This window comes from Grus americana, chromosome 1, assembly GCF_028858705.1.
Source record: "Grus americana isolate bGruAme1 chromosome 1, bGruAme1.mat, whole genome shotgun sequence".
Lineage (NCBI taxonomy): Eukaryota > Metazoa > Chordata > Aves > Gruiformes > Gruidae > Grus > Grus americana.
The window spans coordinates 63,045,108-63,168,047 of record NC_072852.1 but is presented as its reverse complement, the minus strand read 5'-3'; the positions used below and the strand labels follow the sequence as shown (position 1 = coordinate 63,168,047).

At 36.7% G+C, this 122,940-nt stretch overlaps 4 protein-coding genes across 8 annotated transcripts; 1 reads left to right on the top strand and 3 right to left on the bottom strand.

Annotated features, from left to right (window-relative positions):
* Positions 1-1,864: 1,864 nt before the first annotated feature.
* WASHC3 (WASH complex subunit 3) lies at positions 1,865-18,318 on the bottom strand. Of its 2 annotated transcripts, none has more exons than XM_054803404.1 (7): positions 18,150-18,318; positions 16,359-16,457; positions 14,017-14,082; positions 12,474-12,602; positions 11,078-11,188; positions 7,015-7,079; positions 1,865-3,653 (listed from the first exon to the last, which is right to left on the bottom strand). In XM_054803404.1, exons 1-7 carry the CDS (start codon positions 18,198-18,200, stop codon positions 3,569-3,571), a joined length of 606 nt encoding a protein of 201 aa, XP_054659379.1. In that variant the 5' UTR covers positions 18,201-18,318; the 3' UTR covers positions 1,865-3,568. The 2 variants fall into 2 exon arrangements, with proteins under 2 accessions (XP_054659379.1, XP_054659389.1); XM_054803414.1 differs by having other exon boundaries at positions 11,078-11,185.
* Positions 18,319-24,712: 6,394 nt separating this feature from the next.
* Positions 24,713-50,618, bottom strand: NUP37 (nucleoporin 37). Of its 3 annotated transcripts, none has more exons than XM_054803361.1 (10): positions 50,550-50,618; positions 49,013-49,232; positions 46,647-46,771; positions 45,591-45,663; positions 39,456-39,550; positions 29,813-29,903; positions 27,137-27,318; positions 26,588-26,638; positions 26,116-26,209; positions 24,713-25,268 (listed from the first exon to the last, which is right to left on the bottom strand). In XM_054803361.1, exons 2-10 carry the CDS (start codon positions 49,166-49,168, stop codon positions 25,155-25,157), a joined length of 981 nt encoding a protein of 326 aa, XP_054659336.1. In that variant the 5' UTR covers positions 49,169-49,232; positions 50,550-50,618; the 3' UTR covers positions 24,713-25,154. The 3 variants fall into 3 exon arrangements, with proteins under 3 accessions (XP_054659336.1, XP_054659346.1, XP_054659354.1); XM_054803371.1 differs by having other exon boundaries at positions 50,573-50,601; XM_054803379.1 differs by having other exon boundaries at positions 50,533-50,554.
* A 63-nt stretch (positions 50,619-50,681) lies between these two features.
* PARPBP (PARP1 binding protein) lies at positions 50,682-102,841 on the top strand. Of its 2 annotated transcripts, XM_054803292.1 has the most exons (11): positions 50,682-50,764; positions 52,166-52,318; positions 62,272-62,502; positions 64,238-64,345; positions 66,100-66,270; positions 68,448-68,602; positions 83,021-83,204; positions 88,135-88,313; positions 92,594-92,675; positions 101,620-101,770; positions 102,422-102,841. In XM_054803292.1, the coding sequence occupies exons 2-11, from the start codon at positions 52,169-52,171 to the stop codon at positions 102,754-102,756; spliced, it is 1,746 nt and encodes a 581-aa protein (XP_054659267.1). In that variant the 5' UTR covers positions 50,682-50,764; positions 52,166-52,168; the 3' UTR covers positions 102,757-102,841. The 2 variants fall into 2 exon arrangements, with proteins under 2 accessions (XP_054659267.1, XP_054659276.1); XM_054803301.1 differs by lacking the exons at positions 88,135-88,313; positions 92,594-92,675; positions 101,620-101,770; positions 102,422-102,841 and having other exon boundaries at positions 82,853-83,156.
* Positions 102,842-103,027: 186 nt separating this feature from the next.
* PMCH (pro-melanin concentrating hormone) lies at positions 103,028-104,393 on the bottom strand. Its single transcript, XM_054803442.1, has 3 exons — positions 104,145-104,393; positions 103,418-103,619; positions 103,028-103,188 (listed from the first exon to the last, which is right to left on the bottom strand). Exons 1-3 carry the CDS (start codon positions 104,391-104,393, stop codon positions 103,139-103,141), a joined length of 501 nt encoding a protein of 166 aa, XP_054659417.1. The 3' UTR covers positions 103,028-103,138.
* Between the last annotated feature and the right edge of the window lie 18,547 nt (positions 104,394-122,940).

The following is a 122,940-nucleotide window of genomic DNA, read 5'->3' as shown; positions in this document are numbered from 1 at the left end:
GTCAAACTATACACTTAATCACTGGTGTAAATAACGCACACTGGGAAGAGAAACAAGAGAGAGGAAGAGACCCAGCTTGGAAAAAGAACCATCAATTTTCTTTTCAAATGTAGCCGAACAGGAGAGTTGAGAGGGAAGAGATTAATGATTACAAGTGCTAAACTAGGACTTCAGTATAAAGTCATTATCATGTCCAGATGTTGGTTTTGCCTTTGACAGTTGTTTGAGGTTTCACTTACATAAATACAGATACGCATCCAGTCGTAAGGCACCTACATGCTTTTAAAAAACCTGTAATATCTGTCAGAAACTGGCCTTTACACATTCTGCATTCCAGTTCACCTGCAAAATGAGAAAGATGGTGATGGGGTAAAGAAAAAAGTTTGTTTAAACACTGAGTACAGAATTTACTAATAGTACCTAATTAGTATTAACAGATGCATTCAACAGTTATTCCAACAACAAGCGGAAGCAGCTCTCATGTCTACAAATTGTAATATTCCCCCAGATGATTATTTTAATTCCAGGTACAATGTGAGTATATTAGATGTGTATGACTGGCACCTCTTAATGTATACTTGCATCTTTTAAAGTTCATTGCTGTTGGAAGCTTTTTAAAAATAAAAGTAACTTAAAAATGGACTTCTTCCCTTGAAAGTACTATGTATATCTGATTACTATGCAGCCAAGTTGAAATACTCCCTCCATTTTCTATTCCAAAATAGCTGGCAAATAATGAGCAAGTTGGAATATTCTCTGCTTATAGTATTTAGCTTGCGGTTAAGGGCTTTCCAACTTTCTGGGTTAGCACCATCTCGCTAGAAAACTGCTGTAGATCAAGGAGGACTAGCAGAGCTGACATAATTCAGTCTCAAACCAGCCTTCCCATACTTAATAGGTTCTTGTGTCAGCATGTGTCCTACACCGAAACATCTCAGCTTGAACTTGGCTACAACTGAAGAGCACAGGGATGCATTCAGCAGACGAGACTGGCAGGAACAGAGGGGCTTAATGTGGTCAGAGGTTCCGCAGGCAGTGGCAGCACTATGGCTGCTGATGCACTGAAGGCAAACGGAAGGTTTTATCGGTTTCTCCCTGGATCCTCACAGTTCAGACACTTGGATTTTTACTGTGCAGTGCGCCACCGCTCCAATGGGAGAGGAGACACAGTGGCAAGATTTTTCTTAACATTTCTGCAAGCCTACCAAGATTGCACTATTCCAAATGAAACAGCTACCCTGAGAAAAACCCCAAGTCTTAAGCAATTAAATTCAGCATGCCTATTAATGAAATTGTTGCTCTGTGACATATGTGTATATAGTTACCAATTAATTATCCCTCATTATAACAAGTGACAGTAAGCTAGAGGCTTTCTTTTCCATTTCACATAAAAATACATCTGTAGGGCTGTAAAAGACAATCCATTTGAGTTTCTTCAGACTCAACTTACTTTACACAAAAAGCTTCTTCAACATGATAAATGGCAGTTGTACCTCCTTAAATGTGTTTTATTTCTTTAAAAAAATAATTAACTACTATGTCTCAAGTCAACTCTAACTCATGCTACTTCCACACATAGGTTAATATCAGTTCAAGAGTATCGAACATACAGTTCTCATCAATTTTGGTCTTCCTTACATTTTCTTGTTAGCGTGGCAGCTCTGGGATGTTCGGTTCTCCTCTGGTCAGAGTTCTAACATGGCTTAGGTTAAACTCCAATCCCTGTTTTCAAAACTCTCCCCTTCAGATAGCAGACTGACGCACCTTCAGCATAAACAGTTTTGGAGAAACATGTATTACAGAGACTCCAGAAGAATTCTCATCATGTTTAAAACAATATATGGGAATAAAATAGAACCACAACTTTGATTTACAAAACATAGCTTTAATTATACAGATTGCTTCAATGAGTTTTCAAATATAGATTTCAAAAAGTCACCAGTGTTTTAATATATGCTTTCTGAAATAACATTATAACATTTACTTTTGAAATACTTATTGCTAACATGTTAATATTTGCCAGGTTTTACCAAGTGTTAACTATTGAATATTTTTGTTTAAGTGTTCAATAATAATTAACTCATCACTGAAATGCCATCTCTAGACATTTGCTAGTGCATATATGCTTTCATATGAATTCAGGTATTACTCTGATTTACAGGTAGAGCTTAAATTTGTCTGCTAGATTCAAATGGCAGCCATGCTTAAGTTATAAAAAAAAAAGCAGCTAACATACTGAAGTGGCATAAATAACTAAGAGAGAAGATAATGACTCGGTCATAAAAGCTAACAAATTTATATACTCAGAGCTTCAGTTATAGTCTTTTCTTGGTCTCAGGAAGAATGTGAAATACCAGAAAGTGAATGATTGCCTGGCCCACAGCATTCTGGTATAATCATAATAATCTGGGGAATTCAAATAGATTGTTAAGAATTTCATGTGGAACAAATTATATTAAAGAAGATTCTTTCACGAAATGTCATTTTTGACTCATGCAGTAGATTAAGCACTTTGGAGGGAAGCCTTCAGGGCCAGTCAGGCTCCAAGTGGATTTCTTCATATTTTTCCCCAATGCACACCTCAAGAGGTAGCAAGGTAGTTTCTTCATTATACAAACTGAATTTTGACTTCTTTGCTGAATTTATCAGCAAGGGCACCAATTTGGAGATGATTTCTTATCCTATGCAAACTGCTCAGCCACAGCTCCTTTCAAACAAGCCCAAGAGCAGCCAGAAAGTGGTTTCTACTGACCCATGTGACAGTGAGCAAGTGGTGAGAATCTGGTATTCCATTAATAATCTCCCAGTCACTTGCTTCTTTCACAATGTTGTTTTCAACCAATCTTGCAATGTTTGTAGCTTTCTACACCACTGTAACCTGAATTTGGTAAATGAACTCTTCTACAGAGGAGGAATTTCATTAACTACTTTGTACAGACTCTGACGTGAAATTGAGTATCAGGATATACTTTGAAAACAGATTCACATTGGGCTTTAATATATTTTTCACTTCTATTTTAGTTTCTCTCAAAACAGAGTATCACTAATTTGCAATCACCATAAGATAGCTGACTTCCGTGTAATTCTTGTTGTGTCACTTCAGAATATAGTATATTAGAAAAAAAATACAGTTCATCAGATTACGATTTAACAATTTCATTTTGAAAAGTTACTTTATCTGTATGTTATGGGACAGAAAGAAGGCAATTTAGGTTAAAAGTGTTACATAGAATATCCAATAATGACTAGAATGCAGTCTTAGACACCTGGAGGTTTAGAGGCGTGGAATTTTTAGAGCTTTACAAAGTAATTTCAGAAGAATCAGAAAGGAATCTGAAATGATGCAGCATAAAAATTGCAAGGATCTCAGTACCAGTTTTCATGGTGGAAAGGTTCAGGTTGAAACACACTGCTTGTTCAAACTTTCTGGGAGAGAACATGGAGGATTTTAGTTCTTAAAAATGCTGTCGGATAAATCACCCATGTGACCCACGCAAAACCATAGTCTGCTACAGCTCCAAACACATTAGCACTTCACAGAGGTTTCCAAAGGCCAAAATCAGCCTCTTCAGTCACTAAATGAAGATTCACTATCAGAACTGTCTTCTGCTTTCCCATCATCTCCCCAGGCAGGCACAGGGGCATCTGGGGTCCTGCAGGCAACAAAAAACGTTCCAAGTGGTAAATCCCAGAAGGTGGCTGAGAACACAAGTGACTCCGCATGCAATGCTCAGGTCCTTTCACTACAATTGCATGCACTCTATATCCACAACATTTAACACATTAACTGTTTACGGTTTACAATCTCACACCTTATTGGTCTTGCTTCACTTACAACTGAAAGATAAACCCTAGAAACTGTAACTCACTGGCCATCAAAACTGCAGACATCAGTTTGAATGCACACCTTTGAGGTTATCGGAAATTATGACAGATCACTAAGAAGTGGCAAACACTTGTAGAAAGAGTTGAAAGCAGGCAATACTGATTAATTCAATTTTTTTTTTTTCAATCTTCAGAGGTACTAGGGCTGAAAGGAACATGCTGTACACCATTAAGCAGTGTAAATAGTACATGAAAAAAATAAGACAGGAAATGAGCAATACTGTATCCAACTAAAACTGTAGGGATAATTTAGAGAAGCAAAAAAGAATTACTCAGAGTGGAATTTGGCTAGAACACTGGGTTAAATTTGACATGCAAGAGCAGCCATGGGATTTTTATTGACCATAAATGATCAGATCTCTTGTATTTAGTTTTGAAGGGAATATTTAAGATGGATCTTAACATTGTGTCAAAACATTTGCTCCGCAATCTATTAGGAATGAAGGAGAGAGAAGGAAGCCACCTAAAGCCTAACTAACACTACTGACTGAAGATGCTTGCTCTCCCTGGAGTCTCCCTGCTAAGTATGTAATGAGTTTGACAATACAAGCAAGACTCAGCCTGGTAAATTCTGAAACCAAGGTAGAAAATAGACATGCAATTGTACTTGAGGAAGGGGAAGAATGATCTTCACAGAAACTAGCTTCCTGTATGATAGTTAACTGCTCTCTTTGATAAAAGATTACATTTTAAACTGAGCTGACAATTGTATTATTCATCCCATTATTATTTATCTTGGGGATACCCCTGTGTGACATGCCACAGAATTTCTTTTCCAACTTTAGTTCTGTTTATTATAATTTCTCTGTTGGAAATCCCTAAGGTATCTTTAAAGTGTTTCTAAACATTCTGGGTGCAAAACTGAGAAGTGCATTAAAGAACTGTAAGAGCGCCTTCTCCCTCCCCCCTGCACACCTCCAAAATAAATTAAGAAAACGTTTGCTTTCTCATGCAAATACCACTTCACAATATTATTCCTTGTTGCCGTGGTAATGACAAAACAGAAAAGCCGTGCAAGGACATGTGATCTGGAGAGAGCAGAGCAAAAACTCTCCTCTAGTAAGGAAAGGAAGATGGCAATGAATTCCTTTAGTTCACGAGGGCAGGACAAACTCTCCTGGAGTTGTAGACAGGCAAGACGGGAAGGGTAAAAACCAGTTAAAAATAGATAAATTGGGAGCTTGATAGAGTAGGCAGTTTTCAAACTCTGTAAAAAGTTGAGAAAGGTGTTATAACAGAAGTAGAACAGCTGAAGAAAGAGAGTATAAACAACTCTATATTATTAGAATTAGCATCTCTGCAGCCACAGAAAAAACACACTCAGTCACTGGCAAGCAGCTGAGAGAGTCTGCAGTAAGCAACTGAGCATACTGCAGTACGTACATTTTCCTAATTTTCACTATGATTGAGTGAGCAGACCTAAGGCACCTGAAGACCCAAGAAATGTGGTGTGAATGGTAAGATACGTATTAAAAAAAAGTCTATGATATCGAGACAAGAAAGCAAAAAAATTAAAAGAAAGGTCACCCCTGACTCCTTAAAATATTATGTATTATGCACCTTGCCAAATCATTAGCTTTCTTTAACCAGGTGGATTTGCTATACAGTTTTCAAACCAAAAACATTTTAAAGAAAATCTGCCTAAGCATTACTGTTGCACAGAATCTTTGAAGGTGGACTTTGAGACCAAACACCAAACATATTCTGTGAGCCCCAATCCACAGTAATAACGTTTCTGTCTTAACCTGAAACAGATGATCCACAAGCAGGTACTTTTTCAAAAAAGCTTTTGAAGTTTTAACCTATTATCTTATTTTCATCTACTATAAAAATCCATCCAAACATGAAGAAACAGCAGCATCTACACAAAGGTATAGACCAGGAACACAGCATAAGAAATACAACACATTTAACGCACATACAGTAAAATCATGTTTACATGTCTCAGACTTGCACAGGTTCTTACTTGTGTTTTCTTATTTCTCATTCGATCAGTAAAAACATCAAATGAGGATTAACTACTTTAGGCTTATTTAGACACCAGGAAGTAGCTGGGAGATAAAGTGACTCATCATACGACAATACTTCAGTTTTCCTATATTTTTATTTATTCTATTAAACAAGTCACTAGTTTAAGAATAAGCCTTTCCAAAATGTAAAAAGACTTCACTGGAAAGGCAAAGTGGACTTTCTAATACATTGACAGTTTCTGAAGAGGATGCCAAAGTGTTTCAAACAGTTTAGTGGCTATAATGTAAGAAAAAAAAATTAGTATTGTCATCAGTTTAACAAATCCTGTGAAATAGTACAGTAAAACTAAATTACATGTCAAGTGTAAAATAAGCCTAAAATTCATGCTTACGGCCACACAAGTAGCTTTGAAAATGAGTGTCTATTCCTAGTAGTCTTCACATCAGGTTAGCTCAATCAACAGTCACAATTTCAAATTGCTGACTTCAGTTTACACTGTCATTGTTGAAGTGAAGTTGTAAACTCCATCTACTGAGGGAATCTGGAAACAACTGTGCTGTCCGTTATGTATCCGGCAAAATAATATAGAGTTTGTTCTTGTTACTCTACGATGCTGACATTTTGTTATTGAAACATTGGAAGAAAATGTCTGGGAAAAACCTCATACTCTAAACAGTACAGCGAAAATGGCTACTGATGTATTTTTGATTCCTCATCGCTAAATGCACGTTGTCAAATGTTACCTTGGCATTGTTATATCCTTTTCCTTGAACTGCGCCACCTCTGCTTGGCTTGGAAGAAGCCCTCCCATTTCCTCTCAAGTCTGAATGGTACAGTCCTTCAATTTTCTGTTTGGGAAGGTGCAGCACCTACCCATTTATATTACGGTCTCTGTATCTCCTGGGCCTTGCCTTGGACTAGTCAATTCTGAAAAGACAGCTCGTACTTGAGATTGCATCCCTCCTCCTTTGGTACTGATGGCCCTCTTCAGACCTATAAAATACTGAAAACCCCTTTCACGGAAGACTTCAAAACCTGTTTTAATGCTGATAATTTAGATTCACAATACCATAAACAACCTTTCCTAAGCACATTATTTTCCAAGTTTTGTGAACACGTGGTTGAATTCCACCCTACTGAAAGTTACAAATTACTTACTCGAGAAGATCTGGATTTAGCCCTTCAGAAATCATTTTGTTTCGTATTGCCATTACGGGAACACCCTGTGTAGGAGGAGGAAGAATAATATGAAACTACTGGACACAAACAGATGAACTAAATTCCACAGGTTCTTTTAGGCTACACTTTCATACAAATTTACACATGTCACTTGTTGAACAAGAGCATGGAATGATAATCATCTCATTTGCCATCAGTTTGAACCTAGAAGTGAGAAATAACTGAGATCAAAGGCCCTTTTAATCCTTATATTTATGGCAAAACATCTAGAGAAAGTTGCAGGGAGAGAATCAGGGATGGACAGATGTGTTTGCAATTCGTGCAGACAAAACCAGGAAGCTGAAGTTATGTGTATGGATGAGAATGTGAAGAAAGCACAAAGTAGCACAAGGACAGCAGAGAACAGTTGTGGTAGAAAGATGAAGACGACTTGCACATGCTGAAGGTATAGCCAAAGAGGGAGGAACACCAGGAAAGTGCATCTGCTACAGCTCAGGAAGGATACCTTAAGGCAGTGCTAAAAATTGGAAAAGTCTTTAAAAAGCATGCAGAAAAATGCAAACAGGACACGAGAACAGAAGCACAATTTAAAAGAGATTCCTCTGAATACAAGTGCTTGTACAGTCAGGCTTGAATCTTCTATGACTTGTGGACGGATCTTAGCCAACTATGTACGTGTTAAAAAAAATTCCTTCCTTTCACTGCAAGTCCTTCCACAGCTTCTGCACTTTATTTTATTCAGCAACACCTAAACATCCCCTCATCTTGGATCGCATACCCAAGAACACTTTGACCCACGTCGCCTTACGAGATACATTCCAACAAACTGCTCCTACGTTTCCACTAGAGTTGCTCAAAGACAAGTTGTTGCTTTGCCATCCCCTGTTGCAAACCATCAGAAACACCACCTGGACCACTGCGTGCCAAGATAGGAGGGGAAAAAATAAAATAAAATAATAAAAAAAAGAAGATACAATTTCTGATTTCCAAGAGACAAAGCTACTGGTGGTCTAGGGAAGTCAGGAGAGGCCTCACAACCTAAATGAAAAGTAGTGTAGGATTCTTTTGGCACAGGACAAGTATCTGTTGTCCAAAGTAAGTAAAATAGTGATAAAATCAAGGGCAGCCATGACTAATGTTCCAAAGAAGCATGTGGTACTGGTGACAGTTGCAGTGGCTAACCTGGCAAAGTGCGAACTAAGCTAGCTCTCCTACTCTGTCTTCCTTGTGCATTTTCAGAGTAAGAATCACAATCAAAACTTTTGCTTGAAGATTCTGGAACAGCACACAGACAGGTACGTAGTTTTAGCAATCTACTAGGCATCGTGCCAAAAATGTGACTCAAATAGTTGTGAGGAATTAGCTTGTAATAGAATTTCTCAGTAATTCACAACTGATGTACACTACAAAGGGGAAAGCATTTGAGTATTTCATGACAGTTTAAAATACTTATTCTAGTATAGATTTGGACACCAAGGATTGACTGTCTATACACCGCCTTGTACTATCTCATGTTTTTTCCCCTCACTTGACAGCTTTTAGGGTTCCTTTCCCCAGCTCAGAAGTCACTGATGAAGTACTTACGCATCAATTCAAACCATGTGAAAACCAGATTGACTCAGACCACGCAAAGGAGAATTCGTATTTGCTCTCAATGAAAAGGAGCTTGGTATATGAACTTCTAAGAATGGATTGGAAACTGTGGTGTTTTTACGTTCATGTTTGGAGAAGTGTTTTATTCCAAAATCATATGCATCAAAATATGTAAGAAAACTCTCAGTACCCTCACGTATCACAGATTTATGAAACTAATCTTAAGTTTAATCAAAATGCACTTTAACAGTGCACTTTTTTCCTGAAGGAAAACAATTAAGATTGTACCTATATCTGTTTATAATACAATTAGGGCATTACAATTACTTTATCTTTCATACTTTCATAAGTTTTAATCTGGAAAACCAGAGCCTGATTGTCACCCTAAAACGCTGCTGTGACCCTAAATCTTAGTAAAATAAACGTGACAACTATTTTAAATCTAAACAGTAACTACATAGAGCATTCGGGTCCACTGAAATGGCACAGGTGTACTTTCCTAACATAAGAGCCAATACTAAATTCCCATCACATTTGTTTCTGCCCAGTTAAGATTTGAAATAATCCAAATCCCTACACATTCATACAGTGTATCCCAGCCCTACTCCCAGCCTGGTCCTGCAGCGCAGGAAGTGTGCAGGTCCAGAGAAGCCGCAGCGCAAGTAGCAATCTTGTTGCAAAACAGAGTTTGGTTCTCCATAGCGCAGGAAGAGGTCACACACCACCAGTGCTGGCAATTCCTGAAGATGAGTGCACTCTCCACGTTTGTTTTTTATTTCAGTCCTTTAAAGCAAGGATCAATCTGTATCAGGCCAGACAGTATCCTGGCATCTACGCAGTCATGTTTGGTGTTTAGAATCAAGTAAGAATATTTGTACTTTAAACATGAAGTTTATCTGAAATCATAGACTGCTCCTCTCACACTGTCAATAGAAGTGTTCTGAATATTTATTGTAGTAAGTATGATATTGCTTTTGTAGGGTTTGCTTAAATATTATTGTTGTATATTTTTAAAAATCTGAATTTAGTATGCTGAACTGCACTCCATTGAAATGAGTTTGTTGGTTGAACAGCTATCTTCAGTGTAAAAGAAATATCTCTTCTTGGAGCTAATTCTTAAATACTACAAATATTGTGAGCAATAAATAACTGATTAGTTCAAGCAAATCTTCAGCTAGAAACTTAATTTGGGCAAATAAATGACACTAACTGAAATACTTGACTGGATGAGAAGACAAGTTTGGCAAACACAAAAACGCACATTAATTTGTAGTATGTTAGTTCGACTTTCCTACCACACTGTTTACAACTGGCAGAAGAGTCACCAGGAACTGCCAGTACAAAGGATAAATGTGGAAAGTGAGATCTCACTCCTCTAGCAGTCACCAAAAAAAAGTCAAAGTAATTAGACCATCCAGCACTTTCACATCCACTTTGAAGCCTGGCATTAAATCAACACACTAACGTAGTGTTCTACTCTCTGCTACTACCCCACTGCTAGGTTTTCCAAATGGTTTGTAATAAGCTACCCATGAAGTGCCAATTTGTGATTCAAATGAAAAATAAGGTCTGGAACATCATCCAAAGTACCAAGCACACCGATTATAATAATTGCTCTGAAGAGGGAGTGAAACCATGAAGTTAATTTTAACATAAGCAACATTTTACTAATACTATGACATAGTCATATTTTCCAGAATGATAACATATATTTCTGAAGAAAATTTCCACTGACAGCTTGAAAATAAAGACAGATTTTTTTTCTTTGTTTCCAATCTCATTTTTAATTTTGTGGATGTGAAAAAAAGCTCTTAAAAATATCACCAACAGTCTCCCATTCACCTTTTCACCCCTTTATTAGTTTTCACTCCTGTAAATATTGAGATTACATTCATTTATTTCCTATTTATCTGTAGAACAGCCCACAGATAAAGAGGTAAACAAAACCTGCATCATGAATAACAGGAAACTGAAGTGGAACCAAGTAATGAAGCAATTCTTCTATCTCTATTTTGAACCCTGCAGAAATATGAAATACTCCTGCTCTGGGCTATACTAGCAAAGCTGCGTTTTGTACCCTACAGCAAAAGCAAACTGTAACCATGTCTGTGTGTAGGGAATGACACCAATTCTGCCAGAATGCAACTTTCAGTGCCATCTTCTGGGACTCCAGCTAATATCACTCTGCATTTACACATCTTCACACCTTCAGTTCACAAGTATATTGGCGAATTTTGCAGAAAGATCTTGCCTGAAGCAGTCCGAGGGAATGCATTCCATCAACTCATTTATTAGAGAAGATGTGCTAGAAATATTGTGATGTTATCCTAGCTTAAAGATTACTGATGCAATATACGTCTTCAGACACTTAATGTTCCCTTAGAGCTGTGTGTGACATTCCACCCAAAAATAAGGGAGTACCTAAAGAATGGTAAGAGAACTGACTTACCACTTGTACCATTTTGAGATATCTGGCATATCTTGGATCCTTGGCCACAGTTCTGACGTTTTCCGTTACTGCCTCCGTTTTCTGTAACCCTTCTTCATGTACATTGTTCTGCTGTATACAAAGAAGGTAATGCTTTAATGGTTAGGTATGCAGACCATAAAATTTGTAATTTAAGGGTAAAGAGCAACTCCTCTTAACATCTAGATGATTCTGATCTACACTTAATAGTATTAGAGATTTCCAAGATGTATGAATACACAAAACCCAGCTCTTTTGTTATTGACTGTTACAAGTGTGACTTTCTACTTCTAGTCACAATTTTAAGTTATTGCACAATGCATGAAAAAAAAAAATTAGCCTATAATAGCCCTGTTAAGTTTGTTGTATTTAATGAATAAAATATAACTAATTTAAATGCTCACTTTATAAAAACTAATTTTTTAAGGATTTTATCTATATATCTCTCCTAATGGTCCAGTGCCTTTTTTCCTCAAAATATTTATTTGATTCCCCAACAAATATTTCATATAGATCATACAGCTTTTAAACTATACTTTCTAATATAAACCATTAACCTAAAGGACAACAATGAAATCAAAGAATCCTTGAGAGTAATTAATAAAAAAGAAAAGAACAATTACAAGAAGCTATAGTACTATTTAAAGAACAATAGAATACTTGTATTTGCTATTAAACTAACCATTTGAAAGTAGCATTGGAAACCTCCTTTCAGAAATATCTGTCCCTACTGTCATATCAGAGAGAAGGAACATTTTAAAGAAAACAAAATAACCAGGAGTCATTCTCTAATATGACTGAAACATGCAATGCTAACTGTCCATTCTGCCTCCAGTGTTCTGGCTGCAAATTAGAGTTACAATCTTTAACAGGCAGGGAAAGGCAGGAGAGTACTCCAGCTACTTAATGTTGATCACTTAGAATAATTTGGTATTTTCTGCACATAGATGATAATATATAGAAAACATTCACTGTAATAACCTCTTGACAATAAAGTGTGCCAGAAACTCCAATTTAAGCTGAAAGCTCACATTCTAAAGGAGAGAGAAAAGAGTTGGAATTATGTGATTCGAATGTTAATTTTCATTCATGGCTTTCTCAGTCCTCTAATGTAATTCACATTCATACTTTAGCGTGATTGAAGAAGAGGAAGCAGGCATTTACCAGCAGATTTGAGTTAGTTCTAATTATTTAAGTCACATATTCAAGAAATAGGATACCCTTTTTCATTTTAAGTCACTCGTTAAAACAGTTTTGTTAGTGAAAAATGTAGTTTTAGATCTTTACAGGTGCTTCCTCCACGTATTTCCAAGGAGACCAGTAACTTTACACGGAAAGGTGTATTCCTTCAATGTATTAGTTCTGCTTCATTACTTACTCCAGATTGAGGTGATACAGCTGTCTGTTGGTCTGTAGTAGCTTGTGCCACAGGACCATTTGTAACACTATTCATATTTGCACTGGACACTTCAAATTTGACATCTTCTAGGCCAGGAATAGAGGATAACTGAATGTACAAAACATCATCAAATAAGCAATGAGCATATCATAAGTCTACGTGTACAATAAAATCTGCAGAATGCTGCTTACCACATATTCTCCAGGTAAGTTTCACATTAGTAAAATTGTAACTTTTTATCACTAGTTTTGGCATTTTGATTAGCAAAAAAATAATAATTTTCTATTCAGGTGGCTTCTACGACAAAATCCCCAAAACACGCCATTGGAGCTTTCACTGTTATGCAGGGTTGTGGTGCAGGAAAGGCTTCAACGCCTTCCCACCATTTTACTACTGCACTTATCAACCACACAAGAGCCGTGATATCTTCTTTGCTACTTCCTCTACAGTGAAAGAAATCATGACAAGAACAGCTCTATTACCTAACAGATGGGCCACTAGTTACAGATTTTGCAATTTTCTACATCTTTCACTCTTTTAAGGAAATGCTGAGAGTGGATATTAAATATGCTGCATATTTATTTGAAGGAAATTCTATTTAATGTGATTATGAAGAATTCTGCAAAAATTAACAATACTTATAATTTCTAAATATTTTGAAATAAGTAAGAGTTAGTAAGCACTGTTTGTACTATTACAGCTTTTTTTTTTCACAAAGATCTTAATGAATGGTTTCAAAATGTCCTACCCCTGCTCCCAGAAAAGCCAACTGAAATTTCTTCCATCATTACTGAAAGAAGGATTGGGTAAAACTGTACACTGCGTGATTTTTTTGGTTTGGGTTTTTTAATATTATTTTATTTTTAGCAAATTAATGACTATAGATTATATCCTTTTGTCATTTTAGCTAAAGAAGATACATGAGACGCATTTCTGTTAGCTTAGATCCAATTCAGGTCACATTTCAGTATCAAAAGGTTTACAAGGTATCTATATAGTTACTTATATCAGTTGAAATCCCTACAGTCCGGTAACACTTACAAAGATACTTTTCCTTTAGGAAGGGGGCAAAAATTTCTTATTAAGAGTTTGCAGGGCAAACGCAATTTCATTCTGCAACCCTGCAACAGAAGTTGCATATTTTAATACTGGAAAACTTCACTCCATTTTCTTAAAACCAAACATTACAATAAAATCAAGACAAGTAAGCTGCCATGTAGTTCAGTTGCCCTTTCAAGACCTAAGTGCTCCTTTCCTGTTCAATACACTTAGCAGAGACAAAACCAACATTTCCACTACGTGCTGTTGGTTCCTCTCTTCCATATCAACTGCATGTTCAAATGTTACACAATGTAAGTGGCAAGGCATGCAAAAAGAGAACTTGCCATGTGAGCATTTAGTATTTGCTCCTTTAAATCATTATGAAAACGTATTTGCTCAATTCAGAGTATGAAAGGGAAGCTAGTTCACATAATCTAGGAGGCTGTCACTGTTAGAAGACAAAGTCTGTACACATACAAACCTTTGCATCCAAAATATTGAGTGTTGTTTCAATTTGTTGGATACGGAGAGAGAGCGCTGACAATTTCTAGAACAGAAAACAATTAGGAGATGAAAACACTCCCCTAGGCCACTTGTACATATAAACCAGTCCACATCTAGCTGAATAAAATCACTTTTGTCTTCTACCTGCTGAAAGCAGAGTAGAGTGTAAATGAGATGACAACATTATGAAATAAATGAAGCGATGACATCCCTTTTTAGTACAGCAGTTACACTGGTTCAAATTTTAAATAATTTTACCAGACAATTAGTTTTCTCAGATAATGACTAGCAGAAATGAAGACAGACTAAGTACAAGAGAAAGCCAAAGTAAACAGGGTATTACTTGGGGCAACTGGAGAATAATGGTAGACATATTGTACTCTTGCAGTTACCAAAACACCTTTCTTCAAAGCTTTTTCCAAATGTGGAAGATGAAAAGATGTGATGTGTGTGTAAGTAACAGGGCAAATACAAAGTAGAAAAATCTGATAAAGAATACAGCAGGTGATTGAAAGTCCTATACAGTCAAATTGCACAGTGACACAGAACTAACCAGAAGCTTTATATGCTCCAGGTGCACCTCAATCAAATTTTGACACTTAAAAAAAAAAAGAATAGAACTTAAGTTTCTCTAAATTACTCTAGAAGAACTGTCACTTTTTTAACTAATCACTACCATACTTCACCAGACCTGTCCAAGTGAAGTTGGCTAGCACGCTGGCTGGCAGATACGTACCACTGACAGCTTCCTGGCATGTTGGCAAGATTCTGCCTGGCTCTGAAGCAGAACTTTAACACCCTAAGAAAATGGCAGCTCTGCCAACATGCTAGAAAAAGTAAAAGGAGACTGACAGGAGTTAGTCTTTTTGGAGAGTGCACTGACTTGTTTACAGATGGTTCTTTGTTCATGAAGAGGAGTTAGTTCCTATTGAAAGGAACTATGTGCCCTACATGTAGCTGGGGAAAGGGAAGGAAAGATGTACAAGAGACAGTTATACAACTTTATGGGTCAGTTTGACTAGACAAGAGCCAAGAAATGTAGAGTTAAGAATGGTGTCAGCCCTAATTTTGAATTTCTGGGCTTCTGCTGATTTACACTGAGACCTTTCACATTAAAAATACCTCCTTTCAAATAGTTCATAAAGAAAGTATTTAGTCTCTTGGGTAACAACATGGTTAGGTTAACTAATAACTGTTTTATTACTAGATTTCACAGCGTTGCTGCGTGCTCAAGATGGCTTTAAAAATATGTGTTCTGATTTCCAAAGTGCCTATGTAAGACATAATATTGAGATCATGTGACAACTGAGTTTTGGACAACTGACAACTGCATCACCAAGCAGTTACACTGTCCCACGTATCAAGGTACAATAAGTTTAAAAATCTAGAAAAAAATCACTTTTTTCCCTCTGAAGCTCCATATGTTGATGTGGTAGCCAAATTTTATACTTGTCACGGGTCTCGCTCTAAACTTTACTAACACATAACAGAATTTCTCAGATTACATGGCTTAGTTTAATTGGATTTGAGTGCTGCCCTGGACCTGCTGGCTAGGGCTGTACAGTAGTCTTTGTTGAATAAACTAGCGAATAGTTACAAAAAACCCGCTAATGACAAAAAGGTTAAGCTCAAAGCCACAATAGAAAACACCTTTTCACAAGGGAGGAAGCACTCAAGTCCTGTTCAACGGACAATTCCAGTCTTGTCAGTCTGGTATATTTCTATTGACACTAAAGTCACCATAAAAACTTATTAACACTCAATATTTTTTCTCTTTTTTACAAGATACTAAAATTAACTGTTTCATTTTCCATACTAACCACTTGCTAAAAATGTCTTTTTTTTCCACATCAAAATTACCAGCATTCAGAGCTTAGTGTATCCCCCTTTGAAATTAAAGGTGCTAAAATCTGAAAGCAAGTTTTGATGAGATATCCTAACCCAGATGAGAGGGATACTGACTGTCAAAATGGTTTCAGCACCATAGGAATATGGCATCCTTCTTCCAAAACAAGATGATATCCACAGATGGAGCTGTTGAGAACAAATTCCATGTATCAAAAAGTTCAAAGACTGTGCCAAACGCAAAAGTTTAAGGAAACAGGATTAAGTGTGGTATAATCAGCAGTTCATGTGAATATCTTGGGGAAAGAATCTGTCTTAAGCACTTACTCAAGAGAAAACGTGAACAGAAAGCAGACTAAATTTTTTTGTTTAAGCTACCAGTATTATTGCATCCAAAATATTGAACTAAATGGTTCTCATTTCTAGGATATTTTTTATTGCATAAATTGACAGCTGGGAAAATAATAAACATACCTCTTCACAAACAGTAGAAAAGCGGTTGAGAAACTGCACTGTATGAACCACAAACTGGTTTAGAAATGCTACAGTTCTTTTCTGCTGAATAGCAGGAACCTGCATTAAATAATATAAGAAAATTAGATTATACATAGGTGTCAATTCTCACATTTGGAGTCAAAAACCTGTTAAAAAATACAAATGCTTTAGAAAAAAATATTTTAGAAATCTGCCTTAAGTGTGCTTGCTATGAATGCATATATATATATATGAACAGTTTTTTAATACATATATGTATGCATGTTCCCTTTTCACTAAAAATGTACTAACATCACAGTTGAAAAGGTGCAGGATACACAGGAAAGGCAAGAATACCCACATAAATGAGGGACTGTTATCTTATTTAAGAAAACACTTCTAGAGGAAATTGTGAACATTCCTGAAAATCGGTGTTAAATTTTTCAAAAACCAGAGAGGAAATCAGAATCTTTCCTTCTGAAGCTTAAGAAAGAAAAAAACCCTTGGTCATCCATACAAATACTCAGTTACAACCAACATCATAATAAAAAATAAAGAGTAGTGAAATTGCTGTCTCAGTCTTTAGTGCCCACCTGTACTTTTTTTTTATTTGTAAGCCCAGACTACTACATCTTAGTGTCACTCCTCCAAGTCAGATCCGATGCACACATACTTTTCAGACTAAAAGGTAGAATATTATGTTTGTGAAAAAAACTCCATCTGGTACTCATAATGTAACAGACAGTTGGCTTTTTTATTCAAACCGTTGTGCAAGACTGGAATCAGGAACAGTCACACAAATGTTTATGTATAAATGTATAGTGCCTCATGGTTAATTACCTTGGACAACTATCTGAGTCTTAAACTTCACACAGGAAATTACTCTATGGAATCATAATTGGTTAAAGTGAAGGATTTAGAAGGAGAAATATTTGCAGCCAAGCTTCAGCTGCACTGAACAACAGTTTGTGAATATAGTGTCTCTCTGCTCTTCATCTCTTCTTTGGTCTTCCATTTGCCGATGTAACCACTCACTACACTTTGCCAATCCTAAATCATCCTGATTTTCTGCGAGACTTCTGTTGCTACCATCTCAAATTTTCAGTCTGTGCACCTGTGTGGCAGGGTTTGCTAAAGTTCAATTCTGTGTTTCCAAAACTGTCAAACAGTGCTTAGGACCCTATGAGAAATTTATGAGGTAGCACAGAGGATGGAACGATCGTTAGGGCAATTGCAACTGTCCAATCTTTATGCTCTATATTTGACAAACGGGGCTAAAAAAATGCTTTTGCATCATAAAAAGACATGAATAAGCACGGGATTTGCCTCACAGTTCTCAGACTGAGATGGCTTAGCCTTTAAATATAACGCTATGATAGAACTTATAGCAAAACGCCATTGGAAAACATTGATACCGCAGTGCCGGAGGGAGACAGAGCTGAAGACAAGACGAACCGCCTTGTGCCCCTGCAGCCCGGCCGCGGGAACCCGGCTGCTGTAGGAGGGCAGCGGCCGCTGCCGGCACCGCCTCGGCAGCCCCCAGCACATGCCCCCACAGGCAGCTCGCCTCGCCCCGGCAGCAGAGCACCGCGGTTGGCCGAGGGCGCCAGGGGTCTCCGGCGAGGCCGTGGCCGGGCTCAGGGGCGAGCCCGACCGCTGGGCCGGGCCGGGCCGGGCCGCGGAGTGAGGGGAGGGGGGCAGACGGGGCTCGCCCAGCACCAGGGCCAGCGCAGCCGCCGCCGGGGGAGGAAGCGTGACAGCTCCGGACCCCCGGGCGACCGCGGGCCGTACCTTGGTGAGGTCAATGCCGGAGCCCACAATGGGCAGCCCGTCCTCGTCCATCCCCGCGGGGCCGAGGCCGCGGGACGGAGAGCAGCCCCGCACCCGCCGGCCGCCTCCCGCCGCACCCCGGAAGCCCCAGGCGTTCCGTACACGACCTCGTCATCTCGGCCCGGAAACAAAACCTCCACTCAGGGCCTTGCGGGGCCGTGCTCATGGGTCTGCGCATGCGCGAGCTGCTCTCCCAACGCAGTGCATCATGGGGAGTGTAGTTCCAGGGAGGGAGCGAGCGGGCCAGCAGGGAGGCCGGCCAGAGCGCCCGTCGCCCCGCGGAGCACGTGCTTCCTCACCTCCTCCGGCCTCTGCCCGTCTCATTGTAGCCCGCCCCTACGGCAGGGCAAGGTGCAGACCAAGCCATCGTGGCTAGATGCTCCTGAAGTACAAATGCCCTGCTTTTCCCAAAACTTGCGTGGTTTGTTCCATAAATCGTCCCTGCCGCAGAGGGTGATGAGGGCCCCGAGCGTGGTCCTGCTTCAGATGACGTTGCCTCACACGAGTGTGGACATCACAGCCTCAGGGCAAGGCCCTGGATAACACAGGTTGTGAAGATAAAGCATCTTCCCCGGTGGTCAGACATCAAAGTAACAGAGAAAAGCCAGCAATGAAACTGCTTCTGTGCTCTTACTTATCATTGGGGTGGTTAAGGGCCATGCTTTGAATATGGAGAATAAAAATAACGAGCACTCAATGACCCTGGGATCTTCTGAGAAAGGCAAAAGTATGGCTGTAATCACGTCAGGAAAGGTTCCTGTACTTTAATGCTTATGCAAAAGGGAGAAGGGGGCTGTGGTAAACCTAGCTGTGGCCTAATGTTTTTTGTTTTGTTCAGCAATACCCATCACTGCTTTCACTTGACTCACAAGCTTAGGGTGTAAGTAGGGCTGTTCCTTTTCAGCCAAGGAACTGCAGAGGTACCAGGCTCCAGGAAAAGGCAGAATAGCCCGTAGGTTTGCAGATGTTCCCCTGAAAGAACACCCTAACTGGAAAATAACCAACTTGGATTTTTATCTTCAAGTGGTTGCTTGTATTATTTTTCTCTATGACAGATTCAAAGGACGGATCAGACCATTTAGAAGTGGGGTCCCAATATGAACTCTTAACAGGTTGCATCATCAGAATGTGTTTCCCCTCTCGCTCCCCACTCACAGCTGCATGTACTCATTTTAACACTCGTCAGTTATAGCACATGGTGATCCCTTCCTTGAGGCAGTTCAAATTGCCATCTTGGTGGAGAACTATCGTTAGAGGAGGGCCTGTTTTCTGCTTGATTCACATGTTGAATCAAATCAGCCAGGGTGTGTTGAACACGTCTGGTGAGCAGGGTCACACAGTAAGACCTTGCTGGATTTGGTAGCAAAAAACCCCAGATAAATCTGCTACCTCATGCAACTTCGCCCATGACATTTCAGGAGAACTGCAACAGAAGTACTTTGTTGGACATACATCTGATCTTTTATGTTGTGCTTAATTGAGCTCTGCTGGCTGAAACTGATAGACACAGCAAAAGCTTAGGAAAGGGGCCTGATCTCCTGGTACTGCCCAGCTGCCTACCATCTGTGCTAATAAAATTTTGAATGTGGTATCTACAGTTATACACAGTTACATACAAGAGATTGTGAGCTGAACAGAAATGTGTAATATCTTGTATCTATCTTGTATAATATTAAATAATCTGGTTTCTGCATCTTCAACAGGCCTTCTTTCTATGAGCTAAGACATCTGTTCTCTGGGACTGATGGGCCAGAAAACCAATTGGTATCAAAGCCGTTAAAGAACAAGTCATTAAACATTTGAGGACATGTTGCCTCTGTGGAGAGGAACACGGGAACGGCAGTTGCATATGGATCATGCATCTAACTCTCAGGCTGATGAACTGTGAATGAAAGATGACAAATGTCCCCAAAGACATGTCCCCAGACAGACCATTATGCACGCTTGCATTTGTAATTAACCCCCAACTCGAACAGTATACGGAAATTGCATCTATTGGGTTATTCCATGAAAACTATCGTTGAGTCTCAGAATTTATTCTTGTGTTAGCCAGGAATAATCAATTCAGAAAAGAATCTATCCTTTGGGAAAGGGATGGGATGTCAAACTGAACACTGAATTCCCAGTTCTGACGTTTGGGCTAAGTTTTGGAGAATCTAGGCTAAGTAACGAAAAATCCTAGAATGATGATGTGTGCTGTTATAACACTGGAACAAAAGATTACCAACAGCTCAACCTGTTAAGTAAAACTTTACTTCATTTAAATTCTAAGGTTGTGTACTACTGGAAGGCAAGACAAATCAGGGTGATTTGGAGTCTTTGTTTACAGCAGTGAATCCAAATACAGTGTAGTGGAGAAAATATTTGGTGAAAATTCTTCATGGCTACATCTAAATACTGCTACATTAAATAAAAAAAAAAAAACTATCTAAATTTAGAGCAGTTAAGAACCTAGCATAATCTGAGGCTATCAGTAGGAAGCTTCTCATGTGATGAGATGAATAAAAGTGCACTAAATACTTTAATGCCTTGAAGATTAGAAGCCAAATGTGCTATGCTAATTTTGGTTTAAAATTTAACAGCATTCTTAATGTACTTCCAAATTATTTCAGTTTGCTAAGCATTTTAGAAACCCATATACAGAATCCCTGTTAGCTGTACACAGAGCACTTAGATCTGTTACTCAAGTTTACATAAAATTCTCATTTATGTACTGAAGCAGCTTTTCTTTGATTTTATATTTATTACTTTCATAACAGATTTATTACTAGCCTGCTGTCATACGGGCATCCTTATTAGTCTCTTACTAAAATACTATAGCAAAGTCTTTTTGCCCATACTGTTTGAATTATTGCACAACCTGCTTTTCATACTCTGTTTTGGAGCAATGACACGTAGTTGGCAATTTCTCACATCTCCCAAAGGACAGAGGGTTAGCCTACAAAGTTCAGTAGGTTAAATCTAGCTTATAGGAACTGTGCAAATTTCTCTTGGGCAAAGGAGCTGTTTGTTTTAATTATCTAAGTGAATTATCTTGCCACTTTAATTACCTCAGAAAAACCCCCTAAGTTATAGTCAAGAAGAATTAATCTCATTTACCTTAAGATGTCCATAATACAAGTTTTCCAGGCAATGCCACAGATATTTAATAATGTAAATGCTTAGTCAAATCTTATCTGAATCTCTTGGTCTGTAAAGCTGAACAAGAAATCTCACAACAATATGCTCTTCTGTGAACTTTCTGGTACTTCCTGGTTTTAATTTGGCCAAAAATACTGCATAGAAAAGTGCAACACAGCACTTTTTCTCCCAGCTGGAATTAGGAAATGCAGGGTATGAAAAGTGAAAAACAGAGAGTAGAGGAAAATGATCCAAATTTTTCCAAAATTTCTTCAAAAAATGTTTTAATTGAACTGGTTTGTTAAACTAGATCTATTAATGACTAAACCCCCAATGGAAGGATTTATGAAAAAATAATTGAACGATAATATCCAGATTTACAATGTGGACGTTTTGAAAGTGTATTTTGTACCCATACTGGATGATAAATGTCAAATTAAGGAATAAATACTGTGCAGTATGTAACTGCTGGCAGTTCATACCCTGCGTATGTGTGTATATATGTATATATATGCAGGCGTTTAAAGACACAGTCATGTAGCTCCACCTTTCAGTGAAGGAAAGATTAAAGACTGTTTAACAGTTACTGAAATGCAGTTCAGATGAAGATTAGTATTTTGAAGATGTTAACCTTAGAGATGCTGAGGCTAAGCTGGAGTGCAAAAGCTGTGTGTACAGAAAGCTGATCAAAGATTTGTCCTTGCCATTAGTAAAAAAATATTTTGTCTTGTGATTAGTATATACTAAAAAGTAAAGGCAACAGCATGGGTTTCAAAGCACTGAAACTGATGTGCTACGTATATTTTTATACTGCACAAAATCAGAGCCTGTTGTCAATTGCAAAACAAAACAGCACAAGCTGAAAAACCTGGCAAGTGCTACTGTAACTTACAACGTTCCTATGCATTTTGTATTCTTATATACTCTTACAGGTCCCAAGACACAATATTCTGTTAGAATCAGCACAGAACTCAAATAGCTATACAATTGAGAGGCAAGTTAAACAGAAACAAAAAGCTGATCCAAAAAAATTTCCAGACGTGGTGTCACCTGATCCTCCATAGGGGCAATAGTTGTTTTTACTAAGGTGGTCCAATGAACAGCTGAAAAGGTCAGAGTGTGGATTAACATTTTTTTGATTTCCCATGGGGTCTTCCAAATCCATGCTTGCAAAGGGTATTCTGGCAAAGATTTTTATATGAAACTGATATTGCCTCAATCATTTTTCCCTCAACTGAATTAAAAAGTCTACCTCAATAATTTAGCTATGTCAGAATATGTACAAATTTAGCAAACAGAAGGTTCAACCCTTGGCAGTTGAATAGGCTGAGAAATACAAATGTCAGGTTTTATGTAGGTTCATTAAAAAAACCCTAAAAAAACCCCCAAAAACCCCAGAAATTAAATGATAGATGGTTTGCAGTTCTCTGAAAATGGTTCTGAGTTTCAATTTTCCAAGCACTGTGCTAAGGCAACATCAGAGATAATCAGATAATTAATCAACTAATTATTCTGTTTTGTACAGAAGAACATGGGGAACATGCTAAAAACATTGCTTTTTTTTTTTTTTTTTTTCTAAATACCTATTTTATACTGGAAAGAAGTAACACGAAAAGCCTTGAACTTGGCAAGATCATTCCAATCCTTAGTAAATAGTTTTAAGTAGTCCTTAAAAACAAGAGTATTAAAAACAAGCATCCTAGGCTCCTGAATTAACAACAGAACAAAAGAATTTCTGCCCTTTGCCCCCTTGGGTTTTGAGCAATTCTAAATAAAAAAAAAAATCTTAGTCAAAATGCACCTGCAAATACCTAACGCAAATTGCCTTTGTCCATATGGGTACTGAGTATAGTGCATGATATCCTGCATAGCTAGGTGCTATGTAAAGCTTTGCTCTGAGAGTGGACAGAAAAAAAAAAAAAATCTGTTTCAGTTTCACTACACATCCAGGATTGCAGTGCCCCGGTCCAATCCTTCCTCTCAGACCCACAAAGATGTTTAGCTGTGCCTATGAGCCAATTAAACCTCCCATTAAGCCTGTACTCTCTGGCCAAACTGTGGATACGAGATGAACAAAGTGCTGTATCTTGAAACATCCTCCAATCTGCTTATTTTGCAGTTTAAGCACACACCAGTTGAGACTGGAGTGTCTTCCAAACCCATCTTAAAGTTAACAAGTTGTACAAGTTCTACCCCAGCATTTTCCAGTTTCCTACACAGTGGGATTTCCTTTTGGTTGCAGATATTCAGCCAGTTGCTTTTAACTCTATACTGCCCAAGCCAAAACAGGGAAAACTTATTTTATGGCTCTTGGTCAGCCAAGTCCACATGGCAAACACTTTGTGCGTATCTGGCAAATGGAACATACAAGAGTTCTACATTATATGGACTCCAAGGACCTGAGTCTTATAGTAACACCAGTTATTTGTACCTCCCTGGAAAAGGTCTCCGGGATGGTGGCAGGGAAGGGATAAGCCAGACTGCTGCTCAGTGCAGGAAGCGTATTAGACACAGTTAGTCCACTTGCTGCATTACAGGGGAAGACTGGTGAAGGTCCCTACACCATGGCTGCTTATTCTCACTGTGAAAGTTTCACCTGTACGCTGGTGCATCGTTTATGTGGGTTCTGCATCACATAGCCAGCCTTCTGGAGGGAAATAACAATTTAAAACACAAATAATACATTTCACCTACGCTCACCTGTAATGAATAGGGAGATTTCCACAGAACACAGGGCAAGTTCAAACAGCAGTGAGCAGCTGGAGGCCTCCCATGAAAGAAATCTTGTCGCACAAGCTACCGCACAGCAGCAAGAGGAAGGTGGGGCCTGGCTAATTCATATCTGTTAACTGAAAGCTGAAGCAGTGGAAATTCCATCAGCATGATAGGAAGAAGCAGTCTGAAATTTTTAAAAGGTGACTGTAATCTCACTTTTTGCTGTCCCAATTCTTAATTGGTTGTATGTGTCCAGCATAAATAGGGACAAACAAATATTTTAAAATTTCACTACTGCTAATAAGGATGGCTATGATGCTGCAAGGACCTGTTACACTAGCTGAACATTTTGGTATCACTTCACTTGCAAAAGCATGCAGAAAGCATACTGAAGACAGGAGTTGTCTCTGTCTTTGACTCTTTCCTCTTTTATTTCATTTCTGGGCCTTGTATGGGAGGGGCAAGAAACATATGCTTCTGGAAAGGAGAATGTCTTTGATTTTCCTGTGAAAAGCTGGAAGTAAAAGGCTGTAAACAGAAAAAACCCACACACTGTTTGGCATACTTGAAGTAAATCCCCCTGTCACCTTAAGAGAAATAATACTTCTGAAAATGATCATTCTGATTATACCATTAGATTCACTGTTAGTGGAAACTAGTTTATTCAGCAAATACACTCACAGACAACATTTTGTAACAGTACGTAATTGCATTTCTTTCTTATAAGATAGCGATGGTCAGGAAAGTTAATACAGAGACAGGTGTTCTTTCTGTCTGGAATTTCAAAGTATTTGAACTGTGTTAACTGAGCGAGATTGCCAGACTGAGATGCTGGATACAAAATTTCTTAAAAAAAACACTTTTAAAAATTCATTTCACTCCAAATACCGTGTTAAAATAGGGTACATTTTATTTTAAGGGAAGTAACCAAGTATCAGATGTATGCTAACCGATTTTACAAAAGCTCTTGTATTTGCAAGCTAAAAATCAAACACAAATGTTTCAAGTTTTACTTGTTCCTTTTTTATGTTCTCCAAGTGAATAAATACCAGTACAAAGAGTAAATACCTTTGTTTTACTAGAGAAGAGACATTATGCTGTACAGTTTCATACTGAAGCCAAATGCTTATTTTACATTTCAGTTACCCAGAAGAAAATTTTATGATCTCCTCCAACTGCACATAATGGAAGAGTTCTGTGCCATGTCAAACCAGATCCCACAGCTGCAGTGCCTGTAAGAATGGGCTTTAAAAAGAAAAAAAGAGAGAACACTATCAATACAACTTACCGTAGAAATGATTTCTGTACCACATATACCAAGTTGCATAGACCAATAAGCACCATAGATGTAGTACTCCTTAACAAATACAGTAAAAATATAGTAGATATCCAACTGAAAAATCTGATTATCTGCTACTTAATTTCAGTAGTTAGTTACTACATTTAAGTAAGAGTCAGCACAATATTCCACGATAACAAATTATTTCAACTATTTTCATTATTATTATTATTATTATTTCAAAGGCAATCTTTCAAGCTTAGAAACCTTTTTTTAATGAAATCACTTCCTGTTATTTAAGCGTACTCACAACTAGTATACTTAGAGGTAATATTTTTACTGTAAGCATTACAAATGTATACTAACTCCAGCAAAGCCAAAATATTTCCTATGCTTTATGTTCATTCTATCTGGATATATTTTCATTAATGATTTAAAACATAATTAGCTCAAACCTGTAAAATACACAACCAACTGTTTTTAGCCTCTTTAGAATTAGAAATACTGAAAAAATTATTAAGTAACAGGTGAAATGTGTTTTTCTTTGCCATAGTACCAATACAGCAAAGCACTGATAAGGGAAAGCAAAATAAAACATATAGATCAATCAGTTTTTAAAATAGCGGGAGGTGTGGTGTGATTTTTTTTTTTTCCCCCTTAGCATGGATGACACAAACCAAAATAAAATAGGTAGACCAAGCAGCATTTCTGGATGGTTTGGGATAGTTTTTAATTGTAGTTTTTAACTATTTATGAGCCTGATTTGAAGAGAACAGATGCAATTCCAGACAAAAGCTGAACTCAGAAATTTACCTGGGGATGTCCTAAATGATGAACAAGCAGCTGAGTAGTTGTCTTTCCTGGGTATCCAGTGGTTGCAAACAGATTTTCATTCACTCGGGACCACCTATGAATAAAATGAACGTACTTTTCAAATATCCCTATCAGACTATCAGAAGCGCACACAAAGGGGGGTTCTCTCCCTTGTGGTTAACACGTGAAGCTGTCAGATATTCCACAAACACCAGAGAAATAAATTCAGAGAAACAGCCTGTAAATGATTCACCACCTGCAGCCCCATATGAATGTTGTAAAACCAAAAAAAACATGGGAATGTTACACATATATACTAAATGTCTGTCATTCACAAATTGCACAAAGTTTATAGACCAGGTTCCCCTACACATCATTTAAGTGAGAGACAACCAAATCCCTAACTCACAACTGCTTGCATATACATAGATTTATATAGACAAAACCCACAGAACAGAGACAACACTTGTACCTGAATAATCTGGCTCGATCAACATGGACGGGTCTCTTATCCTGTGGATAACTAAAACAGATATTCAGAGTAAAAAACCTGTTCTGCAACAACTACAGCTCATACTGTAAGCACCAAAAGCATGTATCATTTAAACAGAGAAAGGAACACATTGTCTGCTCTCTGTGAATAAGCTGAGGGAAAACCAGAGCATTCCTGCAGCTTGCATCTCAATTTGGGATAGGAAAACTGAAGTAGTTATCCAGTTTATTATGGTTCAATAATTATGTATTTATGACGGAATTAAATTTTAACAAACACATAGAACTTACAGTGAGAGGTAAACAGTAGTGCTGTCTCAAATGGACAATGTTATTTTTAACCGATAAATATCGATAGATAAAGATGAAACAAAGAATGCCAGGGAATGATCTCTATTGATTTCATAATTCCTAATGAATGTTCATTTATTTACTGAATAGGTGATATAATACATATTAGCAAAGTAGCCACATCTCTTCAACTACTGCTTAAGAAGAAAATAAAGAAAGCTCTCATGTATAAAAATACCTGGAGCGACTAATATCCCAGATTAGCCAATCACTTCCAGCAACTGCTCCAATTTTGAGAGTATTTTTTAAACACCAGTCTGCGGACATCAGCGGCGTTTGTTCACACTCTAGGGAGAGAATGGCCTGCTGTGTAATTAGATCATAGAATCGTATTGTTCCATTTCTCTCTGCTACCATCAGCTGTTAAAAGAAATTAACAGAACATTGTAAACTTAGCACATAATCAATCTTAATAGTTTTATCAGTACTGTTTAATATCTTCATCAATGACATAGTGGGATTGAGTGCACCCTCAGCAAGTTTGAAGATGACACCAAGCTGAGCAGTGGAGTTGACATGGCTGAGGGAGGGGATGCCATCCAGAGGGACCTGGACAAGCTCGAGAAGTGGGCCCATCTGAACCTCATGAGGTGCAAAAAGGCCAAGTGCAAGGTCCTGCACATGGGTTGGCGCAATCCCAAGCACTAATACAAGCTGGGTGAAGGATGGATTGAGAGCAGCCCTGAGGAGAAGGACCTGGAGGTGTTGGTGGACGAGAAGCTAAACATGATCTGGCAATGTGCACTTACGGCCCAGAAGGACAACTGTATGCTGGGCTGCATCAAAAGCAGAGTGACCAGCAGGTCTCAGGGAGGTGATTTCTGCCCCTCTACTCTGCTCTCCTGAGACCCCACCTGGAGTACTGCGTCCAGCTCTGGGGTCCTTAGCATAGGAAAGACCTGGACCTGTTGGAGCGAGTCCAGAGGAGGGCCACGAAGATGATCAGAGGGCTGGAGCACCTCTCCTCTGAGGACAGACTGAGAGAGTTGGGGTTGTTCAGCCTGGAGAAGAGAAGGCTCCGGGGAGATCTAATTGTGGCCTTTCAATACTTAAAGGGGGCTCATTGCAGGGGGGGTTCGACTAGATGACCTTTAAAGGTCCCTTCCAACCTAAACCATTCTATGATTCTACTCTATAACAAACCTAGCATACTTTCAAGCAAATATTAATATTAAAATAGGTACAATTTTTGACTTTGTAACATTCTCCTGAACACTCTTCCACCAATAAATAAAAAGTACTTTAATCTATACTACTGACACATTGTTATACATAGTGATTAAATGATTTTATCTCTCTCTATATCTTTCAATATCTATGTATATAATTTTGGCACCAGTGTTTAACCACAGATGCACTCTGCTTTTAGAATTGTAAAGCAAAAAGTTATTCTTTTAAAATTAAAAAGTTCCTGTTCTGACTACAAGGAACTGACAGACATAGTGCTCTACAAGGAAACAAGAGTATTGATCGGTGTAACTGCAGAATCTGGATTCAGGCTTACTGAACTTTTATACCATCTCTTGCTTCATCCTGTAATAGTTTGCAACAGATTTTATCTAAACTTTTTCTATTAAAGTAATACATTCAAGTGGTTGTTTATTAAGCATTGTAGAAAGAGCTTTCTGATTAAATGATGAAAAAAGCTTTTCTCCATGATGAGACGATGGTTCTCAGACAGTCAAGAACAATAATTGAGGAAGGCAAAGAAGCATTAAAAACAATACTCCAATGACATACAAGTTTAGAAAGAGCAAGGTGTCACCAAAACATGCTCTTCTGCAAACTAAAGGACATGGTGCAGTAAGCATTTTGATGTGCAGTAAGCTCTTCAGTAACCATCAGTCTGTCAAGTTTTACTAGCTTTTTGAAGGGTTTTTTTCTTTAAAAAAAATAAAAATCCTGTGCCTACTCTTTGATAAGGGTCAAAGAAAAGACAAGCTAGTATGTAAGATTGGTGTAATATTGCAATCTTTTTTGGCTAATCTAGTAATTTTGTTGTGCTAACAAAGTTGCCCAGTAGCAAAAAGTAGCAAACACATTCAATTGTGATACCACCTGAATCAACAGTTTACCCAGTTTTCTTAGTAAGGACCGGATATTGATACTGGTGAACAGTGTAGAAAGAATAGAAATTCTTCCTCCCTATTGCTATGTAAATATTTTGATACCTTATTTGACTGCTTTTCTCTGTTTTAAGTGTGTGTTTATATGGTAATCTGAACAACTATTTGTAGCTGCTTAAGGCAGTTATTGATTGGCACAACATGAATAATAAATCCAAGATTGCAAGGACTAAACCATTAATGAAGCTGAATATTTTGGTATGTATCAGCTGATTAATCCTCCCCCAGTATAATAAACAGATAAGTATAAAATCATGGTTTATTGATTTGTTTTGATTTCTCAGCACATATTTCATATATTCCAAGCAAGAACAACAACAAAAAAAATCCCTTGCTAACTTCAAACAGATCCTTTTCAAAACTTGGCATGCTTTCTAAGAGTCTATGTTATTGGTGAACCATGTTACCATGACTGAGAAACACTTGAACTTTTCTCTGGTAACTGTAAGTTAATATGCAATCAGCAGAATAGTTATCAACAGCAATTGATGTATGTAGTCAAGAAGGAATATTTCTGATGGGAGGAGTGAGGGACTGAGGCTAAAATGACGAGAATGAGAATTCATTTCCAGTGACTTCACAATAGCAGATCCAATCAATATGCAGTTACAATGTACGCTAGCTCCCCAAACTTCAATCTTACTACAGCATCAAAAATTCATAGTTTAGATAAGTCCACCCTCCTGTTATTTTAAAGGTAGTGAGGATGAAGAGCTGGAAAACACAACCTTAAAAGCCTCCTCGGGATGCCAGCAAACACTCATTCCAGGAGAACGTAAAACAAAATGGGCCTTCTCATTTCCTTCCAAATCCCAGACCCTAAAGAAAAAAGAAAAAAAGAAAAATAAAGGCAAAGTATTAAGATATTTATTGGCATTTGACTGCAAATACATTAACTTTCAGTACCTCAATACATTCACAAAGGAAGTGACCAAATGAAATAGTGTTTATGCTTTATCACTTCAAGAAGTCAGTAAAAGCAGTCAGTCCTGAAGATAATGTATTTTAACATTGTTAAAGGGTGATATCCAAATAATTTGACAAGTTTAGTTGTCTAGACATGAAATCTAGATAGTACATTCCCACTTTATTCGTAAATGAACACTACAGCCTTTGTACTATACCAAAAATAACAGTGAGACAAAGCAGGAAGGTCAGTGTTGATCTAGCTGATACAAGCAACCTAGAGTGAAGTACCAAGCATCTTAAATCATCCATATTACCATGTAAAGGATAAGACCATGCACTAAAGTATTTTGCTTGTCTAATATATGAATTTCCATTTTTTTCCTGGTAAGACAAGATTAAGTAATAGAAATGCAAGAAACTAAAAATGAAGCTAAGGCAAACAAAAGGATCTATGGCAGAGGTAACACTAACCCATAAAGGGTCTTGGCAAGCTTTCAACAAATAAATCACATGTGCCAGTATAATCTTTTCCTTTAGAAGCGCCTACAGTACATATCAAGGAGTTAAAAATAAAATAAAAAAAATCATCAACAATATTTGGTCAATATGGATTGACAGGGAAGCATATGCTGAAACACCAAAACTAGGTTAGGTGATGAGTGAGTTTTCTTTGGACGCATTTGATGTGAGCGTTAATGAGCCACGAAGCTACTTCATTTATGAAATGCAACAAACCCCAAACCGAGCCTATTTTACCTCAGAGCCACTGCTGAACTGCCTCTTCTCCTACAAAATCAGTAGCTCAGTTGTAAGACAAAGACATCACAGTTGTGAACATCAGTCTGAACCACAACGCTGCATACTATTTATATGCATTTTCACACCGAAACATACACATATATCCTTCCTCCCTGACATGCAAAACCTTAGAAACAGCCAATTTTTTAAGTAGTGTTCTGCTCAGTCTTTTGAGTTAGATGAGTGGCTACATACTATTATTGTTTATTCTAGAGGATTTTTGCTGACTTCCTCCAGACTTTTTCAGTTTATATCTCACCAGGGTGCTTAGAGCCTTATATTTAAGAGATTTCAAAAAACTCTTAAATAATACATCATAAGTCTAGACAAAATATATGGGAATAAAGTAAATATATTTAATGAACAATGTTGTTTTCTTATGCCAAACCACAACAGATCAAATATTTGTTTTCCCTGTAGAAAACACAGGGTCTCTAATCTTGAAGGATCAGTGTCCTTATTAAAAAAAAGTCAAAACAAAAACCTGACAACCGTTTAAAAAATGAAATATCTACTTGATTAGGTAATTTAGAAACATACAATACTTTCTTCTACTGCCAAAAATTTTGCCTTGTAGATTTGTCCAAGTCAAATCAACACTTTCCATGTGTATTTACTGTGCAGGGAGAAAATTATGATATAACAGAAGATGGTGAATCATTCTGGCCAGAGAAGCATGCCATCATGTTTCCTTCCCTGAAGTGAGTGAGGTTATTAGGTGTTGAGACAGAAATTTATGCTTTCTACCTCCCTAACTTTGTTATTTATAAAATGCCAAACTTGTATCTCTTACTCTGTAGGAATGGTAAGATTGTTAGTGACAAACAATATAGGAGGGGGGAAAAAAGGGATAAACGCCCCTTATATTTTCTTCTTTCTTTATTGATAACAAAGATGGCATCGCTTAGTTTTGGAAAAAAAAAAACCCAGGCAATACATATCAAAATAGATCCTTGTCTGAACACATCAAGTCCATGCCGGTATGGAAGTTTACAATTACATATGTGTTCAATTAACTCTTTTCAATATTTCTTTGTGACTAACCCAAGTAAAAAATGTGCAAAGACCAAAAATTTAGCCAAACTGAATTTCAGTTACTCAATTACTCAGTAATCATAACCAAATCAGCTACAGATGCTAAAAAAACCCTCTAGTTTTGTCCACATTCCTATCATGTAAATCAATCCAAAAAGACTGAGCATTTTGTCTCCCATTCAAAGCCCTTGAAACTTTACTAATATTACCATGATTTTATACCAAACTAGCATCTACTTTTCTCCAAACATCCTTATTTTTTGTAACCCTGCAATGTGTTACCCTCTTACTTCTCCTCCTCCCCCCACCAACCATTGTTGCATAGACTCGTTATTGGGCTTGTGGTATTTTTTTATATTTAAAAAAAGCTTCCACAATAAATTTAAAGGAGAAAAGTTTGAATAATCACAGCTGAAATAAAGGCCAAAGTTTGAATAATGGAAAGCCTCAAAAATAATATGTAATCTGCTCAGTAAATTCATTATTTTTTAAAGTAACTAAGGACTGAGAAATTATATGCTGCAGTGCTCACAAAATTTAAACTAGCACAAAATATGGATAGTTGCAAATGCTGATAAGGAAACTCTTGAGATATTAGTACATTTCTCTTGTCACTCATCCTATGATTAAACAAACAAATGACAACTGCAGTAATCTCAAAGCACAAAGATATTCAAACTACGTTGGAACAACTATATTATATGTCGTATGTGTGAATATGGATAATGACGTGCTGCATATGTGCAATATTTTTATCACACAATGGACGTCTAATAAAGTTGGCACAGTATTCATTAGAACATCTGAAAACCTGTCCTGTGGCAATGGAGATGATCCTTATTTTATATACTAACTTGCTGAATAATTCTAACTAGAGAGCAAAACCAAATCTTACCTGAATTAAAAACATCATTTGCAATAGTAAAAGAACAAAACCATATTGCAACCTTCAGGCATTTCTCAAATCCCCAGAAGATGGAAGTAAAAAAGGGAATTCTTTCAATATAAGATTTCCCACGATTTTAGTGAGTGGCTGGGGGCTAGAACAAACCTTGACATCTGCTACCATTCCCAACCACAAAGCATGATCAACTATATTTGAACGATTACGCACAGATTACTGTCTGACCTAAATCTTAAAAACACCCAACATAGGTTTGGGTTTTTTTGTTTTTTAAAAATAAATAATATCTAACTTAAATACCCCTCGCTGATGTTCTCCATCAGACATATTCCATGTTTGAGGAAAATCCTATCACCCCTGAAAAGCCTAGAGGACTATGGACAAGGGACAGATTCCTGTTACCAAGATCACACAACAAAGGTAACAAGCAAAGTTGTTCCTTATAGAGCACAAGGAGTGAGGAGAGGAAGATCTCAGAAAAGGAAAATGGAAGTGCAGAGTTTAGTTAACACTGTGGAGAACACAACCAACACTGGCCTCGTCTCAGGTCTTCTGCCAACTCCATATGGAGGTGGTTATCAAAGACCCGAAGAGGTTACCAGGTAGGACATGAAAGAACAGAAGGCTGAATTGGAACTGTAGAAATCCCCTCTAGCTGTTCAGAAGAAAAGTGTAATATTAAAGATAACTTCTAGTAATTTATTTTATTTTACTGACAAAAGAAAGAACTTAAGTTTTTATGAATTAGGTAATACATTGCCCAACTAACAGTTCACTACTGCAGAATTAGGTAGCAGAACTCCCTATTCAGCACAGCGTGTGAAACAAGCCACGAAAATGGTTGCATGGGGAGAAAGGGGAAATTCATGTGTGCTGCCGAGCACTAGTTTACCAGGCACAGCCATCTTACACTGTCTCCTGACTCAGCATACAGGTTCCCGAATTTGTGCCTGTAGAACATTTCCTTCACTTATTTTTGATCCATGAAATAAAAGCCTTTTCATAGAGTAAATGTGTAAATACTCTTTCAGAAAGTTGACCCATGTTCACCATTTTCTTTTAGTGGTCAAAGGAAATGTCAATGTTATTAAAGAATTAGTAATTAGAATCTTTTGGATTTTGGCATTAAAATCCATGTTGCCTCTAGCTTCTTGTAGTATCTACTTGAATATGCAAGTATTCATCTATTTTTCACTCATAACTGTGGGATGTAATTCTGTTATCCCCTGCGATGTTGGTAGAGGTAGGAGAGGCAGGGGAGTTGCCCATGTACTATCTCAAGTGAGCTGACTGTTCTTTCCTAATAAGCATTTCAGAACATTCACACTCAGAAAGAAGTCCAAGAAACACACACTACTGCTACTACTGAAATACCCTTAAAGTTATCTAAAGCAAAGCCAGAGACTAAGCAGTATTCTTGAAAAAAATGTGAAGCTTCAGTTGTATCCTTTCAACCAAAAAAATATTAGATGTTAGAGTTATCAGCTTATTGCTTCCAACGTAGACATAAAACTAAATGCTTCTGTGGGATGGCTGTTAACTGAGAAACTCAACTACAATTCTGCCAATGAATTTCTAAAATACAAGACAACTGCTAAACATATCTGATGCAATGATTTCTATTTAGAACAATTTATAGGCTAGATTATGTTCTAGGACTGTGTGACCCTTAACATAAGTCATAATGTGTCACACAGGAAATAACTACCATTTCATCTGCATATTTTGAAGAGTTCCTAACCAAAGGCTTATTCATCCACACTTATGACCAGACTGAAATAAAGTTCCAAATATTTGATTTGCAAAGTGATTTTTAATTTTTTTTTTTTTTTTAAGCTGACTGGATACTCTAACAGGACACCAGTTAATACATAGTGATTGTGAAGTACAACAGAAGTTAATACTTGCATCGTGGCTGTAAAGTATAACAGAAATTGTGTACGACTACATTTGGGGCACATACAGGGATGTATACAAAAAGCGTGCAAAGACTAGACTTTTAAAAATAATCCAAGACTCCCCTTTATTTTCATCAATTACAATGCATAAGTAGCTTGGTAATTGTAATCAGCACACTTCAGAAAGGATAAATATTTTAGTATGACATTTCTTATATGAAGATACACTGTGGAATTTTATCACAACAGATGAAGATAGAACAACAGGAAATAAGATCTTTTAAAAGTTTTGGCAAAAATCCCTAATTGATTACAACAGGAATGGGAAGATGGAAATAAAATATAATTTTGGAGGCAGGAATAAGTGAGAATGGCAACTTTTCAATATAGCCAAAGACTGAAATATTTATTGAATTAACAAGGTAAGACTCAAGTGAAACAAGCACTGCCAACAGATTAAAGAGCATGAGACAAAAAAAAAACCAAACAAGAATTACCATTGGCTTTCCTTCATATTGTCTAGAGAAAGACCTACACAAAATAACTAAGGCATAAGAGTATCACATAAACAAATACACTACAGATTAAAAAACTCTAAAATCAGATGCAACACTACAATAAATTTTGAGACTCTAGTTAATTTTGTTTCCAGTGATATCAAACCTTTCCCCTGAATCTCCATCCAGGGAGCAAAACAAACCTTCTGATGGACTGGCATTTGTGGTATGTGCCACACAGAAGGCTGAATTTGACAGTGACTGATAAAAAAAGTTCACAAAGTCCTTCTCTATGAAGCAACATGAGCCACAGTATAGGTAACTGAACAGAACTCAGAAAGGCATCGAAGGGCAAGTATATTTACAGATAAAGTGGAAGGTAAGTCAACTGTACATTCTTTTCTATTATACACAAAGACAGGAAGATGATGTAATTTAAGGAATAATAAAAAAAAAAAAAAGAGAGAGGGAGGGAGAGGGATGGATGACTCCTTTTCAGCTTCTTAATATACAAACCCATCCAGCACTTGATGACCATAAGAAATTGCCATGCTGCCATTATTAAGGGCCTGACACTGTCCGCAATCTTTCAGTTCAGTATTAGGATGGAGTATGAGGTGGATATCAATCAGACTGAATTAACTTTTTAACAGTCAGAGGTTAATATTTAGCATGCATATGAGACTAGCAGGTTTTACCAGAATGGTATTTTGCATTAAATACTTCAAGAAACATCAGATAGTGTCAAAAACTACCAACAGTAGAGGGGTGCCTGTTAAGTTCGTGCTGTTTTCCAAACATTTCCTATGTTCTTTTTGCAGAGGCTTCATTAAGTATCAGAACAAAATGATTCATACATCTCAATCCCTGCAGCCTCCTACATTGTGTTTCCAAATCATAATGAAAAAGCCAGCTTTTTTTTTCTTTTCTTTTTTTTTTCTTAAGAATGGTGCAAAGAAAGTTGCACAAACAGTTCTCATTAGGAAAGTGGAACACATGTGTTCCTACACATAATGCAAAGAACTGTATATTGCTTTATAATTTTAAGGAATTAAATGAAGTATTCCTTGAAGCTATGATAAAAGTTAGTTTCTCATTTATTAAACATGCTCTTTTATGATATCAAGAAATGGACTAGGAAACTACATATAAATATTATATAGAATTTTGAAACTGATATGTGAAAGGTAGATCATGAAGAAAAAAACAACTAGATTTGAAGGAAAACAATTAGATTAAATCCAAGAGGTAATTTATCTTTCTGCCACGACCAATTTGGCTTTCAGCAGAAACATATAAATACCCTATATTTGATTTTTTTAATGTATACAAAAAAATATTTATTTTTACTTCAATCGTACTCAATGTTAGCACACGACTTATACATAAAACTGATTCAAATTTTTGTTTAATATAACAGTAGTTATTTTAGCTATTTCCTCTGCCAGTCTTTTACCATTTTCTTTAAATTTTGCAATCAAACTTTAAAAATATTTTTTTTTTTTAAGAAAGACTAAAGCAATTATGAAATGCATAAAGAAGTGAAATATAGGAAACTATCCTGCAAGTTCCTGAATATTAGTTTACTATATATTATAGTATAAAATAAGCCGAATTTGAAAATTACAATAGCCTGCCAAAGATAAAAATTAACTATATGCTTGTGAACAGCTTCATCCATCTTGTAACATAGCCATCCTTGGGACAAAACAAAGGAAGTAACATACGCTATTTAGGAGCCAGGATTTGAATTTTTCAATCAACTTTGCACATGCAATTTTATTTACAGGAATTTTGATCTTTAATATAAATACAGTTTGTGAGTAACTGCAACATGGTAGGTTTTAAGAGCCTTCCAAAGGTGTCTTCTTTCAGAAAAGCAATTCTTTTTAAGGTTGTATTAGTTTTGAGATTCTCAGTGCAGAGAAACATAAGATTCCTAAAGCATACAGCGTATTTACATACCAACACCTCTTCACTTGTCTATGAATGCACACAATACTTTTATTCACAACTACATAACATAGATAGCTACTGCAATTATTTTTATGCAAGAGTATTTTTAATTCAGCTGTACTTCACAGCTGGGAAAAAGTCATGTGTTGTGAGACCAACAAGGCCAACAAAGACTATGTGCAAGAAACAACAAGAACTCCTGAATGACATAGCAGCAATTTAAAGGTAAGAAGATTGAATATATCACCACAGCCTCTTCAACCAGTATCTGACTGTCTTTCAACCCAAATGATGGAACCCAGATCTCAGATACCACTGTTGCAGCAGCTTCTAGCAAGATTGTTCAGTGCACGAAAACTGAAAATTTGGGTTGAGATTTCTGCTAAACTTAGTACTGAGTACAAACCAGGGAAGATCTGGTTTGTATATATTCAGTACATACTGAGATATTGTATTAATACATTATTGAGATTTAAAAGCGGAACTCTAACAGAAAAATACCCAAATACTCAAAACTTCATGTTCTTGTACTAATTGTTCTAGAACTTTATTCCAAAGGTATTAACAGATGATGTATCCTGAGAACAATTTCAGGCTAGAAACTCAGTACAGACAGAAGAATTATTCCTCTTCTTACATTACCACTGAAGCAAATTACACAGTAAGTAAGGAATGATTTTACTAAGTCCCAGGGAATGCATTTTCCATTAGTTTTGAAAGTGTAACCTTTAAATTCAATAAAAAAGTCTTCATGCTCCACATGCATGAATGGAAAAAATAAGAACTCAAGTAGCCAAAAAAAATCCTACTTATTTCCCATGGCTTTTAACCAAAGGCTTTATGGTTTACTGCATAAAATGTCTTTCAGAGTTACTAAGTTGAAATCTTGATAGTACACATTAATTATATAATTTTTATTTCCTTTTAATTTAATATCAATTAGACTACTGGTTTTAAAATAGTTCTCTTTCATTCCAGGAACACTGAGCATTTCATAAAATAAACAAAAAAAGGCCACACATTCAAAAAGCTCTTTGCTGAATAAGCCAAATATTAGTTTAGATTTGATGAAGAAATCAAGGATAGGAAATAAATCAGAACAAGCTACAAATAAGTCATACATTTCTACTATTAATTCCTAATGATTTTGTTGGGAATATGGACAGGGTGTCTATGGAAAATCTGCCTACTGGTCAAAGTAGTATTTCTGTGTTCCCTAGGAGTTAAAATCATAGGCTTTTTAGATTTTTCAATTTATGTAAGACAGAGTAGCTCAACTAAAGCTACTAAACTCTGATTTATACCAGTGGATGATATACCCTTTAGAAAATCTTATACACAGAGTAATCATTCTAAGAGCTATTCCCTTTTCTCTTAGCAGGCAGAAGATGACTTAAGTGAAAACTGACTTTTCCTCCCACCCCGGGTACTACCTGGTCTTTTATATAGGAATTGATATGGTGGTAACTTCAAAGAGCAAATACATTATTCATATAATCAGAGAAAAAAACTAAACCAGCTCCTTAATTGAGACAAGTTTTGAATTATCACAGCTATTACAAGTCAAAGATGATGCTTTCTCAAGTTTCTTGCTGCTACTGCAATGACTTGCAAAGCCTGCATAACTGCCCTCCTGATCTCTCCAACTTAGAGCTGCACTGGAGGGATAAGAACAGCAGCTTGATAGCCTTATGTGCACCACTAGAAGAGGGGGATGAGGGACCTCTTAACAAGGAAAAACTTCTGTACTACAAAACCTTAACCAGCGTTTTTCAAAGTATTTAACTGTGTTTCCCTTTTACTTTCCAGTTACAAATAACTAAATACACGGGTTTGAAGCAGCTATAATCACGGTATTATGAGCTGCCAGTACCACTCTATTAGTATGGTACTGTCCTTAAGCTATGTAAGCCCACTTCCTAGTAAGGCTAATAAATTTGGGTAAGCGGACAAGTTCACATACATATACTAGTTTTAAACTTGACTCATCTGATGACAGAATGGATAGAGATGGTCTGTACAGTTCAGTGCTGAGCTATGGCATGTCTTCTCTGTTCTATTCCCATGCCGTTTATTCCTGTCCCAGCAGGGGAAATTATAGCATGCGCAATTCCAAGACAGAACAGTTTTCTTCACATTGTATCTAGTTAGTTCAAAATGTTGCTTCAAAAAAAACCCACCCAACCTACAAGTCACAACAAAAAGCCAGTCCACAACCTATTTAACAAGACTAGTCCACTTGTCTTGTTAGTGGACTATGAAGGCCCACTAAAAATAACTAAGTGCTTATTTATTTAAGCAAGCATATAAAGCATACATGCACAGAAAAAGCCAAACACTACTATTTCAGTAACGTTTTGAACAAAATGCATACCTGCAGGTGTGATCATCACTTACACTTGCAACTTCTTGACCTTCTTTGGGAGCAAACACCAGATCATTAATGTAATCTGAGTGGCCATCAAATGTCTGTCAACCAGAAAAAAGAAACACTTTTACCTTAGAGCTGACGGTGCCATCAGTCCACAATGTATTTAATAGACCCACTAAAGGAAAAATGTATGAGTGTTAAAGCTATCATTTTTTATGGAAGGTAAAAAAAAAGTATTTATCAATAACTGGAGTTCTTTGAAATATCTAATTCAGGTGTAGATTCATACTGTAGGTGAAAAGACCCTCCCACTATTCCTTGTAGTTACCACAGAGCTCAGCTTGATACTCTTGCTTGACACCTGATACTCTTCCTTTCGACCACTGAATTTTGAAGGTAGAAGATAATAAATCTCAGAAAGAAAGAGGAAAATTAGCAGGAAGTAAATGTATGTGTGATCTGCATATCTTAAAGAACTCATTACTGGTAACTCTTATCTCTGAATAGTAATTCTTATTAGGGGTTCCTGCAAGTAGCAAGAGCTTTCTTTTCCTGAATGAGCAATAAACCAGCCATTTGTCCAGTATATGCCCTTTTCCAAGCAGTCAGCACACAAATTACCTAAAAGGATATGTACCACTAAAGATAGTGGACCAAAGGGCTACCTTTAGAAAAAACAGTGAAAAAAACTCTCAGTGAAAGAAGACAATGCACACTGAATACTAAGAAAACCAACAATGAGGAACAACAGTACAACCAAAACCAAGCAAGCCATACAACGCCTTAGCAATTAAGCACAATTTCTATTAAGCATTTGAGAAGAGACACAGTGCTTTGTGCTCTCTGCTTTATATGCTGTTGTGCTGAAGAAGAAAGAAAATGGGGTATAATGTCCACTCCTCTTTAACTATGAATTAATAGATCATCCATTCTCAAATAATAGGATATGAGCACTTATGGTGTAAATGTACATGTGAACTGTCACTCAAAAGCGAACATTTACAGTTGTATCAGAAAGCACGAAGTCATTTCAAAGGGAACCTTGTTACTGTGTAACTATTCTCACCTGAAGCTTCCTAATCATGGCATTTTTATTTCAAAGTATTGAGAATAATTTATCTGTAACAAAAACCAACTTAGCAGCATAGCTTTTCTGAATAAAAGCAAAATGCCAGTTTCAGAAAAATTAAAAGTTAGATAATATTTTGAAGGCTTTTCAGCTATCTCGGCCATAATATCAAGACATTTTTTTCTCGATTCTATTACGTGTTTTGTATTTACCTACAGACATCAGTAATCTTTTCAGGTTTACTGTATCCTCAAAAACCTAAGTGAAAGAACTTACACACATTTAGCATTAAGCAAGCATACAAAACTCATCTCATTTAGGGTCTAGTCAAAGTTTAAAGTACGTTCAAGTTCATTCACATGGTGGCTAGGTATGAATAAATCATCTCTGGTGTCATTAGAAAATCTGTAGCTAGTTAAGGTATCAGTTTGGTCCATCTGAGGATTTCCATGTATTTTCTCTCATTAACTACATCTATGGTGTTTCTGACAGAAATCTCACTTAAAATTTTAAGTCAGGCAAATGTCCATGTGTAGATGTTGTATCTGTTATTGTTCCATCCTCTTTAGTCACACCGATTAAGTCTCAAGGCTGCTCTTGTTTTGTCCAGCAAGGTATCATAAAAAGCAGACAAAAATATTCTCTGGATAATAACATGACATGGTGAGATTGCAGAGGAAAACAAGGTCAAATGAAAACAACCAGTTCCACAGTTTTCTGAAAGGAAAACACACTATCTGTTCTCTGTAGCTATTCTGAAGAACAAACGCAGAACTGATAAAAAAAAAAGTATCTCTCAAGCATGCACAATAACTAAATCCCCCTCTCTAAAAATTTTATGAATGCCTCATCAATTCAATATAGAAACATTTTCAGCAGCCAAGTTAATTTTTTCCAATAGCTCATAATTTTATTAAAACCTAGTGGATTATACTAGAACGAATACATCCTAAGATGATGTTAAACTATTTAGACAGAAATGCCAAGTCTTTTGAAAATGTTCAGCATTCTGTATTCAAATATCCTGCCTCATTTTACTTCCACAGTTCTGATGAAATATGCTTTTTATTAAACAAAATTTGAAGCAGGAGAAGGAAGCCACAATTCATTTCCAAATGAAAACCTCAAAAAAAGAAAAAGATTTCATGAAGATCCATCAGTCATATTTTACCTTTTGTTTGTTGTTCTGGGCTTGATCCAACCCATAAATTTTGGATTAGCTGTGTTGACAAAGTAATGGAAAACTCAGTATGCTTCAAGTTCCTTGTTGATAATTACATCAAGACCGTTTTTCCACTGGGAAAACAGAGTAAGATTACTCCGTCTATCCCTCCAGAAGCAACACATACTAATTGTTTACTATAAAAGACAAAATGTTCAGAGATTACATTTTGATTGTAATCACATACTTCCTTCAGCTTTGTTTGCACATTTTGTACCTCTCCTGAAAATCCCATGTGTAAAGTGTGCACCATACAATGGATCAAAGTCTTCCCTGTGTTCTTCGTGAGTTCAACTTCAGGCTTATGAAATAGCTCTCCTGAGGTATCAATTCACTGTTACTAAGAAACCACTGTATGAAACTTTATTGAAAGCTAGCTTAGCATAGCTTATCAAGTACTTGCGAACATCTGAGATTTTGCAAATACTTTAAATCAGAGCTAAGTGTTACTTTTTTCTTGACAAGAAGGATATAGTGCAATGATCATCCAGGTATAAGAAATAAAGATGACTACCCAGGGATAGTATTTTCTACACTTTTTGTCAGAAAAAAACCCCAGAAGATAGTCTCCAAGACACCATTTTAACCAATATAAACACACTAGTCCGCATTCTTCCTGTTCATTAATGAGTTCCTCACTATTAGGTAAAAATATGTATTTTTAGTTGTTTTCTGATTATTTTCAACATTAGACCAAGCCTGGCCCAGTAACAACATGGATTTTTACTTTTTCCTCAGTCTCAGTACATCCTTAATGAAGTTATTAGACTGTTAATTCCAGTGACAGAGCTGGCATAAACAAAGCTAATAGCCTTACTGTTAAATTCAAGCCAGCACTTCTCATTTGTATTGCATAAGCACCAAACGATCTTCAGTCTTCTATAGCGTCAAAAACGAAGAAGCGTCCATGATATCTTCAGCTGACAAAAATCAAATTCTATGATCCTTCTGTCTACATTAGACACCAAGGAGCTTATTCATATCAACTGGAGCTGAATAATTAAAGCATTATAATTACTTCTTTCCTTCTGGAGCAAAATAACTTCTGTACTCCTAGTACTTACAGTGGTGGCTGTTCAGCCTAAATACCACACTCTTAACGTCCAACACCTGCTGTATTAATACTCTGTGGTCTCTATACTCACTACCTATCATAAAAAAATTATTCTAAGGTGTTATGCAATGAACATACTTTTGCCATAGAAGTTTATGACTGCAAGTCAGAGTGTTTTGTGTAGAAAGAAGTCCTAAGGGTAGATGAATCAGTTCTCCAATGAACCTTTTTTGTATGAAAAATAATTGCTATCTTCATGGAAATGTAAATGTGGCATTTCAAATTTATTTCTAGGCATCCAGTCAAAGCTACTGTGTAATAAATTCCCCTAAATTAGAAGTGCATGTTTTAAAGTGTCATTTGTGTTGGTCAGATACCAGAAAAAAAAATCTTGTCAGAACTGGGAAAACAATAACCCATCACAGAAATTCTATTCTGAAAAAGCAGCACTCAGCAGACTGTGCTACTGAGTTGCCCTCTTTGCTTCTCTGGTTGTAATATGTATTGATAATAAGCTAGAAAAGAATTATCTCACTGGGTATATTCAAAATTATTGTTATTTTAAAAGTGTGTTGCTTGTAATCTCATTCTAATTCAGTAATAAACAGCTTACTAGAATTCTTCATTAGAATAAACTTGCTTATTTGAACTCATATGTTAAAAGTTTAAGCTCATGCATTATCAAAGGTGTGCTTGTGTGAAGTTGTTATACTGATTGTTGCTCTGGAGCAATATGGCAGATCCCATTGGTAATTCCCAGTGTTAAGTCTGGGCTGTATCCCACATCAATGTGGAGAGTCTGAAAGCTGGTGTAGACATGAAGTCTACTCTGGAAGGTATGGAAGAGTAATTTTGCTAAGGACCAGATGATGTAGGGACAGGAAGAGGTATGTAAGTTATGAACTATCACAGCTGTCACATTCAATTTTTGGCAAAAACATGTAAAAATGTTGATCATTAATTAACACCCAATAAAAGTAATTAACAGCTTTCATATTTATTAAACTTGGAAAAAACCACTCATACATGACTTGAACCAGTGTTCACTGAAGTCAAGAGACTTCTCATTGATTTTAGCAGACAGTCCAGCAGGTCCTTTATTAATCCAAAATAAATTAAAAAATTAGAATTTAGATGCTGAATTTAGCTGAATAAAGCCTGTAGTACCAGGTTCATCCATGTGTTTGATTATTTCAACGTATTGACTATGCATCATCTACGCTGTAATCAACGATTCCATCCATTCTCTTCCTTCTGCATGCTTATGAACAGTTCTATAAATTTCTCAAATTGCAATAGGCATACATAATTAACAAGTAACTTTAAATTCTGCTAAAAAGTTAAAAGATTTAATTCACAAGTTAACATTAAAGCCTGTTGTCTGCAATATCATAAAACTGGCAGATATTATACAGATAACTTTAATAAGGAATGACAGACATCAACTCACAAGCAAACAGCATTAAGAACTTTTAGAACTATTTTGTCAGAAGTGCCACCCAAGTTGATTGTAACTATGTCGGTTATCCCACTGCCTGGGTGATACAGCCATATAAGATCACGAAACATGAAAGAAGGAAATTAAGGGTATGTGTATGTATGAAGTAACATAAAAAGTATTCTCTTTAAAGAAAAGATGTGCTGTTTTTTAGTAACATCCATCTTGACGTCTTATGCCGTGCCTTTATTCATTCCATTATCAGTATGGCCATATAAGTGACATCTGCAATTCACTTAGTTTCTGTATGACAAATATCATTGTCTTAGTAATACAAATTACCAAACCATAAATGAAAGTCTATTACTTTCTCCTTTATACTCAATATACAACTCTCACTAAAAGATGCATTATCATATTCCAAAGCACTAAAAAAGAAGGAACCCTCTCCCCCGATTTTTTAGTATTAATTAGCCTTGCTTATTTTTGCTGAGACCTCAACAAAACAAATTCAAACTGGTTAGCAGAAACATCTAATTAATATTAGTACCTGGTCATTATTTCAAAGGCAGAATTTTGGAGAATATGTACACATCCAAATGACACAGGAGTTGACACGTCTTGCAAACAAAAGAAATCTCCAGAAAACCAATCTTCAGTTTATAAAGTGAAGACAGCGTTTAGACCTGACTTCTTTTATATCACTGGTTTAAGAACACTACCATCTACACTGAAAGCAGAGGAAGTGAAATTGTATTTGAAGTAGACATTTCCTGTGTTTGTATCTTAGAAATTAAGAAGTGACAGCCTACAGAGATGTTTAGTGTACCTGTCTGGCATTATGTAGTAAATTCAGTATTCTTTCTTTAAATCTTCTACTGTTTGAAAGAGCTGAATTGCAACTTCCAGTTCCCCATGAAAGAGAAAGTACTAAATTTGCTTTTCTTATAGAGGAGTTCAATAACCAATACCACATAAAATTTTACAGGTCTGTATATGAAGGAACCTTATCCTATGTGGTACTTGAAATCCACCTGTAGAACATGCTGTTTCTGAGTATATTTTAGATGACCCATAAGCTTCTACTTGCTTTTCTTCAGTTTGGTTAAATTGTTACATAAATACTTTTAAATCAAAAGATCATATAGCTGATAATTACAGTTATTCCCACTTGAAAGACAGAAAGGTATATACAATACAATGGTTTTCCCTGAAGATGATGGATGTAGGATCTGTCACAGTGCAGTGTTCTATATCATACAATACAGTAAGCAAATTGGGACAGAAGGGCAGTTAAAGATTAGACTTCACTAAAGACTAAGTAATTTTTTAAAAATCAGCTTAGCTGCCCTTACCTTAAATTCATTCTTGTCCTGCAGGTCTGAAGTAAATAGCCTTAATTTCTTATCAGAAGCTGCAGTGCAAAACCTATACTCAAAAGACAAAGAAAAGCCCTTCAGTCAATTAACACTGCAATAGTTGATCTTTTATCATTTTCCCTTCAGTTTAAACCTGCAAAGTGACATGCAAAGGAAAATTCAGATTTTGAAAAAACCCAAAAGCTTCCGTCTTAACTCTTCTGCTTTGGCAACAGAGTTATAATTGGAATTTACCTATAAAATAATGTATATCAAGTGCCAGGAATACTTTTTCATGGAAAGAAATGCAAAACATTTTACAAAGCTAAATCTGAATCAACAATCAATTACCTGAAATATCTCTCATAACTGCCATTGAAACTTCCCTTGCGTGCAGAGCACAAAAAAGAACCCCCATTATCAGTGTTTTAAAATACCAAACCCACAAATTCATAAACCAATTTCTAAAATATTTTAAACAAAAGACTGTACAAAGATGCAGCAGTAAGCAACCATCATAATTTTGAAGAGGCTTAGAAGCTGTTGAGAACATTTTAATTCTTAAGTGCATATTTAATAGTTAACTATCTATCTAGATTTATACCCCAAAAGGTCTCACAAATAGCATCTGACCTACTCCTAAACATAACCCATACTATGCAGACCATTATAAATAGCTCTAAGAAGCAGGCCATTACAATAGTCTTATCCTTAGCAGAGTTCTTAAAGTAATTCCTTCTTCACAGATGTACAAAGAAAGAACTAACTACATTTTAGGTCCATTAAAATAATGAATAAGGAAAAAAGAAATATTTAGTGTTAGTTCACTGGGCAGGAGAGGTAAGGTGCATGAGAAGTAGAACACATACAAAAAAAGAACAAAAAAAGAACAACTAAGAATGAAAACGTTCTTCTACTGAAGTGTTCAGAGGCTTCGTCAGTGACTTCTAAGGAGTTAGATTTCATCCATAGCTTTAAACTTAGTCCAATATTAAGGAATTAGGGAAAACAGATAAGAGAGAAGGATTCATTTTACTCATTTATTATAAATACCTTATCTGGGGAGGTAAAGCATCAAGTCTAGTTTCTGGACTCCATGCTATGGCATCAACTCGGATTCCGTGATGAAATGTTCTTAGTGTCTTATACTGCATGCCTTCCACTTCCGCATCCTCCTCCTATAGAAATACCGTAGTTAGCTAATCCAGAACAACGTCCTGATGACTTCTAACAGTTCAGATTGACATGAAATTGAAAGGCTTTCAAAACTACATGTATCTGGGATCTTTTTAGATTGTAACACCCTCAAAGTTGAAACCTGGAATATAAAGAATTAACTTGAAATATGTAAGTACTTAAAAATACATGAAATGATTGCACTCTAAAGCCAGAGGCCAATGCAGAGGATAAAAATCAGAACTGAGCTACAAAGATGCTGACCCCGTTCTTTGTACAAGTAATATCTTCACAGATACAACTACGGCCACTTATAACAGCATGGTAAGTAAGTACACACTGCAATGAGAAGAAACAACAGAAACAAAAGCAAGCATGTTATTTAAGCTATCTTCTCTCCAAGTTGTTTTTCTGTGGAAAAATGCTAGCACTTCCAGAACAACATTCTTCAAACAGCAGGAGCTAGAAAGGTACCCTCTGTCATCTAACTTGACCAAAATTACTAACTTGTCTTTTCTTCCCAGTGGTGAGCACACTGGATGGTGGGAAAGATGAAACAAGTTTTGGGGTTTGGACTCAGTCAACCAGTTGACGTCTAAAAAACTTTAAAAAATTTCCAAAACATCTAATGGAGCACCTCAAAGGATATTTCTACAAAATTTTCTGTAATTCACAATTCTGCTTTAATGTAAACAACCCCTCTGTATGCCCTCTGCATAATGTAGAGGCTAGGAAGAAACTAGCTGAGAAAGCATGAAATTATCCAGAGTTTTTCAATGCTTCTTGCAGCAAGGAGCAAGAATAGCATTTTCTTCCCCTACTTTGAAATACTTAATGACTCCACATGTGAAAGGGAAGGGACAATATGAAAATTATAGAAAAGCTACCTTGTACCAGTGGTTGTCAAAACTTTAATTAGTCTCTTTTCAAGGCCTACACCAGAAACAAGATAGAGGGCAATACAGATGACAATAGGGTTTTGTGGTTAGTACTAGGTGCTTTTCAGAAAGTTTTGAACAGTAAGACTTTGGGAAATAACAATAATAAAAAGACCAGTTATGCTGTTATTCATATGAGATATGAATATATAAATATAAAAGTATAAAAATAATACTGTATAATAGAGAGGTGAGTTGAAGAAGAAAAGCATAAAAGTAGATTCCAAAGATAACAGTTGTCTCTTATTGACTTTCAAGCATCTAGGAAAAAAAAACCCTAATTAAAAAAATCTTATACAATATAAAAATATACAGTACACAGTATTTTACATTTCAAAATCCTTCATAATATGACTAAATAATTTCAAGACAACATATTTTACTGTTTCTAATAGTCTGTGAGAGAGCACCAATAAAAACAACTGGAAGCAAAAAGAAAGGTAATTATTTCTACAGTGTCTTTCTTAAAAGAAGTATCTATAAAATTAACACACACACTTTAGATGCAAAGTTGAAAGTAGTTGTAATCTTTGCTGGTTTGCAAGCTACCCGAAAGCTTTAGAAGATAATTTAACCTAAATAGTAAACATACATAGAACAAAATATGCAAATGCAAAAAAGGAGCCAATTACCCTGTGCTGATAAAGAACAATGTACAGCAAATATTAAGTCATATATTTGCAAAGTTGCACGCTTAAGTTCTCAAATAGCAGTCACCAACATTAGCAAGAGATACTCAGATGAGATTGCTCTTCCAGGAGAGCACTCCTGTTTTCTTTGCAGTCTATTCAGGGAGTGCAGTGATAGGATGAGAGGTAATGGTTTTAAATTGAAAGAGGGTAGGTTTAGATTAGATGTTAGGAAGAAATTCTTTACTGTGAGAGTGGTGAGGCACTGGAACAGGTTGCCCAGGGAGGTTGTGGATGCCCCCTCCCTCGAAGTGTTCAAGGCCAGGTTGGATGGGGCTTTGGGCAACCTGGTCTAGTGGAGGGTGTCCCTGCCCACGGCAGGGGGTTGGAACAGGATCATCTTTGAGGTCCCTTCCAACCCAAACCATTCTATGATTCTATTCAAAAGGAACTTTATGCCAACAGGATGTGTATTTTATATTTATACTTATTTTATGTATTTTCTTGAAGAACAAATATCCCAGACTTGTTAAGGTAATAAACAAGTAAAACCACCCCCTGATTACACGGGGAGGGGAGGAAACAGGAAAGTGATCACAGTCTTTGTGCAGTAGAGGTGCTGGCAAAGTAAGTTTCAGAAAGCAACTAATAAAAATCAACAGTAACACAAACTAACCTGAAATCTGCACGTCCCAACAACTACGTAATTACTGCCACCATATGCAATGAGGGAACATGCATCTCCACTATCAAATGGATTGAATTTTACCACATGCACATAATCTTCACAATCCACAGTGTAAGCAGTGTTTCTAGTAGAATCTTGCTTCATTTTCAGTGGACTAAATCAAGGTATCATGGATGTGATGTCTTATCCAGGATGAAAATCTACATTCCTACATAGAAAGTTTTAAAAAGTATGCAGAAAAAATGTAAAAGGTAGTTGTAGCACAACAAATCAAAATTTCCTGTAACATCATATTTAAGAACACAAAAGCTGCACTTAAGCTTATTAGTTTTATATGTAGCATGTAGTTTCATCAATCAAAAGATTAACTAACTTAACATATATTCAAAACTGTCTCTACGGATTTCAGCAATAACTGCAGATTTTGTGCTACTGTTGCCAACCCAACACCAAGACAAGAAATTTAGTAACTCTACACACCAAAAACGTGACATAGAGAATTTTAAAATTTTCAACTAAATGACAAGAAATTATACATTACTGCCTCCAAATCCGCTTTAAAGACTATGTGTCTTAACTAAAAGCAGAGTTGATCAAGGCTGCAAAACTGAAAACGAGAATATTGTCACACATAATATTCAAACACGATTTCATGATTTAAGCCACTCCAACTGCAGACAGAGCACCAATAGCTCTGTGTACCAAAGAACTTGTACCTTACTGTATTCAACCAATTTTCAAGAAAATCAGGTTCCTCTGCTAGAACAAAAGAGGCTGAGATACACATCTGATTTCAGAATCACTCCTTTTAGTCCCAGTACAGACTGGACACTAGTTTAAGCCTCCTTGGCAAATGAGACCTTTAATTACATACCACGTGGAAAAACAGCTTTAAATCTCAAGACCTTTGACAGATTTTGCTGTGTTAACGATGTGAAGGTTTCAGCATCCAAGTCTGAATATTTTGCTTGGGAGCCACCCAGGTTTGACACAGGCATCACTGAGACGCAAAGAGGCTCTCCATAGTTGCAATGTTTATTTATTAATTAATAACGACAAACCACCACATTAACATAAATACTTTAGCCCTACAGCTCGTACAGCTATGATCCTAAGGCCAAATGCAAATTTTAACTCTGTTCGTAGCTTTCTTCCTTTAAGGCTGCCCACCAACACAGGCCACCAGACTAGCTTTAAGTGAAAATACCAACAACCCTATTAGCTTCATTCCTTTAGGAAACACAATTCGGGCAACTGAGCCGTGTGGGTGCCCGTTACCTTCCCCCCCGCAACCTCCTACTCCCTCCTTTTCCCTTCAGGGCCCAGCTGCTACTCCCGAGTGAGGCTGCCAGAGGCTGTACCGGTCCCACCGCACTACCGGTCCTCAAGCAAGGGCGAGGACCAGGGCTCATCCGCACAGCGGCTAGGCCGGTCCGGCTCCTGGGTCTGACCGGGCGAAGCTCCGAGTTCCCCCTGCACCCCGGGACGGGACAGGACAGCCCCCCTACCCGCGCCTCACACGCACCTCGGCGGCCCCAAATCACCCACCAGCACCGCCTCTCCCGCCAAGAGCTAGCAGCACCTCCCACCCCAGGAGCTGCAACCCTCTGCTTCCGGGTCAACGGCTCCCACTCTCTAATTGGGCAACTGCGGAGGATTTAAATTTAAACCGCCGATGAGGGCAATTACGCGTTCCAACAGACTCGCTGTGCGAGTGGTTCTGTCCTCCCGGTCACGCAGGTAGCAGCTCCGCTAGAAAAGCGGGAGCGCTTCAGCCGCTCTGCGGGTGGGGTGTAAAGGTTCCGGTAGAGGCGGGTGTGCTGTGGAATCGCGTTGTGTCTGAGGCGGGGGAGCTGCGCAAGGCTGAGCCGTGGTGAGGGGGGGAACCCTGAGGCGGCCGCAGCCGGAGTTCTCAGCTGGGGGAGCGGGACGGGGGCGGCGGTAGTAATGGCAACGTCGGCCCTTGTGGGTTTAGGGCTTGAGGCTTGTTTCGCAGGCTTTTTTGGCTAGTTTGGGCTGTTTTCGCTGGGCATTCGCTCCGAGTGACAGATCTTTTCCCTTGGAAACACTTCAGAGTAGGGGGGGAGAGAAATGCCTCCAGACAGAATTTTGTCTGCCCCACACTGACTTGCACCTGCCCTCCTGTTTCATCCTCTATGGCCTATGTGTTTTGTTTATGCAATATAAAATAAAGTAAAATAAAATAAGCTGTCCTGTGCAAACATTGAATAATTATTTGCAGCTGCTGTTACAGTCTTACTTATTACCTGATATCTTCTGTTTTGATTGCCCCTTTCCCATGCTTCATCACTTTTCCTCATTGTGCCAATCATGGAAAAAAAAATGCTATGGACTGTGCCTTAGCTAGATGAAATAAGGGAAAAGATTGATTTTTTAATTTTTTTAAATTTTTTGTTCTGAAAGTAAGTGGAATGGTATAAGTGTTGCTCCTATACTGTATGTGGTGTTAGGGAACTGTGTTTCAGGAAAGAACAGGCTTAAAGAAGGCAAATTTTTTTAAAGAGTCTTGTGTACCTGTGTCTTTGCAAATGCAAGAAGGTAGAAAAGACCAAAGCATGAAGTAAGCAAATTCAGAATGGATACTGAAACTCATTATCAAAAGAATTAGGGAAGGTAAGGATTTATGGAATGAAAAAAAAAAGACCTCTATAGGCAACAAAAAGATTTAGAGATATCTTTGTAAGCCTTAGAAATATTAAATCTCTTGTTTCCAGGTTTTAAATATTCTGATAGACACTGGTCTGAATATATAGTGAATGTGGATAGTACAGAAGACACTCTCTGGGGCATTCAGACTGGCTGTTTTCAGAGACAAAAGACTCATATTTATGATAACTTTTTTTTTATGTTGGTATAATGTACAAAGAAAATAAGGAGTCTTCATGAAGACTTGTCATACATAAGCACTTTTACCCCCTTCTCTTCATAGTTCTGTCATAGGGAGATGAGTCTCACTAGACTTGGTTTAGTAGGAAGAGTTTATTCTAGGAACATGATCTGCAAGAAATGACAGGATTTGTACAGCTTATTGCAAGAGGAAGATGCATGTAGGCCTCTTGCATTTATTAATTTTTTATTTATTTTTTAATTTTTCTTCATTATTTCTGTCTTCTACTCTAGACAATGATTGCTTTCCAGCAAAAAATGTTAAACTTGATCAAGTGTTTCAGAAGACAATGGCCTTTATTTTCAAACTCTGAAAGGACTACTGTATGTGGAGCAGACTGCATGCTGATGGCGTTACAACTGTCAATGGCTGAAGTCAATAAACAGGTTAGCATTCTTTCAGTATGTTTTTGGTACTTAGTACATCTCAAACTTGGTTCACTTTATTGACTTTTTGCTTAGGCACCTACTTAAAATGGCTGGTTTGTTCACTTCATTTTTTTTTTTAACCAAGGGTCAAATGAGCAAGGCACTAAAATTCATATGATTAAACACATTAATTCAGGGCTTAGAAAAAGAACTGCCAGACAGATGGAAGATGGAAGCATTTTAAATATATATATATGAAATCTAAAACTTAATATTAAATACTAGTGTATTTTTCCTAATCATGTAGCTTCTGTTTATTTCTATCAAATGTTTCCTCTGTGCTGTAGATCAGGGTGGGAGAACTATGGCATTTGAGATGCATCTTTTTTCTGAGTGCTCTGAAAATGGTTTGGAATGATATGAGAAGAATATGAGTATAAAACTGATTTGGTATAGGCTGCATGAGTTGTGCTTGCAGCAGTCTGTTCTTGGCTGCTGTTCCTCCTGAGGGTCCTCAGACAAAGACCTATACATGTGAGTTGTGAGTGTGCACCCAGTACCAGTAGGAGATATATGGCCTTCTTTGCATGTGTGTAAGATGTGTCTGACAAATGATGAATAGGAGATGTCACCCTTGAGTACCTCTGCAAGAAGCACTGTGGCTTGTCAAAACCTGTTGCAACATGCAGTCAGGCCTAATTTGTTTTTTTCTGATTATACTAGAGACAAATTAGTAGTATGTATAAACCTTGTTTTGTATATGTGGATTAAAACTATTTTAGCATTTGCATGTGCTACCTCTGAGGTTCAATTTCTTCAGTTGGATGTCCATTTTGATGTTTATAGTGTTAGAGTAAAATACGTCTGGTTTATTTTGTTCAGCACTGAAACTTCAAACTGAGATGCAGAGTATTACAGTTGTACACATGTCCCTTGTTAGGTCTCTGATTTAAGTACAATAACTTAATATTGTTAACACCTGTAGAATAGAAGTCTATTATGATAAAGTCAATTTGTGCAGGAAAAATAACTATACTAACAAGCTATTGACTGGCTGGATTGAAAAAAACCCCACTACCATAAACAACAAAAACCTATTCTCTTTCTTCAGGAGTCTGGACAAATAAATGGATTTGGTGTTTTAACTGTTATCTGTATCTACAGTAGAAATAAAAAATAACAAAGCTTTTGGGAGAACTCCAGAAAAGTTTAAAAATCTCATAATTTATTAGTCTTAAATTTCACCAAGTATAAGTGTAGCATACAATGTGATAAGCATTGATCAAATAGTGGGGATGAAAGGAAAAGAAAAAAAAAATCTGTGCTTTGAATTACTCTGAAAATACTTTGTGTTATAGCCATACGGCATAAAGACAAGTGGCATATGGTCTGTAGTCAAAGTTAATACCTTTTACCTAGACTGATTAGTATAGATCTAAAATTTAGGAAAACTTTCATGCAGGAGAACCATTCTTAAGGTTTGAAATAGAAATAATGATTTTCAAGTTGAAGCTCAGTTGAAGGTAGTTGCTTGAAGTTGACTATGTTTGCACCTGTGGATCAAGAAGGGTAGAAGATGGGTTATTAGGACAAATAATCACTTGTCATTTTCAAACCAGGGCTGTTTCAGCTAGTAGTGGGGGAAATGGAGACACCATATAAAACAATTGTTTTTCCTGAGTCTGTGAATTTAAATTCTCAGACTTGTCTTAAATGTTTTGTAAATCTCTCTTCTAGCACTAGGACTGTGACACTGGAGGAAAAAGTGCTTCATTGTTGATTTTTAGAGATATATTTTCCTTTTAGATATTTGCGTTTGTCTCTTTCTGATTATGGATGAAATCAGTTTTGATGTGTGGTATAGTTCTACCTTGTGCTTTCATGAGTGCATTTGGTATGCCGTCTGAAGAGTATTATGTTCTGTTCAATATCCTGTATTTCTTGAAATGTTTTTCCAAATCATCTTGTTTCCATGTTGTCAAATAAAGAAAAATGCAAAGTTGTTTTACAGCATTACTCCCTTAAACTGTTGTATGTGTCTCCCTTTTGGTAATGAGAGACTCCTACCAACTTTATAGCAATTTTATATGGTATGTTGCTTGTAACATACTGTAATGATGCTACCAAGAGACATTGTCTTGGCTGTTCCTCAGTGTGATTAATTTATCACAGAATGGTTGAGGTTGGAAGGGACCTCTGGAGGTCATCTTGTCCAACCCCCCTTCTCAAGCATGGCCATCTAGTGCCAGTTGCTCAGGACCATGTCCAGATGGCTTTCAAATGTCTCCAAGGATGGAGACTCCATAACCTCCTTGAGCAACCTGTGCCACTGCTCAACACCCTAACAGTAAAAGTGTTTCCTGATGTTCAGAGGGAACCTCTTGTGTTTCTTTGAGTTTGTGCCCATTGCCTCTGGGCCTGCCACTGGGCACCTTAAAGAGTCTGGCTCCGTCTTCTTTGCACCCTCCCTTCAGATATTTGTATATATTGATGAGATCTTCCCCGAGCATTCTCTTCTCCAGCCTAAACAGACCCAGCTCTCTCAGCCTTTACTCTTATGTGAGATGTTCCTGTCCCTTAATCATCTTTGTGGATGATTCACTGGACTTTGTTGGACACTCTCCAGTATGTTAGTGTGTATCCATTGTACTGAGGATCTCAGCACTGTACATAGTACTCAGATGTGGTCTCACCAGTGCCGAGTAGTCTCCTCTACAGTGACAGGCTCTTTTTTAGAAAAAAGGTTGAAGTTTTGGAGAAAAATGTTGAGGTAATGAATATTTAATTGGATTTTTAAAACAAATGATAGACTGAGACTGTTCTACTGCTTTCCCATACTCTGTGTAACCAAATCATAAGTAGTTATTGTTTCTTGTATTTTTGTGTTGCTTAACAGCTGGAGTTGTTTTAACTGTGTTAAAACTCCTGCTACTTAAATCTTGAGGGATCCTCCCTAGCTTATCAATAGGTCTTTCTCTTCTCCCTCCCCCCGCCCCTATAGTATTATAGAGGGGTGGAAGGGGAAGCAAGAATGCGGTGTGTGGGTTTTGTTTGTTTTTTTTTTTTAACCAAGACTGTGCTAAATATTCCATCTTGTTTTTATTACCACTGTAGTTGATAGTGCTGACTTCAGAATGCAATAGTTTGCTGCTTGCATTAATACCACTTTTACTTTGTCTGTTTCAGGATCTTATTACTGCAACTATTAACTGTTCTATTGACCCATATGTACTGTAGCTCTCCAGTTCTCCTTAAGCAGCATACCTCTACTGTCTTTGACCCTGGTTCTTTTTCTGCTTGACATCACTACCCCACTCTCCACAAAAAAAAAAAAGGTGTTCAGCCCCAAACAATTACCCATGCAAGGTATACTGGCATTTCTCTAAGCTTGATGTATTGGCCTGTAAGTTCACTGGCTTTGCTTCTAGCAGATTGCAATATAACAACTATATCAAATGCTTAGGTTTGTACACTTGTGCTTACATGAACCAGTTTCTAAATCTGTGCACAGCACTGTAAACATTCAGTGGAATGGGAAACTTATTCAAAATGCTACTTTATACTACTTTAATGTGCTTTATGTACAACAGTTTGGGAACTTCTCTCTTGTATGAGAGCATATACCAGCAACTAAGGCTCAGTAGAACCAGAGGTGACAAGACTGCAGAATCATGCAACTCAAGGGCAATGCCTGACAACAGTAATGCAGTCTAGGAGTATGCCTGGAAGTAATAGAACCAGAGACAACACTTAGGTGGTGGTGAAGTACAGCAGTCTTGAACATGCATATTTCAAAAATGGTTAGTGATCATTTGTTTGGGGAAGGCAGGAGAGAATGTGATATTGCTGAAATACATATCACTTTCTGGTTTTTAAAACAACTTTCTGTCAAAATAGAAGCTGCTTTGCTATGTAGTTAGCCCTAGAAAGCTTGCAATACCTACAAAATACTAAAAAATAGTGTCTCTAGGCATGAAATCTTGCTACTGGATTTCAGACATGCTAAAATCAGAGTCCAAGGAAACTTAACATACTGCACTACCAAGAAGTGAAGATGCTTTATAATACTTTATTGTTTCTATACCTATGAAATACAATACATGCAATGTCTATCATGGAATGAAAGTATGGAACTTTTTCAACTTAAGCTATTAGCCAGTTAGCATATACTTACTGCAAAACACCACATTCTTTTTCAAATTATTTTTGAAACCAGATGCTTGACAAATTGACTGTGTAATAGAATACACTGTCACAGTGAGCACCTGATCATGAAGATTAATATCTGGAGTGGAATTTTATTTGGACTGAAAATGTTTTTGCAGCACTAATGTAAACTTTGCTAATCTCTGCAGGTACTTGGTCTGGTGAGGAAAGGTTTTGATTTATTAGATACCATATTGAAGTTGTACTTTAACTTGGTACTCCTAGAGGATTTTGTTTCAAAACAAAGTGGGAAAACAACGTATTTTTTTTCCTCTAACCTACTGCTGTTTTGATCTGTTTAAATTGGGTTAAATTGCTTAATTTTTTGAAGGGCTGAAATGGAAAACAAGTGTTTTTTCAGAAAACATATGCCATTTTAATATTCTGGTAATCTGTAGAATAGCGTGCAAGTTCATAGCGCTGCAACCCATGCACAAATTAGAGGGCAAAAAAGTGCTCTGAAAGTAATATGAATGAGTACTCTTCACTCCTAGTTCTTTGTCTATGCAATATCAAACTAGTTGACTTCGGGGACTTTGGAATTGTATATTTAATCAGATCTATTGGGAAAGTTGTGCTAAATATGCTAGAAGCATAAGGAGGGATCCTTTGGGCTGGAACAACTTAGAATCATAGAATGGTTTGGGTTGGAAGGGACCTCAAAGATCATCTAGTTCCAACCCCCCTGCTACGGGCAGGGACACCCTCCACTAGACCATGTTGCCCAAAGCCCCATCCAACCTGGCCTTAAACACTTCCAGGGATGGGGCCTCCACAACCTCCCTGGGCAACCTGTTCCAGTGCCTCACCACTCTAACAGTAAAGGATTTTTCTAACATCTAGTCTAAATCGACCCTCCTTCAGCTTAAACCCACTACCCCTTGTCCTGTCACTACACTCCCTGATAAACAGTCCCTCACTATCTTTCCTGTAGACCCCCTTCAGGTACTGGTAAGCTGCAATTAGATCTCTCTGGAGCCGCCTTTTCTCCAGGCTGAACAATCCCAAGTCTCTCAGCCTGTCCTCACAGGAGAGGTGCTCCAGCCCTCTGATCAGCTTCATGGCCCTCCTCTGGACTCTCTCCAACAGCTCCATGTCTCTCTTGTACTGGGGCCCCCAGAGCTGGACGCAGTACTCCAGGTGGGGTCTCACCAGAGCAGAGTAGAGGGGCAGAATCACCCCCCTCGACCTGCTGGTCATACCTCTTTTGATGCAGCCCAGGACATGGTTGGCTTTCTGGGCTGCAAGTGCACACTGCCAGCTCATGTTGAGCTTCTCATCAATCACTACCCCCAAGTCCTTCTCCTCAGGGCTGCTTTCAATCTATTCCTCTCCGAGCCTATAGTCGTGCTTGGGATTGTGCCGACCCAGGTGCAGGACCTTGCACTTGGCCTTGCTGAACTTCATGAAGTTTGCACAGGCCCACCTCTCAAGGTCCCTCTGGATGACATCCCTTCCCTCCAGTGTGTCGACCACACCGCACAGCTTGGTGTCGTCGGCAAACTTGCTGAGGGTGCACTCGATCCTGCTGTCCATGTTGCTGACAAAGATGTTAAACAGTGCCGGTCCCAGTACTGACCCCTGAGGGACGCCACTCATCACTGATCTCCACTTGGACATTGAGCCATTGACCTCATTGAACTCTTTGAGTGCGACCATCCAGCCAATTCCTTATCCACCGAGTGGTCCATCCATCAGATCCATGTCTCTCCGTTTTAGAGACAAAGATGTCGTGCAGGACAGCATCAAATGCGTTGCACAAGTCCAGGTAGATGACATCAGTTGCTCTTCCCTTATCCACCAACCCTGTCACCCCATCATAGAAAGCCACCAAATTTGTCAGGCACGATTTGCCCTTAGTGAAGCTGTGTTGGCTGTCACCAGTCACCTCCTTGTTTTCCATGTGCCTCAGCATAGTCTCCAGGAGGATTTGTTCCATAATCTTACCAGGCACAGAGGTGAGACTGACTGCCCTGTAGTTCCCTGGGTCTTCCTTTATTCCCTTCTTAAAAATGGGGGGTTATGTTTTCCAGTCAGAGGGAATTTTGCCGGACTTAAATTATTAGAGTTGCTCCTGACCTGTTTTTTTTTAATTTTGTATTCAGTTGCTAATGGAGCTTATGGATAATTATTTTATCTAGATTAAAGTTTCTTAATGTGAAAATGTCATGAAATAAAATAAAACCTTTGCACTAGATATGAGTTATCAGCAGTTATTGACATAGCAAAGCAATGCTTGTCACTCAGTCGCAGGGCATTTATAAGGCTCCGTTTTGGGGCCAGTTCTTTTTAATGTTTTCATAAATGACTTTGACGTAGGGCTAGAAGGTGTTGTGAGCAAGTTTGCAGATGACACCAAATTGGGAGGAGCTGTTGATTCCATCTAGGGTGGAGAGGCCTTGCAAAGAGATCTGGACAGATTGGAGAACTGGGCAATTGCCAGCTGCATGTGGTTTAACAAGGGCAAGTGCTGGATTCTGCACCTGGGAAGGGGCAGCCCTGGCTACACATACAGACTGGGCGATGAGATGCTGGAGACCAGCCATGCTGAAAGGGACTTGGGCGTCTTGGTCAACAGCAAGTTGAACACGAGTCAACAGTGTGCCCAGGCTGCCAGGAAGGCCAGCTGTATCCTGGGGTGCATCAAGCATGGCATTGCTAGCCGGTCTAGGGAAGTAATTGTCCCACTCTACACTGCACTGGTGTGGCCTCACCTCAAGTACTGCATGCTGTTCTGGGCGCCACAGTACAAAAAGGACATAAAACTATCAGAGAATGTCCAAAGGAGGGCAACAAAGATGGTGAAGGCTCTAGAGGGGAAGACATATGAAGAGAGGCTGAAGTCCCTTGGTTTGTTCAGCCTAGAGAAGAGGAGACTGAGGGGAGACCTCATCACGGCTTACAACTTCCTCACGAGCGGGAGCGATGGAGCAGGCACTGATCTCCTCCCTCTGGTGACCAGTGATAGAACCCGAGGGAACGGAATGAAGCTGCAACGGGGGAGGTTTAGGTTGCATATCAGGAAAAGGTTCTTCACCAAGAGGGTGGTTGGGCACTGGAACAGGCTCCCCAGGGCAGTGGTCACAGCACTGAGCTTGACTGAGTTCATGCAGCGTCTGGATAATGCTCTCGGTCATACGCTCTGATTCAGCTGGTCCTGTGTGGAGCCAGGAGTTGGACTCCATGATCCTTATGGGTCCCTTCCAACTCAGGATATCCTATGTTACATAATGAATTGCATGACCGATTAATGTTGGGAGTTTTTGCTGCTATATACTGGGGAATGGTTTAGACGCTAGTACTATGAACTCTGTTTCTTTGGTGGAAACTGGAAAACTTGCTACCGTTGCAAAAATTACTTGTTGCATGTATTCTGAGGTCTGACTCAAATAGGACATCAGCTGAAAAGGCTTAACAGCATGAAGTGGCGCTGGTATGTAGATCAAAGAGCAGAGTGTGGATGAGGAGTCTAGTTGTGAAACAGGAGAGGATAAGAACAAGTAGTAAGGAAGTTGCAGATTTCAGGGGAAAGAGGAAGTGGTGATGAGGAAGTTGGCACTGGGAGGATGTAGAGTATGGTAGTATGGAAAGCTCTGCAATAAACATGGTTATGAGAAAACCAAGGTTGTGATGGACATTGGGTAAGACACCAAGATTTGGGAGCAAGGTGAAAACAGACGCAGAATATAATGATATGTGTATGTAGGGAGATTAGCAACTCCTAGCTAGAATTTTGGAAAGGCAGAGAACAGTACAGGAGTGAAAGTCCAGGGTCAGTGGTCAAGAGATGAAAAACAGGTTAACAAGTAATTAGTGAATAAAGGAATTACAGAGGCCAGAAATATGTATGTAATCCTACATCCCAAACCCTGTGTTTTGTCTCTGTTACCTTAGCTCAATCTAATTAGTAGCAGAATTCTCTAGTACTATGTATTTTCACTTATATAAGTAGCATCTTAATGCAATTCTTTCTTCATGTGCATAGCTTGGCTTACAGGGATTGAAACGGATTTTCTGGCTTCTTCAGTGTTGCAGTCTTTAACTGTTGACAATACACTCATCTTTATTGGCAGCCGCAAGACAGGCTCAGATTTCTTGCAGTTCCTTGTACCCCTACATTGAACTGGAAAACTTAATTAAAATGTCTGATGCTCAGTAAGCTGATCCACCACCCCCCGCTAACTGTGAATCATTTGGTTTAAAAACCAGTACTTTACTGAAAGTAAAAAAGACAATGACAAGAATGAAACAAATAGGATTGTGTACTGTACCTAATTGTTTATTTCTCAGTGCAGCAATAACTGCTCTTTCCTCTAGCTTCTTCCTGATACAACTGGATGGTAGCTGGCTTGCCTCCTACTTCCTTCAGTAACACATCATTTGGTTTGTGACTCAAATAATGGGCCTCTGTCACTTATTTGACTTGTATTTAAATTTATGTGACTTCCAGCTCCACTATCTGTTCCTATCTGCTGTCATACTTTCAGCTTTTTGTTTGCCATTTGCGCCCTGCTACCATACTTGTAACCTCCAACCATGCCAGACTTGGCAACAACTTCGGTTCTTTAGTTATTTCTGCTTCATAAATGAGATTACAAGTAGCATTAGGGACTACGTACGGTTTCTCTTATTCTTAGACTCTTCTGTTCTCCCATGTAGAGATAACTTCTTAAAAAGTTTATTCACTTTTTTCTTTTAGTTTAGAACTGCACTATGAAGTGCTTAGGCATGATTACTTAATACAACCCTACATACAAATGTAGTAATAACAGGTGTCTCCACTTTGATGTAAATTCTTTAAAAAAATATGATTAATATGTAAATTGAATATGGTTTTAGTCATACCCGTTGATACATTTTCTGTGTCTGTCCACCAAAGGTCACCAGCCACTGCTCTAAGAGTTGGAAAGACAAAAGGGACTGCTTGCTGTGATACAAGCCTCTTAAGTTTGTGATAAATTTGAATTTTCTTTTTTTGCCTAGAATAGGAAAAGGTTCTTCATTTACTAATAAAATGCTGTTAGTTATTTGTTGTCATTTACCCACTTTATCTGCTCTTTTAAATTAACTCTCTGTTAATGTCTATTAATTCTGCTAATTTTCTGACAAGCTGTAATTCTTTTCCTTTTTGGAGGTTGGGGAGATGGCAGAGGGGCACATGGAGTGTAATCTAATAATTTTGACAGGGAGAGTGAGCCAGAAGCTGGGTATAAGATTGTAGCCTATACTGTACATTAATGTTAGTTACGGTACTAGTAACAGATAGGTGTGCATTGCTTTAATGTATTTGTTAGAGGTATGTAGCAACACTATGGATGTTATGCTAAAATATAACTGTACTAACCCAGGGAGAAAAAGCTCATTTTTTTGGACGCGCAATATATTTTCCCAGATTACTGCTTGAAGCAAGGTAATAGAGCAATATTTACTGTCTTTGAGATGTAAATGCCTGCCATGCTGAAAACTATTTCTGCAGTGAAATAACTTTATGTAAGCATTAGTCCTGCAAAAGTCAGTATGTCTTTATGAGTAAAGTTCAATATACATACCTGGTATTTTAATGATCAGAAGCAAATACTGTATATAGCAAAACTCAACTGTAAAGCCAAAGCACTGGAAGAACTTCAACTATAAGTAAGACTTTGTTTATTATGAACTTAAATATTTAGATTATTTTTTTTTAAATATATATATGCAGCTTGGTTTATTTTTAAAGCTATCCTGAATATAAAACATAATATTTTTGCTTTTTTCTGTTCTATTAGCATTGTGGAGATTTCACAGTATCACTTAGTGATGTGTTGGAAACTTGGAAATATTTTTTACATGACAAACTGGGATTATCGTATGAAAACATGAAAGAACCTAAAAATTATGCTGACCTAAAAAAAGCCTATGATGCCTTCTTAGCAAGAAATAATATGTTAGATCTAATAGACATATGTCAGAAGTGCTATGGTCTTGGACTTGTATCTGAAGATGGAAGCATAGCTCCTGTAAGTATTTTGTTTGTTTGATCTCTGATATTGTTTTGACACTTTTTTTATTGCAGTTATGGATTTATGACATTTCTAAATATACACAGGAGCTCTGAATTATTCAGAAGTTACTTTGCTCTTCTGTTGGGCAAGCAGATGAGTTTAAATTACCAAATCTTTTAAAGAGATTTTAAATTCACTCAAATTATTTCTCTCTGTTATCCTGCTGGATGGGTGGGTCCCACAGCTCTTCTAGGAGTGTATTACTCTACCAGAAATGGAACTGAAAAATGAACTATCTTGATTTGATAAGACTGGAACAAAGCTTAGTGATTAACACATGCCATGGAGTTTTGGTTGTATGTTGATAAGCAGTCAAAATATTTTTAATGGTTATCATACCATGCTCTTAAAAGCAAAAACTTCCCTATACTACATGCAGTTCCGTGTTAGATTTTTCCAGAAACCAGAAGAGGTTCCACTTCAGTCACTCAGTCAAGCAGCTCTGTTGCAGTTTATTGCAGCTGAGATGTTTTTATGACACTACATGTGAGGCCATGAGACTAGAGAAATTCTAGCGTGTATTCCACTCCTAGACTATGAAAGACTATAAAAAATTGATTTGATTAATCTCTATGTTATTGGATAAAAATATATATAAGTAGCAATTAAGATAAGTTCAAAATACAAGCATTCCATGTGATTTTATTTGATTCTGTGCTCTCTAGAGCATGGAAAGGTCAAAAGACAAAGGATATTGATAATGAAAAAAAAAAAGAATGTTAGATTTAGATGCACATACTTCTAGCTTCTAATGAAAATTAGAGAGTAGTTAGCAGGGAGTAAAAGCAGGCAATTGTCTCAGCATTGCAGATTTAAACAAATTACTGTTTATTTCATCTTCTGAATTTGATGTATGTTTAATTAGATTGTCATTCTAATATGAGGAAGCTATATCAGTAACAATGTTAATTGAACTGAGGTATATTATGAACATACCATGAATTACTAGTTACAGCATGATTAAAACTGTTTACCTTCCAAACCTAGTAAGAACAAAAAGCTTTCTCCGTGAAAAAGTGATCAAATCTTGGAACAGGTTGCCCAGAGAGGATGTAAAATCTCATGTTTGGAGATATTAAAAACTTGGCTCAGCATATCGCTGAGCAACCTGGTCAAACTGGTGCTGCTTCAAGCATGGGTTTGTACTAGATCTCTATAGGTACCTTTTAACCTAAATTATTGTATGATTCTGACAAGTATGCTTGTAACCAGCTTGCCTACTTCCTTAAAGATTCAGAGAACCTACACTCAAACACTTATGTGATGATTAGGCACCAAAGAGATTATAAGGAGAACTGAAGTTCAGGAAGGGCATGGAAACTGTGAATTTTTTAATTTTTTTTTTCTTCCTGTTTTAATGGAGAAGATAGAGAACTTGGGTGGATAGGTAAACAAGCTCTTCCTAAACATGGTATGACATATTAAATGTTTTCCAAAACATAAGCAGGTGCTTTTAGTGCAAGTGTATTATATAACTGTTTGAGATCTTTTCTAAGTTAATTTGAATCTTACACATCACTTCTTTACTAAAACAGTTGTACTTATAAAGACTAAAACCAAAAATAGGTTGTAAAGGCTGCTTTAACGTCAGAACACTAGTAAACTGGCAGAGAGATAGTGTCACCAGGTTTTAATACTACTTTTGCTTTTTAGTCATCTTAAATATTTAAGTTTAATCTTTTTATTAAAGGTTCAACTGTTGGAATTTATTTCTGGCATAATGAATGTACAAGAAGATAATGGTTTTGTTCTTTCAACTCCTATACCAGTCAGCACACAGGGCCAGGAGAATGTGAAGGTAATGATTTCTGTTTCTTTTGTAATTTTCTGTATATATTGAAAACTTAAGATAAAATATAACATAGTTTCCTTTTCCAATTATTGGTATTAAAATGTTGCTGGTTTAAAAAAAACAGAACACGTGTATCACTTGAGTATATTGTAGGTGTCTATATGGGTTTAAGTGCAGAAACATATTCTGGAAGACAATCCTTTTATGGCAGGCACTTCAGCCTTGAAACACCAGAGAATAAATTTTTCTACAAGTACACCATCATTCAAACATTGTCTTGACTAATAATTAAATTATTTGCCCAATGCTGCAAAGTGAAGTGGTAGGTGAAGTAAACTTCTTTGATTTCGTTAGCTCGTACTCCCTTATGTACGGAAGAAATCTGAATAGCCTTTGTAGTGGTAGCTGTTGCAAAGCAAACAAGATTTGTCTGTCCCTGTAGAGGACTTCAGAACTTTCTGGGAATACTGGATTCTTTCCTTTTACCCTTTCAACCCCTAAAACAAGAATCTCAGAATACTATATAATGATGCTTGAAATGCTGGAGCTTTAGTAATTTCCAAACTTGCTTTTCTCATGGTAAGTAGCAATTTCAATTCAATATTTGGGTGCAGCTCAAAATATTTCTTAACAAGAAAATATTTTCTGAACTAAGGTTCTCCCCTAAATAGCACTTCTACCACTAACATAATGGCTTTCTTGCTGCTCTGACTTACGTAGTAAAAATATTCCTTGCTCTTTTTTCCTTCTCTTAAATCTATTTTTTCAGACTGTCATACATACATGTTTGGGTGTTTTTACTGCCTACATTTTTGTTAGAATCATAGAATGGTTTGGGTTGGAAGGGACCTCAAAGATCACAGAGTTCCAACCCCCCTGCTACGGGCAGGGACACCCTCCACTAGACCATGTTGCCCAAAGCCCCATCCAACCTGGTCTTAAACACTTCCAGGGAGGGGGCCTCCACAGCCTCTCTGGGCAACCTGTTCCAGTGCCTCACCACTCTCACAGTAAAGAATTTCTTTCTAACATCTAATCTAAATCGACCCTCCTTCAGCTATGTTGTGTTCATCCTGTTGAATAAGAAGAAATTCCATAGCAAATATAGGTTTTCTCATTATCTTTCCTTTTGTTAATGACCTTTATTTGTCTTTGTTTTCTTTGCTTGTAACAAAACTATAAATTCTTCAGTTTGGGGACTGTTTTTCTTATAGGGTCCAGAACAGTGCTGCAATATAAGCAATTACAACATTATGTTTTGGTTATGTGGGTAGTGCTGGGTCACAATTTATGACCAAACTCAATCAGTGGAGTTTCTGTGATTGAAATCCCCTGGGAGCTAAGGGATCACTGAATCTGGCATGGAGCTGGAGAGTTGTTTAAAATCTTAGCCTATTTGAAGTTAATGACAAATCCTTATGTGGTTTAATGGTGCTAGTATTTTGCCTTGGGATAGAAAAGGAATATCTGTGAAAAGGTTTCTAAGTAGAAATTGATAGCCGATTTTAATAGCTAAAGATCCAACCCTCATATTTGGTGAACATTCAAGTACTGTATACGTAATTTTAACACATTAATCCATGCTTGCTTTGGTCAATGCTTTCAGAAACCCCATACATGAAGTAGCATTTTGAAATTATGCAAGGTGAAATTCTTATTCTTCCAAAAATCATATCAGTACATATCTAATTAGCTTTAAAAAAACCAAAAACATCATTTAGCAGCAAGATGACCAATTTATGTGATGCTTTCTTATACAGGTGACAATCCTGGCAAAGAAGTGTGTGTGTTCATATTTAAGCCTGTTGGTGAATTCTAAGGATGATTTGGCATTGGCTCATATTCTAAATGTTCCTGACAGAGGACTTGGTAGAGAAGCCTTCACTAACCTAAAACATGTTTCACAGAAGAAAAAAATGTCCATTTTCCTGGTATGTGTGTTAAATAAAACTTGCTGTAGATCAGAGGCAATGAAATAGATCTATAAACATAAAATGTTGCTTTAATCTTATATGCAAAACCACCATTTGCAAGCCAAGTCAAATGCCACTATAAACATAGTTTCTAGGTTAGAAAGACACAGCAGAGATCTATGTGAAGAAATGGGTGCTTCTTGGTCATGAGATCTAAAGATGCACAGAAAAATAATTGTGTGCCTGTGTACCTCTAGAGCTCTAAATGGTGATATTGTAAAAACAGGCATCAAAACTGTTCATCCCAAACAGTGACTGAAATCCCGAAAAAGTTTAAATATCACAAAGCAGTATTAACATTAACAAAACCAAGCCACTAACAACGCATTACAATGTGTTTCAGTTTTAAAGTGCTATAAGTATTTTGGTTAAATAGTAAACCAGCATTCTTCTGTGTGTTTGTTAAATCTGAGACATCTGGAACCTAAAGTATTTCTGTGTACAAATTGATTTTCTTAGAGCAACCTAGTGACAAAACCCTGCCTTTGACATGTACACTAGAACAGAGGCCAAAATTTGAAAGGGCAGTATAGCTTTGACTCAGAATTTGGGGAGCGTAGTGCTTTACAGTCATTTGCAGCTTCATCAGTCTTGAAATACTCTTCAAGATGTAATTGATATGGGACATTTCTGCTTATTTTATTGTCAAAGGCACAGGGCTGGGAAAAAAACCAAACACTTTGAGACAGTGGTATACTCTTTCCTCAATACCCTTGTATAGGAATATAAAAAGCTACAACATCAATGTGCAGTGCTCCCAGAGGCTTGTTGCTAAAGAATCTAATTTGGTATGTGAGGTGCATTTATACTTAGTGTAGTTATAGTCAGCACAGAGCCATCTCAGAAATAGTTGGAATAAGATGAGTAAGAATTCTTTCTCCAAAGAACCACTGTGGTCCCTCATATTCAAAATAAACAAATTTTGTATGCACAGTGGCCTCAGCGCAGACAACAGCAGACCAAGGAAAAACAGTATGGGTATGTAACAGTCACTGAAGCAGCTGCATTCTCAGATTTTTATGGTTGAATAAATATGGAAAATTTGTGAAATCTCAGTTCCAGGATTAATTATTTTAGCTCCTAATGCTCTGTTAACATTGTATAAAAAAAGTATGTGTTTGGACTGGATTTATTACCTCTTCCTCACAGTTGCCAGAGGGGAAACTTCTCTACCGTGTAAAGAAGTCGTCTTTTCTGGCATCTGTGTCTTGTAGAAATCCTGCAAAGCCAGAATATTTTCCATTGGGAAGGCAAGGTCCTATGAACTGTACTTGATCCACAGGAAATCTTTAGCACAAAGGCAGGAATACTGGCAGGTTTACTTTCTGTGCTAGAGTAATTCCAGTTGTACTCTTTCCAGTCCTAAGAGCCTTATGATTTAGCTGTATAGTCTGAAATTAAAATTTGTATGTAGAATTAGTATTACTGCATCTGTGTCAAGTGTATTGGATTGTTATCTTTGCTTTTACCTTTCTGGAGAACTGCTAAGCTTTTTATTTTGACTGTTGCCTTAAAATTTGAGGGGTTGTCCTCTGAGGCGTACTGCTTTTAGGACATCTCCTGTTTTCAGTGTCTTTATAGCATATAAAAATATATGGGAACTTTCAGAATTGGATACAGAAGCTGTAACTGCCATAATTTTTCAGAAATGTTGAGTATACCTTATTTTTATTTGCACCTCTGAAAATAAATATACTACTGAAGTCAACATTTACATGCTTATGTTAAAATTGTTCTTGGGTCATAGAATGCCCTCTGAATATAAGTGTTTCTTATCAGGTCAGCATGAGTGTTTAAACAGCAGCAGCAACAAAATAAATTATATACCTTGTGTTAATAAAGTTTTTTCTAAGCTGTCAAAAGACCAATGCAAATATCAAATTAGCTGGGTAATTTTTGCTTTGGCTTGTGTGTTTTTAATACTGCTGCACTATTTGATATTGAACTTGCAAATATTTACAGTGAGATGTGCAAAGCTTGCCATTAAGAGGTATTCTATTAATTTCAGTTAGATTATTTCTGCTATCAACCAGCTGTTATACACTGTTTGCAAATCTGTAGGAGAAGCTCACTTCAACATGTGTACCTTTTGTGTATGTCTACAGTTTCATATTTCTGAATATTTCTCCTAATAGATGGCAACATCTTTTATCCGAACTGTAGAACTTGGAGGAAGAGGCTGCGCATCTTCATTATTTGATCCTTTAAGAGTCCATGTAAAGGGGCTTTCAGACTTTGTTAATTTTATTGACAAGCTGCAAGAAATTATTGGTGAAATCTTAAATCCAAGGTAATAAAATTTCTGTTATATTTTTGTCTTGTTGAGCACTTTTTTCCTTCTTGTGCATGTGTCTCGAGGAGGAGGAATGAAAGAAAATCTAATAATTTACTTATGTAATATTTCAGAATAAATGTTTACAACTTAAACCTTATTAGAAAATACAAGTATTTGAAGAAGAATTGGGGTAAGTTTGTAGATTTTTGAGGTTATTCTTTGTATTAAATTTTTACCAAATCAAGGTAAGTGTGGCTATTTGGTTAGTTCCCTAGTTGCAAATGAACTTCAAAAAATCTCAGTCTTGTGGGTCTGGTAAGTACATTAACTGATATGTGCTTTACTTTTTACTCGTTAATTACTTCCTTGTTGTAATTTCATTGTATATAACCTTATATAAAGGAGTCTTTTTATTGCTGTTGACAAATTATGACATTGGTTATTTAGCCTTTCTTTTCTCTTTTTAACTACATAAGCAAAGCATAAGAATTATTTCTTAGGAAGGCTCTGGTGAAGTCACTGATTTTGAATATTTTGGAGACCTGAAGTTAGTCTTTTGGGCAGGCTTATAAATGTGAGATTATCAGAGGGAAGTGTAAGTGTAGCACGGGAATTTGAATTTGTAAGTACTTTGGCATTAGTACAAAGAGAACAATTTTCTTAAGCATTATAGAAGTTAGTAATTTCTTTCATTTATAATCAGTAATTTTTCTATACAAATTTTCAGCAAATCAACTGTAATAGTTCTGTCCTTGATATTAAAGAATATTTTTTTAGTTTGAATTGACTCTAATCCACACAGTTGAAAACAATTTTATAAGCATACCATAACCATTATTTAAATTACTGTTCAGATTGCATCAAAGCTGGAAGTGGGAAATATTTCTGAAGTTGTTTTGCAGTTTTTGTTTTACTTTTTAATTCTGCTTCTTTGTTCTTTCATTTCAACATCTTGGATGCCAGACACATGCTATCTGTGCTGGTAATTAAAGAAAACTTTTGACTCCACATATAATGTATGCTTTTGTCTTTAAATCATATCTGGCACTGTACATTGATAAAAATGAGAAATGGAAAATCATTTGTGTGCATGAACTTACTTTTTAGGGTGGAAAGACCACTTTTTGAGGTATGTACAATTCCGCAAAGTGTAACATAAAATGATAATCTTGTTAATTAGCCTTCTCTTTAAGGCATGTGAGAAGAATCAGTTGGCTGTCTTTGAAAGAATCTTCATTAGTATGCTGAAGTTCTCAAATATTATAGGACTAGTATACCACTTAAAAACTGTAAGGTTCACAGCATTGGTGAACAAAAAGATATTTAAGTGTTTGGTAAACCATATGAGTGAGGACTGTCTGCATGCCCTGAGTGCGATGTGGCAGTTGTTGTGAATTCCAGAAGACACAGTTTTACAGAAGAAATTTCTCTAGTTCTGTTATTACTGCAATCTAAAAAGCAGAGAAAAAAAAAAACAACAATGCAGCAAAAGTTTCAGTTGCTTAGTCTTTAGAAGCCTGCTGAGAAACCTAAGAGCAAACCGGACAACCTAGCTGCAGTGGTGGTGTTTCTCTGATGTAGAGATTAGCCAAGCTGCAAAAATGAGGTCTCAGTATTTGCTATACCACAAGAAAAATGCAGTATTTTTGGTTGTTTAAATTATTAGAGGTCTCTTATTTCAGTTTCATCTTGATACAGTGAAGACCTTATGAAACTTGGACTTGCACAAAATATGAAGTAGCCAAATAAATGAGAGGCCATTGTGGAATACATGTTGAAAAGAGGCTTTCTTCATCTGCCTGAGACAAGTTCCTTTGCATTGGAAACCTAGAAACCTAATTGAAGATGTTGGACAGTGATGGGATGTGCTTAAGAATATTTTGAACATAGTAGGAGATATGGTGCAACCAAGTATCTGCTAACCTATGGAGAATAACAAAAATGTGTGTCATCCCCAAGTCATTCAGCTAAGAAAGTGAACAGTAGATGAGTTGAGGGAAGGGAAAGCTGTCAAACAGAGTGGAAATTTAATGAAGCTATCATGATTTGATTCAAATATGGCACAAAGTGTAAGCAGACCTAATAGCAGGAGGAATTGAAAGCTATAATGAACTTTGGTAGTTTCAAGGCATATTCACTGAGCAGAAGGAACATTCTTACAAATCTCTAGAATTTTGAAATAGTTCAGGTTTGCCTCTCCTCATTCTCCAGATGTCTAAGATTAGAAGAAATCACTAATCTTTCAAGAATCAGTAGCATGAACATTCCTTAAAGTTTGGGGATACTGTAAAACTTATAACCCCAAAACTATTTACAGATTGTGTACATACGAGACTTGGACAATGTTTATGCAGTAGATAGCTTGGATGGTCTACTTTTTGTGCCTGTTTCTTGACAAGAAACATACTAATATTGCATTTGTCAGTGAAGTGGGTGATTACTATACACCAAGGATCAGGAAACTTTTCTGTTGGTATAAATGAAAAAGTGCAGTAGTAATCCATTATTCTGCAAAACCTCTTTTAGGCCAGACTATAATGCTTCTTGCATCCTGAAAGAACTTCTAGAATGACTTTTTTCAAGTTTGTAAAAGATGTGTGTGACTTAAAACTGAATGATGGAAAGGCATTTGTCTTATTGGTTGCTGCACTTGTTGGTTGATATAGATATATGTGTGTGTATATATACATATATATATTTAAATGTCCCCATTGATTTTGTAGAGTAGCAAAGTTGGTAGATGGGTGTAAATTTTCTTCTTTAATTGGGCCCTAACTTTGGTGTACGCACTGACCACTAGGTGACACTGTTGCACAGCTCACATTGGTAGCTGTTTAAATCTAAAGTTAGCTGTATTGTTTCATTCAACGCGTTTGAGTGAGTGTGATGCTTTGGAATGGGTCTTCAGGTTCGTGAGCAGACTTCTACAGTCAATTGGAGAAGTTATAGAGCTTTACTTGATCATGCAGATGGATTAGTGCATTGAGCTTTCCCTTGACAGGGAAAATGCTATTTCTGATGTGTTGCTTTTGTGAAGTTGTGATTACATTTGTATATGGAGTAGTATTTTGGGAGAGAAAGCTTATAAGACTTTATCTGGTCTTGTGCTGAATGTCTGAGTTACTTGGATAATGTTCATGCAGCTCTGTTTTGTGTTCTAAGGTTGCTGGAAAGTTGTGCAAGTGTCTGCAAAACATTGTCTATAGGACTCTTTAAATTTAGGATCATAGAATAATTCAGGTTGGAAGAAACATCAGGAAGTTTTTGGTTCAACACCCTGCTCAAAGCAGGGTCAATTATGCGGTCAGCCTAGGTTAATTTATCCAGTCAAGCTTTGAAAACCTTGAAGGATGGAGACTGCGCAATCTCCCTCTTGGCAACTTGTTCCACTGCTTGAGTGTCCTCATGGTGAGAAATTTTTTTCTTTATATTGAGTTGGGACCTCTCTTGTTTCAATTTATGTCTGTTGTCTCTTTTCCACTAACTGCTAACATGAGGAGCATGGCTGCATCTTTTTGGTTACCTTCTTGTGTGTATTGCAAAGCTGTTAGTAGATCCCCCTGAAGCCTTTTCTCCAGACTGAACAAGCAGTTCCCTTAGCTGCTTCTCACAGGGCATGTCTCCCTGACCATGTTGGCAGCCCTCTGCTGAACTTGCTTCAGTTTTATCAGTGTCTTTCCTGGACTGGGGGCCCAAAATTGGATGCAGTATTCTAAATTTGGTCCAACCAGTGCTGATTAGAAAGGGATAATCACATTCCTCAGACTACTGGCTATGCTACTGTTGATGCAGCCAAGGATACTGTTGGCCTTCTTTGCTGCCAAGGCACACTCCTGGCTCACAGTTAGCTTGCTGAACATGAACCAAGACTCCCAGGTTCTTTTACACAGAGCTGCTCCACAGCCTGTATCATTGCAAGGGGTTATCTCTTTCCAAGTCTTCCCATGTCCTGTTGAATTTCATATGGTTCCTGTCAGCCCATTCCTCCCATCTGTTTAGATATCTCTGCAAGGTAACTCTGCCCTCAAGCATATTGACTGTTCCATGCAATTTGGTGTCATCTGTAAACTTGATGAGCATGTATTTTTATCACCGAGTTACTGCCAAAGATAGTTAAAAGAAAAAAAACAGGTTCCAGGAGAGGCCTTTATGGTACTCAATTTGTTACTGGCCTCCAGGTACAGTACAACATGTTTACTACCTTCTGACCCTGATCATCCAACCAGTTTTTAACTCATCTAGTTGTCCATCCATCCAGACTGTAACATCCAAGCTTGTATGTTGAAAGTGTTTTCTGACAGTGTTGAAAGCCTTGCTACAATAAAGATAAATGGCATCCACCATTCTCCCCTGATCTGCAATGCCAGTCATTTTATTATAAGAGAGAAACAGATTGGTCAGGCGTAACTTACACTTGATAAATCCATGCTTACAGTTACCAGCCACCACCCAAGCCTTCACATGCCCAGATATGTTTTCCTGGAGGAGTGTTTACATTATTTTCTCAGGGAACAAAGTGAGGCAGCTGAACCTGTGGTCCCCCAAACTGTCCTTTTGTTTTCTTTTGCAAACATTTGCTTTTCTCCATTTGTCAGGGACCTCCCTTGATCACTATAACCTTTCAAAGATGGTATAGAGTTGCCTTACAAGGGCATCAGCCAGTTCTATTAGTGCTCTTGGATGCAGCCAATTTGGTTCTATGGATTTACATGGGCTTAGTTCTGTCAAGTAAAACCTGACTTGATCCTTATCCACTGCTGGTAGTTCTCATCTGAAAACTTCCTCTAATCAGAGGCCTGGGATATCATATTGGTGAAGACTGAGGCAAAGAAGGCACTGAGTACCTCAGTTTTATCTGTGTCCACTGTTGCAAAATCTCCTGCCTTTCAGCAAAGGTCCCTCATTTTCTTTGTTCAGCCTTTTAATACAAAAGCAGCAGGTGAAGCTACTTTGACATTTCTTGCGAGTCTCAAGTTGCAAAGCTGAGCTTTGGCTTTCCTGAAAACACCCCTAAATGCCTGGGCAACACTTCCAGATTATTTCAGGATGGCTTCACCATCATGTGTAAAGCCTTTTTGTATTGAATCTCTGTCATCAGTTCACTGTTTAGCCAAGTTGTCTACTGATGTCTACATGTTTTCCTGAGTATTGTGATGGACTGTTCTTGTGCTTGTAATATGCTGCCGTTAATAATGTGTCAGCTTTCCTGAGCTCCTTTGCCATTTAGAACTTCCTCACGTGGGATTCCGTGTACCAGTTCACTTAATAAGCTCAAATCTGCTATTCTGAAGTCACAGTCTATACTCTGCTACTTGCTTTCCTCGCTTCCCTAAGATCTTGAACTCCACTACTTCATGATTGCTACAGCTGACATTGATTTTTATTTTTATTTTACTTTTTTCCTCTACATCCCTGAATAGTTCTTCCTTGTTAGTGAATGGCAGACCCGGCTATGTGTAATCCTGTGTGTATCCCTTGACACTTATCCCACCATGTCTTGGTAATTCCAATGAAGTTGTAGTTCGGTAACAACAAGGAGCTTGTATTCCTTCTGACTTGTTTTATTGTGTTTTACTGAATAAATATCTTTACACTGTTTTAGAGTATTTGTAATGTGCTGTTTCTCAGTAAAATACTGAGAACTTAAACACTCTAACCTTAGTTTCTCAACTCATAGCATCGTTGAAATGAAGAATGTTTTGGTGTTTAAACATTTACAGTGAAAGTTACTGATTATATAGAATGAGCCAAATTAAGAATATATTAGCATTTTACCATGTTAACAAAGATTGTGCTTGTGACTTAATTAAAAATGTTCTTGTGTTTTGAAGAAATAGAGAAATATCAGAAAGGCTTATGTAAGAAAGTAATTATTTTATAAGGACAAAAATTATGTTTAAACCAGACTTAAAAAATTTTCCCTGAAAATGCTTGCCATTTCAAATACTAATGTGCTTTAATATAATTTTGAAGTAAATTATCTGCTTTACACATGCATTTAACTTCATAATGGAAATACTGATATATTTTAATCTGATTGTCTTAATTTATACTTAATGTTGAGAATGTTTAAAAATATATTTAGAAGTAAATAATTTTTAAAATAAACTTAATTGTGGTTTAAATTGGATTTGCAAGAAAATAGAAAGCTTTGATTGAAAAAGCTGATCTTTTAAGGGCAAGGCTTACTTAAGACGTCACAGTTAAAGTATGGTATCTGAAGTGCTCCAATTGTACAATACTGCATTTAATTAAATTGTGATTTCTGTAATTTGCTGTCCCTTTCCTTAACTTCCTAATTTAGGCTGGTGCTGGAGAATACCCTGACCATTATGTCCTAGATATGGAAATTCAAGTATATAAGTAAATTCAAGTCCCTTAATTAAAAAGAAGACATGGAGCCTGTGGTTTTATGGCACTTTGATATCAGTGCTGGATTGAGAAATCTTACCCTTACGCCGTCATACAGATATCAAACTACTAGTTCATCTGTTTCCATGGCTCCTATTTAATCCAGATTTGAGAAGCAGTCTGGCACCTCCCTGTCCATAATTCCAATCCTGATAACTTTCAGTAAATTGCAGGAAAGTGATTATGTCTAGAGGGAACTATTAAGTTGGACATGTTATGGTGGAGCAATGGAACTGTAGCATGGAATGCATATAGCTGCTCATCAAGAATCTTATTCTGAGAAGAATACTTGTTTAGTTTTATAGTTGCTTCGTCACAGGACTTGAGTCGCAGTGCTTGGTATGGAGAATATCCAAAATTAATCTTGGTGAGAGCAGACTCTGACAGAACACCAGCTTTGGCTCTTGCAGAAAGTTCTCAGGAAGGTACCAGATCTTTTTAGATGGTGGCACTTCCTGAGGAAGAGTCACTCTTAGCTTGGTGGAAGAAAACAGAGAGAAATTTTTGGCAATATAGCAAAAGCAGCAGGAGCAGCACGGAAAAATACTTAGCAACAGGGTTCTTTTTCGCTGTGCTTTCATTATGGATCTAATAAACTGAAAAATTCCGAAGGGCCTCAGGTAGGGTCTTCACCTAATATTTAGTTCTATGTGGTTTAAAAAATTAGAGTAATAATGCATGTGTCCATGGTTTGATGTGAAATTTTTGAGTATTATGAGTGTTTTGATATAGTTACTTTTTTCTTTTATAGATATATTTAAAATCTAGATAAGTTGACTGATACAATTTTATTGCAGAATTTGAAATATAAATTAACATGAACTACTAATTTTTTAAAATTTATGCATATAACATAATTAGAAAAAACATTGGGTTTGCTTTAAAGGCACAGTTACTGCTCTGTTAAGAGCATTTGGATTTTGTATTGTTTCTTACAGGGATTTTGTCCTGCTCTTCTATCCAGGTAGGTGAAGCTCTAGTTGACATCCTGCTTCTTTGCTTTTGAGAATAGAATTAGATTGCTACTCTCTTCATATAGTTTTAAATTAAAAAAATTGGATAACTGTTCAGTTCTTATCAAGATCCAAACCAGCTTGCTAAATCCATCACAAAGAAAGTCTGTGATCCCCTCCCAGCCCATGATCACTAGGTGCTTGTAATCCGCTTTAAGACGCTTGTTCCCACTATGTGAGTTAGATAGCTATATATGTCATCTATTTGTTACCTCTTTTGGAGAAGCTGAAATGAAGGAATAAAAATGTTGACCTTAGTATAAAAGAATTTTGATATATTCTTTTCTGTTCTTGGAATAGGCTTCAGGACTCTGTTCTGCTTTTTATCAGGTTTTGAATATTGTCCATATCCTCAACTTTTTTTTTTTTCCTTCTGTGTGCTACTTTAATCTTTTCCACAAAATATGTATTTCCAGAAAATAAATAGAAGTGCTTCTGCATCATATTAACTTCGCACACTAAGGCCCCAGTTCTGTAAGAAGAGCTCTTGTTGATGTAATTTAGATTTTAGGTAGGCAGAGGAGGTTGTTTACGTGATAATCTCAGTGGAACAAAAATAAACAAGGCATGCAAATAGGGGTTTTTTTATGAATTAGTTACCTCAACATAGGAAAAGATGGTTTGATAAGGAAAATGAGATAGAAATAGATAGGATTGGAATACAGACAGTATAAAGTGAAAGGGTTCAAGTGGACACAAGATCTGAGAATATTTTTAGCAGAAGCAGCCAGTGACACAGAGATACAATTTATACTATGCCTAGTTAACAGGTAGACTTTTATATTGTAGTATTTTTTTTAAACCCCATTTAGTGGCACTGATGCAAATAAGGCATTTTTAGCATGTGATTAATTTTATCTTCATCTAGACATCTGTTTTTCTCTGGCTGCAAGACAGATGAGATGAATCCCACCTGAACTGTCTACTCCTCTTTTAGTGCTAGTTCATGCTGAAGATAAGCCATTCCTTCTGTCAGTTGATCTAAAATGTTTGGGAACTTGTTAATTTAAAAAAAAACAAACCAAAACAACACAGAGCTATCTGAACATTGTCTGTAAAACTAAACACTTGGAGGCTGCCAATGATGTCTTAGTTCAGTTGCCTAAGATGCACGCATTAACATAGTCTTTAATTGTGCAATCACATGTTTTCCCCTCACCCACTCAGCAGTCCTGGCTTTTGTGGATAGGAAGCAAGAGTAAATTGAGATTGTGTAATGGAATATGTTAGTGTTTGTTGGACTCTTTCCAGCTGCTGAAGTAAATGAAGAATAGTGCAGGCCATCAAAGAAGGGTAAGGGTACTTGTTTCTAGGTCTCTTCTGCTATGGACTTACTATGGAATACTGGACAGACATGCTGATGGTCACGTTTAGGCTTTGCTGAGTCCCCTCAGTGGAAGATCACCATTGTACTGTTGGATCCAGGCTTTTGTGTCTGAACATTCTGTGTCAGACAGTGGAAGGTGGTTGTTTCTAAAGAGTTGGGGTTTTTAGCATTTATAATTACTCTGATGGATTTTCTTCAGTTATTTCTATAATAGATAAAGATAGCAGTGGGTTTTCTAGTTGAAATTTCTTTCAGTTCGTGCCTCTTGAACAAAGAAATATTGTTGCATGCGACTCCAAACAGAAGATCACATTATTAGTGTTTTAAAAAAAAATTTGCTATTTTACAACATCTGTCATAGTGGTAACTGACAGATGTTTACTACTGACTGGCTTTGATAAGAGTCTTCCTTCAATATCATTTAAAAGACCATGGATGTGAGACTGAAGCACTTTATCCTAGAATATTTCATGTCAGCAGCCTACGATCTGAATGAAACATCAGAGAAAGCTTGTCACAGGCACCCTGACTGTCCCTGGAAAAGGGACAAGGTCTCCAGTTCTCTATTGCCTTAGACAAATGGCATTGCCTCGTTTAATGTATCAAGTTCATTCTTGAATTCAATTAGGTTTCTTGCTCCTATTTCAGAATTAAGAATTAAAATTCTGAACTTTTGCTGTTGTAAAAATTACATGAAGACAGATAACTTTCCCTATGTAATTCCATATTCGAAAAAGACCTTTGCTGCCCTTCTGGCTGTGAAGAACTGCAAGGTGCATTTGTTTTCTAGTACAATGCCAGATATTTTAAAGTTCATTTAAGTTCAACTGATTTTCTAAAGAATATGGATCTATAAAAGTAATATCAGAGCAATCTGGCATGGGGTCGTCTTTTTGTAAAAAACAAACAAAAAACCCCACAAAAAAACTCCTCACAAAACCAAAAAAAAAACCCCAAAAGAATGCCTCTCCTACTGAGACTGGCTTGACCATACTTTTGAAACTGCTAGACGTGGTTAATTAGGGCTTTCTGTAGTAAGCTTTGAAATATTCATGAAATAGCACAAATGAGGTGGATTAAATGTTTTATAAATACATTCAACACCAATAAAAAAAAAATCGCACGGCATAACTGATTTTGTTATATCATATCCTGGTGTAAAATGGCATAAGCTATGGCACAATGTTTCAGTACTAATCCACACACATTAGATCAGCATTTTATGTCTTGGCCTGTTTATGTAAATTCTAGTTGAAGTATGAATAAACTTTTCCTTACTTCAGTTAGCACTGTGTATATCTGATGGTAGGCTGGAACTCTTTCCTGGAAAAGAAGAAGGAATATGGGGAGAAAGAGAGATTAAATGAACTTTACTTCTAATAGCAAATATCCTTAGTTGGCATTTGGTAGTAGAGGCAAAAAAATAAACATAGAAAATGTTTTTATCACAGTGTTTTTTTCCTTAGTGAAAAGCTACAGGTAATAGAATCAGAGCATAGAATTTAAATTAAGGGCATGATTATCTTAATTAACTGATGCCCTGTGTTATATGTATAATAATACTTTTTCTTCTAGCATACATACATGTATATGTATGTAAAATATGTGGAAATTATAATTAGATAAACTCAATATATCTGTAGACAGAAAGAACTGAACCTCGCTTTAAAAGACAACTTCAGTCAATCCCTTCACCTGTTTGTTTATCTTGGAGTTCTCGATTCAGCACAGTATTTATGGAACAGATACTACTCATTTAATACAATGCTTTTCTCATTTGAGGATATTATTTTGGAAAGTGTCAGTTTAGAGCTGAGAGAAATAAAGCAGTTTGGCAAGAAGCATCAGGAGACTTGGCTACAGTTACTATATGCATCTCCGAGACATAACTTTCTTCAGCAGTGCTCTCTTCTTACCTCTTGACAACTTGCACTGGATGACTTTTTGTTTATTCCCCCTTGAACTTTTCATTCGCTTGTGGTTAGACTGAATTGTGGGTTTTGGAGCAGAGGTACACCAGTATTTTTTTTTTTTTAATTTTTCTTTTTTCTTTTTAAACTATCCTTTCTAAGATCTCAATGGTTCTTGACCTGTGTGCAAAGAGACTTCACCTGGTGACTTTTCTTTTGGTTAAGTGAATACATTGTGCTTAAATTTTTGCAAAGCACAAGTTTTTCTGTTTAACCAAGCCTGCAAATCTAATGTGACTTGAATAATCTTTAATCTGTGAAAGTTAAAGCTGAGAATTGTGTGGAAATATTTGGGTTTGATGTGGAAAAAAGCCAAAAAAAGTTTCAAGTTAGAAAACTTGAAGCTAAGTTATTTACAGGAGTTTTGTTCAGCCAGAATAAGCCAAAACAGCAAGGTTTTTGGCCCAATTCCTTTCATGTATTTTAGCAGGAAACAATATAAACAAACTAGTCTTCCTCTTACTCAATTCCTATTCTTACCTAGCCCTGCCCACTCATTTTATATTTTATATGAATGGAGATACGCAGTTTCATTTAATGTAGGTTGTCCCAACTAGAGTTCTAAAATTCATTTTAGAATGAGAATTAATGAGTACAAAATACACCTTTCTTTCAGTTTGCTAGGTATCCTTTTAGGGTAAGTAGGTAGGAGCATGGAGGAAGTTAAAATTAGTCATCACCTCACTCTTGGCTATGTCAGTTGGAGTAATAAAGCCATTACCATTGCTTTAGGTTTTGGGGTTTTTTTGGCAGAGTTGTGATTTGCAGCATTGTAGGTATATCTAAATATTCTACCATAGGTGCCAACAGCAGCTCAAGAGTTCAGGGTGTGTGAATAAATATGGAGTCATTTTATACAGTCCATGGTATAGTTAAAGCAAAAGTATTGGTGTCTGAGCTAGACAGACTGATACTAGGTTACACTCAACATGCGGCTTTTCTGCTTTGGACTATATACCTAACTTGGGCAGGAGGGGAGAAGTAAAACTTCAGTAATTCTGCTGTTAAAGGCAAGATTTAACAGGCTACCTTTTTTAGGGTTGGCCATCCTATCCAATTATTAGATGTTGCAGGAAAGCGGCTAGTGTTTCTTAAAGTCTGAAAAAAGAAGCTGTAGTTTAATTGGAAAGGGGAGATGGATTATTGCAATAGATGATGAAGCAGATTGACTGCAAAGGAAAAATTCTTAGAGCAGGAGTTAAGAATGAACAGAATTGCTTTTGTTACTTTTGCTGCTTTTGCTTGACATTATACTTAGGCTTTATAAAACTTTAAAAAAGAAAATCTGATAGGAAATAAGTCTCATAACTGAACTTAGCATTGCAAGCATATCTAGCTTCATTGGAAATTTTTTGTCAAAAAGATGGTGACTGGAAGGCTGGGGTTTTTATTGTTTGTTTTCATTTATTTTTTATTAATCACTGCTATCACTGCAGAGAATCTATGTTACTTTATGGATATGAAATGTGATTGTACAACTTCAGAAGAAGGGTCTACAAGCACAAGATCTTGTCTCCAAACACTGGCAATAAATACATGTCCTGTAAGAACAGAGAAAATGTTTATGATATTTCTCCTGAGTGCTGTCTCAATCTCTAATTTCATTTCAACATATTTTCTGACAGAGTTCTACCTTTTTTTTTTCTTGGGAGTCAGTTTTTTTTAAAAGAATGACTCCTTTGTGTCTCCTGTTATGATTTTATTTCTTCCTTTATTATTACATGTATTAGCAGCTTGTATTCAAAGGTGAAAATAACTTTGTATGTGAAAAAGTAGAAGAGGAAGGAATCCACTAAAAAACCCCCGCCTACAAATTAGAGGTAAAAATAAAGTATAGACTACCACACTCTGAAAAGGAGGAAAATAAACAGAAAGAGAATGAAATTGAAGACAGAATGTCATGGGTGAAATAATGAAGTCCTCACATATACGTGATGTTAAACAGACAATAAATGATTGCTTGGTGGAGTGAGGGGAATCTTGATTATAATCAACTTTGTCAGTCTGGATGATGGGTTTGTGTTCTGAGAAGACTGGAGAACTGATGATAAAGTTTCTAAACAGCATGTAACTTCAAAAAGCTTTTGGGAAGAGATGCATTATGATGTAGGAGAGCTGGGTGGTTCTTGTAATGCTTTTTTATTTGCCCAAACTCAAGCAATGGTAAAACATACAGTCTTTCACTTAATGATTTGTGTAGGTACTGGACAGAAGTATTAAACTTTTAGTGAAAGACAGAATAAACCTCTTAAGTTAAATCTTCATTAAAGCAGTCAAGACACGTTTGCTGTCTCAATATAGTTTTTCGCTCATCTCTGAGATAAGATCTGCAATCCCCTAGCTGATTTACTTAACCTGGTTCATAGTCATAGTTCATAGTAGTGCCTCATGACTAGTGATTCATACATTCATACCTCCATATGGCTTTTGCACCTACTCACCACACATTACACATGCAAAATGAGCAATGCATTCCTAACACTTGGATTTTCCATTCTTGTGGGACTATGCTCACTCTTATAATAAGCTTTGTTATTTTATTAATTTTGACCAGCATTGTTCAGGGCAGTACTTTCAACCCCTGAGCGGAAAGATGCACTTATAATGGCCAGTGAAATTGCTGGAATTGTAACTGCTTCTTCTCATCCACCAAGTCTGGGGTAAATCAAGGTGCACTGTCACAAGAGCCTCAGTCCCTGTAGCCATTTTTTGGACACAAGATCTTTGGGTTTTCTTGTGATTCTTCAAGAAATGATTTCTCTGTTTCTTTTTTTACATTCTTGGGATAATGTGGACTACCTTGGCAGCCTGTTATATTTCCATTTTTATAGAGTATGTGGATCTTGCAAGTCTGAGGGAACAACACATGGTGTAATTCTCTCAATGCTGCCTATTGGAGCATCATCTGTACAACTGTAACTGCTAATCACTCAAGAGTTTCTGTGAGGAGAGACCTGGTAGTTCTATTCCAAAAGTGATCCCAAAAGTAGTCTATCATATATGCAACGTGGATGCTTCAAGGTACAGAACCATGAAATGAAATTAACTGTCTAAACATAGTTTAGGTGCACTCACAAATGCCTTCTATAAGAAGAGTTGAAATAAAGCATCTACATCAGACTCAATTATTTATATTGTTGACGTCAAACTGCATGGACATCTCATAAACTACTAAGTTCTTTTCTGTAGGCATTTTTTTTAGTTGATGAAAAAAGAGATTAGTAGTGTGTTCCTTTATGGCAAACAGTGATGTTCATCTAGTCTAATTACTATCTATTTAAATAAAATTGAAAGCAGGTTGATATTTTGAAGCACTTTCATGAAGCACAAAAGACTCAAAAATCTAATAGGCTGTTAAATTGGAATGCATGTTCCAGAGGAACATTTTGTTTACACTTAACAGCTTAGGAAAAAAAAGGTAACTGTAGGTTTAAAGAAAGTACTTTTCTTTGAACTTTTATGGAGAAGTTAGTTTTGTGTTGCAGCTCAGAATATTACTAAATGCTGAATTCATTACCTTTCCTTATAATCTTTTTTTTTTTAGCAAACTATTATGTTGGACAATACTTCTACGCTGCTGTTTGATTTAAAAGATCAAAGCTGTTCTCTGAAGAGTTTTGATTAACTGTGAAGACTGGCTATGTTCAACACTAATAGGTATACTAAAGTGCTGCCAAGATTAATGTGGAGATGACCCTGTGCCTATTTTCAGAACCGCAGGGGGGCGAATTCTGTCAACAGTGAAGATGCATTTGATAAAAGACCGAAGCAATGGGGATCCTTTCTGTCAGGCAGTAGAGGAAGTTGTACAAGATTTGGACTTGAAGATTAAAAATATTATCGATTCACAACATGAAGTCTTGACTGCTAGCACTACTGGAGTCAGTCCAGCGCGGGTAATGGGACTTCTTTTGTTCTTTTTACTATTTAGCTTTACAAGAAAGCAAATGTCTTTTGCTTTTTTTATTTCTTTTTTGAAGGACTTCATATAGAGTATTATCTTTTCCTAACAGTACAGAGCAGTGTCATTTCCTCTATGCTGTGGTTTTAAACTTATTGAAAGACTTATACTTGAGGATTACAGTATGGGTTTCAAAATACTAATTTACTTAAACTAAACTTTTTACCTCAAAATTGTAAATAAAATACTCTTCAAAACTTAATTTGTGCAGTTGTTATAGATGTAGATACTTAAAACTGTCAGGATTGCTAGTAATTCCAAGGCAGTAGAGCTATAACAAATTTCCAAACAAAAAAACTCATGAAGGTGAAATTAAGATTTGAGAACATAAATGAGTAATGTTGATTAAAGGACACAGGGTTTAACTAGCTCAGCATCAAGTATTTCTAAGGGTAATGCATTCAAAATAAGGTTAAATATGAAAGAAGTGAAAAACATGGTGAAATACAGAGTAGGAGGGGAGTAAAAATAAAACTTCAAACAATCAACACATAAGTTTTTCTCTTTTAGTGTTTCAAGACACTCATGAATCTATTAATGATTTTAGTTTCATGGAAGGAATCGGGATATTTAAAGTTCTTTGTCAGATGTGGAAAACAGAATATGGGCTTTCTGTTTGTGGTTTCTGTACTTTGAATCTACTCAGGTTTATATTATGATCTTTTTGTCATGAAAACATCAACCAACTTCAATTATTTTATTTTACATTGTTGATATATAAAATGTCTAATGTCATGTACTTTTGTCTAGGAAACTTTTTAAAACTTATAGATACTTTGAATGTATATACATTGTTAGAATGCTTTGTTTTGTGAAATCACTGGAATTATCCCATGGTAACGTAAGATTTTTAACAAACTTTAACCGGACTTCCAATATGCTTTTTCTTTAGTAAAGAGCTAAAACCAGTCAGACCCTAGTGGCTAAACTGGTTTAAATGCGTGTTTCCACTGAACAGTTGGAATATGTATTTCATCATTTTCCCGTTTCCCCTGAATCTTTCATCCTTGTATTTCCCTGTTTCCATTTCATATCCTTCTATTTCTTTCTCTTCCCTGTCTGAAAAATTGATCACTGCTATCAGTTCTGTCTTTACTTAGCTAATTGTATTATCAATACCTTTTTTCTTAATTATTTAGATTATTATAAGCCAGGTAAAATGATTTTAACAAAACTTCATTCTTCAGAGAAATTAACAAAAAAATTGCTTTTCCAAAATGGTTTGTGCTTCTTATTGTTCTCCATAGCTCGAGTTCATAGTCTAATGACTCTGTAGAAATGTTTACCAGTATCCTTGCTGAGGCAGAAGATAGCAAAAATGGTTGCATCCTGATGTTAGGAAATGGGTTAAACACTTAATCCCATTGCGAGCAGTGTGAAGTTTATATTTTTCTCAAAATGGGCACCTGAGGGCAGCTTATGAACTTAATTATATTACTGTGAATCTGTGGATCTATGTTGAAGTTTTTTGCAATTCTTGAGTTGGACAGAGCCAGTTCCAGCCAGCTCCAAGATGGACCTGCTGCTGGCCAAAGCTCAGCTAATCAGTGATGGTGGTAGCACCTCTGGAATAACATTTAAGAAAGGGTAAAAAATGCTGTACAACAGCAATTGGGAGAGAGGACTGAGAATATATGAGAGAAACTCTGCAAACACTAAGGTCAGTGAAGGAAGAGGGGGAGAAGGTGCTCCAGGCACCATAGAAGAGATTCCCCTGCAGGCCATGAAGACCATGGCAATGCAGGAGCAGATGGACGTGCCCTGAAGAAAGCTGTGACCCTGTGGAGAGCCCACATGCAGCAGGTTCCTGACAGAAACAGTAGTCCATAGAGAGGAGCCCACACAGAAGCAGGTTTTCTGGCAGAACCTGTGACCTCATGGGGGACCCATGCTGGAGCAGTCTGTTCCTGAAGGACTGTACTCTGTGGAAAGGACCCACATTGGAGGAGTTTGTGAAGAAGTGTAGCCCATGGGAAGGACTCAGGTTGTAGAAGTTCATGAAGGACTGTATCCCATGGGGGGCACCCCACAAAGGAGCAGAAGAACATGAGGAAGAAAGAGCAGCAGAGACGAAGTATTAGGAACTGACCACAACCCTCATTCCCCATTCCCCTGTGCCACTCAGAGGAAGGACGTAGAAGAGTTGGGAGTGAAGTTGAGTCTGGGAAGAAGGGAGGGGTCCTATTCTGATAAATTGGCAATGAAATACATTAATTTCCTTAAGTCAAGTCTGTTTTGCCCATGATTGTAATTGATAAGTGAACTCTTGTCCTCATCTCGACACCATGAGCTTTTCATCATATATTCTCTCCCTGTCCTGTTGAGGATGGGGAGTGATAGAGCAGCTTGGTGGGCATCTGGTGGCTAGCCAAGGTCAATCCACCACAGTCTTTTGTGGTGCCCAATGTGGAGCCCGAGGAATTGGAGATAAGGTCAGTAATTGGGAGAGGTAACAGGCAAAATGTGGCCTGAACATTGCTAGAGAGTGGAATAAGTGTGGGGAATTTTGGGGTTTGTAATTGTGAAGGGATGAGGGGTGGAATGTGCGTAAATTGTCTACCTTTGTCGGTGTTGTGATGATGCTATTTTGATTTTGTTGTGGGGAATTCTTTTTGTTGGTGTAAATGAAGTTTGTGAAGATTGTGTGACAAATGTATATTTTAATGATAATTCTTAAATATGCAATTCACAGAGTTGAGGGGTGGAAAAGGGAGCTTAGACAAATATTAGGAGACTGATACCAAATCACATATTTTAGTGGAGCTTGGTGTGGAAGAACATTTTACTAAGCATATAGAGGGGTAGGTTACCATCACTAATTAAAACAAAACCAAACCTCCATAAGTTTTCTAATTTGAGCTGTATAAAAAAATTGGAGCATCTGTATCGTTCCATTAAGATCTCAGGACAGCAAAGATTAATGCTCTGTGTTGAGTTTCACATATAAGCTTGGTTTTGGTTTTTTGGTTTTGAGTTTGTTTTTTTAAAAATGTGTTTTGTTTTTTACTTTGTAAAGAAACCCCTAAACCTCGATGCTATGATTTTTCAGAAAAATTCTTATATATTCAGAATAAGTTCTGGGTTTGATAGGATGTTATGTTGTTTCAAGCATAAGAAATTGAATCATTTATTTGAGTGCAAATTTAAAATATGATCTTAACTATAGACCTGAAAATGATGCCTCCACTAGCTCCTGGGAAGACTGCTTCCTCATAAAATGTACCTAAAAAGAGTTACTTCATTAGAAAAATATTTGATTTTCTCCTGCCAGTGGCAGTTTTCTTCCATCATTGCTCAGTTTTCCTGCAACTACCTGTTTTATAAGTATCTAGACCTCCAGGAAAAGTTATTACTTTATGCAGCAGGAAGCACTACTTTGTGTTGAAGCCTGCACGAGTAACTAATAGGAATTATGATTAATTTCTTCCTGAGAAATTTAGTACTGTAGATGGAATCTGGCTGGTGTTTCTGGAACTAACCAGAATAGTCTGGAGCAGCTAATGGTCGCTAACCTTGAAAGAGTGATCAACTATTTTCTTGAAAAAATAATTGTAATCATGATTTTAAGCTTACTAATAAACAAGATATTTATGGCAGGGCTTGTTGTCTTGCCTGAAGTTCTAATAGTGCCTTGGACGATGGGATTGTATTCTATGGTTATGACATCAAGTCACTGTTGTAGCACATGAGATTTCTGAAGGTCATCTTATGACAGTTAGGAGGTTATGCTGTATTCTAAAGATTTTTTTTTTCCTTTGTGTATAATCAGTTAAGACGATGCCAAATTTGTTCTTTTCTCATTAAGACAAATTTACCATGACACACATGACATTTTATAAAAATTTATGATGTGGTGATGTAATGACTGAAGAGGTTCAGAATAAATTTCGAGGAAATTAAATGGTACTGAAATAGGCCAATTCTGTAAAGCCAAGTAACAACCATTTCTGTAATTGCTATTTCTAGCTATTGATTATAACTTATAGTAACTGACTGACATGTGTTGCTATGGTTTCTTGAAAGCTACATACACTAATTGATGTAATCAAATAGAGAGAGAAATAGAATTTGATCTTTTCAAGACTGTGTTTAAAAGCAGTTAACTGATTAGATAAATGCAGTTCATTGCCTGTCCTGTCCTTCTGAACAAAGTCAAGCTTTTCAACATTTCTGTGTATTGGTAAATAAGAAAGCCTATAGTTTTTAAAATTTACTACTGTGTATTAAGCACTAAATTTCTCTATGGAACTCCTAGTACTTTTAAAGAAAAATATAGCAAACTTGCAATTCTTGCAGTCCCATAGTGGCTATGGAGTTCTACATCTGTACTGCTTACTGTAGCATTGAGCACTTCCAGATGTGGATTATTATTTTCTTTAAGGAATTCTTTATTCTTGTGGAAAATTGTGAGGAATTCATCCTGTTCCAAACATCAGGAGGTTGTGCCAAGTACCCCTGTTGTCAAATCTTGATGGAAATCTCACTTTTAACCAACTGCTTTAGCAGATTCAGTTAGTCAGAGCAGTTGGACTTCACCAGAATGTGCTTGTGTACCCCATAGCACTCAAACTGGTTGTGAGAAAATAATATGTTAATTTCTCCTGCATGGTTTCATCACCGATTTGTATATTTATCTGTGTGACTTGCTCATCAGTATATACCTCCAGCTGGCAGTGATCTAAACTCTATTAATTGCTTGGGATGAGGAAGAAACTTTCCCATGGGCAGGTTCCCCATTAATTCTTACTGGGAAAGGGAAGGAAGGAATTCTAACACCCCGTGCCGATAAGGGTTGCTTTTGGAGGTGAGCTATTGGTCTGGCTTGCTGAAATTTCCTGTTGTATGTTCCTTTTATTTACTTTCAGCCAAAATTGCATTCCATAAATCATGGCACTGTGTATTGTGGCAGAGATACTGTAAAGGTCTTGCGAGTTCTTCTGGATGAAGAAGCTGTCAATCCTCCTACCCAGAACAAAGAAGAACTATTATATGACAATGAAAGCTTAAATTTATTTGGAATCCCCTCTGTTTTGACACTCTTCAGGTGAGTACTACAAGGTTTTTGGGGGGGAAGGGGGGGGGGCAGGGTTTAAAGATCTTATACCAAGTGGCTAGCAAAGCATTATTACTTACACAAAGCAAATGACCAAAGTGCAGTCTGCTGTGAGGCTAGATGTAAGGGGAAGGCATTCCTAGAACAGTCTCAAGTTCCCAAGAGTATTCTACCTCCTCATTCACATTTTCTGTATCTTCAAGATATTTTTCTAATACAGACTTTTTGAGCTCGTACATTTCTGGGCTGCACAAAACCCATGAAGGAGTATCCTTTGCAAAAAACCTTCCAAATACTCAACTCTTCAGTTGAGTTTGAACTCCTAAGTTCAAATACTGTCTGTTCAGTAGCTAATTACATTACTATTCAATGTGAAGATGCCTCCTTTGTCTAGCTATGACACAAGAGATTTTTGGATTATATCCTGTTTTCTTCCTACATAGTAATTATTTTGTGAAGACAGTTTTAAATAGTTAAATAGTTTTTCATATCCTGATCCACCAATCAGGATAGTATTGCACAAAGAATGTTGAAATAAATTCACATGCATGAAGATTTATTAGTAGGGTCTGTAGCTGATGGCATACAGAAAACTCTCCCTGGTGGCCAGCTGGGAAGTAAAGCAGCCAGGGTTCCCAGATAAGCATCCTCTATTGTACAGTGATTGGTTCCCCAATAGTGCTTTTCCCAGGGTAACTGTATTGTCTTCACAAGGACCTGCTTAAACCGCTTATTGGCTGTCCCCATTTTCGGTGCCTTTAGTGGTGATTGGAGCATCTCTTCATCAGGGCAGGGGCTGTGTGGCCAGTTGCTTATTAAGCTCTGTGCATGCATGTGTTTGGGTTCTCTAATATAAAAGAGCTACAATGAAAAGGGTAGGAAAAGCAGGGAAGAAGGGTGTGTTTCTTTATGCTGTGGCAGTTATTTCCCGTGAGAGCCCACCATAACAACACCATCAGAGTGTGCAGGAGCAAGGCTGTGAGGATAACAGCAAGGAAAGAGAGAAACAGTGATAGATCCTAAATTGGAAGATGGAGGATCCTAAAGGTTTAAGAATTTAAGGGTTGCATTAGATATCTCATTTGACCTCTTTTATCAAAACAAAGGAACTAGCACATTCTAATAAAACTTAAAAAAAATCAGTTTAATAAGAATTCTAAATAAACTTGTAATAATTTTTAATATAAAAAGCAGCTTGTAACAACATATTGTGGAATATTCTTTCACCTCTCAAATATCTGTGGATAGCTGTAGATGTACATTTCTATTTCATTATGTAACAAACTTAAAATAACCCTGATTTCAGTCTTATTTTTCTATTACCTCAGATTCAGGAAAATTGATCCACATTAATTTTTAAATTGTTTCATTAATTTAATAAACCTCACCGTGGCTGTATTCTTATCAGAATGAAAAGGAGCTTAATCAGAATTAGATTAATGGTCTATGTGAATGGAATCAAGGCCCACCTGAATTCTCATTCTGAATTAAACACTACTGTTATTCAGAGCTAGAATTCTTGATTATTTTTTAAAGTAACTCTTTAAATTAAAACGGGTTTCAAACCACTTATTTCGGAATAACAGTGCCCACTGAGTGCTGTGGTTTCACTTACCTTGTTTGATTTTTCTTGAACTTTCCCCAAAAGTATAAAATGTTTGTTTGACTTAAAAATCTTCTCGGTGTAGGTGTAAGCATGTACTGCTATCTGGGAATTTATATTGTAATCTAGACAATTCTTGTGTTTTCCTTAGTGGTCAATTTGCTTTAGATTTTATTTTCCAGTATATATTTATTTGAATATTTTCTGTGTGCTTCCATTTAAAAATTTGAGTTAGAAGTAATTTATTCAAAGTATTGAATTTATAATCCTAAATTATTGTTTTAGGAATAAAAAACTTTGCAAGAAATGAAACAAAACTTGTAAACAGCACCTGTTCTCAATTTTTTTTCAAATCTTTCTGTTCTGCATTTCTCTAGAAGCTTTACTGTAAGGCTCCAGTTGCCTTATGAATGCTGAATACATTAATACCGCACAAGATAGTAGCTAAGGTGTCACTCTGATTTGTGTCAATGTACAGGCACCTCTACAGTACAGTATTTTTTTGTTAATGCTTATGTCTCAAATATTTGATCTAGTCTTTTTGCCAATTTAATGTTAATAGTAAATCTGCAATGCTTTACAGGACAAATGGCAGTACCTTGGCAGTAAACATCACTGCAGCTTTCAGATTCTTTTTGCTAATCTGATTCTGTGTATCAGATTGGTCACCTCATATGTTAGTTATTGTTTTATATTTCTTGATCACATAGTAGTTATTGTTTTAAGTTTTTCACAATGCTTTTTGTTATTTCTAGAGATTTCATTACTGAAGAATCCCAAAATATGTTTAAGGTTTGTGAGTAGTTTTGTCTGGGTTCTGGTCAGTTTGAGAGAGCACTATTAGTTTTCAGCTGAAGACTGAGGTTAAATGAGAGCATCTCTTTTTCAAAACTTCAGCATTTGGGGCATTTTTCTTGCTTTGTTTTACTCTTCTTTCAATAAACTTCTAGATCAATTGGGTAGATTTATATCTCTGCGTGAAATCCTGCAAAAAAGCTACTACTGAGAAGCAGCTATTTTTTTGTTGTCTTTCTTTAATTAAAAATATTTTCATCGTAATTTGTTAAATGCATGCATATTTGGGAACTGAAAACGTAAGCACTGATAATACATCCTCAGTGTTTTAGAACATCCTATCCAAGCTGAAGTTTTTCTTAATTAATCTGTCCTTTAGTATATCCGTCAAATATTTTCCTTCTCTAAGCACCTCATGTCAATCTTCTGGAAAATATTCTTTTTAGATTTGCATTATAGAAGTTCATATAAAATTCTCTTGCTATTTTTTTTTTATTTTGAAGCTGCGTGCAAGGCAGAAGTGTGCTATTTTTCCCATAGTATTTTTAAATTTTTTTTAAGCAAACATAAAAATGATGATAATGGTATTGAAATCAAAGTAAGGGGATTCTAATAAAAGTAATAATATTTATGTTTTAGAGTTAAATTTTGCATGAGCATGGATTAAATATTTTCATAATCTTTTGCAATAAAGTTTCTCTTTTTCTGGTTTTGCAGGTTCAACAATCAGGGTTTGGGGCAACTTTTTGCTGCTGGTTTTTATATCATTCCCATCATCTTCCTATCCTATTAACGTTAAAGCTAGTCATTATTTGCTCATTTCTTTTCTTGTTTTGTTTTTTTGTTTGTGGTTTGTGTTTTGTTTTGTTTTTTAAATCTCCTGCTATTTGAGGAATACCCATGTTGATCTGGTGTCCAAACAAAGAATCTCTCGAAAAACCATTTGTGTGGGCACTAGAAAGGAAACTAACCTATCCATGCATTGGAGAAGCAGTGATGATTTAATCAGTTGGTTTTCAGTTGTTGGCAAAGTGGGATGCTGAGAATTTTGTCATTATGGGTTACAAAGAGGACTCATGAACCAGAACAACAGTGTAGATGGAAGCATGATGAAGCTATATATTTTGGCAATTTAAATAGCAAAAAACATTGCAAGGTCCTGCAGAAATTTTGCACCACAGACAAAAAGAAATAAATAAAATAAAGAATGAGCTAAATAAAATAAATTTTATTTATGGAATAATTGAATAGGATTAGCTAAATAAATAAAAGAATGAGTTATTTTTGAAAAAACTGTCCTCATATGCACACTGGCCTGCCATGAGTTTAAACAAGTAATTATTTTCAGATGCACAGATCAGTTCTTATTTTAAGATCACAAAATTCCCTTTGACATGCACCAATAATTTTTTGCATTATATGCATTGAAATTTTTCATTAATATACATAACTATTCACATACTGAAATACAGCAGGATGGAAGTGTTTTGTTTGTGTGAGTACTTCTACTGAAAAGTCTGTAAATATGAGGAAAATTATTCTGCATGTCAACCAGATTGGTATTCAAAGGGGTGTAAGTAGAATGGTGACTCATCACCAGCATTACAAATAATGATACTGTGGCTGCAGAATTACAGTATTATAAACATACTGCAAAATGATAACAGATATTGGAACTGTAGGTTTGGTTTCATTATGCTGTCTTCAGTTGTCACACTACACGTGGTTACTTAGGAAGGGAGAAAACAAAGAAAGGCTTGGAGAGTAAAGATACTTGCCTTCCTGTTTCTGAGGAACTTGGTATGGTAAATTAGTTTTTCCTAACAAATTGCTTTTACATGTTCTAAATACTTCTTATCTCTTTTTAATATAGATCTCCAGCACAATCCAATGGATCTTCTCCAAAACCTCTTAGACAACGTATTCAGAAATCTATGGATGAAAAAAAAATTAAGGTACTGTGTAGGAATTGCTATGTGACTATAGATGCACTGAAATAATAATGCTAAAATGAAAACAACAGTGTTAAAATTCTCAAATACTTGGCTGAAATGTATCCCAAAGCTAAAGAAATGTAATTGTGATTAACTCGTGGCAATTGGCCCATCTCAAACAGTGTTGTAATATGTAAAACTCCGGAAGAGAAATGCTTTAAACTTAAAAGTACTTCTTAATGAAGATCTCTTAATGGAGGTATACATAGTTAATCTGTATCTCTTAATTTAATCATCTGTGTATTTCAGGACTATAGAAATAAAACTATGTGAAAACAGACATAAAACTGAACACAGGCACTTGATTTCAGTTCTGTTAATATAGGCATCCCAAATGTGTAATAATGACTTTTTCATTACGTTTTTGGGGGGTTTGCTTTTTATTTATAACGTTCTGAGGATGTTTCCGTAACATTGCTTTGAGAACAATAAAATAAAGATGCTAATTTTTGCTATTTTATAGATGAAATGGAACATTACAAGAGTATGTTGGTGTTCTGAGTGGCGCTATTCAAAATAACAACTTCAGTGTTTCTGAAAATTGCAGTCTTCCAGTACTGCATTTTACATAGTTCTTTTTTCCTCAAAATTGTCAAACTTGAATGTTGGGACTATGGAAAGAGACAGAGCTTTTATCTTCCACAGCATTTCAACAGAGATAAATAGAAGTAGTGACTTAATATTTTTTAAAAACTTAGTCCTGACAACAGGTAAAAACATAAATGTAACTAGTGTAAAGGAAGAAAACAGAGGTGTTTTAAGCCATCAGAATTAGTTCTAGAACAGCACAATGAAAATGTCTTTCTGCCACTGGACATGAGAATGACATGTTTCGGAAGTAGAAAGTCATTATAAGGAAGTAAAATGAAAAGCACTAAAGCATGGTCAATATTCCCAGCATATATTTTAAATATACTCCAACTTCATGCTGAGTGCTTTTTTTGGAATGAGGGTGGGGTTGATGATGGGTATTTTGAATACATGCACTAATTATGGTGAAATTTATCTTAAATCTCATAGGCAAATTATGAAAGATCAAAGCTGATAAAGTATCTTCGTTATATTAAAGATAAACAGCATATTTAAGTCTCAATTTTACTCATCAAATAGCAAAAAATGTGATATGCTGTTTGCATAATACATTGAAATAGTTTTCTTATCTAAATGGAGGTTTTGAAATTGGATTCATGGACAGCTGTTTTCAGTATCAATGTATGAAAATTATTGTCTAAAAGTAATCACCTGTCACATTTGAGACCTTTTCTGGAAACTTACAAGGTTTTTATCGTAGAATCGTTTTGGTTGGAAAAGACCTTTAACATCATCAAGTCCAACACAAGCTATCAAAAATATGAGTCTTGAGGCTGATTCATATTATGAAACTATTTTTACTTTTTTTTGGAAATACTTTTTTTGCTAATCAAAAATACCAGATTAGCTACCATAATTCCTGTGCAAATAGTACTTCTTTCAGAGGTCCCTGAATAATTTGAGGAGCAGGAATTGCATACAAAGGTTCATCATGACACTCTCTCGTGCTGCTTTTGTAGTGCCTGACTCTAATAAAGGTTCTGTGACTCCAATGACCCTTGTTAATACAGTACAAGAATCTGACTTTTTCTGTAGGACTCTTGGCCTAGTCTTGCTTCACCATGATTGATGAAATAGAATTTACCTGTAGCAAAATAGAATGAAACATCTAATGTTTTTAGCCAATAATTTTTGAGATCTTTCAATCAACTTCTAGAACTGATTTTGATGCTCACCAGGTGCCTAATATAATTGAGAGATGACGATATTGAAATATAAATAGCCTTTTTTCTTATGAAAACCAAAATTCAAAAAGAACAAGCAACAGGTCTAAAGTCTGTGGTTCACGCTTCTAAACTTTCTTTAGCATCTTAGAAGACTGTAAAGCTTGCATATAGTGTTATCTTTTGTAGATTGTATCTGTGATGGTGGACCCTATTCCCCGACTTTAGCAATATGGATGGTAAAATGATTAACGTGAAATTAATGGCTGCTTGGAGCTATACCATTCATATCTTAGAGAAACACTGAGGCTGCTAAACTGCCTCTAGTAATCACAATCAGTCTTCTTTATGGCTTTCTTCAAGTGTATCCTGTTGTACCAGAGAGACAATGTACAGCATGGAACTGAGGCCAAATATCTCAAGATGCTTTTCCATTTAAAAAAGTGGGGGGAAAAAATCATGCAGTTTAGAGTGTAAATGTTCCTCAATTATGTATCAGCCCAGAGTCCTCTTACTCAAGATATCTGTGTCACATTATGTTTGCAATTCTATTCTCTGTGTATCAGCCAAACATTGCCATCTAAACTATACTATATTCCTGTGAAGTCTGGAATTATTCTTTTGGTATTCACTTTAGTCTTGCTTCTCCTTCCAGTCAACTAAAATTGCTGTTGCCAAACAGCTAATGATTTTTTTCCTAACTAAAACTCAGGTAGTTCTCTGCCATTCATCTTTGATCTCCATCCTCTCACATAAAATCTTGCTTTCTTTCTTGAAACCTCTGTCTTTCATTTTGTCTTTTTCTGGTTTTCTTTATACCTTTCTAACAATTTGTACAGTTTGTTTTGCATGTTTCTGCTCCATCCTTTTCTTCCTTTTTCTTTGAAGACTTTATAGGCCCCTGTCCTCCTCCCCTCTCCCCTCTCCTCAATCTTCTTTGCGGATGAATACATCAACAAACAGAAGTTCAGCTATCATCTTTATATGAACGTTCACAGATCTACATCTGACCTAAGTGTCCCTTCTGTCTGATCTTGAGGTGGTATGTCTCTCTATCCTGGTATATTTAACATTGAGGATGGTATCCTACCTGTTACTTTTTCACTCCATAACACCTCTGGAATGTATTCTTCTCTATACATATGTTCACTCAACTATAACTTATTAAAAGTTCATTTTGCTTTTTGATGTGCTGCCATGTATTTTTCTTGGACTTGGTAGTTGCAGCTTTGGCCTATCTCTCTTCATGGAGATTGCTGTGCAAAAAGTTTTTATCAAAGTGATTAGACGCTAGATGCCCTTCTTCTATTTGCATCTCAATCTGTTCCTTTAAGTTGTAGTAGATATAAGCTACTCATTTTAACCTATCCCAACCCATTGTTTATTTCTGATTTGCTGCTTTGAGATATCTGTCGTTGCTTACATTCGGCCTGCAATACCAGTCTTCACTGTTCATTTGTTAATTTTCAGACTAGCTCTTTCAGCTGCCTGGTTTATACTGTTTCTTATGGCTGAAGAGATTTCCTATAGATATCTGCAGAACTCATTATCCTTTAAAATCTTTTTCAGTATCTTTAAATCAACCTCTCCCCAAAACTTAGCAGTGCTTTGTGTTGAGACGGATGGCCATTACAATGACTAATTTCAGTTTCTTTCTCTATGAATCCATATATTTCTTGGATTGTAATGTCTCTTGGTAGAAATAATTTTTTTTCTGTCTTTACTGTGCAGCACATAGCACAATGAATTCCTTGTCCATGGCCATAGATCTCAAGTGCTGTAGCAATATTTATTACCTTCTTACAGTGAATATCAGTCTTCGTTACTATTTCATACAAACATCTTGAAATGTGTCAGGTTGCTTGTAAAATTCGCAGTTGTAAATTGTTATGCATAATGCATTCATTTTAACAGTTGACTCAGAAGAGATACCATATGTATCTTTTTTGAATAAGACAATGACAACATGATGTTTCTTCTCAATGTAAATGATTCTTCTGAGAAATTTCTTATGCAGTAGTGTGTTGGTAGCATTAGTTCCATAAAATTGTCCTAAGGACCTTTTTACCATGCTGCCTCTGATGGGTGGTTAGATGGTTAGTCTATAGTGCAAATTAACGATCTCTCATTAGAACTTGTCCCATAAAAGTCTCCTTTTCCATGATATTTGAGAGGGGAAGAAAAACTCAGCAGTGATGATTAGTTTGATTGAATGCTGAGTCCCACCAAGATGTATGTGTTGAATAAAGAAATTCAGGAAAATCTAGGAAGTGAAAGGAGAAACACTTCTCTAAATTAAAAAAAAAAGGGGGGGGAGGGGAAATCATTATCCCTCTCCTTCCTTAAGAGGCATGGATCTCTCTCAGCTTCTGCAGAATTATGTGGGGGAGTGCAGACTGACAATATTTAGACCTAGGGCACAATGTCATGCATATGTTTTTAGTATCTAAAAATATGGAGAGTGGATAAAGTAAACGGGTAGCTATGAACTGGAATTGTTGTTTAAAAATAAAATAAATCTGTGGGTATTTCCATTGTGCCAAAACAAATTCCTGGCAACAGTGAAAGACAAAGAAGTATTTTTGTCTTTCAATCCTCATTAAATACTGGAAGAGATGCAGAAAGATCACCTAACTATAACGGCATTTGTTAGGAGGCAAAGCTGTCGCTCTTATCCCTTGAGGAGAAGGAAGTCTGGGGAACTAGCGTGTTGCATTTTTTCATTCCCTCCAGCAGAAGCAGGTAAGAGTAATACTAAGAAACTCAGTCTTCCTTTGAGAGGCAATTTAGAGTTTCAAGTTTGTTATCTATTATTTAGGTGAATGGTATTTTGTGGAAGGAGTCTTTATTTCAGACAGGTCTATAGAATGTCTGTTATGTCTTTTGTTGTCAGTTGTCCTTATCACTCCTTTCTGCTTTATAAAAGTATGTAGAAAGTTTAATTGGACAGGGGAGAGGTTTTTTTATCTAAAAGGGGTTCATCCGACCTTATGTCTGCTTCCTTGAATCATACTTCCATTTATCTGAAATGGGTAGATCCTCTATTAGTTTGACTACTTTTTTTGTTGATTTCAATGGGGTGTAGTATGTCCTGCTTGGTGAGAGACAGTAATGGAAGGACTGTTACAATCACCTGCTTTGTTTAGGTTAAAGAGCAACTTAAGACAACAAAAATGTTGCATAATAAGATTTTCATCTTTCTTCTGCACCAGAAAAGATTAATTAGACTTTCAACTTGTAGGTAAAATACTGTTTCCAAATAATGGGATTGGGTGAAACTGAGAACTTTAGGAGTAAAGAAAGAAGGAACAAAAGGTGTTAGGCTGTGAGCATGCAATACATGAGAGAGTGACAGATCTTTTTTGTAAACTTAGGATTGTTTTGGCCTTTTGATACATTATTTTAGAAATCCTGCTGCATTGTTAACACATTTACCCTGAAACAGCTGCAAGGACTTTCAGTAGTTTGGTATGTTTTTTTCTTAATGTAACTGGAGACAACCTTTCCTATATGAGGCACTATTTTCCTCCAATTGGTAACATAACTGTAGTTTTAGTTTAAAAAAGAATTTGTGGCTTAAGAAGCCTAATGAATCTTGGCATGCTTGAAGTTCATTGTAATTTTACTGTGTATAGAAATCTTCCAAGCAAAAAGCTCCACAAAGCAAAAAATCCCAGTCTGCCTTTCTCATGTGACTTGTTCATGCCTATATAAAATTACTTAATATCTAGCTTCATGCACTGCTGTTATTTTTCGTTGCTTAGTTCTCTAACTGCTGTTACTTGAGAGAATTGTTTTGCCTATTTGTGATTCCAGTACAAATAAACCGTGACTTGGAGAACTATCGACAGGAAGTTATCAAGAATTTCTGTATGCCCACTATAATTGTGAGCAGAAAATTCATAGTAATAGGGAAAGCAATCTTCCTCAGGTAGTAGTCTCATCTATTGTAGCAAGAAATATTTATTTCTAAGTGGAATATAATTATGGAGAACACTAAGCTGACTAGTAGTTTCAAAGTGTATGGTATATGCTAAAAATGAGTATCTGGAGGAGGGAGAAGGGAAGAAAAAGGTTGTGTTCAGCACAAAATCTGAAGACTTTATTATTAGTGTTAGTTGATAAACCGCACTTGTGTAGAAAATACCATTTTTGTTTTTATAAGATCCCTAAACTACTTTCCTAGGATCTGTAGCTGTGAGTTTTGAGTACTTTCAAAACCCAATAATGAGGTGATTTGAGGCTAAATATTCTCAAAATAGTAGTAGGCTAATTTGGGATAGCAAAAGGCTGGTACCAGTCATGCTAAAAAAAAATAAAAATAAAAATGATAGTTTCAGTACAATAAAAGTTTGCTATTACCTGAGCTATTCAGGACATTTTTCATGTTTGAATAACATGGTGCCTTGGTTTGGCAATGATATTACCACTTACTGTTTTGTTACTCTTCCCTTTGCACTCCCTTCCCTTTTTCAACTTTCTCTTTCAACTTACCTTTAATATTATTTTTTTAATAAAAGGACAAGGGTAAGGGTGAAAAAGCATTTTCTCTTTTTATCTCTTTTCCTCTTCCAAATAGTATTCTAATTGTTTGGCTAGAAAATAAACACATGTGTTTGTTGTTACTGATGTAGGTTTTCAAATTCTATTATGCCATTCCAGTGTATAAAAATCAAATCTCAACATTCTTAGTGACTAAATATTGGCAGTACTGTCTGTATGGAGATGCTGGAAGGAGATCTGGAACAGATTATCAACTAACTTTTAGAAATAAATAGAGCATGCACCATTAATATTTCATATAAAAGTGAATGTTTTATATTGGCATCTTGAACAACTGAAAACTTCTCTAGATATAGAAGTGAAGGTGGGAGAATATCCTGCTTTATCTGCTCACTAGGACTACTAATTGACCTACATGTGCTGAAACACTCTCTTAAATTCTATCATACTTTCATCCAGCTGAACAGCAATAACAGCAAACCCCTTTTTCTGAAATGCAGCAGAATTTCTTTCTTTGTATAGGGATAAAAGCAACATCCCACTTGCTCATGAAGAGAAGGGGGGATAGTAAGTCTGAGTTCACTGCATGCCATTTGTGTGCAACTAGCAAATAGAGCTCCTAACATCTTTTTGCTCTCCCAGAGTTGTGGGTCATAGGGGTAGTGCCCTCAGAGCAGTGGATTTCAGGGTATTTAATGTAAAAGAACTCCAGTTTCTAAGGTCTGTTTCAAGCTGTTGACAGGCTTCCATTATGTGTGCTTCAATCAAGTTTTAAGTTGCTCTTTTTTCTTTAAAAACATTCTGGTGAAGCTCTACTTTTTAATTCAGTGCTAGACTTGTGCTCTTTTGTGCTGCCTTCAGGCTATTAAAATTTACTTATTGCTACCTCACTCAATGTAATACAGTCATTTTTACTAGTGAATATGCGTTCCTAGACTAGTTGGGAAGTTTGCTTCAACAAATTTAGTCTTGCACTCTTGATTTATATATACCCTCTAGATTACTACTAACATCAACTGAAACAGTTGTATTTGGTAGAGCTTTGTATACTGTTTGCAAATGACTAAATGGTATATGACGCAATACAGAGTGAAATTTTGAGGCCTATTTTAAGTTTCCATGAAGTTGAAACAGACAGGTGGGTTTGTGCCGCAAGTCTTTCAGTATTTGAGCTTGACTTCTGTCCTTTGACTCTACATAGTCTAATCCCTGCACACTGAGTTAGTGAAGTGTCAGATGAGAGTCATAAAAAGAAACTTTGATGTCCCAAAACCCCCTGGATTTAGTGTTGGTTATAGAATAGTAACTATCAAGATTTCTTGCTCAAGTTTGATGTTCTTTGTGCTGTGTGTATTATAGCTTCATCAACTCAGCAGAAATTGTAGCTTATTTGCCTCTTGCAATGAGGCAATATGATACAACTCTGTGCAAGTTCTTGTTGCATAATTTTTGATGTGTGTCATTTGCTGAACAGTAATTATAAATTGAGTGAATTTTAAAGGATTAAGATGAAGTGTTTAGGAAACATAGCAAATACAGGAAAATATTTTTTCATTAATATTAAAGTAACCTTAAGCTTAGAGAAAATGTAAGTCCCTTATATTCTGAATATTGTAATTCTACAATAGGTTGTTGATTAAGTTTAAACTAGATTAGAGTAGCATTTTTAATTATTTCAAATTCTTAAGTTTATTCTGGATATAGCTTCTATATCCTTCAAAACACTTTCTGCAAAGAATATAAAGTTAATGACATACATTTAATGACTTGGTGAGCTAAGGCATAAACTTGAAGCACACAAAACCTTGTAAATGTCTACATATATAGTCTCACCTTATGGTAAATGTTTTAAGTGCAGAGTAGATTAACAATTAAAAAGATTCAAATTATTGAGAATCAGGCTGACTAGTTCTCCCTGTAAAATCTGCCTTTCTCAGACTGTTATCTGGCACAGAGAAATTGCACTTTGGGAGTGATGAACAACTGGGAAAATTGGGTCTCTAACTCTTGAAGGGAATACTGAGTTTAAAGTAAAAGTATATATGCACAGGAATATTAAATCTGAAATTTGCCAGAGAAATATCTGAATATTTAATATTCCAGTTTGAGTTATAAGTATATTGAAGCTTAGTTTATATTATCTATTATTCCTTTTCAGTGTTGCTATTATGCTTTCCTCTATATGTAAATTGGTTAAGTGGTGAGAGCTATCCTATGCTTGGCATTTATGAACTGACATCTTAAAGGTGATGACCTGTAGAAGTATGATAATTGACTGTAGTAGCTATGACAGCTACTCAGAAGGGTAGAGTTTGTGGTCTATCAAAAGAGGGGGCTAACTTTGACAGAAAATCTTAGGTTGAAGCTTTAATAGTTAATGTGTAACTTTCTGAAAGAGACGAAAAAAATTTTAAAATTATTTTAGGACTTTAATAGAATAATTTATTAGTATTCTTGAAAGCCTTTGCACTTTGTAAATGAATGCTTCATAAACGTTAGTTATGTGAGCATACTCATTTTTCTAGTATTTTCTCTGATTTATAAACTTTCAAGATGGAAGAATGGGGAAACGTTATTTTACTGGTATCACAGGTGTTGTCTTTTACTTTTCTAAATAATTAAAGCTAATACCAGATTGTTCTTTGCAGATGAAGCAATCTTCAATCAAATCTCAATTTGCATGTACATATAAAAATGACTTGAGTGAAATGAAGGGTCAGCATTTCCTCAGCAGCAGCCAAATTCCAACCTGCATACATCCTGCACCAAAGCATCATTCAAAAGCTGGATATCTTACAGGTAAGCTGTAGTAGGATCGAATAAGTAAATGAGGTAGCTAATATTTCAAATATTATCAAACAAGACTTTAGTAAAACTCAAGTATAAATATGTTTTCAAGAACAGATGTCTCATTTTTCTGTATATGCTATGATTAGTTAAATGTCTTTCCATTAAAATTGTAATGCTAATACTGTGAAAATATAAATCTGAAAAGTATGCATTGATGCTATCTTGAGATAAAAAAATTGATATGTTTTACATATGTTACGTAATGTTTCTTCTTATTTTACAAAAGTAAGCTAAGTGAAATTTGTATTTTTGCCATTAAAAAAAGGGAAAAATTGGGTTTACTCCACTATAAACCATATCATATATATAATTTCTAGGTCCTTTAAGCATCTCTTCCAATATCTTAACATTATATATCAGCTTCCCTAAGTTAGTTGCTATTACAAGTTTTTGAGCAATGTCATTTTAAATCGACAGTACACTTATGAACACATAGCAAATGTAACTGCAATGACCAGCATAGTTTTTTTTTACTGATAAAGCATGAGTTTTGATTAAAAAAAAAAATATCACATGACAATCCTCTGATAGAAAAAGGATGAATAATCCCAGGTAACTTCTTATTTCTTCACATATGTTTTTGATATTCTTACATGACAGAAGGTATGAATTCATGTCTTGATGTACCAGTGCTTGGAACTATTTCTGAAAATGTTCACCAGACTAGAAGTTATACAGAAATGGGAAAGCTGAGTTGTCAGCCAAGAAACAAGAACTCCAAGAATGAACAGATGGATTTGAATAATGACAAAGTAATCTGTGATAAGGAAAGTGAACCATCTTTGCAAAAAAATGCTAAAAGACCTAAGACTTCAACCAACCCTCAGAAGGAACTGGACAGCAAAATCGGTGGAAAAAGAAAACACAGCAAAACTGCAAGCGAGAACAAGTTGATTGCTGGTCAGGCAAAGTTAACTCAGTTTTTTCGACTATAAGTTTTTGTTTTGACATACATGGTATGTTGACGGTTTCAGAAGGTATAAAATTTTGTGAGAAAAGGGTGAAATTCATTAATTGCTTCCTTTCATACTCAAATAAGTGGAAGTAGCTTGCGTGTAATATTATACAAATACTTACAAGTCTGGATTGTGCAGAAGTCTTTTATTTTTTGATAACAATACATCATTAGTAATCACAGCTACGTTTTTTTGGTAACAAATTACGTTTCCCTCTACAATGCAATGGGAAAGTATTTTTGGATACATACGTATAGCCTAAACTATACACTGTTTACACTAAAACACAGAAACTTCAAATTACATTAAATTCATAATAAAATACTTAATCTTCAAAGAAGGTGGTGTAGATCAGTAGTTTTCAGATTTGCCAACAAGGTCGATAGACTCTTCCCAGCATACACCTGAGCACTATAGGGAAAAAGAAATAATCCAAAAGTTTAAATCATCAGAGAACTAGAATTCTTTATGGCCTCTGGAAATATTAATTTAGGAAATTTAACAAATGCTTCCTCCCCTGAACACCATCTCACAATAGACATGGATTTTTAAATGAACCTTTATCAAATTGCTATATAGACATTGCATTATACTTTACCAGAATGGAATAATTTTTGTGTAAAAATGAAAATATACTTACTGTCAAAATCTCTTCTTCCTATAGGGAATTTAGCTGAATTTTCTTCATCTGCAGCCTCTCTTTCCTGTATTGATTCAATATTTCGAATTTCAGTGTCAGCTGGAAAAGCCATGGCTCCCTTCAGTGCAAGATAAGGTAGTTGCTTTCTACCGAAGTTGATTGGCATAACGTGATCTAAGAAATCATGTCTGGAACCCATGTCCTGTTTTAAGGGAAAACAAGAGTAGCAGTTTATCTTTAAAGTCAGTTGTGTTCACTTTTTATACTTGATTTTTTTTGCATTTTACACTTAGCAGTGCAAGCATTTTATCTTTCAAGATGATATTTGAAAAGTAGTGACCAGCATTACATTTTTGGCTGAAATGGGTTTATGATAAAGAACATGATGAAATAATGAGTCTTATATTTGGTGAAGTTAAAAACCTCTTGCTGCATATAGGAACATGCTGAATCAAACATAAATATAGGCTTTTTTCCACACAAGTTTTGGCTACATATAGTTCTGTAAAAATCAGATTTTTTTGTATCCGACTGCCCAAGTTAGGCATTTAAAATCTTGGAGTTAGATACTTACAGTTGAAAATTTATTCTTAGCTATAGTATGCTAAACTGATTTTCTTGTATATTCACCAGGTTATTGCTTTAAATTATTGTTCTTGTTTTCTAAAGGGCTATAAAGAGAATTTCCATTTTATAATTAAGCCAAAAAGTAAAACTGAAAACTCACCAAAAACTTCATGTTCCTGTCATCCTCTTCATCCAAAACACTGCTGTCCTCAGTCTCATAATGTTTTAGCAAAGGAATAGCTCCTCTGTTCGCAGTTCTATCTCCATTTCGAAGATTTTTCCCTAGATTTAATGTGGTTAGCAACATATCTTCATCTTCTACCTTTTGCAGAGATTTTGAAACTGAGAGTAGGAAACCTTGAGAAAAAAGAGAGAGAGAGAGAATTAACATGTACGATGAGATACACATTCTTATGTGTATCACTTTATGCTTGCATAGAAGTTAAGCAATTTTCAAATTTTAAGAAAGCTTTTCCAGTTGTAGGTTAGTATGTTCTCCATCTGTGCCCACTTTATATATTTTACAGATTGAATGGAAACTACTTCAATGGCTGATGAGTTTACTCTCTTAAAATGACTCATATTAAGGAGTAACCTTTTTCTATAATCCTTCTAATCCCATCTGTTGTTTAGAACTACTTAAACATTTCTTTAGCATGGATAATTTGTTTCTTTATATGTTTTTAGAACAGCACAGATTAGTTCCTTTTGATGGATCAGTATAACAAAGTTCACAGAAAGTGATGTCCATTTGTGTTGTTTATGAAGCCTTACCTCCAGTTAAGGCAATTTAAGAAAAGGAACTAATCTACATAAGTAAGCAGGACTGTTGTAAAGGTGTGATCTGTATTAGGTTTTGATCAAAACTGATTTACTGAAGAGTTGAAAAGCATGAAATTTAACAATAGGTTAGACTGCTACTGTGTTAGAGCTGAAATCATTAATTTGTATTTCAATGCCCATTATGTCAGGTTACATTGTTCAGAGCTTATGTCTAGAAATCTTTATTAATACCTAAGTAATTACTTTTGTCTGCATTTTCTTTCTGAAAATGGACCTTTCCCACTACAAATATAATGTAGTCAGATATACTTGCTAAGAATGTAGAAAGAAAAGTAAACTTCAGTTTTTCATTTAAAAAGTCTTTGAAAAGTACCTATTACGCTGTGGAAGGAAGTGTACGAGTTTCTGCATAACTTTTTTTTTTTTTTTTTACTTTAACTGGAAAGCAAATGGGGCCAGCTCAAATTCAGCTAATCTCTTAATGTCAGTGATACAAACTACATATTCAGTGGCTGCGTGCCTCTTAGCTGGTACCCATCTCTTGAAATCATGTTTAAGCTTTAGGTTAGCGCAGGGAACCAAACATCCTGCTAGTCACGGCAAACCTCTAGGAAATTGACTAAGAAAGAGTACTAGTTCCCCTCTGTACTGTCATAAACTAGGAACAAAATGTACATTTTTATTAGCAAAGGTGATTTCTTACAGTGGTTGTCTTTTTTTTTTTTTTTTTGGTACTGATTTTCTGATGTTTTTCACTAGTACCTACCACCAATGTGGTATGAAGGAGAAAGTAAGATTGATATTTAATAGTCTAGACAAGTCTACAACATATCAGTGGTAGTCACAGATAGCAAATACACATTTGATCTTTATACTTCTTACAAGAAGTCCAAGGAGGAAATACGAGTGCTGCTGAGAGGTGTTGCATATGGAAAGAATAGTAATGATTCCTGCTGAAAACAAGCAGTGATACAATGCTAATCCACAGACTGAGGATGTTATGTAGAAGAACTGACCAGTGTTGTTGAAACTGTGGTATTTTTAATCACTGTTAAACTTCCTGGGAACGCAGGCTGCCTTGCCAAAGTAACTTCTTGGTAAGAAGCTTCATGGGAAAATATGCCCTGCTGGACTAAGCAGATTCTGACTAAGAGACATTTTGGGTAGGGTATACCCACTTTTCCCCAAATGAGGAAATGTATTTAATCCTTTCTGGGCAGAGCATCTCTGACAAATAGAATTATTGCTTCTCATTGTTTTTCATTTCCTTGCTGTAGAGCCTGTACTTGCCTCTGGGCAACTGAAGTGGTTTCTTTTCTTTGACTTTAATTGTCTGTCTACAGAGGAGACAAATTTGAAAGCCAGTTGTATATGGCTTTATACTTCTCATCCAACCTCCCTTTGCTAATTTGTATTCTTCCCTCACATTCAGTATTTGTAGTTTTGTTCAATTAATAAAGCAAAAGCCACGTATGCTCTGTAATGGTACATTTTGTTTAGCTCAGCTTAGGCAGACCAGGAGAAGTGCTTTGGAGCTGCCATTGGCAGCAAACCTTTCTTTTTATATGCTGGTATATGAATTAAGATTTGAGTAACAAGATAACCACCCAGTAAATGTGTATGTGGCAAGAGCTTCTGCTTATCTGAAGCTATAATACCCACAGGTATGCAGTATATAACACATATGGCTTGCTTTCAAATCCTGCTCTTTCATTTAATACAAAGCACACGGGAAATAAGAACTGACCTGGATCAATTGGAAAGTCCATCTACAGTGTCTGTTTAGTTGTCTACTCTGTCTATAAGCTGATGTCTATTGAAGAATATAAGATCAGAGCAAACTTATGGTACTGCCCCCAGTATCCTCTAGTGCTTCTTGAACTGGCTGTTAATTTTTAGGGATTGTTGAAGATCTGGGGTAGTTCTAGTGATAATTAGTAGAACCTCATAATTAGACTGCTATGAAATCAATGGCATGTGTCTATAAATTCTGTGACTTTTCTGCCTGTTCAGAGCAGCAGATAACATTTTTATGCCTGCAGATTTGCAATGCACTGTGTACATCTCTTCATAATGTCTTTGGGAATCCTGACACTCTGATGTCTGCATGTTTTCCTTTTCATCTTGAAACTTTCAATTTTAGTAAAAATGTACATTGTTTTAATATACCAGCTTCTACCTTTTATCATTGTTTATCAATTTGGCTTTTTATTTTTATAGTAAATAATAACCTAGTGCTGCTTACATAGCAATAACAATTATTTTGAGAAACTCTTCTTGCTTTGACATTGCATCTTGTCACAATGAAATATGAACTCTTAACATTTCAAATCTGATGTGGTATATGTGAGTAAATAAAATCTAGGTGATAATGTGCCTGGAATTTGTCTCATTCTCATTTTGAATTCTTCTAGGAATTGGTTCTGAAACAATTATAATAATTTTATTTGGTCTTGTAACTACTGTAATTGCCATGTAGAACTGTTTGAGCCTAATGCCTAGTATTGACTGAACAATAAATAAAACAGGTGTATTTTATATAAAGCCAAATTTTTTTTTTTTACTATTATCAGAATTGAAAAACTGCAATGCAAGAGAGAGTATTTAAGAAACCTTAACAAACCATTTTACTGAATCATAAAATAGCACGAAAATACCTGGTCAATGTTCATTTTCCCAGTAGTGTACTATTTCTGATTTTAAAAGGTGGTTGGTTTTTTGGGGGGTTGGGGTTTTTCTTCTTCTTTTAGTTTGGATCTTGTGAATTTAATACAAACAGCTGTGTTTCAGTCCTTTTCGAGTGTGGTTAGAAGATATTTGTCATTTGAACGAAGAGCCACATGTACTGAGGCTTTGGAAGACTGATTTAAAACCAAACCTAAACTCTTCATAATGTGCTTGTTCATTTGAGTGATCCTCTAGTAGCAGAGAAAGAAATGCAGACTCTTTCTTATCCCTACAGAAGTTCTGTGCATGAGACATGTATTTCCATGGCGCTTCAAACATGAGTAGTTTTGAGTAACAACATAGCATTTTCTTACCTTGATAAATAACAATATATTAGATTTTTTTGTATTAGACAAATTTGTGGCATTTATTTAAGAGATCCATTTTGGCAATAGACTTAACATTATACATTGTACATTGCATCAGAGACTTAGGTGAATCTATTTTAGTCTCTCAGGCATAAATTTATTTTTTTTTTTCCCCTGATCCTTTTTCTTGTGATCTTGGACGGTCTAAAAAGAATAGACTGGTAGTATCGATTTGTGCATTTTGTTTAGCACTGATACAAATGGAGGTAAAAGAATTCCAGAAAGGATTTATTTGTTTAAGAACTGCAATTCCTTAAGCCTTGAAGAGGAATCCTAGATTTTGCTATACTGGTTTTGGGCTAGCCAGTTGTTTTGCTTCAAACTAGAATGTAAATGGAATCTCGCAAGCACATTTGACAAGAAGCTGGCTATGGCTGGTCAGTAGGAAGTAATGAGGTTATGAGTTGTGTCTGAAATCTCAACCCCTTCTTGGGTATTATCTGTATAACAGTGGTGGTTTGACCTTGTCCGGAGGCCAGGTGCCCACCAAGCCTCTCTATTGCTCCCCAGCAGGACAGGGAAGGGGAACTAAGAGGGAAAAAACGCTTGTGGCTCAAGATAACGGCAGTTTAATAAAGCAAAAGCAAAAGGTCACATGTGGAAGCAAAGGAAAAACAAAAGATTTATTGTCTACTTCCCATCTGCAGGCGATGTCCAGCCACTTCCTGGGAAGCAGGGCGTCAGTATGTGTAGCGGTTGCTCCGGAAGACATGTGCCATAAATAATGAATGCCCCCCTTCCTCGTCATTTCTCTTAGCTTTTATTGCTGAGCAAACATCATATAGTATGGAATATCCCTTTGGTCAGTTTGGGTCAGCTGTCCTGGCTGTGTCCCCTCCCAAGGTCTTGCCCACCCCCAGCCTACTGGTGAGGGAGGGGAAATGTTGGTGAGACAGCGTTGATGTGCGCCAGCACTGCTCTGCAGTAGCCAAAATGCTGGTGTGTTATCGACACCTTGCTAGCTACCAATGCAAAGCACAGCGCTATGAGGGCTGCTGTGAGCAAAAGGAACTCCATCTCAGCCAGACCCAATGCAATCAGTTCTGTTTACCCACACTCATGTTGGACCCAGAGCCTGGAACTTTCTCTTGAAGGTAGACGCTCTCTTTCAGTGACTTTAGCACCTTATTATATAGACTGTCTATCTTAATACTTAACATAAGTGTTATAGTTCCAAACCTCTCCCACTCCTAATCCAACAGGCGTTAAAGTGGAGTTTCCTTGTGCTATTAAAGGAAAGATCTTCTGATCAGCAGTTCACAGCACTTAACAGAGATAATTAGCACACTTCATTATTGACTGTAGGAAATTAACTCTTGCCTAACACCAATTCATTGTTCCTCCCTGCTGAATTGATAGTCACTTAAAATCAACTAGTTGATTTAGCATGAAGCGAGCACTATGCTGCATATAACAGAACAGCTCTGGACTTGTGCAGGAGCACAGCTCTAAATATTTGGAGAACTTAAAGTGGTCTTCTGTTTACATGGCAGGAGAATGTACAAGGAAAGGGTGGGGATGAATCCCCACAAACTAGGTGACTTTTACTGATTTTCTGCCAAAGATCCAGCATAGCTATTTCAGTCCTCTGTTGAATTATAGTTGATGTATTTATAGAATGAACTGTTGCATTTGTTTGTGTTATAAATTTCACAGCTGGGAAAACTTTAAAATATTTTCTGCAGTTTGTTATTTTGAAAGGAATTTCAGAATTTCAGTGGAGGAACTGCATAGAAAAGTATGTATTTCTTAAAGAATTGTACAGCGGAACAACTGAGTAATGCACGTATACTTCCTTCTAGCAAAAGGTAATGATAGGCATATTGGTCATGATGTCTGTCCTTTCTTAGGATTCTTCCTACTGGATAAAATTCAGTCTGTTCTCATGGGAATAATTTGCCAATACACTGTACTTAAAATTAATTGAACTGTTCTTTTCACTGTTTAAAAGTACTGTTTAAAAACAAACAAACCCCCCCTGAAACCAATTCCCCCTCCCAAAACCTAAGTTTCTTATTCTGACAAACCTTTTGCAAAACAGTCCATATGTAACTCTATTAAGGGATTCCCAATTAATCAGTAAAATGGAAAGAAGAAGGAAGATTCCTCAAGCAATGTTAGTTTCTTAATGAAGAAAAAAGCAGTGGTGATGGTGAACATGCTGTATAAAAGCTAGACTACTGGGCAAAAACTGAATAGCAGAATTATCAATATTGACCTATTGATTACAGTAGATTAAAATAGATTTTTATCTGCTGTTTGATTCAAGATAAATCTGTAAGCAGAGAAGTTTATTCATATTATAACCCAAGGAATAGCTTTGGCCTTCAGAGTATGGATCCTTATGTCATTTTTTAAGCTTTATTAACCTTGGTCTGCCTTTAGAAGGTTTTGCTATGTCTGCCAGAATGCCTGGCCTTTGTGTATGTCTTTTTAGACTATTTGGTTTCTTTTCAGTCAACTGTACCTCATCAAAAAACTATTTTTGTGGTGGGTTGACCCTTGCTGGGTGCCAGGTGCCCACCAAAGCTTCTCTATCACTCCCCTCCTCAGCTGAATAGGAGAGAAAATATAATGAAAGGTCAAGATAAGGACAGGGAGAGATCACTCACCAGTTACTGTCATGGGAAAAACAGACTCAACTTGGGGAAAATTAGTTTATTGCCAATAAAATCAGAGTGGGGTAATGAGAAAATAAAACCAAATCTTAAAACACCTCCCCTCACCCCTCCCTTCTTTCCAGGCTCAACTTCACTCCCGATTTCTCTACCTCCTCCCCCCCGAGCAGCACAGGGGGATGGGGAATGGGGGTTACGGTCAGTTCATCAGACCTTGTCTCTGCTGCTCCTTCCTCCTCAGGGGGAGGACTCCTCACGCTCTTCCCCTGCTCCGGCATGGAGTCCCTCCCATGGGTTGCAGACCTTCAGGAACAGACTGCTCCAGCGTTGAGTCCTCCACGGGGTTGCAAGTCCTGCTGGCAAACCCACTCCACTGTAGGCTCCTCTCTCCATGGGGCCACAGGTCCTGCCAGGAGCCTGGTCCAGCGTGGGCTTCTGACGGGATCACAGCCTCCTTCAGGAGCCTCTGCTTGCTCCAGCGTGGGGTGTTCCACGGGCTGCAGGTGGATATCTGTTCCACCATTAACTGCCATGGGCTGCAGGGGGACAGCCTGCCTCACCATGGTCTTCTCCACAGGCTACAGGGGAATTTCTGCTCTGGTGCTCCTCCCCTCTTTCTTCACTGACCTGGGTGTCTTCCAAGTTGTTCCTCTCATGTCTTCTCACTCCGCTCTCCGGCTGCAGTTGCTGTTGCGTAGCAACTTTTTCCCCTTCTTAACTCTGTTACCCTAGAGGTGCTACCACCGTCGCTGATGGGTTTGGCCTTGGCCATCAGCGAGTCCGTCTTGGAGCCGGCTGGCATTGGCTCTGTTGGGCATGGGGGAAGCTTCTAGCAGCTTCTCGCATAAGCCACCCCTGCAGCTTTCCCCGCTACCAAAAGCTTGCCATGCAAACTCAATGCAATTTTATATGTCTATCTTTGCACTTACATTCATATTCTATAAAAAGAGTTTGAATTAGTCTGTTTTGATGTAAGAATCTGCATTTCCAAGAAAAGTCCCTAGTGCACAAAATTATTGTGGATGACCCACAGCCAATTTTTCTGAAACCAACCAACAGCAGGAACTTCTTTATAGAAATAATAAAGAAGCTGAGAAAGACTGGGCCCCTTTTCTTTGCAGGCAGATGAGAGGATTTCAGCCAAGAAAAAATACAGGAAAAAGCAGGAGCTGCAACTGCAATTTTGAACTTCATTTGAGTACGTGATATCTGGGAGAGGCCATAAATCTGGCTGTCTAGTGCAAGACTGCTAGAAAGTGATTTCTTCACCCTTTACTGCTCATACGGTTTTGATAGTGCTGAGGAGGAGAATTTCTTTGGAAGTATTGCCTCTTGAAAGTGCTGGACCAGTGCTACTGGAACCATTAGTGGATCAAGCCCTCGAAAGGGCAGTGAATACTATTGCTGATACACAATGATTGTAAGACTGACCATGGCTTGCATTCAAGAGGAGCAGAAGTTCTTCTATTTGCAACTGTATTTGAAAGAAGTCTGGGTAAGGTAAAGGAATGTTATTACCAATATTGTCACAGATCTTATCCATGAATTCTGCCAGAGGTGTATTTGTGTTGCATGCACGTTAGTACGGATTCTTTTAGTGAGCCAAATGCTCTGAGTCTGTTTGCATGATGAGAGTTGACATACTGCTCACATAGGGCTATAAGATGAATGCATCCAACTCTACCACAATTCCTTTTCACAGACCAGGTGTACGGTAAATCAGCACTTTGTAAAAATCCAAACACTTGGTTGTTCGTTACCTGATTATTTTTTTATCAATAGTGTTAATTTTTATTTAGTTCTTTTTTACATTTCATTCCCTTTTAAAAATGATTGCATCTTCATCTAAGTTGTTTCTACTAATGTTTTGTTCTTATGACAGTATATGTCACAGGTTTGAAGAATTTTGTTTCTTTTGAAGCAAGAACATTGCATTATGAGTCCACAAAGTATTTTTACACACACTGCTTTGGATGTCAGGTACATTCTTGAGATATGCTATTTTGAAAGTAAGTCTTGAAATTAACACAAAGGTCAGAGGTGTTACGAGAAGCTGTGATGCCTAAAGAGAACATAGAAATGCTCTAGTATACTTTTTGTGTGATAAGATGAGTCACATACCAAGGCGTGGGTCTGGCTTTCTCCTCCTGGGTCCTAGCATGAGGAATCGGATATCTTTTCATTCTGTTATTGTGAATTGAAATTCAAAATCTACAAAGGACCCATCTGGTATTCTCTCTTTCATTTGCCATACCAGTCCTTGATCCTGACTGTTCTACTGTTTACTTCTGCCATTCATATGGTATTAAGACTGTGGTGTACAGAACCTCAAATATTTGTGATATCTTAATTACAGCAGTAGGTTATTATTGCAATGCTTGTGATTGTTATCCAAGATCTAGGAGTGACATTATGATTTAGTGATTATTGTATTCTTGCAACACTTTTTCTTGACTATTATCTATGCCAGCAACCTAGCCAAATTGTACCTGCTTCTGTTGTATCAATTGCAGTCAGGTCTTTTTCATCCCAAGCATGCGGACTTTGTATAGAAACATCTGTCTCTCAAACTCTGAGGAAGAGGTGTTGCAGGGTGTTAATCCTAGAGTTTCTACACTGTGTAACCTTTGTCTGCAGATGAGATTGTGCTACTATACTCAAAAGTATAACCAGATACTTGTAAAAGTTATCAAGAGTTACTGCACGGAATGGCAGTCACACTGGAGATTCCAATGGAAACTGTCCAGGAGAAATCACATAAGTTTCAGGACATTATGTCACTCTATGCCAGTATGCCTTTTAATTCCCATAAATGAGAGCCTGTTGGAGTCAGCCAAATTACTCTGGCAGATGTCTGCTTCTTTAGTGTTGACAATCCAGATGGGTGGATTGTTGTTATCCAGTGCTTTCAGCAAGCTCTGAGCAGGTCTATAAACACTGGCGCCAGGATTGTTAACTGTGGCAGCAGTCCACTGGACAGATGAGCATCAAGGTCTACAAAGATCAATGCCACGAGATAAAGAGTTACACAAAACTTTAGTTAATTAGAAGCAAAACCAACCTGGTTTTAAATTATCTCATTCTACTTATGAACTAATGCTGTTTTAATCAAGGATGTCTTTCATGGAAGATAGCATTGTTGTCAGTGAAATATCAATAATTATTTACACTGATATAGAAGGTTTGCCTTAGCCAGAGTTATATTTTGTAAGACTTGGTTAATTTCCCAGCAAAAAATTAAAACGGTTAGCCCAGTATATCCCTGTGTTTAGCACTTGTTTGGCATACCTCATATTTTGAATAGTAAGGCTCATTTTGCGCAAGGATAAGCAACATCAGCTATCTTCTTTGGGAAATGTACTGCTGAAATGGCTTTTGCCAAACATTATGACTTCAACTTGGTCATTCATTTAGATGCCAAGTTTTGGATAAAAGTACTGTTTGCAGCTGAAATTACTCTGTCTCACTATTTTGGGGGATGCTGTCTGCCATTCCTGGTTGTATTCACATTGATTCACATTCAAAGAATAATTACTTGCTGACAGTATGTCTGATTCTCTGAGATGTTATCAGCATGCATCCCATAACATACCCTGTTTTCATTTTTGCTGGCCCTGCCTGCTGTGGACATTGAGTTGTAAGTGACAAAATTTTAAGAGAGCAAGGGTTCCCTGCCCTTTATGCTATGTGTGTGGGTATGAGGCAGCTGAGTACACATGGTATTTATATATGAGATTTTCAATTTTTTTAAATGGAAGTGGGATATATACACAAAGAATAGAATGAATACAGATTACAGCTTCAGTTGGATGACTCATTGCTACTTTGCATGGATAGTCATTCTTTTTGGATATATAGTGATTTGCCACTGTTGTTCTACTTAGGATCTGAACTCAGTGGTAGATTTTGTTCCTCATCATCTACTGAACCCTTATTTACAGTATTACACTTCAAACCAGCTTGCCCTTCAAAATATCTGGCCTATTGCAAAAAAAAAAAAAAAAAATAATCCCCACAATGTCTTTCTTAGTATTACGTAGGAATGATACAATCTTGAGATCTCACCTATGGTTTTGACAAATGTTTTTCTTGACCCAAATGGAAGACAGAGATTGCATTTACCCATTGCTTACCCAAGCCTAATTTATAATTTTGGGAAACTTGAGCTACTAATCATTTCACTTCATGCTTTCAAGGTCACCTCCTTGAAACTCAAGATTTGTCCAACTGAAAGTCAAGGGAAGGTGGCAGGAGGCCTATGTTGATCAACAAGACGCTCCTAACACAACTCAAACATAAAAGGGATGTGGAACTAGGGACAAGTAGCCTGGGAGACTATAGAGAGACACTGACTGAGGACTGGCTTAGAAAGACCAAAGACCAGATGGAGTTGAATCTAGTGAGGGGTGCGAAGGGCAAAAATATGTTCCATAGCTTTATCAGCAGAAAAAGGAAGAATTTGGAAAATGTGAGACTGCTGCTGAAGGGACTGGGCACCAAAGGACATAAAAAGGCTCGGGTACTCAATGCTGGTTTTGCCTCAGTCTCTACTGATAGGACTTGCCTTCGAGAAGCCCATGTTCCTGAGTCCAGAAGGAGCATTTGGAGTAACAAGGACTTTCCCTCGATAGAGGAGAATCAAGTTAGGGGGCATTTAAACAAACTGGACATGCATAAGGGGGATGCCCCTGTTTTGAGCAGTGGGTTGGACCAGCAGATCACGAGGTCCATTCCAACCTCAACCATTCTGTGATTCATAATTCTGAATTATTTCTACATCTCAGTGGAATGTCATGTTTGCTAAATTTACATTTTCCTAAACATTACCATGCCATTAGCTTAACTTTATTTTAATTTATGTGTCCTGCTTCAGCAGATGTATATTTAACCTGCATTGTCTACCTAATTTATTAGTTCATCTACCAAAGAATTTGGAATATTCAACAAAAATGTTTTCTTCAGGAGGTAAAAGCGATCTGTAAGTGATCAGAGAGAACTGGTTTTCTTTCTGATCTTTTGTAATGAAAATTATTCTTGTTCATTTACTTAAGGAATAAATGTCTGAGTTTAACATTTAGCATAAGTATTTTTAACCTGAAGCCATGAATTTATTGTGTCTTGCAAATCAAAAGTATGTCTTGCAATATCATTGCTTTTTGCAAGAACAATTTTAATCGTTAACTTTTCTCAACATTTGTATTTGTGAATTCTACTTCATACATATTTATCATGACTTTCAATTTTAAAATGTAATTATGTTAACATATTTTATGTTACTATGTTTAATAAAGCCATAGAAAATTCCAGTAAATGTACTACAAGACTTCTGAATATGGAAATGTTCTATTTATTGGTGGCAAATGATGGAGAGCCATATATATATGTATACACACACACACACATATGTTCATTAGTGGAAAGTGATGGAGAACCATTTTTTTCTTCATATTTAATGAATGGACAACAACTGCATATTTATTACATTTCATAGGGTTGTTACGCATGAATAGAAACATAAAAAACATAATAGAAACTGCATATTTATTACATTTCATAGGGTTGTTATGCATGAATAGAAACATAAAAACATGGCTCTAAACTGGATATATATGTTCTTGAAATCATGGGGTAATATGTGAACAACTGTGTGGTAAGATATGAAGATGTCCAGGGTAGTTGCCAAGCTGGTTCATTTGCCATCTCCTCACATATGTAAGTTGAAACAGGAAAAAAAAGAAAAGTTTCTTACCATTATGATATTTTTATAGTAAACTGGTGCTTAAGAGCAGTTATGTATTAGTCTTTATTTGGCACTCTCCTTGCACCATCATTTTTGATTACATAATCTCTTGAATATTTTTGTAGATGAAGTCATAGATAATCTTAAAAACCAACAGTGTTTTGATGCTAGAAAAATGTATCAATTGCAATCATCTGGATTTTTCCTGTTGTTGAATTTTCTTTCATAAACAGGCAAACATTTCTAAAATGGTGAGGAAATTGTTTATCATCAGCATACTAAAATGGGTACAAAAGCTAAAGAGTTACATATGACATTGATTATATTGAATAAGATCGTCCCTGCAGTATTTGCCACATGATAATTGTGCAAAATCATGCTTCCGATGACGTACTTAATTGCAGTCCTTTAAATATTTTTTCATTAGAAATAGGCAAGCTCTACATTTTGCTAGGTATTGTCATTAGCTTTACATATTTTTGTAAGAGCTGTAGTGCTTAATGAAAAATTGGTTTTAATTATCAAGAGAAGCTTAAATAATATTTCCTTCCCATTTTAAACACTAACTTGTTACTTCTTGTAATCATTTAGAGAAGCAGCTTGTCAAATCAGTAAGAATTTTATCAACCAACAGAGATCACTGAAGTTAAACTTATAATTAGACTTAGACATGCACCTGTTTTAGGCAACAGCAGAATTTGGCCATCAGATAATGAACTAGAATAGTGAAAATGTGGTGAAATAGAAAGCAGGTTGTTTTTATATCAAAAGTAATTGTTAATTATAGTTTTAAATATAAAGATAAGAAATTTATGTTGATGATGCATTCCATTGTTTATTTTGAAAAGTGTGATATATTTTGAACTAAGGCTGCAGATGAGAATCCAGTGTTTTGTTACCTGTGTGTATGTGCCTAGATTTACAATAGTTTGAAAACAGTTGCGCCCTGTCACACAGAAATTTCACGCGTGGGAGGCTTAAGTCTTATGCTCTCACAAATGTCAAATCCGTGACATATAGAAGTAGTGTCATTGAATACATTCTGTATATACCATCTGCTATAGAACAATTGTTTTAAGAATTAAAATTCTGAATGCAACTTTCTTGCATTCCTTGGTCAAAACCAGCCAGAATATTTATTTACTATTAGTTGGAAAGAGCTCATCAGTAGAGCAGAATGAATATACATGCAAAACACTTCTGGCAGTGACCAGCAATAGCTTTTCATTAACGTAAAACTATCTGTATAAATGTATACATAGACAAAAACATAGTAAAGTTAATTATCTTTGAGTATTTTGGTACCAGGAAATGGGTCTCATTGAGATCTTTGCATTGACTTGACATTTCTAGAAATATCTGATCAAATATGTTAAAATGTCACAAGCTTATAAAAGAAGGTTGTTGGCATATGACTGAATAGAACTCAGCCTAGAGTCGGATTATTTGATGTTTGGGGGGAAAATTCACATGAAGAAGTGTAAATGTTTCTCTGTAAAGTTATTTATAATATTAATAACAGCAGTTACTAGTATTAGTTATTAGCTTATTGGAATCCCCAAGTGCTAGGCATGTTAGTCATGGCAAAGGGTGACATAAAGCAGGTAATGCAGTCAAAAGTCAGTAATAAATTTTGTAATATTACATCACCTTTAAGTGTCTAGCAATCCTGGATCTTGGAGACAGCTGGCTACTTTTATAAAAGAAGAGTAAGAGATCAGATATGTATACAAATATCAATTCTAACTGTGAGCACTCTAGTTTGCAGAAGAGAAAAGGGATATGTTTGCTACTCTGGGCAGAAGACATATGTCCTTGGAGGCTTCCAAAGGGAAAGCCTAGAAGATCACTCCTGCCAGCTGGTGAAGATGGAAAGTATCAAGTCAATGGACTCTAAAACTGGTTTGTGATTCAGAGATGTTTGTAGGTCTTGCTGATGAAGAAAGGTTATGCTGTGAACTAAAGATAGCTTTTTCCCTCTCAAGCTGACCAAATGTTACACCCTTTATGCAGAAGAGTGCTTATATGTTTTGGTTGTTTGAGTAAGAGTGGTTCCTTTCATTACTGCTAAATTTTTATGTTCATTTGTGGCTGTAAGTCCTTTCTTGATGTGACCCACTCATGCTGAACAAGCAGAAGGTCTCTCTACTTACTGATAGTACCTTTTACCTGCATGTCTAACATCATTTTTGCAGCTGAAAAGAGGACCATGGCTCCTCTTCACCTTCACAAAAATTATAATCCTCCTTCATTTTCCTGTAATCTTTTCTTATAAACATACTTATTTTTAATTGTGTGTTCTTTTCTAAGATGCATGGTTAGTCTGCAAATTAAAATCAAGCATGTTTATTAGCTCCAGTATCAATGGGACTGTATGTTGTTTAATGATATTCTGTTTGCAGAACCTATGAAAGGAATGCACTTTTTGAATTGACATTGAGTTGAAAATGCAAGATAATGCTGGAAATTCACGGAAGATGACTCTGTGCTTTTGGGAGTAGGTGAGATATCAGTTCTTTCTTTGATAGATAATTCTCAGTTTAATCAGAAGTTCATATAGACACCTATGGTAAATTATGAACTTTCTGTTCCTTTAAGTTTTCAAATTAGGGAGGAGATTTAATTGGTAAATAATGAATCAACTGTAATGCCTAAAATAAAAAAAAGTACACGCAGAAATATATTTTTTCTCTGTTTTGCTATATAAAGCTTGGGTCAGCATGAAGTATGCCATATACAATTTTTCTTATGGTGCTTGATAGTCACAAAACTAATGAGAGATCATCCATCTTCAGCCTTTGCAGTCCCATGTGAACTATCCAAAAGGCCGTACTAAGAGCAAGAAGCTGCAACTGCGCAGTAGGTGCCTAACAATCATGTTTAAGAATGACTGACTATATATTCTGCCATTGAAAAATATGTCCTGTTAACAAAAGAAATACTTGCATAGGTGATTAGGTTCATGCACACATATCTGAGAGTGTGACTGGAGCCCAGTATTTGGTCTTTTATATCAGAAAAAATCCTTGGAGTGAAGAGAATAGAAGCTATATTTTAAAATTGTAACAGTAACAACCAGAACTGTACTTCTAATGTTGTCCATCTGCCATAGGTAGATATGCAAGAGGTATTATATTTGATTTTGCATATATTTTTCTGGCATACAACATGCAAAAGTATGCTTTCAGATGTTATGAACCATTCATTAACTTCTACACCCTAATCTTTATTATCATTCCTCCGTTAGTGTAACATGCTCTGCTTTTTCTGTATAATTTATACCAAGAATTGGGGTGCTCTCTCCAATACAACATCCTTGCATTTTTAACAAGCATTGTAATTTTAAGGTTTCCTGATCATTTCTGGTGGGTAACTTGCCATTTAGCTAGCATATTTCAAATTCACTTTCAAAAATCTCAAAATATGGGTTAGATTGTTTTAGCTATAGGCTAGTGAAGAAACACAGGGGTTTTTATAGTTGCCTATGTACATTGTATCTGGTTTTAAGTTATAAGGAACAGAGGTTAAAACATCAAGATCATTTTAAAAGGATAAATTAGAATAAGAGAAAAAGTTATTTGGGAGGATAATTTTGACAACAGAAGTTAGGAAATTATAGAACGCATTTTATTCTTTGTTAATTCCTTTACCACATAGCATGTTTGCAGTCCTTGAAAATATTCTGAGTTTGCAACACTATGGAGAATTTGGCCTTCTAAAATAATAAGGCAATGAGTACTAATCCAACTGTAGGAGTTTAAGCTATAAATGGCGAAGTTTAAAAGAGGAGTTGGAGCTGTAGTTAGCTAAGATGACAAGCTTTGAGCTATATCTTATAACTTCATCCTTTTAATCATCCCTTTCCTGATGTGTATGTTGACTTGGGATCTGGGTGAGGTAACGTAACTAGATTTTGGGTAATTTATTCATGGGGTTGGTTTGTCACTTCCAGAGGTGAAATGTATTAGTTAAGCACTTCATAAGAGAGTCAAAATAAGGCCTATCTGAAGCATTCAGAGATATACAATTATCACATTTTAACTAGAACACTTGTTATAGTGTGACCTTTCATGTAAAATACATGTATATACAGCCATAAAAATACTTTTTGTTAAGAATTTATTCTGTGGGAGTGTATTTGTGCTAAGTGCTTCTGAAAGTGAGAGACTACTGGTAGCAGGAATACTGTTTGTGGAAGGGGTGACAAAGAACTGCTGCAAATGAGACAGTAAATAACCACATTTGCTTCACGCTGTTTAGGGAATAAAAAAGAAAAGTGGATTTATATCAACAAAGCACTTAACCCCATTTCTAACTTATGCATGTCAACAGTATGGGCAGTGATTAATTCGGGCAACTCTTGCATTTTGCAGCACTGGTCCTGTGTTACAATGATTACAGTGTTCTTCTATTGCCATCAAAGTTCCTAAAATGTTTTTTAACATCATTGTGTAGCTTTTCATCAACTGCTGTTGCGGTGTTGTTGGGTGTTGTGCTTTAACCTCAGCCAGCAGCTAAGCACCACGCAGCCACTCGCTTGCTCACTGATCCCCCCCTCAGTGGGATGGGGAGGAGAATGGAAAAAACCCTCTTGAGTTGAGATAAAGACAGTTTAATAGGATAACAAAGGAAGAGAACAACAACAACAATAATATAAAACAAGTGATGCACAGATGCAATTGATCATCACCCACAGAAAAAAAAAGCCCAGTGCCCAGTCTGTTTCCGAGCAGCAATCCCCCCTCCTGGCTCACTTCCCCAGTTATAAACAGAGCCTGACATTCTATGGTAGGGAATATCCCTTTCACCAGTCTGGGTCTGCTGTCCTGGCTGTGCTCTCCCAGCTTCTTGTGCGCCTGGCAGAGCGTGAGAAGCTGAGAAGTCCTTCACTTAGTATAGACACTACAACTACCTAGCAACAACTAAGAACGTCAGTGCGTTATCAATATTATTCTCATACTAAATCCAAAACACAGCACTATACCAGCTACTAGAAAGAAAATGAACTCTATCTCAACTGAGACCAGGACACTGGGGCGGGTAGTATACTACAATAGGATTGCCAGTAACATTATAACAGCTCTTTCCTAGTTCCAGTTTGGTGATTTCATGTGTAATCAGGGAAATTTAGTATGATGATGGTGAATATTAGTTCTTGCCACTAACATTTAATTTTACCCTAAAATGAAAAAACTATATTAGTGTAATTCAACTGTAGCACAACCCTACACGGATTTGAAAAAAACTATTCTTTAACAGGATGCTGGGGAGCAAGTACTTCTCTCTGACGTACACCGTACCATTCAATTCTTTTAAATCTGGCTGGCTCCAGAAATTGATGGGAAGCAAGAGCATTTGCACTGCATATTTTACACGTGCTTCACTAGACCTAGGTAATTCATTCACCTGTATATTATTCACTGAGAAATGTACTTGTGACTTAACTTAATAGCTGAATAGAAGCTGAATTTATTACCTAACCTTGTCTAATCTGCAAATAGGGGGCAAAATTCACAAAATGATCATGATGCTATTCTCCTTCTACCCATGGCCCAACGGTCAGACAATTTGTGTACTATCTGGTTTTGATGGAACATCCTTTAGTTTTCACTGAGTGAAAATAGTACAGCTGATCATGGCTCCTGTGAACATCCTTTCCTATTCTCCCCTTAAGATCATTGTATATAATAGTGAAATGAACAGAGAAATCCCAACAAACTTGGAACTGATTGAGCACAAGAAGGATGTTCCACAAGAAATTCAATGTTCTCTAACCCGAAAAGGAATGTTAAAATTTCTGACATATACCTGGTGATTTTTAGCCTGACTCCTTAAGGAAATGAGACTTAGGCAGTCACACTGAGTGTGCACGTTTTGTAAGAACATGTTGTCAGCTTCTACCTCTCAGCCAATTTCAACCAAATTTGTTTGGAGGGTGGAGGAGAAGTAGGGATCTTGCAGATTAATAACTTCCTATCAGTTTCATTAAAGTAAGTAGCTAGAATAAGAGAGACCCATTAAGTTTCCCAACTGAAAGACAAGCTTCTGTCTGAGTTTATGCTTTCTTGGACAAATACTTGAGATGATCTTGCTTAAGCTTTTTGTGTTCACTTTCATTCATACCACTCCAGGCCATTTGTTCATCAACTTGGTCCATCAGTCCCTCACATGGCTGCTGGTAACTCTCTCCCTCCCTCTCCTGTCAACATCTCAGAGCCTGAATCTCTTTTGAAAATGTGTCTTTGTTTTCTGTACTGCTGAGGTGCTTTTGAAAGTTTTACTGAGGGAAAGTTATAAGCTCACTTATTGAAAAAAAAAAAATCTTAATTTTACTCTGTCATTTAATGATATACACTGATACATAGCTAGACAGATATATTAGTCATTGATTGGCATTCAAGAATCATTCGTATCATATTTATTGAATTCATATGTCTATATCTGGAAGACTGTAGAGAGTTAAGTTTAGCAGATAAAATGATTATGCTTTCAGTGACAATTCTGAATTGTTTGTAAACATTTAAAGCCACAATAGTTCATACATATCCTAGGTGATAGAACTTCACTTACTAATTTATGTCAGACATATCTGTAAATAACCTTGAGTAAGGATCTTAAATATCACCTATGTCCTTGTTTGAAGATTTAAATTAAAGGAGAAGCCCCACTCTGACAGTGTGTTCCTTACTTCTCAAATGAATTTATTGATTTTCTGATCAT

Coding starts and splice junctions, on each gene's coding strand:
- WASHC3 (XM_054803404.1), bottom strand. CDS start 18,200: ATGGACGAGGACGGGCTGCCCATTGTGGGCTCCGGCATTGACCTCACC. Junction 16,458..18,149: donor CCGGCATTGACCTCACCAAG/GTACGGCCCGCG, acceptor TATTTAATGCAG/GTTCCTGCTATTCAGCAGAA. Junction 12,603..14,016: donor TCAATATTTTGGATGCAAAG/GTTTGTATGTGT, acceptor TTGTACATTCAG/TTATCCTCTATTCCTGGCCT.
- NUP37 (XM_054803361.1), bottom strand. CDS start 49,168: ATGAAGCAAGATTCTACTAGAAACACTGCTTACACTGTGGATTGTGAA. Junction 45,664..46,646: donor GCTTTACCTCCCCAGATAAG/GTATTTATAATA, acceptor TTTTGAGTATAG/GTTTTGCACTGCAGCTTCTG. Junction 29,904..39,455: donor AGTGATGATCACACCTGCAG/GTATGCATTTTG, acceptor TTTTTTCTTTAG/GGTCTGGGATTTGGAAGGAA.
- PARPBP (XM_054803292.1), top strand. CDS start 52,169: ATGATTGCTTTCCAGCAAAAAATGTTAAACTTGATCAAGTGTTTCAGA. Junction 64,346..66,099: donor AGGGCCAGGAGAATGTGAAG/GTAATGATTTCT, acceptor TTTCTTATACAG/GTGACAATCCTGGCAAAGAA. Junction 101,771..102,421: donor AAAAGCTGGATATCTTACAG/GTAAGCTGTAGT, acceptor CTTACATGACAG/AAGGTATGAATTCATGTCTT.
- PMCH (XM_054803442.1), bottom strand. CDS start 104,393: ATGTGTATCTCATCGTACATGTTAATTCTCTCTCTCTCTCTTTTTTCT. Junction 103,620..104,144: donor ACAGGAACATGAAGTTTTTG/GTGAGTTTTCAG, acceptor CCCTTAAAACAG/GACATGGGTTCCAGACATGA. Junction 103,189..103,417: donor AGGAAGAAGAGATTTTGACA/GTAAGTATATTT, acceptor TTTTCCCTATAG/TGCTCAGGTGTATGCTGGGA.